This window comes from Columba livia, chromosome 1 (genome assembly GCF_036013475.1).
Source record: "Columba livia isolate bColLiv1 breed racing homer chromosome 1, bColLiv1.pat.W.v2, whole genome shotgun sequence".
In the NCBI taxonomy this organism is placed as follows: Eukaryota; Metazoa; Chordata; class Aves; order Columbiformes; family Columbidae; genus Columba; species Columba livia.
Window position 1 is genome coordinate 178,751,355 of NC_088602.1, and position 144,179 is coordinate 178,895,533.

The 144,179-nt window shown below is 41.4% G+C and overlaps 1 protein-coding gene and 2 long non-coding RNA genes across 6 annotated transcripts; 1 reads left to right on the forward strand and 2 right to left on the reverse strand.

Annotated features, from left to right (window-relative positions):
• Positions 1–14,722: 14,722 nt before the first annotated feature.
• On the reverse strand, positions 14,723–91,372 carry LOC110357002 (uncharacterized). 2 transcript variants are annotated; one of them, XR_002410413.2, is made up of 3 exons: positions 59,467–59,600; positions 55,170–55,283; positions 14,723–15,204 (listed from the first exon to the last, which is right to left on the reverse strand). It is a non-coding gene; the product is annotated as an uncharacterized LOC110357002 (long non-coding RNA). The 2 variants fall into 2 exon arrangements; XR_010469538.1 differs by lacking the exons at positions 55,170–55,283; positions 59,467–59,600 and adding an exon at positions 90,968–91,372.
• SLC38A4 (solute carrier family 38 member 4) lies at positions 59,377–92,631 on the forward strand. Of its 3 annotated transcripts, none has more exons than XM_065048598.1 (16): positions 59,377–59,669; positions 74,904–75,136; positions 76,021–76,111; positions 77,371–77,486; positions 80,553–80,626; positions 80,764–80,856; positions 82,524–82,605; positions 82,698–82,780; positions 82,882–82,940; positions 83,308–83,586; positions 83,705–83,784; positions 84,904–85,004; positions 85,977–86,101; positions 88,733–88,877; positions 89,839–89,936; positions 91,343–92,631. In XM_065048598.1, exons 2-16 carry the CDS (start codon positions 75,018–75,020, stop codon positions 91,442–91,444), a joined length of 1,647 nt encoding a protein of 548 aa, XP_064904670.1. In that variant the 5' UTR covers positions 59,377–59,669; positions 74,904–75,017; the 3' UTR covers positions 91,445–92,631. The 3 variants fall into 3 exon arrangements, with proteins under 3 accessions (XP_064904670.1, XP_064904669.1, XP_064904671.1); XM_065048597.1 differs by lacking the exon at positions 59,377–59,669 and adding an exon at positions 70,678–70,817; XM_065048599.1 differs by lacking the exon at positions 59,377–59,669 and adding an exon at positions 73,262–73,408.
• A 34,327-nt stretch (positions 92,632–126,958) lies between these two features.
• LOC110357001 (uncharacterized) lies at positions 126,959–139,639 on the reverse strand. Its single transcript, XR_002410412.2, has 2 exons — positions 139,101–139,639; positions 126,959–127,254 (listed from the first exon to the last, which is right to left on the reverse strand). It is a non-coding gene; the product is annotated as an uncharacterized LOC110357001 (long non-coding RNA).
• Between the last annotated feature and the right edge of the window lie 4,540 nt (positions 139,640–144,179).

Here is a 144,179-nt window from a genome sequence, read left to right on the forward strand (position 1 = left end):
GTCTGCACGGGTACCAAGCTCATGAGGTCCTGAGATTTACACTCCTCCAACCTGGAAACCAGACAGAGAACAAGGCAGGCCCAAGATGGACTCTTTTCATTGATTCAGGAGTGCCTGAAAGAACATAGCAGAGCAGTGTCTCTCACTGAGCATCTGTAGCCATTTCCTCCTCAAAATGTTACTTGATGACTCTTCCAGCAAAATTAAGGATACAGCAAGTCAACACATTCAGGATACCAGATATACCTGTATGATCTCATACTTCATGTCTTTATTACAGCCAGTGCAGAAACACCTTTCTTGCCTCACTGTATGAACTGAGTTCTACCCCTCTGTATTTAAATAGTATGAATTCTCTGAGACCTGTGTGAATCATCTTGCACTCCAATTGGGTTCAAACAAGTGAGTAGACAAGTAGAGATAGACTGACTCATTGCTCAGATTTGAGAAATGTCTGCATTTGAGTGACAAATAAAATGCTTAACTCTAATTACTGTTATTTACTCTCTTCACTCTCACTACATAAGCAGGAATAAAATTTAAATGCTAATTCTCAGCTCATGTGAGTCATGCATTCTTACAATATTCAGACTTCTTTTTTTTTCTACTTGCCCCTTTGGCGCACCGGTGCAAAAATAATTGCTTGGGAAAGAAGGGTAAGAAAAGCAGTTGAAAATAATTGAAGGAAAGCACTTGTTCTTCAAATTTGAATGGAAAAGCTAAGTTTCATGGCCAAATTACATCAATCTAGTAACACGTAAGTCTTACTGTCAAAAATAACGAAGAAGGAAGGGGACTCCAACTATCTCTTCTTTAGCAACCCTGATCTTGAAAACCCTGACTTTAGTTAAGAGAAAAAAACCTTCTTACTTTAACCACCGTTACTGAGCCAAATACAGTTCTCTCCAACAGATTTATTTTATCCTTCCACACCTTCATTTTCCCAACTCAGAGCTTAAACTCTGATACTTTATTGACACTGAATGACCATAAGTACTCTTTCCTATTTCAGTGAGCCTTTGAGAACACACCTCTGTGTCAGCTAAGATTTCTAAATCTGGCCTTGCATAAAAAATTCTTGTGTGAAACTAAATCATTAGACTGGATCTCATAATGTATCCACAAGCCTGTCAATTCATTTCTGTTTTTACAGATGTTTTCCAGTTTTGTCATACCTACCCTTTCAACATTGCTTCAGAGTTCCAGCTCAAAATGAAGTCCACAGATATAAAGCAAGATCTTCATCTAAGTGTTACTTATTTTCAGCATGAATGCTGAAGATGCCAAAGGGTTTCTCTAAAAAGCACAGAATTATGGAAACCACATCATTTTAAATTGTGTGGTCTAAATAACAACAAAAAATAGATTTCAGGATCTGAAAAAGAAGAAAGGGTAACATCTAAGGGTCTTCTTAGACTGAAAGAAGTGTTGGTACCATACTTTTACATACATTTCAGTAACAAGTTCAGTTTGGTCATCTACACTATATCTATACTTGTAAATAAGGTTGACCTTATAGTTGCTCTAATACTATGACAACAAGCCTTCTATGTTTTAATCCCAGGACTTGTGCCCAAACACACATGCATCTTAACACTAAAATTTCCACTTGAGGTCCACCAAGTGTAATTTTGCTATTTTCCTCTTACTCAGCATTTTTGAAGTATATCTTCAATTTATGGATTAAGTGCCCAACTTTAGCAGAGAAAATTTTCCAAAGGCAAACCTCTCATCCTCTGGTTCTGTCTTTCAGGTGGTCCACTTTCATCTTTCCACCCAATTATTACAGAGAAAATTCATTCCACTGTCATTTTTACTTGTGAAATAAATTTAAATATAAGGCTGTATTTGTGTCAAAATTCACTCATTTTCCTAAACTGTTTTTGGAACAGTTTTCCATTTTCAGTTAGAAAGCATCTTTACTCCTGATAAACCTAATCAATTTCTCAAGATGTTTGAATATTTGTTCATATAGGGAAATTCTGAAAGTGTTCCGTGTGCATCTACGGTTGCAAAAGTGCCCTACAATTTTACTTCTGCATTACCCTTTTCTCTGAAGCGATCCAGAGATAATCAAAGTCAAGACAGTTTTCATAGCTGCTACCAAATGGATTGTTTGAAGTAATAGCTGTTAGACCTCCGAATTTTGCACTTTTACCCTAAAAAACTCTGTCAGTCTCAGGCTGGCAAGAAATTCTGCCATCTTATTTCATAAAAGAATTAAAGAGTCATGGTATCACAGCACTATGACATTCAAAAGTCTTTACAGCTACTCTGCAGCAAAATTTGCAGTGTTATGACTCAAAGTAAATAATTCTTTGGCTAAATATTTTGGCTAAATTTCTTTGGTGCACATTCATGTCAGCCAAAGGAAAAACAAAACAAAATAAAACAAAACAAAACAAAACTTCAATCAGTTGCTCAAATGTTAGCTTAGAACAAATACAGACATGCTCTGAAAAACTGCACATAAAACCTCTTACACAACAGTTGAATTCTTAAGGATCTACTGGGTGTGTAGGGCCATGGGAATGTCAGCTGCTTGCCTACATATAAGAAACTAAAAGTACTGACTTTTCAGAACTAAAACTACAAAACATGAAGCACTTCTTAGGAAGATTTACAAACATTATAGATGGTCTAGTTCTGAAGAGGACAAAGTCTAATGTCACCTCCAAAGAAAAAGGAGCCTCCTTGTCTTGTTATTGTTGGGAAGTTTAAAGCTGGAAAGCAACACTGCTGGCAGAAGCCATGTCCACTAAAGAGGATGACGAAAATCTGGAATACCATCACAATGGAAAAGAAAAAAGATCAGAGATCATGTCAGAAAATCACAGTGCAAATTGTCTTCACTTCTACTCCACTCATCACTTCCTATCAATAAGACAGTGTTCTGTTTTATGTTCTTCATATATAATCTTTATTAATAAATTCTTTTTAAAGTAATAGTGATTAACCAAGTTTGCATAAAATCTCTTGAATGAGTCTCTTGCTAATTTCTCCTTCTTTGCAATTGTAATGACTTATAAAAAGTTTCATTATTTGCTGCTTATATATTTTCTGTTCACAATTAGAAGTTTGTCTCAATGCAAAAATTTAAGTCTGAAATGTAATACGACAATACATCCAACCCTATCTTAAGTAACCATGAGAGACATCTGATTTGGTCTCTTTGTTTAAAATGATTTATGAATATGAGTATCCTTTGTCTGGAAGATGTCATAACTTTGCAGATTAGGTTGGCAATGCTGCGTTATCAGGGGCAACAACCTTTCAAGTAAGCTAAAACCAAGCCAGCTAAAAATTGGCTTGTATTTTTGAAATTTTTTAAATGTGGCAAATTAAAAACTCAGCATTTATTACAGTATTTCTGTTCCATTTGAGACTTATTTATGAAAAACAAAAATCAAAATGCTTTATTAAAAATGTATTGAAAGTTTTATTTCTGAAGTTCCACTTATTCCTTTCAGATACCTATTTTCAGATTTCAGGGACCTTCTGAACAAAAAACAAAAACAGAAAAAAAGAAAAAAAGAAAAAAAGCTTAATTTTTAAAGTACACAGGTTAAAAGGACAAAGGGAACAAAAATCAGATTAATTTGCTGCTATCAGAACATTTCATTATATTGAGATACTTCCTGACTCCAGGAGATAAATTATGTCTCATAAAAATTTATATATTTTAAATGGATAGGGAGAACAGAATAGAAACACAAATGCAAAAATCATTCTGCAATCCTAAATGATTCTCACAGAAAACAAAGTAACTAACTCCTTGCTCATATTGGCTTATTGTAGTGCAGTCAGTAGGTCTTCTTCCAAGAGTAAATTGTCATTTACAAAGGAAAACTTGATGGTTAAACTGCATGTTAGGCAACCATTTCATTACAATTCCTCAAAGAAAACAATCAAGCTTGTCAGCATTCTAGTCTAATACCTCTCAATGCTAGATCCTTAAGCTAGAATGCAAAAATGTCACTCAGACAGTGGGACAAGTTCTCTCCTAAGACAAATGGTGCACACTAACCTCAATGAGGTTTTGCTCAGCTAGGCCAACAGGGATGGTGGTGCAGGTTGCCTTACCAAATTTTTAATAACTCCATGGTATGCACATACTCTTTAGAGGCCTGTCACCCCCAAGGTTTTTTTTAATTCATCCTCCAAGGTTCACATTGCACCCAACCCCAGACCTGGTAAACACTTGTGAAAGTAAGTGTGGAAGGCATGACTATAGCCTCCAGGATTTTCACATCTCCTTGATTCCAGCAGCATGTTTACCTTGCTTAAGGACCTTCTGGCTTTTTGACTTTAATGTTTCATTTCATACAGGAGACGAAGAAAAGCTTTCCTTCATTCTGTATTGTTTTATCATGTCTTTGATTGCTGTATGTTTTGTAATTCAACAAACTAACTGCAACAGCCATAACATTTGATAAATTTTCTCAGGACTTTGAAATTTCTGCAATGTATTGTTTTTTATCACTGAATGTCCTCAAACCATCTCCCTCCACATTCTTAACTACTCAGCAAATAAGAAAGACTGGACAAGGCGATTTCTTGGAAACATTTAAAATCCACTGCACTTTATAACCACCTTGCAGAAGCAATCCAGTAACACTGCTCTGTAGATATTTTTTGTGATTAAGTTTTTTTTTTTCTCTGCCCACTATGTTTTGTGTTTATTATAATTATTATTGAAGATCTTTGCCAAAAATATAAATATTCTTGCTTACAAATTTTACACAAAGTATTTCCACTTTGAGTCTTGCTGGAAGTATTCTCAATGCCTTTCTGAACAACTATGAGGAGAGATGTATAATGATGGTTTATGAGGTGACCAGTGGGGTACAGCTGTTTCAGATGATGCAGCAGAACAAAAAACTTTGACAAAAAGAAGAAAAAAAAAGCCCCAATCCCCTTGCAAGGGGAAGCACTGTTTTAATGTTCTAGGAGGTAAATGAAACTCCTCAAATAACAAGTCTCTAAAAGCTTCTTAACATATCCTACATTTTTTCTCAGTGATTAATTTCTTAAAGCAAGAGAACAGCATAGCGAAACCGTTGGCACTGTCGAAAGTCATTAGTGTGGTAATTTGTTCTGGCCCAATTACTAATAATATCTATAGGCAAAAGAAACGTGAAAACACAGAAAAGCAGGGGAGGCTGCACTGTGGCAGCACCAGCAGCACCACCAGCAGCCTCAGCACTCTGGGAGGAGGGACTGGGTGTGGGAGGTGAGGAAAAGCCCCCACATCGGAGTCATGCAGCACCAGAAGGCTGCCAGCAGTGGTGAAGAGGTGGCCCTGCTGCACTGTGTGGGAATGCGGTGGCAGAAGGCAGTGGGAGAAGATGTGTATCCCACAAGAGAACAAAGCATTTATGTATGTAAAGCTCGAACACAAAGAGAAATTGAAATGATGGTTTGGGACTCCTCCAAGAAGAAAGAGCCAACTTTACCATTTGGAACGGGACTAAGTTTCAGTGATAAAATCCCCAGGCTCTAAAAACCTAACATCTGGACTTGTCAAAAATGTCTTTTTTTGCCTTCCAAACAAACATAAAAATAGGCCCAAGGCTAAAAAGGAGAAAAAAAAAAAATCAATCTCAAAATCGTGGTCCACAAGAGCAGATGTTCCACAATAAACTCTGCAAGTCAAGACAAAGAGATGTTGGAAGATGATGCAAGAACTGGGATGAACTTGTGGCTTTGCAAGAGATTGCAGATACCATTTCAAGATGCAGAGCATGGAAAAGAAGATGGGAACAATAAGACTGCTGAAGTCTCCCTAAGATTAGAGCCTGACAAACAAGAGCTGAAAGCAGAAATAGCAGGGGAATGTATCAGTGCACTGAAAGCAAATGAACCATGTATTCATCTCACATGTCCAAGGCAACGCAGCACAAGGACAAGTCGTTTTAACACTGAAACATCAGTGAAAAGCTCAGATCTTAAGAAGTGTGATTCATCAGAATGCCACAGGAAATTAAAGCTCTCCATAATTGGCTTAGAAGGGATCAGAAGGTCCCATTTCCAACAAAGGCAAGAGCTGGAGAAGATGAGGAGACTAACCAGGCTAGGAAAGAGTTTTTAACATCTTGCAGAGGCCAGGGAGCCTCTCACAAGAATAGATCTGGAAAAGACTGCCTATGTGTCCAAGAAAGTGCCCCTCACCCTGAAGCTACAAGGCCACCTGCAGAGATTCTTGCTTTGAGATCTCACAGCATGAAGGAAAAGAAAGAGTTTTACACCAAGGCAACCCCTTCACTGACCAAATAAAGAACATGAGGCCCCTGAGAACTCTGCTTTATAGCTCAGGTAGCTACCTTGGGTAGCTCAGAAAGTGGAATGACCACAGTATCTCCCCCTATCTTCCATGGACATCCAGGCTAATTAGACAGTATGGCAAAGGCAGCTCCATCATCATTTTAAAAGAAAGCATGTACAACTTCGTGGAGCACTGAGCGAATTTTTGGCAATTTTTTTTTACCCATTTTGAGAACCAAAGCAGGACTGAGCATGTCAGAGGCAGAGGAGTGCCTACTTTCTGTTTCCTGACTGATCTTGGATTTGACTTATATGTCAAATTGTTCAGGCAATTCAGGAAGATGACTCAGAAATGTGCAAAGGTGTTATTCTACATCATCCAGACAAAATGTGAGGTGCTCCCGGAATTTGCTCTCACCAAGAATCAGACAGCAGCTGAGCAATGTCATCATGCACTTTAGACAAAAGCACCTGAATTCTGCCTAGTCAATTACTGGAACTAGGCCTGATCAAATACACAAAAAGGGAACATTTTCAGCTTTCAACAAAAACAGAAATACCAGGACAGATGATCAGCATCCAGGTTTTTTCCATGCCTGATGCATCAGCATGGGTCTGATGGGTAGGTTAAGAGAATAATAGATCATACTTGTCTTCAGTCAGCACCTCCTTTGGGAGACACTGTCTGCATCTGAAATATCAAATGCAGTCTGCAGAAATTTCAGAGCTCTGTATCTATTTCCCTGTTGTTAAGACTGGAGACCTGTGTGAAACCAGGCTATGGAAGGCGAAGATGAAAATGTTGACTTTCCTGTCTTCAGTTAGGTGAAAGGTCAGAACAAAGCTGGAAAGTGCAGCCAGACCGAAGGTCTTCGAAGATCTCCCACATCCAACTGTTTTGACATAGTCACTGTCTGTGTCTCAAACCATGGTCTGAACTGGTTCAGCTCCAGGTGTTTCACCAAAAACCACAAGTTTTGTCTGTATTTATATTTTAAAGAATTCAATGTGCTAAAGTTTACACAGATGACATTTTGATCTGACTATGTAATTATATAGCAAAAAGTATTATATTACAGATGGCTCAGAACAACTTGGGGAATAGCCCAGTCTGATGGGTTAATGATAAATAAACAAGACAAGAAGTTTAGAGAGATGAAAGACAGTAGGAAAAGGTAACACAGGAAGATATGCAAAGAGGGGTTGCCTGTCCCAGAAGCACTGGAAATTTCCTTGGAATGGTAAAGAACCCCAGGAAAATGCATCTAATTGGCCGGCCTTAGTCAACAACCTGTAAGCGCTAGAGGACAAAAATATCTGAAGAGCAGAGGATGGAAGCGATGGCCAAATACCTGAGACACATTACAGACACTAACAAGAGCAGAGCATCAGTGTATTCACACAGAAAGGAGGACCTCCTTGAGTCAGATGTATAGAGAACCTGTATATTTGTTACTAGAAGCATAATCACAAGACAGATTCAGGAGGACAGTAATGAATCATACAGCTTTTAGGCTGCAGCTGGCTCATGTCCTGCTGGTCCAGAACTTGAGTATTCTGCATTGGCAACATCCTGCAATACCGCACTTAGATATCGCAGGCAATGCCAGCATTTCTTTTTAAGCAAATGGACCCAAAGCACTTAACAGTATGTCAGTAGTGAAATATCCCTATTTTAAACATGGACTGTAGATGTCACTGTGCTATAGGAAGACATGTATTATCAGTAATCATTCAATGCAGTAATATTAGGACAGCAATTTATACAACCTATCCATCTGAATTTCCAGACTAGATTTTCCAGGCTAGACTGCAGAAGGGCTCTTTCTGTTCCTACCATGGAAACCAGGCCAGTACCCAGCTGAGACTGTGAAAACAACGGGGCCAGCAGGAGGGTGAACCAGACAGAAGCTGTCTTCAGACACATTGCAGGGGCTGGGAGATCAACCTCTCCTTTGGCAGCTTTTTAGGAATGCTGCTGTTTAATATCTAAAGCTCTCAGCTAAAACAGGTTGCTGCTGGGTACTTAATGAGCAGAAGTACTATAAACACTCTACTCTTCTGGGTGCGTCAAATAATTTACTGTCCAAACAGAGTGATTTCTGCTGACTCTGACACCAAAAAGACTGGTAAAGAAAATATGCATGTGCGTTCTGGAGCACAGGCAGATTTAGGATAAGTGCCCTCTGCAGTCAGACTGACATGTGACTGCAGCACAAACAGATCTTCCTCACCAATTCTGGTGCCAGTCACAATGCCACTACTAGCCAGGATTGGGGTCCTGTCTATGCATACACCATCGCACAAGATTTCTGGTCTGGCCTGGAGCTTATGGTGCTTTCAGTACCAAACTGCAGGCTGCCCCAGGTCTGCCCACAGGCCTTGCAATCACAGTCTCTCAGTGGAGACAGCCGTGCTGACTCATTTCAAGTTGCATACTGAGCCTCATTTGGGATATTCAACACAGGCAAGCCTAAGCAAGGGAAAGACAGAATGTTCAGTGGCACATTTGCTACCAGCACAGATTGTCTATCTGTACTAACAACTATTAATTTTACCACTGCCCTCTCTTCCCAAAGTCCTCTAAAACAGTTAGTTGTCTTGGCTGAAATCGACTTCCCTAGCAATATTAGCATGTGGACACAGCACTGCTGTTGCACAGCATATACAGCTAACTGATGAAAATTGTCCTGGTAGAAACAACATGGAACAAGGTAGCCAACAAATGATGGAAGTAAAAATACGGTGCACTGTGGCCTGGAGTAGCAAGCATCCAGATTTGTGTTTTTGGGGAGAGGGAATGCAGGAACTCTTCAAACCAGCACCACTGTGGTCCCCAAGTGGTATAGCTCTGATATTGCTAGCAGCTGTAGGATAGTTTGCAGTGTCTTGAAACCTGCATTCATGACTGACACATTCTGTTGCTGTACTATTGTCCTGGAAGGAATACTTGGGCAACACAGGGTGATCAGTCCATGCCCAAGTAATTTGGCAAGTACTTTTTGTCCCATACTGGCACATAGACCTCACCCTCATTTTCCTCTGGGGTTGTGTTGTGTTGAGAAAACACAATGTGGCGGAACTTCTCTCATCATAGATCTTTTTAACATTCTTTGCTTCTCCCTCGTCTGTGTGGACTACAGATGCTTTATTCCCTGATGTCCTTAATGCTGTGCAGTACCTCCAGGGCAGCATCTATAACAGCTGGACCACTTCTGTTGCTTTCCAGTTCCCAGTAGCAGCTGAGATTGCCTGCGTCTGGCTGTATTAACCTCACAACAGGAAAGCACACACATCAGAATGGAGAGTAGACCTTAACTGGATACGATGGGTGGTGGAGCTGTGTCAGATGTACACTACTGCAGTCCTTGGAAAGAGGGTCCCAGGGCTGAGCTATGAAAAGGGAAAAAGACAGGGTGGGGCAATGGTAACTGGTGTTGAACTTGACTTCCACTGGGAAATGGTTCAGCTGTGTGCTGACCTCTTGCTCAAGAGCACAGCGTGACAAGATTGAGACACCATGAGTCCGGCTCTTCTCTTGTGGATAGTAATTTGGAAAAACATATCTTAATTTCCATTTGTACCAGCGTGACAAGACAATGAGAATTGGGGGTCAGAATCTCACTTGCCCTAAATCAGCGCTGCTGATATGTCAGTCTTGACCTACATTGGCTTTTATCTGCCTAGCTCCTGGTCATGGTGTCAGCCCACTGCAACAGTCCAAGACACCCCAACATAAGCTGACTAAACAAGCCCTGCAAGCCTGTTACTATTACTGAGCCTGGTTCAAACTAGTATTATATAACCTAAATGTAATACCCACGTTAGGATACCACAATCATTCCTGCAGGTGCTGTTTAGATGTAGTGGTAGTGCAATCTAAGTACATTATTATGCTAGGCTTAGTATCAACCTCTTTCTATGGTCATTGTGTTTGATGTTGGAGTTAAATGTGGAGTCATGTAGACATTTGTAGTACAGATTTTGCCTAGGACCTGGGGGGAAGGAGGTGAAAAGGTATTTTTCTATGGAAATAGAGACTTCTAGATATTATTTTTCAGACAATTCTGCATGTAGTTCTGCATCCCTTTGTTAATGCACTGCATTGACTGATGGTAATCTTGGATCGTTCATTAACCACAGTTTTCTGTCCTGCTATTGACCTGCTGTAGTGTAATTGCAGTGGTGCATATGTGATCATACAGAATCACACAAAGATCCCCAAAGAGTCCCTCTGTGGGGAAAAAAAATATCACAGAAGTGTCTCCCATTTATCTTGATTGTAATTGTGAGCAGAAGGCTGCACAAAGTCATACAGACTGGGTTTATTTCTACTGACTCATGGCCACCTCTGGGAACTCTGAGTAAATGCAGCTGCTGAGCAGTCTTTTAAGCTGCTTGGTTGCAGGTTGATCATAATTGCTGTTAGAGTGCCAAGGGATACAGAGCTTTTATGCAGAGTTCATATACAATATGTTTATTAGCCCCAGGGGGAGATTTCTGCCCAGTGATTTTCTCTGCACATCTGCTCAGTTACCTCCTTTTTTGCATACCTATTGCTATTACCAAGTCCTATTTCTCCTGGAAAAAAAGAAATGAGGGAATCTCAGCAATGCCACAGAATCAGATGACTCTTTGACACAATGTCATTCAAGGAAGCAGGAAAAAGAAGAATCAAAGCTGGAATTCCCCTCTTTGTTTGTTTGTTTGCTTAGTTGTACCTGTAAGAATCAAAGGCAGAGCAATTGCTGATTCCAGATTCAGCAGTGCCATGAAACCAGATAGCTCCAGGCTGTTGACACTGTTAGGTGGTTTAGCACTATTTACCTTTCTTCTGAAGCCTCATGTGGTGTCAGACACTCCTCCATCCTTCTCCAACAGAACACAGCACTCAGGGGTCATTCCTCTAACACAATATCTGCGTTTTTGCCACTGGTAAAATGTTTGTTATGAAACACCAATGTAAACCAAAACACAAAGGAGTGTCCAGAGGGAGAACTCCTGGCAGTGTAATATCTTTTCTTGTATTACTACAAAATGTATTTAAGTTTTACTAATTTTGTATTAAATATTATGGATACAAAATATGAACATGTTACCCATGTTATTCTAGTCTTGGCTTCGTTTTTAAAAGAAAACTTGTCTCTGTGACTCCAGAATCACTGTAAAATTTAATCGACATATAACTGAAGTACTGTTTCCTGGTTATAAATTGTCATTATACAAGAACCCTTAACTCAGCTATGGAGATGCTTTAACTGCATTGACTAATCCAGTTGAGATTACAAGCTAAAATTCAAACAGCAAAATTTGAAGGCAATTAATGGAAGAAGCATGAAGTAGAAAGAGCATAAAGAAGGATGTTCTTAGCCCCATAAATATTGCAATTCCTTTCACATTTTCAGTAAAACAGTAAAATTCTGTCCCAGAAAATCCCACCACAGAAGAGCAGTTCTTCATGCTCAGAAATATAGCATATAAAAGTCTTAGCTGCACATGCAAATGTGTACCAGAGCACAGCACACAGCAAAGACAGTGTTCTCACCCAGAATACATTAACTGGCATATGAGCATTAACCTGTTTGTATCAAGTCACTATGAAGCACCCCAGCTCACAACTGGAGATGGGATTTTCAGTTGGTTTTCTAGTTTCAGCCATTGATGGGAAGGGGATCCAAAGAGTTTTGAGTTTCCCTCTGCATCATTGGCGAAATAAGTTTAAGACATGAGGAGGGCTTGGATCATCCACAAAAACATCACCCTGGGCTTGCACAGAGAGCAGAACAGGGACTGGCAGAACCTTTGAGGAAAGGAGTGGACCACTTGCTTGCCAAGTCAGACCCAAGCCTCCTCCAGCTCTGTGATGTTGCAGCCTGTCAGGCAAAATGAGACAGAACACTATGACCGATATCCAAAGTATAATGAAAAACTGGAAGAAATTAACTTAGATAAAAATAATGCACCATTCAGGTGTTAGTCCTTTTGGATACAGCGTGAATTACTGTGTTAGTTATTAATTCCTCTAAGCTGATGGACACCAGGCTGTGAGCCAGCCACAAGTGCTTCAGTGTAGAGATCCGCTCCTTTAAACCAGCACCTCAATGACCTTTGCTAAACTGCAGTACCACAGAAGATTGCATATATCCATCTGCCTAGCACTCTAAATGGCTGAACAATTTTAATGTTACCTTTCCCTCTAGTGAAACAGTCCATTTTAGAGCCACAAGAACAAACTTGACCTCTTATTTCACACACTGGTAACTAAAGATAGGATCTCCAGAGGTCTCTTTCCTAGCACTTGCCTTTTAAACCCTGTCATGTGTAAGAGTTTGTTGTAGGCTTAAAGAAACCAAAGTGTAATGTATGCTGTCTTCCACCAACCCCTGGTAGTATTGCCGAGAAATTTAGCAATTATTTTCTCACCCTGGAGACTGAAAAATAAAAGACTTTGAATTTCAGTACTGGCCTGCACTGTAAATGCTTAATATTAGAAAAAGAGCTCGTATAAAATGGCATCCAGCTGTCAGTCCCATACATTTTCCTTGAGAAACCCTAATTTTCCAAAGTCATATTTGGTGGCAATTTTGTTCCTTAAATATTGTTTTGGAATGGAATCAGCTGCATCATCTCACAGTCTGGTCAAGGCTGCTTAGAATATCAGGCACGTGAGATTTAAGCAATGTAGGTAATGCATAAAACTTCACCAAAGGGTGCAACAGTACCAGCTCATTACAACAGCTGTGATACAGATTTCATAAAATTACATGAAACTGATGGTTATTATTGCTGACTTCACTGTAGAAAATATTAATAGGAAAACTGCAGCCTCTGAATACCTGTAGAGCATGGAGTCCTGATAACCCAAAAGTGCCGAGTTATTTAAAAATTCAGTAAGGTTCATTAATGATTAGACATAGATAGACATAGAGTTTAGTTTAGTAATGTTTAGTAATCTTTCTAGTTGGTTGTTCAGTTACAAACTTCAAGGTTTGTACCCATAAAATGTTGAAAACCTGCATCTCCCACAACTACAATGGCTTTCATCTGTAATCAGAAGAGAACACAAGTCCTGACAGGTTACACATCATGGTGCTTTCCTGGAGACACTTGGGTCTCACAGAGAAGTCTTGGATGCAGCCTGCAGAAGAAGCTGGCTATTTCTACATGCAGTAGTTTGAAAGAGCTGTCTTCTGGGCCAGCAAGAGAGGTCAAGTCAGAAAACCTGCTTTGCAGTCCCCTCACAAGCAGACTAAGTCAAGGGAGGTCTCAGATGCAGCCTATTCAGTCTGCTGGATGTGGACTGTCTTGTCCTTTGTATATCTTCTCTTTATAGGGGAAAAATGGTAGCAGAGAGCCACCAGGGCTGGGGTCCTTTCTGTGGAGGTCGGAGCTCCCAGCACAGCACTGCTCAGGTGCTGGGCACACAGCAGAAGGACAACACCACCCCACAGGGCACGATGGAAATAGGTTATATCAGGCAGTGGTCAAGGAGAGGTTGTGATTTCAACAGGTCTGAAGTAGGTCAATCTGCTTTTGACTGAAAGCAGGAACTATGATACTTCTTTCCAAAACTGAGCAGATGTCACTCATCAAAATGTGTAGCACACTGCTGCTTCTCCTATTTACACAATAATTTGGTAATTAAGCCACATGGCTAAAATATATGAGACGTCATTCAGTTGTCTTCTCCCCTTTGGAGGATTTTAGCCTCCTCTGTGCCATTTTCATGTAGGCTGCAAAATTTGAAAGCTTAGCTGTATAGGTTGTCATGCTTTTTAAAATAAGAATGCAACATGGACAGGTTAAGGGCTGATTTTGCCTGAAGCCAACAGGAGTCAGCAGTCCCAATCACAGGACCTGTCAGTCGGTCAGTCACCCTCAACCTCTGGAAGCAAAACAGCTCAGAGGGAAGTAATGTGCTTCAGAAAATCAGTTTTCTGTTAAAAGTCTAGTTTTCTTTTGATCAAAAATAAACTCTTCATGGTCTTCACAACTCATTATCAATTGGATAACCAATGGGTAACCTGCAACTCAGTTAAGCAGAAATAACTCATCATTAGATCAAACAGGCATGAAGAGAGTGGGTAGAGGGACCTCCTGCATTGGCTAAGCCAATAAAACCACATAATGTGAACATGGGCTGAGGTGAGAACATCTCATCTGTGGAGATTTCTCCACTCATGCCTGGTCATCCTTCCCTCATGATGCAAGTGCTCCAGCCCCTAATCAACCCCCTAACTCACTCCAGCTTAATGATGTCCTTCTTGTGCCAGGTAAGAGTAAGGGACAACTGGATCCAGTATACTGGATGTGGTCTCCTTTGGTACAGTGTCCATTGTAACTGTCCACCAGATAAATGATTGAAACATTAAACCATAAATGACAGGAATGGATTGAAAATTTTGTCTGAATTTATAGTGACACCCTTTCTCCCCTACATTATTTATGAATACCAATATAAGCCTGCTGAACAATTCCAGGTTTATTAGAAATATCTAGCAGAAATCTATTTATATGTTTATAAACACTGATTAATTTCTCTGCACTATACTTTCATAACATTCTTCAATTTTGCTGAAGTATCACATAAGCAATACAGTTGTCATGCCAGAGTGCGTCACTTTCCCCTTTGTCATGCCTAACAAATGTATCAGTGGTGGGAGAGCCCCTCATCATCCCAAAGGTTGTGCAGGAAGAGCCCTTCTTCAAGACATTGTCATTACAGTCTTATTTTCCGTATAAGAGCATAACACCAGTATAGAGAAATTGAAGTCCATTTTCCACTGTCTTCTACTAACCCCTGCAAGATCTTCTTGAATCCCCGCAGTGCCTTTCCGGAGCTAGGTGGTGTAGACTCTTTATCTCTTCATAGCATAGCAAGGTCTCACATACCAGTTCCTGAAGAGTACAGATCTCATCTGGTTGAGTTCAGCCTTTTTCCTGGACAAATGACAAAAAAAGCCAGTGACCAAACTTCTGAATGGTGCTAACCCAACTTTGTCCCCACAGGCATTTCACTAAAATTGCTTTGAAAACATGACATGGGCAAAGATACATGTTCAGCAAATCCTGCTTGGCATCACCTGGAAGCACATACTGGACATTACTAGCAAGTATGTCTTAAATATTTGGAAAGATATAAGTTATTACATGAGAGGAAGGTCAAATATTTAAAATTCTACTCAGTCAGAGTGAGTCTCCCTCTAGTCTGGTGTCTGGTATCAGGGATGTCAGCTTAAGAAAAGCTAATTAAAAGCAAAGCAATTACATAATGTTTCTTACACAGGAACACTTCCCTTTCTAGTAGTTTCAAGTTTAGGAACATGTTTAGCTGGAGTTTACATTTGGATCCAGATACATAACAGGCACTGATGAGTGTTTTAGCAATGAATTTGTCATTATTAAGTCCTTTACATTTGTGGTTTCTGTAACTTCCTATTGGAATGAGTTCCACAAATTACCTGTGCTTTAGATATGTGAAAAAATGTTCACCCATAACATTAATACAGAAACCCATTGTTCACAGTAATAAAACTCCTCCTTAATAGAGAAGCATAAACTTATGTTGCAGTAATATTAGTAATATTTCCCTCCTTTTTATTATGTGGACAATTGTCTGTGTTTTATAATGCTAAGAATGGAAAACATGACAATAAGTGTATAATTTCTATTGGGCATCTCTCTTTTATGCTCTAATACAGTACACTAGCATGTTCGTATATTCTTAGTTGAAAGACACCTATTATGAGAGGCATCCAGATGACAGAGGACTTGTAGTCAACTCACTAGTGGCTGTGAGCAGCTGACAGCCAAGCAGGGGAGTAACCTGCTGCAAAAGCAAAGGCTCTGGCAGGTCATCACCTACTGAAGACACAAACCAAAGTTGAATCTGCTGAATTGCACCTATAAATGCAGTGCCACACAAAAAACACCTGACTTGTTTCCATATCTGGCTTAGATCTGCTTTTATATGCCACAGACTCTGATAAACATCCTGTAGAAGCTCAGCCAAATCCCACTTCCACATCCCATGAGTTTATCATTGAACTCTCACCAGTTCCTTACCTACTGCACTCCAAGCAGCTGATGTGCCTCACAGGGATGCTCAGAGCTGGGACAACCCAGCACCGGATGATTCAGCACAAGGTGGGCATATCCATGTGATCCATCTAGGTGACTCCTAGCACCCAGGGCTGCCCATGGTGGTGACCCCTCACAGCCCGTGGCGTGGGACACTACCATGCAGGGACACCCCACAGCTCCGGCCAAGCTGGTGATGCCTGCTGTGGGGCAGTGCTCACCGTGCCACATCTGGGCTGGCTCCCTGGAAAACACTCAAGCATCTCCCCACAAACACACAGGCTGGATTTAAGAATTTCCATTAAGCAGGAGATCCCCATTCCTCACGCAGTGACTAGCTGGCTGTATATGTTCCCATCAGAATGGCCATGCTCAAACCATTCAAAAAGAGCTGGAGACAGGAATTTTAATCTTAGCGCTTGGGCCATCTGCCACTGTCTTCTGACATGGGCTTTGGATTGTTCTGTAGAACTCAAATGGACCTGAAGAATGAAAGTAAATCTGAAGAAAATACTTTTCAGAAAGAGTAAGACTGTTTAATGGTCATTTCTGACATTTTTTATACTGTATGCACAAGATTGTACCACTTAACACATTTCCAAGTTGTGACAGTGAAAGTCTTGTCTTTGGAAGTCCTATAATTTGCTTGGAATAAGCAAAATACCAACTTGTAAGATAAACTGATGGAACATAACAGCCAATTTTTAGTTCAGGCCCTGACTCAAGCACAGTCTGTGCAGATTTCTCAATCTCACTCAATCCAGACTGCAGACAGAATTCCTAGTTTGCTGAGCCCTGCTCTTTTCTGGTTTTGCCACATGTGTGGTTTATTGTTATTTCAAATGCTTGAGAATACTGAGATAGAATTTTCTTCCCACTGCCGCATGACACATAGTGGTTAAATCTGCTAAAAAGAATGCGTACATATTGTGAAAAATCCAAATGAGCTCAGTAACAGAAATAGGGGTGAATGTGCAAAATAGATCCACAAAAAAAATCATGAACTGTTATGCTAATTAAATTATTGCACTAATTAGAATGAAAAGCAAGCCAAGAAGAACTGATCAGAAATACAGTGGTTGGTTACCATTGCTATTTTCTAGAGTCCTTCTGTTAAACGTTCACATAAACAGAAAGCAACCACAGCTTCAGTTCAATATCCATTCTTGTACGAAACCACAAACTCCTGCTTCAATTAAAGAAAGCAAGTTGATTTTTTGTAGCAATGGACCAAAAGAGCCAAGTGTACTAAGGGTCTGGGTATGTGCCTCTGTTCAGCAATCTATATGCACCTCTCACTGTCCTGGTATTGGCTATCTCCATAAGTAGTACAACGTTGTGTCATGTACACAAAAGTGTTTAATTACCATGCACTGATGTGGGAGATGGCTCAGCACTTCATCTGAGGACTCAGTGGAACTAGGTACTCAGACCAACTCACTGTCAGCATCATACAGCCTGGCTACATTCTGATGTCTTGTGGTCTTTAACTGGTAAAAGCTTCAGAGCTTGTCCTTGACATACATGACTATCACCACCACTTCAGGAATAAGGCATAGAGAGAGGAAAGGGATGGGCTTTGGTTGAGAGGAAGCTGGTGGCTGAGATAAGATTGGAGCAGGGATTTTCTGTGGAAGTGGTGAACCTTCTCACCATCTCATAAACACTTTGAGTTGTGAGGGTAGCCCTGGGCTTGACCTGCCAAGCTGTCCTTTCCTCATTACTTGAATCTTCCATCATGACTTGAGCCTAATATTAAAATTTCAATGCCAGAAGGAAATTTTTAAAAATTATTTCTGGATTTTCATATTCTTTTTGTGTTTGGATGGGAGGAAACATAATGAAAGTACCAGACACAGATACATTATTCAGCAAAGCAACAGCTACTTCATAATGGTCTGTGCCAGGGCTTGTGAACCACAATGGAAAGGAGTGAATGTAGATCAACTTACGCTGTGTTTCCTCAGCATTTTATGTCATCATCTCAGACTATTACCATTCCACAGGACAAAGCAATAATAGTTGTCCTACAAGTCTACCTATCTATATGTAATGCAAGCTTTTATTTTAAGGATGGCAGGACTGATCCAATGGAAACCACAAACCTTTTTCCTTTCTCTCATAAGTAGTGCCAGAGAGCAGGAAGGAACCTCAGTAGAAAACAGTAAGTCAAATTTATCTTTGCTGATCAAGCATAGCTTGTCTCTAGATGAGACAAAGTTTCCTCATGAGATCACTGGGAGCCTGTGAAAAGTCTAGTAATAAATGTGGGTAGTTTTGAATAACATTTTTACTTAAGAACAAGCATGGTGGAAACACCACCATCTAACTGTTGAAATAATAACATTAAATTTTTTGTGGTATATGGCATCAAATCTCAAGGCCAATTTTATAAAAAAAATTTTCTTCTTCATTCAGTGCAGTGATTTATTGCACCCTTTTACAACATGAGTCCTTTAGCCTTAGCTCATATGCAGTATGTTTTAGCTATAATGAGTGTTTAGGTACATAGATCTGGAATTCTCCATTTGTATGGTATTCAAAGCACCTCTTCACCTTTTCCAAACAAGGATTTTGAGAATATTGTCTGTGCACAGGTAGCAGCTCAGCTTGCAATGGCCATGTCCCAGTCTGAAGAAGTAAGAGTACTGATAGTTTTTAAACAGCTGATCATAATGGTAACATCTTAGATTTTAAAATCTCCACCAAAATCCTGTTTCCTTCACACAAGTAATCATGTTCTTCACACCCATAGGTGTGGTAACAATATTTCACATGTAAACAGGTTCCTGGACAATACAGAAGTACAGATTGTCTTTGCTCTGAACTCAGGTCATTAGGACATTATTAGCAGAACACTTTACAACTGTTATCCCCCCCAGTGTGGCCTGAGAGATTCTACTAAAAGCCATGCTGAGAATAGCAGTATTTAGCAGTAGATAGCCAAGTTATTTTTAGTTCGGTGCTAAATATAGAAGTTATAACCAATTTGGTGTTCCAGACTGAGCAGGCAAAGTTGGTAAATGTGTTATTATCCAAGACAGAACTAAAAGATTTCCATTTAGCACCATTTACTTTTGATATTTCAATGTGAAAATGAAAAAATCTTCATATCCAATAGACTTGGATGAGTTTGATTGTTTAATTTTCTATGTGCTATGTAGATTTGAATCTATCACAGCATAAATATATGTGTCTAACATTCTTTTCTAAAACTTATAAGACTACTTACCTCTTTAGCTTGTAATGTAGTCAACTGTATCTTCTTCAGTCTTTTTGCTTATATTAACTCATTATATAAGATTAAGCTTTAACAAGAAAAAAAATGTAATTGAATTGGCAGAACAGAAACTGAGTGTAAAGAAAACTTGGCAAAGTGCCCATTTAAGTCTATTAATTCTGCCAAGTGAGTAGATAATAAGATTAAACTGGATTTGAAAGATTAGAGAGACTTGGCTTAGAAGGACATGAAGGTTAGTTCTGTACCGTTTGTTTAAAAGGAGCCAGAATTTGAATTTTTGTCTGTACTTTCATTACGAACTCTTTCTATCTTCTTCTTCTGTGTGGAAAAGGGTGCCAAAATTGAAAATTAAATAAAAACAGCTGATGACTTGTTTTCATTAGTTTTGAATGCTGAAACTGAACCACACAGTCACGAGGTTTATTAGCTCAGAAGCTTATGTGCCAGGCCTGTCAGATAACTGATTGGGTGACCTACATGCTGCTACACCGTACTCAGATTGATCAGCTTTAAATATTTTTTTAGTTTATGCTGCAGACCATAGACAGAGGAATGTGGCAAAACTGAATCAAATGGGTCAGTTAGAGCTGCCTTGTTTCTTTTTTTATGGATTTTGCAGAAACTTTTTCTGCCTGTTTTAACTGCAAGGCAGACTTGCACTAATGGTTGAAAATTGAATTGACTACCCACAGAAAGAAGTAACTAAGAAAAGCAGACAGACACAACCTTGATGCAACCAGTAGCCTTCTCAGGCATCAGTTTTGCCTGTTTGATGGATGATCAAGCTCTGTTTGTAGCTTCTAATCACTGTTTCATGTTTATCATTCATAAATCAAAAAGTCTTGGCAAATTCAAATGTATCTGCAATTTCGTTAAGAAAGGTGAAGAAAACCACTCCTTGAGGTTGTTGGAGCTGCACTATTTTAAGGCATTGCATGCCACTGTTAAAAATGTCTTGCTGTTATCCCACGATTGCAGTTTTTCTCTGCACCTGTGGCACCCAGGTTAAACATTTCTGTAATAAGCTCAAAGCAATGCATGCAAGCAAAGAACCAGGGTTGTCATCCCAATACATCAAAACATATAGCTGGGATGGATCAGATCTTTTTAGTCAAAAGTTTTGGGATAGAAATTGTGGAAATCCATTTTGTTAAGACATTTGATGTCCAGAAATTAATGATGCTTTGGTGTCCTTTTGACAGCAGATGGCTGGAAGGTGACTCCCAACAGAGGTTGGGTGTTATTCCATGAAAGCTTCACACTCTGCATGGTGTGCAAGAAAAGTGGTACTTCCCTTCAACAATCAAAATCTTGTTAGAATGGCAAGAATCAGCTCTGTGTCTTGAAACAGGAAGTAAGTTACTGTAATTGCTTTGTAAGGCATTGTTCTCTTGCAGAAAGAGGACTAGGTTCTCTGCTTTCCACTTTCTCCTGCCCTTCCTTGGCTCTAATTAGAGCAATGCTTTAAGTAGGTATCACCCAGCAGAATTGTCTCCTTCTAATGTGGCTGGCAATTTAGTATATCTGGATGTTGAGGGCAGAAAAAAGTCAGGACTTCTGAGACCTGCAGGATAATCAGTCTCTGCCTCCTTTCAGATGCTACATGATGCTCCTGCCCTGTTCCCCTGCCAGACAGATGAGCCAGATGTGCACAGGAAGGACAACAAACCTGATCTACAGCAGTCAATGGCCCGAGGTGCAGAGGTGTAGAAAGAAGCCCACACAGCAGCTGTGTTTTCCCTCCAGGAGTCTCGGAGAGCCCTGGCCCTTTCTGCCAGCCCCATGTCCTGCCATGACCCAGCCCAGGACTTGCAGCCAGTGCACAGCCTGGTTCCCACTGAGCAAAGCAGGGCAAGCACAGTAGGTTGGCTCCCATTGCTCTGCCCAGCTGACTGACCCAAAGGCAACCAGGCTGGAGGGACCACGTTCCTGTCCAGTGCACAATCACAAGGATAAGGCTTTGCTGCTCTTTTGCTGGAAATTCAGGCCTGTTCACCCTGCTGTAAGCTGGACTTGGGGAGGTGAATCAGGCGTTACCTTCTCCCAGCTGCAGCAAGGGGGTTGTAAGCTGCCGTGAGAGAGAAAAAGAATGGCTAAGGGGACAGTAATATTTTAAAGCTCCTCTGCCGGCTCTACCAGAGACATCAATATTGGTTTGTATCTAGCTTTCTTGCCTCCAGAAAATATATCCAGTAACCGAGGGTTGTGGGTATGTTCCACATCTTGATGCCAGCTGTCACTTCCGCACAGACCTCCTTGAGGTTTCCTTAGGTGAGGTATGACTAAAGTTCTGGATGGGACAAATTAACCAAATACTGTGGGAAAAGGACAGGACTAGGGCAAAGGACAGAGCAAAAGATCACTCAGTTTCATTTGGACTTTTAGCACAAAGAAGGTGCAAGGTCAATGTATTTCACCACGTTCCTTTAATATGTACTGAATTTACAAAATAAAAGTCATAAAAAGATGACTTACAAATAGAGTTTAATGATCCACATTTTGGTCATGGACAAATTTTATGATTGTAATAAATCTTTTAACAGATTATTATATCTACTGTTCATGATAGATCACAGTTGTAGAAAAAGGTAAAAAATATTTTATTCATAAGTCTAGCAAGACTGGAAACTCAATCCAATCAACTGCGCTGACCTACTTTTCAGGAATACTGGATTTCACATAGCACTGCTGGTTGTCTCAAAACTGATAGTACAACAGGTGAATATGCCCTTCCTGGCCACTTCAGAATAGTGAGCTAAAACCTGTTTTTTAGCTCCAGTGTTTTCTTTTTTCTGTTTTATTCATTGCAGTGATAGAATGATTTTTCCTTTATTTTTAGTATCGGGTTTCGGTCAGGCTCGACAGCTTAGGACTTGCTGAATGTGAAAACCTTTAGCATGAAGAAGTATAAAAATAATGCTGTCTTTCTTGCAGCCTTGAATTGTAGCTAGATTAACATCGCTACAAACAAATTACAAAATAGACAGGCTTGTTCACTCTATTAAAAAAACATGTCCTATCCATGATATACCATTTCTGTTGCAGATTCCATATATTGCAATTCAGTATCCTGAAGTGGAAATTTCCAATCAATTAAGTCTTTTTAATATTAATTTATGGGTACTCAAATTACTGCCACTTATTAGAAACCTCTTACAAAATGGACTTTGATATGCTATGGATCTTTGTATAAAAGATGAAACTGAATTTGACATTTGTCTCCATTTTTCTTTTTCTCTTCTAAGTAACATGTTTTTTCTGTATGTTTATTCCTCACTGAAACATAGCACTCCCTTTTTTTTTTTCTTTTTTTTTTTTTTTAGGAGCAGCATGCTACGTGCTACATGTGCTAATGAATTGGCATTTATAAAGCAGAATGTATACCGTATCTAAGACGACTGCTGTGAAAATGCCTGAGTTGCTGCACTCTCTAAACAGAGCACAATTATGGCATACGGTTGGAGTGCTTTTATCTGCACTGCCACTGCTGGAAATTTAACTGTGTATGTGACCTGAATATTTAGAACTCAATGGAAAATTCCATAAATGTAGTGTAGCTTCAGAGCACCTAACAGCTGCTACAAATATTATACCCATTATACATCATTGCAAATGACACAGATGAAGCCTCACTCCTATCCTGGATGTATTCTGTCACTTGTATTGATGCAGTATTTTAAAAGTCCTTTTTAAAACTGCAATGACTCTAGGTGCTAAGTAGCTTGTAGAAGAGTTCAGTAGCAGTTTTTTCTGTCTCTATATTCATACTCCTTCGCAGCTGGGTGCAAATAATGTTCTAACCTGAAAAGGCAAGAAGAAACTATATCATATGTAGACCACATTTACTGTGTGCTTTCATTTGCTTAGTTAGATATATATGCTAAAAGCTACTACCTAGTTGAGCAAACACAAAAAAAGAGGGTGTAGAGAGCCTGGGACAGGTCCCAGCATGGGCCTAGGAAGGAGACATTGAGCAGCTCTCAACACCCTTAGAATATTCCTTATTATAGTGGCATGAAGCAGAGGTGTAATATATCCATGGATGCTCCCTTTCGCTATAACTTAATACAGGAGTACACTACCACCTCAGAGCATCATCATAGTAGGAACTGCAGAAACAACAAATAAGAGAATTTATAAAAGCAAAAGAGAGTTTACAAAGCATCGTGTTTGAAAAAGCACAGTAGTTTAACCAAGATTACACAAGCTGCAGACTGGCTTCCTAACTAATGATTCTTCCTGCCTCCTACTTATAGTTCAATTCCTTCTGCTTTCATGCTGTTGGAACACATTATAAGACATTTCACTGTAGAGAGGAGAAAAGTGCCAAATGTGTTGCACCCAGCTGCCATTGACAACCTGCTTCTGTAGCACTGCACCTGCTGTGTAAAGAGGGGAAGGGAAGGGAAGGGAAGGGAAGGGAAGGGAAGGGAAGGGAAGGGAAGGGAAGGGAAGGGAAGGGAAGGGAAGGGAAGGGAAGGGAAGGGAAGGGAAGGGAAGGGAAGGGAAGGGAAGGGAAGGGAAGGGAAGGGAAGGGAAGGGAAGGGAAGGGAAGGGAAGGGAAGGGAAGGGAAGGGAAGGGAAGGGAAGGGAAGGGAAGGGAAGGGAAGGGAAGGGAAGGGAAGGGAAGGGAAGGGAAGGGAAGGGAAGGGAAGGGAAGGGAAGGGAAGGGAAGGGAAGGGAAGGGAAGGGAAGGGTGTTGTGAGCTGACATCCACCTCGGTGTTCATGTGTACCAGGTCCAGCCTCAGGAACACAGAGGTATCCAAGTTCACGTAGAAGTAATGGCAGTTTAACTGCCTAAAACAAGGCTCTGTGTGGCAAAGTAGTTTCTCTCTGGGGAGGACCTGGAAAGGGTACAAATTCCAAACCTTTGCACACATCTAAGCAGGACTAACACTGTCCACATCAGTCCTGACAGTGCTTGTCCAGCTTGATTTCACAGTCTTCCATAGGCACCACCATCTCTCAAGGCCACCTGTTACAGCACTCCCCTATCCATGTCCTTATAAATTGGGGTTTTTTACTCCTATATCTAACTTAAATATTTCTTGCTGCAGTACATTCCCCTCACTACTTGTCCTAAAGCAGCAGAAATGGAGAACAGATTGTCCCCTTCCTCACTGCAATGTAGCCCCTGTATATTGCTCCCCACAGTAACCACTCATTAGTATTAATAAGAATCATCTCCTCGATCTATGCAATGGCAAAAAGAGGAGATTGCTTGTGAAGGTCTGTCAGTAAAAATGGGAGAAAAGGAAAGAGAGAGTCACTAACTACCTGCCCAAATCAGGGTAATAGCAATCTGACCTTGACAAATTGCACAGCAGTCAGAATACTAGCACAGGGAGAGTAGAGCTAAGATTAAGCCTTGCTCCCATGGGAATGGTGTAACTCATGAGGATTCCCACAAGGAAACAGTCCTTGAGCACTCCTTAGCATTGGAAGCATGATTATAGGAGACCCTTCTGAGGCTCAGCCTTAGAAAAGGCATTTATGCAGTCCAGAGTTTTTACAAGCCCTTGCAAGCGAACACTTTTAGGAAGATATTTCTCAGCCAAATCTTGTTCAACTAGTAGGAGTTTAAGGCAAACTCATGTTTAAAATAGGCGATGAAAATTATTTTGTTTATCGGTATGTAGTTTAATACTGTGGCCACCTCAGATTACAATAAGATTGCATCCAATAATCACACCGTTGAAACCTCTGCTTTATTTCCACAATCCCTGGCTTCTTTTGAATAATGCAGAGGCATCAGAACAGGTTAATATCATTGACTATCTCTGCTGTTATAATACAGGGTCAATTATAATCCTCACAGCTAAGTTGAGGAGGTGTGGTCTAGACAATAGAGTAGTGAGGTGGGTTGCAAACTGGCTTAAGGAGAGAAGCCAGAGAGTGGTAGTCAATGGTGCGGAGTCTAGTTGGAGGCCTGTATCTAGTGGAGTGCCTCAGGGGTCAGTACTGGGGCCAATATTATTCAATATATTCATTAACGATTTAGACGAGGGAATAGAGTGTACTATCAGCAAGTTTGCTGATGACACTAAACTGGGAGGAGTGGCTGACACGCCAGAAGGCTGTGCTGCCATCCAGCGGGACCTGGACAGGCTGGAGAGTTGGGCGGGGAATAACCTAATGAAATTTAACAAGGGAAAGTGTAGAGTCCTGCATCTGGGCAGGAACAACCCCAGGTTCCAGTATAGGTTGGGAAATTACATATTAGAGAGCAGTGTAGGGGAAAGGGACCTGGGGGTCCTGGTGGACAACAGGATGACCATGAGCCAGCACTGTGCCCTCGTGGCCAGGAAGGCCAATGGCATCCTGGGGTGTATTAGAAGGGGGGTGGCTAGTAGATCGAGAGAGGTCCTCCTTCCCCTCTACTCCACCCTGGTGAGACCACATCTGGAATATTGTGTCCAGTTCTGGGCCCCTCAGTTCAAGAAGGACAGGGAACTGCTGGAGAGGGTCCAGCATAGGGCAACGAAGATGATTAAGGGAGTGGAGCACCTCCCTTATGAGGAAAGGCTGAGGGAGCTGGGTCTCTTTAGTTTGGAGAAGAGGAGACTAAGGGGGGACCTCATTAATGTTTATAAATATATAAAGGGTGAGTGCCATGAGGATGGAGCCAGGCTCTTCTCGGTGGCAAACAATGATAGGACAAGGGGTAATGGGATCAAGCTGGAACACAAGAGGTTCCGCTTAAATTTGAGAAAAAATTTCTTCTCAGTAAGGGTGACAGAGCACTGGAACAGGCTGCCCAGGGGGGTTGTGGAGTCTCCTTCCCTGGAGACATTCAAAACCCGCCTGGACATGTTCCTGTGCGACCTCACCTAGGTGTTCCTGCTCCAGCAGGGGGATTGGACTAGATGATCTTTTGAGGTCCCTTCCAATCCCAAACATACTGTGATACTGTGATACTTCTCCAGGTCTCCACCAGATTCCTTAATTGACCACAAATGTCAAGTCCCACTTCAAGGATCAGAGACACAACAAAGGCAGCATATAGGGGGCACCATCCCTCACAGCCATCTCAAAATAATGTAGCCACAACCAAGCACTTCGTGGAGAACTGGTAATTCAACCAAAGGTAAATTTTACTTCAAAAATTTTAATCAGCTGAAGACATAAGTTTTCTGATTGTTAAATGAGAAACATGTTTTGGGGACATGGCAGAGATGTTTAACCAAAAGGATTTGGGGAAAAAAAAAAAAAATCATTGAATCTCTAGCACTGAAGACCCAAAATATTCCTGATCCCCTTGGTGTGATTTGTAATTGCCCTCATGCTCTCAGTAGCTTTCTCAGTTCTGTGAAGAGAATTACATGATGTCATTAAAACTAAAGCAACTCACACAACTTGGGGAAGCTGCATGTAATTATAATGCAATGGAAATGCCCTCATGCAGGAACTTACTTATTGTCATTCCCCCTTCAGGAGAGAACAGTGTGTTTGTGTACTGACAGAGAGAAGCAATCACCTCCTGCACACAGGGAATGCTGCTGGTGGAGAGGGGACTGGGACCAGGACAAGATCTGTTTCTTCCCATCACTCCCACCACCCCTGGGGTGCCACAGGAAAAGACCCCCAGTGCACCATGGTTGTGTGTGCCTAGAGAAACCTTCAGTCGCGTAAGCAGAGCTGGTAACTTCATGCCCCGCAGCACACCGGCTACATGCAAACCTCTCAAGAGGGTTCATGGGCAGCTGGAATTCTGTCCAACCCTCCCATGTTCTCAGGGGTGTGGAGAGCCTGGGGCAGGTCTCAGCATGTGCCTGGGAAGGAGGCTTTGTGCCAGCCCCAGCTCTGGGTTAATGAAAACCTCAGTGACTTCTGAGAGATTATATGTACTCACTGGGATTGTCATATAAAGGCACAGATCTCTTCCAGTCCAAAACAATTAGCATCATCTGTCACCTACTTATTTCTAATTTACAGTAGTAAAGTCACCTCTCATAGGACTTGAGTTTTCTAAACTTCACTATTATAATTTTTACATTATAATAACATTTTTGAAACTAACTGTACTTTTAAACTTCTTTCATATACAAAAACATTAAATATTTTCAATATCAGGAGTGTTAATGTATTTTTATGCCACTAAGCTAATGTACACACTCTCTTGAGAAACTGAATACAAATCCTACTCCTACAGTGTAAAGCTTGTTAGATTTCACAGGTTTTCCTGGGATTAACATTTTGGCTTTACCTTGCATTTGTGACCTAAACTTTTTTCAGTGTTGTGTTCTGTTGATATCCTTTCACGTGAGGCTATCCTACTGACTTCAACCAGAGCCACTGAAGGTCTTTGTAGAATTACAGAACCATGGAGTGGTTTGGGTTGGAGGGGACCTTTGAATATCATCTAGTTCCAACCCCCCAGGGACACCTTGCACTATACCAGGTGCACTACAAAGCCCCATCTGGCCTGGCCCTGAGCACTTCCACGGATGGGACATTCACAGCTTCTCTGGGTAAGTTGTTCCAGTGTCTCATCACCCTTATATAAAGTATTCCTTCCTTATAACTAATACAAATCTACTCTCTTTTGCTTTAAAACAGTTAACAGAACCAAATCCAGACACTCCAGAAACTTGACCCTCAGCAATGACACTGTTAGATAGCATTATCCTTCAGGAAGTCTAGAGCAGTTTTGCCAGTTCTCCCAGTTTGTCTGCAAATCTCTGAAAAGTCAAAAAAAATACCGTATTAATAGTCATGGAGAAAATTTTGGAAAAGGGAAACTATAATGGACTGAAATAACACAGCACAGATAAAAATTATTCAAATATTGTTTTAAAGCCTTTCCGATTTTAAAACAAACCTGAAAATTTTGCATCTCTCTGGCTCTAGATACTTCACAGAGAGAATGAATCCTAAAACTGGGAATATTTGTGTGCTTAATTTCAATTCCTTGTAAAGGGAATGCAATTGGCAGCTGCCACAGTTGTATTTGGATCAGTAGATGCAGTTGCTTCATTTAAGTGAAGTGTTTGTTTTCATTTGAGACCGAAAGTATAAAGTGTTGTCATGTGCTGCACTAATGCAATAAATCTGGGATTTCCACAGAACATCCCATGCTTATCTTCTCCCTGGTGTCTCTTATAATGATGACCTCATCACAAAGAAAATCTTGTTATCTAAAACTCTTTTATCCCACACCATTTTTTGGGATGAGGTTAGAAGGGAGGATGAATGGCAAGAGCAGAAAGAGTCAAGGCACCCCAGCAATACAAAGCACATCACATACCGTTGATCCAGCCCATCCCAGCAATGACCACATTCCCATGGCAGCTGTTTAATAACCTGTATGAAAGGAGCTGATGTCTCCCAGCAGTGCTTTCTCGTGGGTCCTGCTGGTGCTGAGTGGTGACACCTGCCAAGGTGACTCAGAGCGGCACACACGCTTGCGGCCAGGCTGCCAGTTGACACTCCTGGATGAGCGCACGGTGCTCTTGCACCGCAGCCATAACCCCTTCACCCTGCAGTAGCAGCCAGCTATGCCAGCTGTGGATTAGGACCCTGCCATTTTAGAGGCTCCTGTAGAAATGGTAACAGAAAAGGGATCCCTGCACTAAGGAGATTCCAGGCTAAATATCCACCCTCTATGTAGACAGCTTTGTTCCTTAAGCCACATATCTCAAGCCCTTTCCCCACTTAAAAGCATTGACAGTCATTTAAAAGGACAATAATTCAGTTTCATCATTGTTATCAGCTCCTTATTTCATGTCTCCAAATCCCACAGAAACAGTTAGTGACCTGTGGAGGTTTTATTGTATCTTGTGATTTCTGTCAATGTTACCTTGTGTGAAATTAAGCATGGAACTGAGACAGCAGAAAGCACACAGGCAGCAATTCCCTTTTCCATGTTTCTTGTATATGGTAGAAATAAACAGCAGATGTCAGCACTAATCCAGAACTTGAAATGTTCACATGGAATTTAGTCAGACTCCACTTTACTGTCCTCAAAATGCAAAATCCTCAGACTGTGAAGAAACTCATTGAAATGTCTGCTTGGAAACATAAACATATTTCTATTTAAAGAACATTGGAAAATTTTAAGTACCACCTCTACATGAGTGCTCCTACCTAGCAAGCCTGTATGGATAGGTTTTTGCCTTATCCTTACACTAAAGGATCACCAGATTTGTGCACTTCCCTAAAAATGAAAAATATTTTTTAAAAGTGACTTCAGAAGAGATAGCAGTTTGGAAAAGGGCAACTGCAAAGGTTCAAGAGAGACTTGATGAGAAAGAAGTAGAAATGAAGCTGAACAATAGAAGAGAATCAGAAGGTTCTTGGTGCAGTTGCCAGGTGTGTGCTGCAGCTCAACCTTGCTTTGGGGTAGAGCAGGAAGGGGCAAGTGCATGAAATGGGTGTAAGGACATGGCTTCAGTGGCCAGAGGTAAAAGTAGACTATGTCTGATGAACAAGATCTACAAACCACTGAAGATTTTCCTGGAAATAAAGAATAAATTAGCAGTACAAGTACACACAAACCATGTGCACTACCATGCTGTACTACTTGAAGATGTGGGATAGGAGAACAGCATCCTCCCTGTCTGGTAACCACCACTTTGAAGTCAATGGTTGCCAGATTTCTTCTGGAGGATATGCAGTATAAATTAACATGCTGCCTCCCAAGCCCTGGAAACTTTTTCAGTTGTTGAAAAGGAAGACCAGAAAAAAAAATCTTAAAATGTGCCCCAAATTCCATGGACATTTCCTGCCAGCACAAAGCACAGTGAAATTCCTCATAGTTTTGACCACTGTCATGGCTACTACAAGGTCTTACTATCTAGAATAGAGCCCAAGACTGTTCTTTCCAGTATATGTGGTGGAATCTCTCAAATCCTGGAGCAATCTGATGTCTGCAGCAAGTCATTCTTGACAAGACTTGTCCAAACACAAATCTTTGAGCAAGAATTTGTCCTAAAATAGGAGCAATTTTATACCAATACATAGGAATATGTGGTTTTATTCTATTGGGATTTTTTTCTAGGTTTTTGAAGCATTTTCTACCAAAACCAAAAAATAGGCAGCTTGATGGCTTTGTTATCTACAGCTGTAGCTTGTTCTCCAAGGATCACATGTACTTAACTGCCATTGAATGGAAGAGGACAAGAAGTATGCCCAGGGTCAATTATAAAATCAAAAACAGCATGGCTATTTTAAATCATATTAGTTCTGGCTACAAAACAAAACCAACATCGGTTTACGTTATGAGCTTAACAGACTCAGATAGTTCCTCCTGAGCTGAGAGCTAAGTCTCAACCTAAATGAACTGGCAAGACACTCAGAGCCACCTTCAGCTTTTAGCAAACACCACCACCAGATTACATCCCACTGCCTCCGCTGTCATTGCATGATCTTAACTCCATGAATTCCTTTGTGAAAAACAAGTAGGCTGGTTTTATTAACTAACAAAACAATTTATTTTGATTCCTCTTCTCTGACCAGAAGAACATAAGAGGTCATCAATCTTAACTTCTCTATCAGCACAGAGATGTCAAACCAGAATTAAGTGGTGAAAAAATTGTTGAGGGAGAAAGTGGAAAAAACAAGACAAACAGAATGAAAGATAGTGAATCCTTTTTCTCAAAAGAGGGGGAAAGAAATACTGCTGAGCCGCCTTCCTACTACTAGTTGATGTTCTGTCAGGTTAGAAACTTCATTTCTCACACAAAAACATTATGATGCCTGAGAAGAGCTGTAGGCTTTTCAGGAATTTAGAGAAAAAATAGAAAAGTAAACAAATTCTCCTGTGAATTAACAGTACTTTGCTCTCCACCTTTTAAAATAACAAAGAAAATTGTGTCTTACGTCATACACCTGAAATTAGCTGCAGGGTACCCCAGTGCAGGATTACAGTCCTCTCCTGCTTTCACCTGTGAACTGCTCTCCCCAAGGTGTTTTCTGTCATCCTAAGTGGTGACTGGCTTTTTTTATTGCCAACAGAAGCACAGAAGACTGAATTTTCTACCCATTTCAACACTTTCTTAATGCACAGCAGATGCTCTCATGCATAACCCCCAGGTATAGGATGATCTCTGTATTACACTCTGAAGATGAGGGAATTCTGATGGCTCCACCAATAAAGTGAAATCACATTGTCTGTCTACCAGAAGTATCTCAGGTTTAGATTTTCCCTGATCTAGATTTTCCCAGATCTAGATTTTAGATACAAAAATTATTAACAAAAACACTTCAGTTGTCCTGTATTATGACTCCAGTAATGACAGAATGAGAGCTAGATTGGAGTATATTTGCTCCATAAGCAGTGCAATTCTCTACTCTTTGAAATCCCCACCAGTCAGAAGAAACTTTCAGTAGCTGGTGGGTGACATTTCAGCTAGCTCAGTGGACAGCAATATTAGCTCCAAACCGAATGCGGTATAACAACCTGACAACACATACACAAAGGTAAGCATTATGTCAGATTGAAACTTTTAGAAATACCAACAGATGAGTTGAAAAAAAGGATTTAAGCCATTGAAGATGTCTAGGAATCTGGGAGCAATTGAGAACTATGAAACAAATTTATAGTATGTAGCAGGCACTTTATGGCAGCATATCTTGATATTCAAAGCCATTTCTTTTCCCTGTCTGTCAGTATCTTTTCTACCCTTTCTCAACAGGGCTTCATCCAGCCCTCTCTCATCAGAGATTTACCTCATTCAGACACTGGGGGAACAAATAAACTGCATCACCGGTCAGTTGGGCTGTACATTGAATAAGGGGCAGAGCTTCCTATTATCAAAGTAGTGATAGCTTTGTGTCCCAGGTCAGTTTGACCCCTGCAGTCATTTCATATGAGGGCAAGCAGCAGCCAGAACCTAAACCCTGCAGACCAGTTACTCCTGATGCTCCTTCCTCTGAGACCTCCCAGGAAGGGGAGGACAGAGAGTGTACTGGACAACCAGTGCCCATAGGGACCTTCAGCTGATGAAGAGACTCCAAGATCTATCTGACAGCAGACAACTGCTGACAATTCTCAAAGAATTAATATAAATGAATATAAATACACCGATGAAAACATTATCCTGACAAAATATAACAAAGGAATCACCTAATTCATTGAATGTGAAATTCTATTAGATCCCAGTTTACAGTTTGTTTATTGAAATTGTTTTGGGCTACTAAGAAGTACTTTTTGGTATGCGGTAAATACAGATGTACACAAGTGTTGTGGCTAAAGTCTAAAGAAAACTTTCAAAAACTGAGTTTATGGATGTAGAGCTCTCATTTGTGTGCAACAAGTTAGACTGGTCAAAAATTTTGAAACACTTCTATAAAGAAGGCCATTCATGAAATGCTGAGTGAACTGGAAGTGGGTGGTTCTCAGCAATGCGATTATGCCCTTTCTTAAAAGGAGCTTCTGAGCATTGAGGAGCTCCTTTTTTGTGCCTTTTATTCTTATCTGTGATCCCATCTGTCACAAGACCCTCCACATCCTTAGATATTACCTCTTATCTGGCACTCTATTCTAAAAGAAGATAAAATATTTATGTGTTGCATAAATATGTGCCACATAGCAAAGTGAGGGTGAATATGAGAATGCAGGCATGTACAGTCACATAAAGACATTACTTCATGCTGAAAAAGATGCAACCTCTACCCGTTTGCAGGGATACTATAATTTCTTGCTTGTCAGTTTACATGAATAGTTTATCAGAAAAACACATTGACAGGATTGTGCCAACAAGCCTTTTTGGATATGAATACAGATATATTTTGGGATTTTCAGAACATTTGTCTGGTTTTAAATATCAATAGTGGAACATATTATAACAGAAGAGAGCTTAAACAGCCCCCTCAGAAAAGCAGAATTTAGCTCATTCATCTGTTCAGAGATTAACATTTTCTATCTAGTAAAGACTTATTGTATCACTCTCTGTCACAGTACTATCAATTATACTCCTTTTAGTAACACATTTCCGCAAAGCCACGAGCAGTTCTTTAACACTTTGTTTTACCATTACTAGCTGCCCACCTATTCAACGCCTTATCTAAAGACAGATTAATTCATTTCCTCCCAACTTCTGCTGTATAAAAATTCAGAATAGTACCTGAGAGCTTCATACACATTCAATAATTTATTTTCGCATCCTGTCCCTGAGAAGGCAGCTATTATTGTCCCTATCTTTGTACTTGGAGAATTAATGCATTGAAGGACTGAAATCAGATTTACTCTAAATGCCTATTTAGATGTCTATTTAAAGAAAATTAGGATGTGAACATTACAGCTCCTGCTCTAAGCACTACCCTTGCAATAATTCCAAGTCATGCACTTTGGATACAGATTCCAGGTCCCTCTTGTGTCCTCTCTGTTTATTCTTCTCCTTCTGGGCCAGTAAAAAGCCACCTTTTGCTGTGATATGTCACTGCTTCAACAAATCTTATAGAATCATAGAATCATTTACTTTGGAAAAGACTGTTAAGATTACCAGTCTTAAAGATCTTGTTCAGATCCTCTCTTCCCTTCCACTTCTTTTGCAATGACTTATACCCAGTCATCAGAATAGCCTTTGGGCAGCAGGGGATTGAGCTTGAACTCATCGCAGCTCAGTAGACAGACAAGATAAATAGGGATCTGAACTCAAATTTCTTACTCCTTGTAAAGTCATTATACCAGAAAAAGCAGTCATAATGTCTGTCAATACTTGCACTTACCTAATTTTGAAAGAAGCTCAGTTTTGTCAGGCAGGGTAAGTTTTACAAGTTACTTAACAGAGGCTCACTTCATTTCTGGACCCCAAATGCTCTCAGAAAAGGAACAGATGCTGAACTACTCTGTGTAGAAAATTATAGGCGCACCCAGGAAGAGGACTATAGACATCTAGAGATTCAAACCACACAGGAGGCTCATGCTGAAGGTGGGTGTCCCTAGGGCTGGGTAAAGAATCTGAACCATGTTCTGCATGTAAACAGAGTCCCACTTTCCTCTCTTACATCCTTGATTGGACTTAATCATACAGCATGAAGCATATGCACAGTGCTTTTAATTACAGGCTTGTCTATAATTCTGTCCCCCCCAAATTTGGAGATGTTTATTTGTTTATTTAAGATAAAAGAAAACATTTAAAGATAACTTCCTTGTCATTCGTTTATTAAGCAATACTTTGAACTCTAATAGCATCTTCAATGAAAATGTCATGTGAATGGAAACCACAGAATTTGTCTCATGGGGAATTCCAGAACTATTTTTGTTCCAAGCAAAATGAGATGTTAAAGTATCAAAAATGAGAATTTATTCAGTTCAGAAACAAAAGAAATTTTGTTGTATTGGCTCAGAAATTAATCATAAAACACAGAAAACAACAACTTCGGAAATTACAGTTCGAAAACCTGATGCTCCCTTTTCCTGGCCAGTCCATATGTTTTGCAGTTCTTCTACAGCCACGTAATGCATGTGACCAGGCCTTGCCTTGACCCAGGTGCAGGACCTTGCACTTGGTCCTGTTGAACATCATGAGGTTCACATGGGCCCACTTCTCAAGATTGTTCAGGTCCCTCTGGATGGCGTCCTGGCCCTCAGGCATGTCAACCACATCATTCAGCTTGGTGTCATCTGCAAACTTGCTGAGAGTGCACTCTATGTCTATGTCTATGTCTATGTCTATGTCTATGAAGATATTAAACAGTACTGGTCCCAGTATGGACCCCTGAGGGACACCACTTGTTGCCGGTGCCCATCCAGACATTGTGCAATTGATCACTGCTCTCTGGGTTTTATCATCCAGCCAGTTCCTTATCCACCAAACAGTCTGCTCATCAATGGAATCCATATCTCTCCAATTTAAAGAGAAGGATGTTATGGGGATCATGTCAAAGGCTTTCCAGAAGTACAAATAGACAACATTAGTAGCCCTTTCTTTTTCCACTGACGTAATGACTCCATTGTAGAAGGCCACTGCTCACTTTGCTCACCCAGAAATAGCAGGGGCTGTTTTATTTCCAGGAGCTGTCAGAGGATCCTTCTTCCACACAGGAGTGATGTCCCCTGTAAAATTCAATCTGAAGCCGCAGGTGGTGCTCTGACAGCAGATCTCAGAGGCCATCAGCAGCGATAGCTGTAGCCTTGGATGCTTGACCACTCCTGAAACATGCCAAATTGCTTCTCCTTTTTCACTGAGTTCTCTGCAGATAACCTGATTATGGCATCGCCCTCTCATAGCTCTAATGGGACCACTGTCCCTGGACTGTTATGCATCAATGGCAAAACCAGATCATCATGATACACTACTTAGCTTATCAGGTGGACTCACCTCAGCCCTGTTGTCAATATGTCCAAGTATTCCTTCCTGCTACTTACAATGCATGCTTCTGGTTCTTTTGAAAATATGCTTTCCTTTGCAGAAGATCACTAATCCATACCATGCATAGGTCTGATCCAGTACACATAAATTGTGCTGAAGATACAGGGACAACACTGCTGAGGGATTTGGATTAAAATCCAGCATGGGTTGGCCAGAAAACCTGCTCAGCTCTTCCATCTCCTATTTCTGTACCAACACAGGCAGCGAGAGACCAGCATCCTGCAAGCCCTTCCCCATGAGCCCAATGTCCCCATCACAACACACCACCCCTGTGTTTTTCATGACAAGTAGCCAGTGCCACCATTTGTCCAAAAAGTATGAAACAAACCATAAAGACCACCAAGAGGGGCATTACCTCCTGATTTCCTCTATTTACTGACCAACAGTCTGTATCTGAAAGTGCTCGCCTGCTCCTGCCCTGCAGCCAGCTGAGGTCATAGGGCTGATGCATGTGTTCGGTGTCCCCGTGTTCCGAATGTGTGCAGATGCTGTCCTTCACGAGGGTGGAGATGGGCTCACAGCTCTCAGCTCACTGCTGCTTCCCTGCCCTGGGATATGGGGGCCAGCCACAACACCATAACTACTCTTTTATAATTAATAACACATTAACTTCCTGTTTTCCTATTCTTTTCCACATAATGATCACAGAACTGGTCCACAGCCTCAGAAATGTTGTAAAATCTGTTGTTTGTAACAGATCTGGATCTGTTGTTTGTATATAGAGAAAGACTCATAGATAACATGTCAGTTGGAGGTTACCTTGGGCATAGTGATCACGAAATCATTGAATTTTATATTCTTGGAGAAGTTAGAAGGGTAGTCAGCAGAACTGCTACTTTTGACTTCCGAAGGGCAGACTTTGATCTGTTTAGGAGACTGGTTGGCAGAGTCCCTTGGGAGGCAGTCCGGAAAGACAAAGGAGTCCAGGAAGGCTGGTCTCTCTTCAAGAAGGTAATCTTAGAGGCACAGGAGCAGGCTGTCCACCTGTGCTGGAAGGTGAGCTAGCAGGGAATGCCAGCCTGGCTGAATAGAGAGTGGCGGCTGAAACTTAGGAATAAAAAGAGAATTTATAACCTTTGGAACAAAGGGCAGGCTACTCAAGAGAAATATAAGAAGTCTGTGAAGCTATGCAGGGAGAAATTTGGAAGGGCCAAAGCCCTTAGTAAGTTTGCAGATGACACCAAATTGGGTGGGAGTGCTGATCTGCTGGAGAGTAGGAAGGACCAGCTGGATAGTTGAGCTGAGGTCAATTTTATGAGATTTAACAAGGCCAAGAGCCAGGTCCTGCACTTGGGTCATAACAACCCCAGGCTCAGGGAAGAGTGGCTGGGAAGCTGCATGACAGAAAAGGACCTGGGGGTGTTGATTGACAGCCAGCTGAACATGAGCTAGCAGTGTGCCCAGGTGGCCCAAAAGGCCAACAGCATCCTGGTTTGTATCAGGAATAGTGTCGCCAGCAGGACTAGGGAAGTGATTGTGCCACTGTACTCAGCACTAGTGAGGCCCCACCTTGAATACTGTGTTTAGTTTTGGGCCCCTCATCATAAGAAAAGCATTGAGGTGCTGGAGAGAGTTCAGCAGAGGGCAATGGGGCTGGTGAGGGGCCTGGAGCACAAGTCTTATGAGGAGTGGCTGAGGGAGCTGGCATTGTTTAGCCTGGAGAAAAGGAGGCTGAGGGGAGACCTTATGACTGTCTACAACTACCTGAAAAGAGGTTGCAGCATGGAGGGTGTTGGTCTCTTCTCCCAAGTAACAAGTGGTAGGACAAAAGGAAATGGCCTCAGGTTGTGTCAGAGAAGGTTTGTATTGGATATTAGGAAAAAAATCTTCAAGGAAAGGGTTGTCAGGGGTTGGAACAGGCTGTCCAGGGAAGTGTTTGAGTCACCACCCCTGGAGGTCTTTAAAAGGCATTTAGACGAGGCTCTTAAGGACATGGTTTAATGCTAGAGTTAGGTTAGGTTATAGCTGGACTCAATGATTCTGAGAGTCTTTTCCAAACAAAATTATTCTATGATTCTATTCTATGATTCTAAGGTGTTATAACTTGGCTCTCATGTTACTTCTGATATTACTTCTGAGTCTTCTATCACATTCTGCTGAAATAGGCAAAACTGCTCCTCAGTTACTGATACAGCTGAAATCTATCCCATGCCAATAATGTAGGTAGTACTTTAATCCTTAGTTATAGAGCAAATTAAACATTATGAAAAATAAAAAACTGTAAGTAAGTACTGCAAACAGAGAAAACAAGAATTTTTAACATATCTGCTTTCCTAGAAATAACAGCAACATGTATAGTTTAAATAAGCTTAGGATATAAGCAAGATCTCAAGGGAACACTTTCCAGCTGGGCTCATGCTTTCCATGTCTGCTGATTTTAATATTTTGACACTTCTAAATTTTACATACCTTTCTGTTTGTTTTGAGACATTCAGGAGTGGGGATTTATACCCATTTAAAAACAATTTAAAAGCAAGAATACTGGCTTAGAAATTCTTGGAAAGAACTCAGCTGTGTCATGTAGTAAGGAACAGCTTTGATGTATTCGAGGAAGTGCTCCTGCTGAGCTGGCATTTTACAATTCTGTTTCTGTCCAAACCGAACTGCTCGTACTGATTCATTAGCAAAAGAAACATCTGTTCTTTGCCAGATCACACTTGCCTATGCCAAGCTAGTTTAGCCAGGCACCACCAGTTCCTGTATATGGCATATGCATAATCTCTCCAACACAGTTAAGTATTAAAGCAAAGAAATACTCGCAATGGTCTTGCCTTTAAAAAAAGATTATTTGAATGTATGGAAACATTTACTAGTTTTTGAAAATGGGATATAATCATGTCTATAATAGGAAGCCAGTCTATTATCTCTGAGAATATCACCAGTGTTACAGAAGAATTACAAAATACCTTGGTCTTTAAAAAGTGTACCTTGCAGGAATTTAAAGTGAGAGTAAGATCACCACTTGGAGTGATGGCGAACTTAGAGAGGGGCACAGCATCCCGTCCCAGAGAGACAGAGCCCCAGACCTGTGCTGCATTTCCAAGGGGCTGCTCTCTCTAGCAAGGGGTGGCCTTCCCACTGCAGTAACTGTCCCTGAATCTGTCCGCTTTCTTGCTGCCTTTGAGCTTTTTGAACTAACACCATTCACCTCACCACTGGAGTAGGATAACAACATTTTGGAGGAAAATTATTGAGTTCTGAATATTACCTGATACTTTAAACTAGGAAGTGTTAGAACCTCTTTGGTATAAAAACATGGTAGGCACACTGATCATCCATGTTAACCTACACCATTTACACCAAAATGATTTTCAGTTTTTTATGTAGTTTATCCAGGAGGTTCTCATTAAATCATCTAAGTTCATTACACGTCTTTTTTGCCACTCTGGAATTATAACTGTTCTTGTGTAAGCAAGCTGGATGAGACTGCATATGCGAAGGCACAGAAGTCCATGTTCAGTTTCTTGCTAGATCAAGGAAACAAGCCACTGGAATAAACCAGACTCATTGGAAATTAATTTTCTGTCAGATCTCTCAACACTAAAGAGTTTTTCTTTGTCTAGTGTTTGTTTGCAATATTTTGTCAAATTGTCATCTTAAATGTGTGCATAGGATAGATGCATGTTTCAGCACCTTGGTGATACAGGACTGCTTGACATAGGGGCAAGGTGATATTTGGTCAGGCATCAGAAGCATGTCAGAAGCTGATGCCTGCCTCTAAACCTGTGATTTACAAAGGCAGAGAGAGGGCAGAAAAGACACATGAATGTGTAGTTCAGCACTTAGTATGGCAGGAGAAGGCTTTGAATTCCTGCCTTGACTTCCAGCACCATTTCCGCATTCTGTGTTAAACCACAGAATCGTAGAATAGTTTAAGTTGGAAGGGACCTTCAGAGGTCATCTAGTCCAATGATCAGGGACATTTTCAACAAGATCAGGTTGCTCAGAGCCCCATTCAACCTGACATTGAATGTTACCAGGGATGGGGCATCTACCACCTCTCTGGGCAACTTATTCCAGTGTTTCACCACCTCCATAATAAAAACTTTTTTCCTTATACCTAGCCTGAATCTACTCTCCTTCAGTATAAAACCATCGCTGCTTGTCCTATCACTACAGGCTCTACTAAAATGTCTGTCTCCATCTTTCTTACAAGCCTCCTTTAGGTGCTAAAACAAGTCATGCAATGGGAATTTTGAGTCAAGGAAGATCCTCTGTCTCCCAGGGCAGGGAAGATCGCCTGTGCATGCTTGATCTCCCTTCTGGGGACTCTCCCACTGCTGGTGTGGACCTGGTGTTCCAAGACCTCCCCCTCTCATCTAGGACCTACAATGCTTCCCTGGAAGACATGCATTTCTTCGTCTGAGATCCCTCAGGTGAAAGACAGAAATATAGGTACATTCATTCTGGGCCAGTGACCCACACCTGGGCTAATTCTTTTATAAAAACAGGAGGAGGGGGAATTACACAAGAAGATCTGTTTTTCAAAGGCATGACTTGGGCAGCTAACTTCAGGAAGAGTCTGGGCTGGGAAAAGTCCAGTCTATTGGAGAAGCAGACCTTCCTGCAATACATGTGCCTGCCACCCTGAAGATGACAATGTTCAAGACATTAATTTATTTAGGGGTTGGGTACTTAGTTTTTGCTTTTGTGAACCTTATTCTAAATAGACCATCTTATCCCATTTACTTTCTGGGAAGCCTAAGAGCCTAACTGGGAGTGTGGCTCCACTCAAGAAGACAAGTGAGAGACCAAGAAAAAGAGTAGATGTCAACACTCAGACCATGGTACTGAAAAGCCAAACATGATGACACAGAGAGCCTCCACACTTGATTTCTTTTGCAAAGTTATGAATAGCTGAGGTTTTCCAAATATGGTCATTTGCTTTAAACGTTTCTAAGTAGACTTCAAAACAAAAGCAGACATCCTTCAGGACAATCCAGGCTTTACTCTCTCTCTCCCAGCATTTACATATAGAGAGTACAATATTTCAGGACTGCCTATATGTGGCAATACAGTATTGTACTATTTGTTCAATTAATTATTTAACAGAGAGAAAGACCCAAGATAAACATCCTCAGCAATATTTACAAGGTCTTGTGGAAGCAGAGCTCAGTTTCCTCTTTCCATGTTTTGAGTGAAACAAAAGATGTGTGGGTGCATTTAATGGACATTGCTCAAGCTTGATAGTCTGTTAGCTGGGGCCACACAGCTCCTGCTGGACTTGTGGCATGAACAGAGCAAGGGAACATCTGCCTGTAGAAGACCATTTGGACATACACTCACATTTGTTGCTCTGACTGTGGTGAAGTCATTGGCTTCATAATTTTCATTAACAGAATTTTTTTTAAATGTATTATTTATATGAACAAAGGAAGCTCCATAAGCTCATCTGGCCAGAGGGCTACACATACTTACTGAATTATTATCATCTCCATCAGGTTATATGGATTTTCTAAAAATAGGTCCATTGCGAATTCTGGAAGTTTAGGAATTTATTTGCACCACAAAAGGCAGTGGATTTAACCAGCTAAAGAAATAAGGATAATGAAAGACAGCTTTGCCAAAGAGCAAGAAACTTTTTGAGGAGTACAAACACAAAATCTGAAATTAGGTATTTTTGTTTTTTCTCACTCTTGATATCATTATTTCAACATTGACAAATAAAATAGGTCATCTTGTATTTCACAATAAAGCATGAAAAACCATATTCAAGGTAACTGTTGTTGATTAATTTAACAGATTTGTCTCTGGATTTTAAAATTCAATATCAGTCATTAATTTCTGCAAATCTTTTATGATCCCTTTGGTCAACAACTATGAGTTAATGACAGCCACATGGTAGGGCAGATTCTCAAGCACATGAGGTCATGTCCTTTACTTCTGAACCTGTTTTGATTTTGTTCTTTAGCAAGCCAAGGCAGATTGATTACAACAAAGTGTTGTACCAGGCTGAACTCAGAGAAAGCACAATTAGAAACAGCATTAAATTATCATTAAATAGGTTCTTTTTTTCCTCTCCCTTGTAGATGTGAGACTAGCTTGTTAGTGCTTTCCGCATATTGGCCCAGTGTAGTCTGCGACAATTCACCCACACTAGATGTTTGAATTGTGTGATAACATTTGATTCTGAGGTTATTTAACCCTTCCTTGACACTTCTGCCAATTTTGGAACAAAGCAATTCTTTCAATATAAAAAGTTTCAATATTTCGCTTATGAAATTTTCTAAACATATACTGCCATATTTTACAAGTTCTGGGGGTATTTTCAGACTCAAAATGTTTGCCAAACTGGATCTCAACTTATGATTAGTTTCAGTCCACCTCATACTTTTTTCCCCTAATCTTGTTGAGTCAAATACTGGTTTATCTGTGGGCTCCACAAAGGACTATATGATCCTTAAGAGCTATAGGCTGCTTCCCAGAAATTAGAGCAGACAAAAGTACCACTTCAGTGGTTAAATTTAACCTTTCCTCTCCTGTGCTTTATCGTTTGGGTCATATTTTCAGGGCTGTCCATGACAGGAAAGAACAAGAACATGCCATGCTGTTGAAAATTGAGTTTTGAAAAGAAAAAACTGAAAAGCTTACCAAACCAATAATGAATTTGGGCTCTCCATTTTCTTATATTCCGTATGGATTGCATTTCAGGCAGAACTGGTCAGTCCCAGCCCCCACTAATATCAGGCTGCCCAATACTTCCCACTATTGACCTGGGATGTAAGTGCCTTATGACCTCGTCCAGTTGTAATTGGGCTGAATTTTTCCATGATGGATAACATGATAAGGCAAACATGTTTTATGCCTATATATAATTTTCATGCTTCAGCTGCTAATGAGTGATCAATATGAAGCAAATATATTATTTCTGATAAATCTCTCCAGGTTTTAAAATAAAATATCAAGCTTTGGCAGTGGCCTTCTTGAGGTTGAGGAACTGCCTTCCAGAGCTGGCCAAACAAAAATCTCTGAAAAAATCCTGCTGGGCACAGCAGCAGAGAACAGGATAAGATCATTAAAGATTATGCATATTTGTAAAAGTGACATGACCTGAGAATTCACTGGCAGTCTTGGTTCTTGCACTTCTATATTCTTTGAGTGCTTGAACTTGTAGCTTTAAACTTTTGTTAAGGGAGGCCTGTGTGTGTAAGTTGGCTTGTATATTTCAGTACTAACTAGAAAATCATCTTTAAAGAGAGATCAGGAATATAAGGCTGCATGCAACATGAACTCAGGACATATTAGCAGTAAGTGGATTATATAAAAGTGATATGAGCAAAATAAGCAAAATGGTTCTGTTCATTTAATCACCTTACTTTCAGAGTGGCTTAATTATGAAAAAAGTTGTGCAAAATAAGATTTTCTCTTCATTTTGCAAATTTTTTCAATAGAAAGTAGCATTAAACATATGCAAAATAGTATAGCTTAGGCAAAATATACTACATCAAGTGCTTTCCAGGAAAACAAACATTAAAATGTTGAGTCCAACCATTAATTAGCCCAGTAATATGCAAAGTACAACAACTAATTTTTAAACATGAAGTCCTGCAGAGACTCCATTTTGCTTCATGAAGAAATGCTTTTAATTTGAAGTATTTAGTACTGCATTTACCCTAAGTATGATTCAACTCAAATTTAGTTCTTGCTTAGACTTTGCAATACTCTATTTGAAATAGAGCTAGCTTATTACGAGTTAATAGATGAACTAGAGCAATAGTACTATTGGCATTTGAAATTTTAGAATAACATTTATATGTATTTGTATACAAATTTATATATGAAGAAGGATAATCGGATAATGTTCTGATAATGCTCTGAACATCCTGCAGCTCATTCTGATTCTTTCTCTGACCACCTCCAGTTCCTGTCAATGGCAGTATGCTGCTGATAGAGTGAATCTTTGCTTGAACTGTGGCTGAGGCAGGTAAGTAGACATATCCTGTTTATATCTTTGATGCTCAATTCTTGCCACAGCATTTGCAATTTATTTTCAAAGTCTGCATAAATTTTAGGGGGCTGGGGTTGGGGCTAGGTGGTTGAGTTGGGGGTTTTGACCATTATAAAATACTGACCACCAGGATCTGAGGTTTTAGTTTTAAGTAAGATCACTTAATTTTCCTCTAATTCATTTTCCATATTCATACAGAAAGTTAGATCTACTTCATTCTTTTTAGATTAATATTTTCTGGAAGGTCCTTATAATTGTCCTCCTTTGATCTGTAATAGCAACAACCTTGTCATTTGTCTTATGGTTTTCCACATTTTGTTTCAAGCATTTTAACAGAGAGAGAGAGATTTTAACAGAGGTGGAATAAACCTGCCCGCACACTCCGGGGTCCCCTCCGACAGCAGCTCACCCACTGCCAACACATCTCCCGTGATTATCCTAGTGCATTGCAAAGGACACAAAACTTGCCTTTAAATGGTAAAAAATACTCCCCAGACCTGCAGCTCAGACCACTTTAGGTGCATTGCCCCATCTTCTGGTAATATGTGAAGAGGAGTTTGCTGGCTACAGACCTCTGGCGAGGGTTGCCTGAGACATTCAGGAGTCTGAGTGTTGACATAGGGTTGTTTTTTTGCTATCCTATTAACATGTCTATCCTTTAATAACTTTTTATATTACTGCTCAAATGAGTCTTAAGTTCAGGACAGGTCACTTCTTGTTTAATACACACTGAAACAAGAATAAATTAACACAGATATATCTCTACTCCATTCTAGACTAACATCTCCTGCTTTTAAAATACAGTCACCAGTGTCTTGATATGACATTTTTTGAGACCATATAATCTGTATAATTCCTTCAGAAAACAATATTTCTGAATGCTTAACAAAACATTCCTCGGATAAGAAGTCATTCCAGCCTCAGAAATTAACTGTTCTTGTTGCATGTGTGTTTTATTTTGTTTGGCTCATTGTTTCCCTTAGTTTAGAGATCAAAAAGTTAATCTGTACTGTAAAAATAAGCCTTGTGTGTGTCGAAAGGAAGAAAAGGGGGGAGGATGAGGAACATTTCATTGAATATGGTTTGTATCTAACAGCTTTATTAGCAGTGTGCTTCAGATGGTTTGCATTAAAACTTAATATAAAGAATGCTGAATGAGTGCCAAAATCAACTGCATTGTTGGATACATGGTATCACTGCACCCAACCTGTGATTTATTCTGACATAAAATTGCTTGCCTGCAATTAGAGGTTCATTATTCTACTCTAAGACATAAGTAAACAGTGATCAGAAGGATTTAAATTATCATAATGGTTTGTATAAATTCCATGATCAATTTTTATTCTCCTAATTTTATGCTCCTAATAGCCATTACATAGTCATATTAATATTGAAAATTGCCACACGCATACGTTAAATACTCTATTTTGTCTCATCCCAGTATCATCCTGAACTTACATACAGCCTGTCTTCCACAATCTGCTCAACCATGTTCATGTTGCATGTTTTTCTTGTTGAGTCTACCCATCTATCATCCTTTGTCCACTCAACCATGCTACCCTCTCCACTTGTCCTGTAGCTAACATATATTTTACAGAGAAAAACATAAGCAGGCTGAAAGTAAGGACTGAGGAATGAAAGAAGTGAGGGCTGAGAGATTCCTGAAGAAAAAGACATGCTGATTTTCCAAGCGCAGGGATGATGATGTAGGTGCTAGAACACACTAGCTCAGAACACTGCAACAATTTCTTATCTACTTCTGCTGTATTACCACACATCAGTAACATCTAAACTTTTTCTTCTTTCTAAAAATTTCCATCTGAGCTCTGACTGAAGGTGAAATATCCTGAGAGGTTTGGGCAAAAGAAAGTGTTATCTTTCATGTGGACTGAGTGTAAAGAAGCAATTCTTTCCCAAAAATAAATTAATTTTAAAGTGCAAAAAGACTTAAACTCTTCCCAGTTAATTATTTTTCTGTGATTTTGTAATTTAAAGATAGAAATGAACACAAAAGCAGACTTGGAAATACTACTTAATCAACCGAGCAAAGTATAATAGTTATTTACCCGATTAAGAAATCAAGAGGCAGAAAATGCCAAAGGTTGCAAGCATAACCGTAATTCAATGAATCTTTATTCCAGCTATAGCTATTGGTTATTTGGTTCCCTATGCTGTTCCCTACCCCATGTTTACTGAGCTAACTGTGCAACTGAAGCTGAAACCACATGGAATGACTGTTCACTGGTGGTCTCCTCCCATGGCACTGCCTGAAGCAATAGCCCAGCTTTGTCTATGGGACAGGTTAACATTGTATATACTAACATCCAGTCTCTTACTGAAGCAACAAAACAGAGGACTTTATGGAATTTATATATATATATATATATATATACACACACACACATATATATACATATAAAATTTAGAATTGAATATAGAATATAGGACTTCACTGATTCTTTGTTAACTGTTAACCATCACAATGTGTTTATGAGTAGGGATTGGCACAACATTCACGCTTGCAGGTGCAGTCCTTACTGAAAATGTTCTTCAGCGTGGAGAGATCACTCCACAGGTCTCAACATTTGTCTGATGCCATTTTCTGTATGCAATACGTATTCATGCTGATTAAAACCACTTATCAGCTCTAGATTATATATCCATGAAATAAAGAGGAGTAATTAAGTTTATATTGCCTGTCTTCTCAAAGTGCATTTCACCTGTGTGACAGACATAGTATTTTAATTGCCAGCTCAAGAGCTCAGAAGTCAAGAAGTGCCATAATTGGTTTGTCCATGTGTCCTTTAATCTGTTCTGCATATTCTCATGTATGTAATAGTATGCCTTATTTAAGTAAACGAACATGCACTCATTTGTTCTCAGGAAAAGTGTACATTTGCAAGTAATGCATGCAAAATGTTTAATTCTTATGCAGAATCCAATTAATTTCTGAATGTGATTTGGCTGCATAGTTGTGGGTTTTTTTTAAAGTTGACCTAGTTAATTATGGTAATCCAGTAGTATTACTCTGTCTGCACTCTGATATTAAAAGCAACAAGCTCTTTATGTTAAAATAAATTTATTTTTATTTTTCTCCTTAAGAATATATGTGGTTTGTACTAGATCATAACTGGATATTTGTGAGTCTCAGTTAATTCATTTTGTAAGTGGCCTTGACGAGGAAAAAAAAAGTATTTAAACAAATGGTTTAACATTATCTAAGTAACCATGTTCATATTATTCATTTGAGCAAGTCAGTTAACCCCAGTGTGACTACTCATCTGAATCAGATGAGCAGGATTAAGCTTTCTGATCACTAACTAGTTTGTGTGATGTCAAAATTGATATCCATGTAGTCTGAATATTAAAAATCGAGCTAAGGATGGAATTTCGATTCTGAGGATCATTCTTCTAATTTAGATGACCGACAACTCATAAAATGCAAAGGTTACTTCCGATAATGAAATCTAGCGGTTCGTCCAATTCAAAAAGATATTTATCTCTTAACTATTATGTGAATTTTAGCACTTTGACCCAAGGGATGCCCTTTGATTACACTTGTACTGCACTCAACACACAGGGCTACAACCTCAAGGTACTAAGTGGCAGTAGTTTTGCCATTAATCATAGAAAGAGGTCAGTTGCAAATGTACCAACTGGAGCAGTAAGACCTGGGACAGGGTTATAGCAGAATTCACTAAGCCCTGAAAATTCAAAACTAAACCGAGACTTTGGCCTTTATTCATCAGATATCACAAGTTCTTGCAACAGATCTTGCATAACCTGAAGCAGATGAGCAGATGCTGTAATACATAAACAAATTTTACTGAGCTAAGAGGAAAAAAGAGTTGATGTCTTAATTGTGAATGTCTTTACTTCTATGCATTCGGTTTTACTCCTAAAAAATAATTACCTTTTTGGTGGTGGCAGGTGGTAAAGCAGAGCTTTATGGGAGTTCAGTGTCACAGATACATTTTCTGACACATTCACCCATCCAGTAAAAACAAGTGCATATTCAAATTGCTGTGGCTGTTTAAAGTCTCAACCACGTGTTTGCAGAAGGAGTCTACACAAGTGCATTAAGAAAAGAAAAAAAAAAAGTGCGTCAGACCAACCAAAGCAAGCACAAAAGTTACTTTTTCTAGAATAAATTCTGCATAAATCTCTGGTTAGTTTGGAAACTATTTTAATTTGCTTTTGTAATTATCTTCTTTTTGTCTTAGTCTACATGTCAGTGTATATCTAGTTGGCTAAATTACATGTAAGATAAAAAATCAGGTTCCATTAAATTTCTGTTTCCTTAAACCTAATGAGACAGTGCAAAGAATCACATTTCACAGAGGATGTGTCAGCAGAAGGAACTGTAAATGCCACTGAAAATTGCCCATGGCTCAGGGTTTCTTCTCCTGTTAAATCTGTCCTGTCAGAAAGTGCAAATAATTGTTCAGCTTTGCTTCTCAATGATTGTCAGGCTCTCCAGAAGGATTGCAGCAACACTAGATGATGAGCTCTGTGCTCTCAGAGGTGCTGGTGGCATGTGAGTTTGCAGGGAACAGCCTCCAGGAGAGGAGGGCAGTGCTGGGCCGCTGTCAATCCAGACATCACCAGTTCACCATTAACTTTACATGGTCATTTTCCTGCCTTCCGTGCATTTTCCTAAGAACTAACAGAACCTTAGCCAAATATTTCCCAGAGTTTGAATTTGGGATTTTGTGGTCCACAGCCTGAAAAAGCTCCAAGGGCAGTAGTCTTTGTTAGGCTTCATTTCTTTTTCTCTAAGCTTCTTAATAAATGAGAAATAAACCACAGGCAATTACAGGATTAAGCGGCTGAAACTGAGTTCTGCTAAAAGTCCTGATACCCACTGCAGCCAGCAAAGGAGGTTTCATGTGTGGCTTTGGATACAACCCTGTCTTTGCCTGGCCTTGACTGTTAGTATTTTCCTAAGAGAGCAGCTCTCACCTATCAAGCGCTCCAGTCCTCCTGGCTGGCAGCAGGAATAATTTCAGCTTCTGAAAAATGCTAGAGCAGTCCCCATGTGCAACCTTTTTGACTGTTGTCCGGCACTGCACCCATTCTGCTCTGCCAACATCTCTCTGCCGTGTGTAAACTCCTGTCCCAGCAAGGAGGGAGCCCTTCTCCCATGATGGGCTCCATGGCAGGAGAGCACTAGATTCCTGTATTTCAGTAAATGCAGGTGCCCAAGCCCCACAGAGATGCCCAGTTCCCTAAGAAAGCTGGGCACCCCAGAGTTAAGTCTTTATGCTTTGTCCTTGAGGATTGTACATCTATCAGACTCTCGCTGCAAAGATATATTTGCCAACTATAATATGGAAGACTGACTTTCGAAACCACACATTTTGGAAGGTTTTATAATTAAGTCCAAAGAACTCGCTGAACATTCATCTTTGTCCAGGACTGGGGAAAATTATCTGGGAAACTGCCTTCCCTAGATTTCATCTGGTGTCCCACAAATACAGAAGCAGAAGGGGAAGTATATATCTCTAACAGTGCAACTAGTTGCAGAGCTGTGTTGGGACCTGGCTACAAAGAGATTAGCCTGGGGGCCTCCACAAAAATCCACTCCATCCAATGTGCAGATCAGCCTCATGCACAGTCATACTGACAGAAGCATAGGAGTGCAAACAATTAAAAGAGGGCAGAAACACAGGAGTCCAACACTACCACCATGGAAAAAGGCTGCGCAACCACTGCAATCCCCAGCATAGGGGAAAGGGATCTGGGGGTCTTGGTGGACAGCAGGATGACCATCAGTCAACAATGTGCCCTCGTGGCCAAGAAGGCAAATGGCATCCTGGGGTGTATTAGAATGGTTAGTAGGTGGTTAGTAGGTTGAGAGAAGTTCTCCTCCCCTTCTCCTCTGCCCTGGTGAGACCACATGTGGAATATTGTGTCCAGTTCTGGGCCCCTCAGTTCAAGGACAGGGAACTGCTGAAGAGAGTCCAGCGCAGGGCAACGAAGATGATCAAGGGAGTGGAGCATCTCCCTTATGAGGAAAGGCTGAGGGAGCTGGGTCTCTTTAATTTGGAGAAGAGAAGACTGAGGGGTGACCTTATTAATGTTTACAAATATATAAAGGGTGAGTGTCACAAGGATGGAGCCAGGCTCTTCTCGGTGACAACCAATGGTAAGACAAGGGGTAATGGGTTCAAATTGGAACACAAGAGGTTCCACTGAAATTTGAGAAGAAACTTCTTCTCCATTATGGTAACAGAGCACTGGAACAGGCTGCCCAGGGGGGTTGTGGACTCTCCTTCCCTGGAGACATTCAAAACCCGCCTGGACACATTCCTGTGTAACCTCATCTAGATGTTCCCGCTCTGGCACAGGCATTGGACTAGATGATCTGAGGTCCCTTCCAATACCTAACATTCTGTGATTCTGTGATCCACAAGCCGAGCTGAAAAGACCAAAGGGGAGAAGTGAAGGAAGATTGCAGAAGAACACCAAGAAATGAGACTTGCTCTGCTAAAAGCATTTGTTTCAAACAGTTGTTTTCTATAAAGCTGACTTGAAAATTGGTATCTTCCTACTTCTGAGAGAATTCAGTCTCTTAATCTTTTTACTGGCAAAAGTACTGTTATTTTTTTTGATCCCTGCCAGGCCTGCAGAGACACCTCTAGAGCTGAGGAGGTGAACTGGAGTCTATTTTGGCATAAGGCAGAAAGAACACAGCTTGATCTCAGATTGCAGGGTGAATTTCCAGTGCTGGCATTCAAGAAAGTCATGGGTTTATTTGTAAATTAAAAGAGAGGTTAACAGGAAAGTCATTGGGGGGGGAAAAAAAAAAAAAAAGGGAAGAAAGAAAAAAAGAAAAAAGAAAATATGGAACCCTACCGCACCATTTATAGTCTCTTTACAGATGAGAACATGGTTTATAAAATGTAATTTGAGTTATAAATAATATTATTGTTTATTTCAGCCAAAAACCTGTAGCTCATTTTATTAAGTGAATGGATGTGTTTGTGTTGTGTTACTCATTACTTCACTGCAAAATATGTCTGTAATGATAATCTATGGAAAAGTTAATGCAGTGGCAGGGAAAAGAATAGTAAAAGAACTTACACAAAGTATTTCCAGTAAGAAAAAAGCTGAAGATTATTGGATCTCTTTGTTCCTCTAAATCAAATTGCTGGGGGAAAAAAAAAAAAAAAAAAGAACAAAAGAGAACTGAAAAATTTGGCTTCAGAGTGCAACATTAAAAGCAACCATTTGTACCAATAAGTCTGGGAGAGAGGCTTAGTCATTTTCTAAATCTGTTCAACACTCAGGGTGTCCCATTCCCTTGGCTGGTGTGCAGTGCATACTCAGCAGTAAGGCATACAGTATTATATCAATCATTAATGTTCAGTTATTTCAAGCACCATTGATAAGGAATTACTATGTGATGTCAGACAAAAATATTCACTACAAAATAGAAAGAGAAGTTCTTCTTCAAATACTGTGACTGAAAACACCAGTCAAAAACACAGATATAGGAAAAAATATGTCATGTTGTCCAGAAATCGGAGATGGCAACAGTGGAAGATTTGTGGTACTTCTCTGAGCCATGCAAGTGCTGACATTTAACTTTTACAAAAACTGATGTGCACTTTTTTTTCTTTTCCCCCAGAAAGAAAATGAAAAATGAGAGTTTAAGAAAAATAAAACTTTAAGCACCAGAAAACAATAATTGATAATGTCAAGTTGCAATACATGGAACAGATTGTTTCCATCACCAGTAAGGCAGGTGAGGGAACAGTAAAAAATAAATGCATTCTTGTAAAGTAAGATTAATGAGGCAAGAGGATGTGGTCTGATTTTTAATGAATGGATCCACCCAGTGAATATCCACACTGGCACGTATAGCAGGATGTCATGAGCTATTTCCACGGCTCCCTAATGTGATTGCCATTTTGTGCAGAGAAGAGGCTGGAGGTAGGAGAATGACAGGGCTCACCCACTCAGATCCAGAGACCAAAGTCCAAGCTCTGGTCTTTACTGGTGACAAAGGCCATTTTCAATAAATCCAGTTATAAATAGAAACTCATCTGTTGAAGTCAAGAACATCAAAGGCAGCTGAATGTGATGCTGGCCACATCAAACCCTTGGGTGTCATGAGTTACAGAAAATGGTATAATTTGGTCATACTTGTTTGGAGACCCACATAAGGCAGAACTTTGACTCATTTTGGTACATCTTGTGGAGGGTTTAGTGACCTGGATTTACAATAACAGGGACAAACAATATTACACTTATATCCCTGTGACAGTTAATCACAATGGTCTCAAGCCAATATAAGAAAATCAAAGTGAAGGTGGCTAGTCTACTTCCACCACTTAAACTAGAGTAAATTTATAAACATAGGTCTTGAAAAGTAATCTAAATTGTTACTATTTTTCAATAAGTTTTGGGCATATTATTATTTCAGTCATTTGAGGACCACAACCAACAATTCCTAATTCTCTTCACACACATATACACACACAAAAAAAAAAATCCTTGGGAAGGAGGGATGAGATGTCAGGAAGCCACGACACAGCTCACGTACTCTACAACAAACCATGCTGCCACAGGGTCACAATTTGCATTATCCCTATGTTGAGCAAAGAGGCAGTCAAAACTGAATACAGGGAGTAGCTTAAAGAAACTTTTGAATAATAACAAAGGTGTAAATTGTCACAAGACTTCTGAGGCAGACACTTTGGTGTGATTTCACCAGTGGTGACTGAACCACCCCTTCTCACTGGAGTGGCACCGTGATTTTACTGAGCAATACTAATGGCAAGGGAGTAAAAATCAGAGATTTGATACTGCTCCTAGTGTATGTCTGGGATGGAGGCCAACTGTCCTGATGGGGCTCTGGGTTGGAGCCCATTGGCAGCTGTAGCACTTTGGCCTCAGCCCCCCTCCAGGAGATAGCACTGATCCTGGGGGGCACAGAGTCAGGGTGGGGACTTCACCCAGCAGCACCCAGACCCCAAGGCAGGGGAAAGGTATGCCCATGAGTCCCACAACAGCCAGGGTTACCCCAGACCAAGGCATGCCACCAATGCAGAGCAATGCTGAGAACCATCCCTTCTGTTGCTGTGCATCATCCCTTACCCCAAATATAAATAACTTTCCATGAACACAAGGAAATAGAAAACCAGTGGGGAAATGGTGTTGTAATAAAAATAAATTACATCTGAGGTGGATGTGCTTCATCAGTAGATTTCTACATCAGATTTTTAAACATCTTCAGTGAAGAAACACACTAGTTCGTTAGAAAAAAAAACACACTTCCTTCTGATAAAACCAAAACATTCTGATTGACGATGAGGCCTTCGGGCTTATTAAAACAGTTAGAGGCTTTAACTGAATCTCTGCCTCTGCTACCAAAAATATTCACAATATACTTGAGGTTTTTGCATTTCTATACTGCAGAGAGAAGACCTTCCTGAACTGTCTAATTTTAGAAGAACATGAATTCTCAGGGCAGATGAAGGGAGCATGCCAAGGTAATAAATCATTCACTGCTTAGCAAAGAGGAAGAATTTTGGAACTCTAGCATGGCAGCAGAGGCTTTATAGAACACAGGAAGAGTTTTAACCTTTTAAATTGACTGGACTGGCAGTTTCTGAGATTTTGTGAGAAGTACCTAGAAAATCAAGGTTTCTGTCAGTGGGATCAAATTCACTGCAGAGAATCCCTACTCATTCAAAATTCATAAGAACTCTTTAAATTTAAAACAGTTGAAAGCTGCTGGCATAATCCAGTCATAAATGCAGCCGAATCATGTGAATCAGAAGAAAAAAACCTTATTAATGCAACTTCCAGAAGAAATACTGCAGTTTAGGACAAGTAAAATCTAAGCATAAGATCAGGATGATGACAGTAGTAGGGATGGTTAACAAGTATTTATTTTTACTCTAAAAGTTACTGATCATTTCTGCCATGAAATACACAAAACCAGACTTGTCCAGAACGGTGAATGCAAAAATCGTGCAAATTATACTGCTATGGTCTGCACTAATTCTCTGTTGTAGTCAGCATCCCACTAACTTAGATTTCCACAGTCATTCTAAACATAAACTTCTGTATTTTTTTGACAAGCCTTCAGGGTCTATATATTTTTTAATTACTTGGTTCAGCAAAACTGCTATGAAAATTAATTAGAACAATACAACACACCCCCAGATTGACTAGTTTAAGACTAGTAAGGTTTATCATTAACAGAAACGTTTAGATTTTTAGTGAATGAACATGCTGAACAACACTGAATACAAGTGATCATATGTTTGGTGAGGTATGCTTTTTTTATAGTCTAAGAATACCCTTTGAAGGATTTATACCCAAATCCTGTTGGTTGACTGGAGCTCCTCCAACATTTAAAGGCAGGAAAGGAAATAGATGGCTGACCTGTGGCCTGAAACGGTGCAGCAGAGTGGACATAACGTTTTACAGCTAAAAAACAACAAATAACTTATTATTGTAGGGGAGTTTTTATACTTAAACAAGAGCATTTAATTAATCTGCACCTACTTTATGCTGCCTTGGCATATTTCCCTTGGTCTTTTTGTATTAACCGCAAATTACATAACACATATTTATCAAAATACAAGCAAGAACAGTTTGGGTCCTGTAAAAGCCACAAATAGAATGGGATTGTTACCACAACAGCAGGTGGAATAAGCTTGACAAGACAGGGATAAGGAAAGGAAGCACTGGAACCTGCTCAGGGCTGTCATACATTGGAATGCCCTATCAGCAAGGTGAAAATGTTTTAGTTGTGCAGAAGTTGTCAAAGTTATATTCCTTGACTTTATGTTGTTTCATTCTCCGAATTCTGCCATGTAGGTCTGAAAACTCATGAGTCTGGGAGTTTTCAGGTTTGAAAGAATATAATTCTGCATATCAAAGGAGAAATTGCATTATTTGAGCATGAAAGACAATTTACATTCAAAGATAGAAATTTCAGCAGTTTGATGACAGAACCATTTTAATCTTGATCTGTGTTTGTTGGCCTGTGTTTCTCAGTAGTAGTGAGGACACTATAACATGGACATTCTGCTGGCAGGTGAGTACCCTGGATTAGTAGGGAGTGTAAGGATTCACAGTGACATTTTGGAGGAACTCAATAATGTGTTTGCCACTGCTTTTGTCATAGTGAGTTGAAGAGTTGTTTAAACTTACATTTTGAGGCAATAATCATGAGACAATGAAAAGGTCCAGTAATACATTAATAATTTAAACATCATCAGGTTACGCTCCTATTTCTTATATTGTAGTACAAAAAAGTATTTTTGAAACACAATTTGGAATTGATAGATGTTTACCTAATATCCATGTGTATTTCTTCAGAAACGTTTGCCGTATCTTAGAAGCAGCATATCTGCAATGTGATGCAGGGGTTGCTATGGTGAGTTCACATCTCTTATTTAATGCTGTACCTGAGTAAATACACATTGTAACAATATCTATTAGAGGTGCTATTAGTAAAGTTATGTCAGCATTTCTATCAAAAATACTTGTCTTCCTGTTGCGACTTGAACAAATCCACAGGAGTCTTTACACTCTTCTAGTGTATTTTTTTCACAGCTTCAATCACTTCCTTAAGTTCTCTATTGTAAAAATCAGATTAAAAAAATGAGTGGATTTTTTTTCTATTCTTTATTAGCTAGTGATTTTGATGACAGTTATGGGATTTTTGATTTAGAAAAATCTTTAGAAAAATTTGGGGATTAGTTTTCATTTCCCTGTTACAGTCGGTGCCAGTGGGCATTGAGTCAGGCACTAATTGCACTACTTGTTTTATAACCCTTCTATACTGCCAGAATGGCATAAAGACACTTTTGTGTAAAGGAGAACCAGATTTCAGTTCCTGTATTTAATGTCTCAATTTAAGTAAACAGCATCAGAAATTTAACTTGCAGACTTCAGTGCATTCTTTTTGAGCAATTATTTAAGTCACTTTCCAGGATAACACATAAGAAAGGGAGTGCATAGTTGGAAGTAATTGAATGCATGTATCTTTTTGGCACCTATTTATTTTTTTATTCATTTACTTTGAAAAAGAGTAAGTAACTTTCTGAGAATATTTCTCTCTATAAGCTCCCCTGAATATGTCAGGGTAACTTTTGCATTATGCATATATACAAATTTGTAGGCTGACCTGATTAAATATTTTCATTTTGTGAGTTTTGTGTTTTGTTGTGTTTTGTTTTGTTTTTTACTAAAATAAATGTTGTAGAAAATGTCTATATTAGACAAAATCCCTTATACCAAATAATAATCTTTTTTTAAAAAACTGCTACGAAATTATTTTTAAATACACATATTTTTTCTCAGAATTGTGGGGTTTAAGGGCCTGGGTGGAAAAGTAAAATTTTACAGTAAACAAGCAAACTTACTTTTCCAACTTGCCCATGGGGTCTGATTGTTATACTGGGGTTTGCACGTGTGCTTGTACATTTACTTTATGAAGACTATACATTTAAGTGGAACAGTTTCTTCTGTGCTTCACGTCAGCCAGTAAGGATGGATACTCATTACTGAATTAGCTGAACAGTGCCGCTGAACAAACACATCTTTCCCGTAAGTCAGGAAGAACACGGTTGGATGGAGAAACTCAAACAGATCATAAATGTACATCATTAGCTGGTAATGAGAAGGTAAGGCTATTTTTTGAGAATTTACTCCCAGAGTCAGAAAGAGAGAGGTATGATGTGTTCCAAATATTGCCCTGACATAAACTATAGAAGCTGGGTTATTACATAGCATAAATCAAAGCCCTGCATCTTCAATTCAGTCATAGTAAAGCCTTTTTCCCAAACACAAGCCAGTAGCTAACATTGCTGTATTCAGAGTAAAAAGCTACAACAGTAAAAAAACTATTGTTCAGTAATATGAATAAAGGATTAATAGAGCGTAATGAATGCTACAGGTCTTATGCACCTACCTATGACCAGAATGTGATTAAAACATAGCCTATTCACTTTTCAAAAGAATTATCACAATGAAGCACTAGTAATACATCTCTTTTTTTTCCCATTAAGAGCCTGTATTCATTTTGCATATCAGTTATCTTCAGTGTTACTCATCAATGTGCAAAAAATCCTCCTAAGAGAGCAAGTCAGTATATTCTTTCTCTCTATATCTATCTCTATCTTACCAAAAGTCCTCAGAACCACCAGTGATCTTGAAAGTCATCTGACAGACATTCTTGGTACATAATATGACATTATTTTAGCCTGCTGCTGTTGTACCAGAAAGCAAAAATTCAGAACCACTGTATGATAATTTTCATCACTAAAAAAATCAACAGAATTATCTGAGTGTGTCAACATTTTCAACATTACTTTCAAATTATGTAAGACACAGCTTTGTGTAAGATCAGCTGCTAGACCATATCATAGCCAAAGACTTCAGAGTTTGAAGGAAGCAACAGAAAAATGTAAGAATTTTATTATCAAGAAATAGATGAAAATGTTTAAGAATGTTACATTAAGGTCAGATGTCCAATTAAAAGATGAATTTTGTGCAGCATTTTAGCCGATGAAAACATTCTACAAGTACTAACAGGTTTTCAAAAAGTCATTGTGAAATAGGAAGGAAATTATTATCACACTTTTACTCTCTCCAGAACTGAATATTAGGAGCTGAAAAATGTATCATATGTCCCTACCACTGATGAGTTTTGTAAGTAGTAGTAGTCAAGATTACCATCTAATCTTCATGATCTGGATTTCATAACCACCATGGACAGTTTCTCTATACACTATTAAAAATAGAAGCATTAGCTCATTTTGCTTCAAGGTAAAGTCTACTTCAAAGTATAAAGAAAATTACATAATATTACAACAAAAAATTATAACATCTTCCTGTCTTTCTAGCAATTTAATATCTTAATTTACAGAACACTTTTGATTCCTAATATAGCTCATTTTATCTTTTTTTCTTTATATTTCCAGAAATTAGCTCTGAAGATTTCAAAGTCGTATTTCAGAAGTTAACATTAAGGACAGAGGAGGAGAAAAGGCAGGTAAGTGAAAAAGAATCAGAAAATTCCACTGTGAAACCAAAGGTTGAAATCTAAGGAACCAACCTTTGCTTTTCAAGTCTACCACAAGTCCTGTTAGGAGGCATGGTTTTACCTTTCTTGTTTTTAAAACAGATTAGTTGGTAATGTTCTGATTACTGAAACTGAGAGGAGGAAAATTGCTGGATTGTGCAGGAATGTGATTTTTTATTATTTTTTCCTTTTTACAGTGAAAAAATTAGGGGACGATAAGGTTACTCAAGTCTTCCTTTGCCAGTAATAAGACTTTAGCCTGAATGAGTATCTCAGGATTCAGTTGATGTTTCTACTTTATGGTTTATTGCCTACAGACACCAATGCAGGTGAAGACACAAAACAAATGAAAGAGCAAGTGGCTGATGGACCCTTCTAGCTTTGTTTGAAATAGGTGTCACAGAACTCTCAGACATCTGAAAAGCATGACTCATCTTGTACATTTTTGTTTCTATTTTACTATGGAAAACATCACTCCTGCTCAGAGAAAGCTTGCTTTTGTTGAACTTAGCATACTGTTAAATTAGAATAACAAAATCATATAATAGTTTAGCTTGGAAAGGACCTTTAAAGGTCACCTAGTCCAACCTCCCCCATAATGAGCAGGGACTTTTTCAGGTTGCTCAGAACCCCATCCAGCCTGGTCTTGAATGCTTCCAGGGACGGGGCATCTACCACCTCTCCGAGCAACATGTGCCAGTGTTTCACCACCTCCAAATCTTCCTCCATGCGTGAGTGTCACATGCATAAATGTTGCCCACAGGAGTAGAAGGGGCATTGGATCAACCTCTTTCTGACAATTTACATTATTGGCCAACAGTGGAGGAGAAGAAGAGTGACACCAACTCAGCCACGGTGCACAGATGACTTGCCTTTTGTCTCTCCTGATCCCTTTTTTTTTTTTTAATTTTGAGCTAAAATGGTTGCAGAAAGCAGCTCCAGGAGAGAAGGAACACTTTGAGAAATTTCTTCAGCTAATTAAAGTTAGGTGTTGACAGGCTGAAGGGATTCCCATCCAGACATTGGCAGAAGAAAGGCTAAAACAGATCCCAGAAAGGAAGTGTAAAGTGCAACTGGCTCAGGAGACACAAACATTCCCCTCTACGTCAAAGGATCAAACTTAGCCCGGACTGGGGGACATTGAAAAATCTCTGTTATGGCTGTTGCTGTTCAGGATGCTGTGTGAAATTTAGTGATAGCTGGGCCAGCCGCACACGTCATAAAACCCTTGTTATCGTTCCCAGTTTTTTACAGTTTAATGTAAATCAGAATTAGATCTGAAAGAAGTCATATATCTTGAATTGGACTGATATTCTCTATCCAGTAATTCTTAATTCCCTCTTGACAAAGTGGTGAAGCTAGAGCAGCCAGATCTTTAATATCAAGCCAAATATGGAGAAGAAGGAGCTCTATACACAAACACTTCTAGAAATAGAAGCATATTCATTTTCAAATAGAAATGTCACTGAGTAGTACACACAGACATTGCATCTGTACAGGAACATGGAAGTTTCCCACCTTTATATTTAAATAGGACTATAGAAAGTAAATTTCTCACTTACCGCATAGCACTACTTGCAATAACAAACCAAATTTTATCTTCTGAGTCTCCTTGTTTTGCTGGAATGAAGGTGGGGAGAAATCCAGCTCAGTTCATCAACATGTTTAAATAGTGCCTTTGAGAAAGGCTTCAGAAGCAAATATGTACCATTGCACCGGGCAGCTGCTCTTGTGGATTTCCACTTAAACAAACACCTATTGCAAGGTATGTCTCGTAATGAGGTTGTTTTCTCTAGACTTTTTCTAGGGTCATGGTCGTCACCTGGGTATTGTGGTTTTCAGACTTACGAAATTACTAATCGATATTTGTGCAAAATTAGGCAATAGTATAATACACAATAGTGGTGTATGAATGTGCAGCACGTAAAAGTAAAAATTTAATTTCCTGTGAGAATTGCTGATTTCCAGATTTTAATCCAAACTGTACATAATGGAGTCAAATAGAGTAAGTGATAAAACTTATAACATGTTAAATAATTTGTAACATTTGAGAAAAAAAGACATGGAAAACAATGTTGTAAAACATAAATATAAATGGAGCTCTTTTAGCAGTATTTTTATATGTAATTGCTGATTGCTTTCAACTTACAAGAGCGAAGCAAAAAAGTATATGAGTCCTTGCAGAAATGGTGACTGCTTATTGCTCACAGTCTACTCTGGCATGTTCATTCAGTATGCTGAGTCAGAAAAAAGCTTTTACTAATAGGATTTGATTAAAATAAATACTAATTGCCTATTGACAGTATCCTTGAACCACTTTTTCTTCAGAATTTAAAACAACAAAAAAAACCACCCACCTGATACACTAACAGATTTTCTCTTTAAGTATAATTTTGACCAGCATGGTAAATACATTTGTTCTTAGTTTCAGAAAGACAAAATTCTCCAATTTGGACTTATTTTCTGAGTGCTTTTACTACTGCATGGAGTTACAACAGGGTCCCAGCTACTTTCAAGACACTTCACTTGTTTCTGAATTGGGTGCTCAAACTGCAGTGAAGTGCTGGGCTTCATTTGTCTCTGATTTTTAGCAGCTGTGTTTGAATTCCGAGTTTGATTGACAATTATCTCACCTTGACAGAAGCTTAATTACTTGGGCTATGAAAAGACTCTTCACACTATGTTGTGATAAACAGTTACTTTTTTATCCCGCTTTTTGACATTAACTCTTACTTGTACCTGAAGAGCCATAGCTTCAATTTCTAAAATTAAGCCAAAAACATTAGATGGTTGTGGCTGGCATGACGCTTCACTGTCTAATAATGTTGCTCCTTGGATTGCCTATGCCAATGAAGCTTCAGCACAGATAAAATTCAAAATCAATTTTTTCCAAGAATTCTACTGAACAAGGATTGTTATAAACTCTGTTAATTTAGGATTAAAGGGAGAATGAAAAGCCAGCAATAACAGTCCTTTGACAGCAGTGGGGGATGAGTAATTGAAAATGTTCTCACTGCGGACTAATCAGAGTGTAATTGCCAAAGGGACCAATATTTCATTAACTGGAAAGGCAGTAAACTCAACCAGTCACAGTGCCAAAATATTGCAGTGCAGTTGAAGAATTTTATTGAACTAATCGATTTAATTGTTTTAAGTAATTCTGTTAGAAGAGTCATTATTAAGAAACATTATTCTCACTATAATTTTCTGAAACAAAAACTTTTTATGAGGCAAGTGATTTTCATTTCAAAAAAAAAAAAGATGAGACAGCGGTTCTCATCTAAAAGAGCAACAAAACTATCAGTACTTGATTTTGGATATCATCATGGATGATATGAAGCACCTTTATGAGTGGAGGGTACTTCAGCTATGTTTAGACTATCGTTAAAATTTTTGATGGCATTTTCTCTGAGTCAAAAAATTAGCTTTGTCCCATCTGCCCAATCTGGATACGATCAGCTAGGGAAGTCTGCCTCCTGCTTTTGCTCATCCGCCCTCTGCTCCTCTTTAGCTGTGAGGGAATGTTGTACAAGTGCTGTAGGTTATTTGCTAGCTCCAAAATCAGTTTAAATTGGAATACGCAGTCCTGGTTTACCTTCCAGTCCTCTACCTGCTTATTGCCACTTGCATCTCTCCCTTTGCCAATTGTTTGTGCAACCACATGGAGAGTGGGAACAGGGCAATGCTCTTGGTTAAAACCAGACCCTTTTTTTTTCTTTTTCTTTTTTTTCTCTCCCATATGTATTTATGACTATTTACAGTCAGTGGAGAAGCAAGAAGAGTAAAAACAGTGATTTGGTCATGGCTGGAAGATGTCACTGCCTCTTTTAGCATCAGCATTTACTTATGTTGACTTATGGGAGTTGTGGCACTACAGTGTTAACATCACTCCACCAGGATTCGAACCCAGCCAGCATCTCTGGAGAAAGAAACAGCAGCCGAGCTATGTTGGTCACTGGTTCCTTTCCTTTCCCAACAGTGTTTGAACTGATTGAAAAACCCATTTCATTGGCACTAGTTCTGATGCAATATCTCTTAAATTCAAAAGTGGAGGGACAATGTCGTATGTAACCCTAAATGGACTGGAAACATAGCATCCTGGCCATGACTGTGTAATCTTCCTGGGTCTGTGACAATGACAATAAATATTGACATCGCTATATAACCAAGCAAACTCTTTGGAAGGTTTTCATGCCACAACAAATGTTTAGTGTATTTCTAGCAACATCTCATTGTTTACTGACTCACAGACAATACTGACTGCGTAAGATTTGTAGACCAAGGTAATGTAATTCATTAGATCTAATGGCAGAATTTAGGAATGCATATTTCCAGACACCAGGTCCAAAAGGGAGAGCTTGTTAGTCTTTCAGATACAGTCCACAATCAAGGAGATAACAATGGTGACTGAGTTCCCATAAGGTGACTTTCACTGATTGCTATTTGTGTACAGAAAGATGCTTAGCAGGCATCTTGCCACCAAGCTGTGGAGCCAGTGTGGCTCAGGGGTCCAAAAAGCTCTGTTAAGTGCCTGGAAAGCCTCTCGGCCAAGATTCTGCACAAATTCTTTGCAGCTGCAACATACAAAAAAAAAGAGAGTTTCGTTACTGTTTCTTTATCACTGTTATTTTTAGCTATTACATATGTCTCCTGTGGCCTCTCGATCAAATGCCGTTATGCTAACACCCATACAGACAGGCAGTACAAAACTGTTACTAACTCACAATTTTAGGAAAAAATAGAGTTTAAAACTCATGAAATCTCATAAATTAGGACTGGGATTAATGAACGCATCTTCCCCGTGGAGTGCCTCTCAGGTTTAGGTGTGGTACTGAGAGGTGGAGGGCAATCTGCTGGGTCAGATACCGGCTACCATCATGTGAGGCTGTTGAACTCAGTGGATCAACGGCTTGATCAGAAAGTGCAAAACCTTGCAAAATTTTCACAGTTTGGTCAGAACAAAAGTATGTTTTACACAAGGTAGCAGGAGGGGTATAAAAACATGACAGTGTAATAAACATGTTTCAGCTAGTATAATAAACAGAATTTGGAGCTTTCAGTGCTGAGCCAAATTTCTCTTTTAAAAGAGGAAAAATACACAGCCAGGCATTGTCTCATATGACAAATGATAATAATGAGCAATAACAATAACATGAATCATTGCTATAAGTCATCTGGCGATTTTCAAATTTTTTTTAGAAACTCACAAAGCATTACAAGAAGTCACTACCATGGGGTAAGGAACACTATCAAGACATGTATGTGAAACTGACGAAGATTTTCTAGATATGAAATTTCAACAGAAAAAAAAAATAAGAACAAGAATGTTTCACATATAGTATGTTTTTGATCATTTTAACCCATTTTGTACACTTTTGTTATGTGGCTTTACTGTATCATTAATTCATTAAATAGATGATAAATGGCAGTGGGTTCTCCTTTATGGCCTACATGCTCCTTTGCTGCTTAGTCCTGAATGTACTTATGCCTGTGATGTCCAAGTGAAATGGAGATGTACTGCACCCCCAGTGTTGCAAATGGAGGACTGGGAATCAGACCCATTAAGGAGATTGAGACATTTTATTCTGAGCTGCTGTGGGTTTGTCTACAAGGTATATTTTGGGCAGACACGCATTGGAACTTTCAGTGCTCAAAGTCCAAACCATGGAACCCTTAGGAGCACAGCAGAGGAGAACTAAGGCTTTGTTAGGCTACAACTCCACCACATACTCATGTCTACATGCTGTGTTTCGAACAGATTCAGCAGATTGAACAGTGAAGAAACTTTGACTTTGTAGAGCCTGAGTTGTCCAAGTCCAGAGCTGCTCAGCCTTGCCCAGGTGATAGGTGCACCAGACAGGGCATTCAGTTTTATGTCCTGGACTAACTGTAGGGCACCTGGGGAGATCAGGACCAGGTGTACAGTCTTCCTCTGACTGCCAGAAAAGGTAAGAGTCTCACCCTCTACCAGACCAGGAATGTATTGGTTTCACATCTTTTTCATTCATTTTAATAAATAGGAAATCCTTGTAATCTGTCAACACCCATAGGTCTCTGAAGGCATGCTTTTCCTCTCTTATAAATATAAAACTTTTTAAGAGTGGTGCCTCATCCTGATTCCTTCTAAAGAGCTGACTCTGCTCTCAGGGTGTAAGTAATGTCGTTAAGTGCTGCAAAGCATTATACACTGCTCAGGCAGCACAAATAATAGTATTGCTCTCCCACAGAGTCTTCTAATGAAAGGGAAATATGATTGTTTTCATGGGCTGATTTTAATCGCATATAGGTTATATGAACACATTGTTATTTTTATTAAAAGAAAATGTGGTCACAAGACCCTAAAGATTACTGGTGAAACTAAGTTATCAGTGGCTTTTTTGCATGTTTCATAAAAAACATTGACTCCTAATGTAACAACAGACAGAATACAAATGGAAAAATCATGGTTAATAAAAACACAGTCAAGGACAGACTGGACAAATGCCTGTTAGGAAGAGCTGGAACACTTTTCCAGCTAGGTCAGTGGCCCAACAAAAGTGGTGCCCTGTCCCTCTGCCTGTCTCTTTTCCTTAGCTCACCATGCTACAACTGTGCTTGTGGCCTCAGTCAGGAAGGACCCAGGTCTTGCTAACCCTACTGTGTTCAGTGTCTTTCTGCTTCCAAGGAGAGCCTGTCTCTGCCCTCCATATCCCCATTAGATTGTTGCAGATAGCAATAATATCTCTCCTTAGCCTTCCTTTCTGCAGGCTGACCAAGCCAAGCTCCTCCAAGCCCCATTTTATGCCTTGCAGTCCACCACCATCTTGCTGCACTCCATTTTTGTAGCAGGGGAGGGCAAAACTCAACTGTGTCAGGTGGAGGGGAATAATCTTTTCCCTGCCCTTGTCCTGCTGGCTGCACTCTAGCTAATTCAATCCAGATGGTTTCATGAGAGTTCTTCCAAGCCTTCCCTCTGTGACCCTGAGGTGAGAAGTAGCGGTGGCCAGCTCTGCCATTCCAGCACATCATGCCAGCACATATGGAGGCATTTGAGAGCTGTACACTACTAAACAAATATGAGCTTCTCTGGCTGACTGGACATGAACAAAAACGTATGTATGTGTTGCCTATTAAATGATAAATGGTGAGCTCTCCCCAGCCTGTGTGACTGGAAGTGTGTTTATCTCATGGTAGATAACTGTGAACACATGCCATGGTGGACACGTCTGGTCATGCAATGGGACAAGCATTGGGCTACAGGGAAGAGGGAGCCACAAACAGGCTAGCATAGCAAGTTATCCTGCCGGAAGCCTTTCCTCACTAACATCTGAAGGACTTTCATGAGAGGTGGCAGCAGAGTTGGGAACCACCCGGACGAAATGTTCTGGCAAGTTGGATCTAAGCTGGGCTGCTTCTGATTAATTGCTCAGGATGCAGGGGTCATTGCAGCTGCTGCAAAAAACAGCCTGCTCAAATGAGGATGGGGACCAAAATATCAAACTAGGTTTAACTCCTTTACACCCAGCAGATCTGGACCTATGGGTTTTTCAGATCTTGAAAGAAGCCGAGGTCCCAAGGACACACCTCGTGCCCAGCTCTGGATGCTCCCAGGGCCCATGAATCTCAGCACCACTCACTGCCCAAGTCACAGGTGCCAAACCAGTGGTACCCTCAAGAGCCTGAAATCACTCACTCACATTTGTGCAGAACATGGCAGCAGCTGTGAGAAAGCACAGGCACTCTGTTAGTTACATGAAAGAGCAGTTCTCTACACTTAGCAAATAACACAGTGTAAAGAGACTGGATAAATTGCAATATATAACTCCAAATAATCAGGGATGTTAAGAAGACTTCTTATACATATCAGAAGCTAGCTAAAGTGATTTAACAACTCAGTATTCCTCAGTGAGGAATATTTTTATATTTAAAAACATATAAAACCATAGTATTTTATTGCATGTTATCAAGCAGAGGCTATTCACTAGCTAGTGAATTCATCATTCCTCTGCCCTGCAGCTTTGTTTGCTCAGCCTCGTTCCATGTAGAGAATGGACAATATGTTCTCTCTAGCACACATGGGCACTTTCAGAGCAAACAATAGACACAAGCTTGCAGTGAAAAATCTCCAGGTAGCCCCTGTCTTCACTCAGGGAAGGCTCAAAGCCAGGAATAATTGTCCTGACAGTGTGAGATGTTCCTGAATGTGTTCTGAAAATAATGGAGGGGGATCAGCACCACTGAAGTAATAATTTTTATGTGGGGTGTGGAACAGCAGAAGGCCTGGGGAAAATATCTAGAGAGGATGTTTTTGTCCCTTCATTACATCATTCAATTAGAAAGAAGGCAAAATGAATTTTGCATGGTAATTCCTTCTTCTAAATAGTATAAACAACACATAAACCCTTCCCAAAGCCAAGACTCATAGCATCAGCCTTCAAGTACCTGAACGGAGTGTATGAAAGAAGCTGGCTGGTGACCATAAGCCCCTTCTAGGTGTGCTGAATTGTTTCCTGCCTTGTTCCTGTCTCCGTCCATCGAGATCATTCAGACCCTAAGGCAAATTGTCTTCTTTCTTAGTCATTGCAGTGAAGTGCCTTTTGTCAGGTGTTATGAACCTGAACTTCTCTGTCTTTCCCTACTGCTTATAAATGATAGGCAACAATAAATACACTCTGCACTGGCAGGAATTGTTCCAACAGGGATACACAAATATCTTGTCCCATCTGTAGTCATGCTTAGTGTTTTAAGCACATTAAGTCAAAAAGCTTAATAATAAAGCAATTAAGATATTGTAAATTATAGCCATGATTCTGAAACTTGTATTTATTATAAGGAATTCTATTTCTTAAAATTAATTATTTGAGTTTTATTTAATATTTTATTTTAGCTCTTCCTCAGTTCACTGTAACCAGTTGCAAATGCAGCTTTTCATGCCTGCCCTGTGAAGGTCATTGCTGACAGGGAGACTGGAATAAAGTTGAGAATAAGAAGAAATTAGGGTTTTGCAAAGGAAAAACAGGATATTGCAACTTTTTTTTTCCAAACATACCAGCTGTTATGCTACAGAGAATTTAATACATTTACCAACTATCCTCAATTTTGTTTTGCGAAATTCATATGTATTATTATTTTTCAAGGGCACTTTGAGCTCTCTGTGGTAGTTATGTACTCAGAGTGTATTTGTGAAGATGAAAAGATTTCTCAAGCCAAAACATGCTGGTCTTTCACCAGAAAATCTCTTCCAGAAATCACTGGACTGTTGAAATGGTCCCTGTAAAAGGTGTTCTAACCCTTTGAAATGTAGATTTAGACCTATGTGTAGATGTGTGTGTAGGTTCTGGTGCTTTGAATGCAGGTGGTTTGTCAGCACCAGCTAACTTGTCTTCTAGTGTACTGCTGAAGAGCAGACAGCCACAACAAAATAGCAAAATACACTTCACTTTCCTCTACAGACTGGCTGCCTCAGTGACAAAGATGATGAGTGAAGAGTAACTAGACTAAACTCAGAGCTCCAACAAAATCTCCTGCAACCTAAGAAGACAGTCTTTGTGCAAGAAGAAAACATGGACAGACATAAGGATCTGGTGCCAAGAAGAAGGCAGTATGAGTCAGAGAGCAGCAGTTACTTCAAAACAGGCATCTTACCAATATTTTTGGGGGTTTCTGGGTGAGAGCAGGATTTCCTGTTTGTAGAAAACAGGAAAATGTTAATAAAACATTTAATACAACCTCACATTCTAAAAAACAAGACAGAAATGCAGTAAAAATGTGCTCAGTATTTTGGTAAAAGCACCTCCTGCACCTTCAGTAATCAATCTTATTTCACCCTGTAAAGCCTTTTTGCTGACCCAGGCTCCAGGCACAGGCAAAACAGCAGCTACAGTGGCAGCAGCACAGCCTGACCTACTCTGACAGAGCCCAGACACCAGAGCCAGACCACTGCATCCCAAGTGTGGGGTACAACAGCTGGGACAGGGGCAGGCAGCAGAGTGCACTGGACTCCCTGTCAGTACCCCTGTGGTCCCCATGTTTGAGGGCCCTAAGGTACCAAGCTCTGGGCCAGAACTTTGAGTTCACACAGTCAGACCAGCTCTTGATTGCCCTTTGACTCAGATGAGGACTTTGAACAATGGCTGGTAGGTTTTGCTCTGTAAAGAGCATTATAGTGTTCAGAATATGTGACCTGTTGAGGAAACAAATGTGAGAGGTTGTCTCTGGAGCACAAGGACCACTGAGCCCTATCTGATGGCACTGCCACCACTGCTACCTCAATTCCCTGCTGAAAACCTCTCTTTGATAAATACGGTTCTAGCTATTGAAGGGCACTATGCTAAGGTCAGGGCACTATGGGGAAACACTCCATGCTGAGCTGCAGGGTGCTCCATTGGCTCTGAGGTGACTATCAGAGCTTGTAGAATGGTCTCACAAATTAACAGAGAAAAATAAGACTTACTTAGCAAGTTTGGGGGGTTTTTATCCAAAAGTAGTACACTTGGCCTTTCTTTGAATGTACAATAGAAAATACTCTGGTTGCACAATATCTGTGGCAAGGACGTGTCTCACAGAAAGCTAATGCCAGGCATGGGTGTTGGGTATATCCCCAGGTTGTGCTTTCTTCTGCCCACTATTTCCAACATTTTAATGAAGAATTTAATCCTATTATTTGCCTGAGAACAAGAAAATATGTTTTCTTCCTTAAACTCGTGCACAACCTCAAGTAATCATAGCAAATGTTTTCTTTAGAAAGAATGAAATACAATACAGCCATGTTGAAGACAAGATAGAAAGGGCTCTGCAGTCCTAGGGTTATGATGTGTCTCCTTTCAGTCTGAAGACTGGACACTGACACTTGCTCTGCTGGGAGAGGTCTTTCCTGGTGAAATTTAAGCAGTACTTTCTAGTTAGGGATAAGCAGAAAGAAGTGACAATGTCGAGAAACCCCATCCCTGTTAATACAGCTGGCTTCTCATTTGCAGACAAAATCGACTACAAGCACGTGGATGATTTCTGCCAGGCCTGCCTGCCTGGATACCTTATGCTCCTTGGTATCTTTGGGGCATCAGGTGCTGGGACAGGGGCACTGCTGAGCACCATTGATCCTGATGACTCCATCCTTCTGTACACTGAAGAAAGACCCACCTAAGTATTTTGTTGTGGCTACAGAAATTATTGTGCCAAACTGCTTAGGCTTGATGGGTGTCAGACATCATAGACATTGATATCTGTGGCATTTGAAAAGGAAATGAACTCTAATCTTGATTATTATTTTTTTAATCAGCTTCAAAATATGCATCAGAAGTAATTTTCACAGCTGTTGCTGATTTGTTAGTACATCTGTCCTCAAATCTCCCTGCTGTTTGCTTTATAGTTTGCAATCTTATTTTCATTTGTTTAAAGAAATGTTTTTCTCTCCCCTGTTGTTACATGAGACATTCACATGTACAACAGCACAACAAAGAAACTGCCTATACCCACAGCCCTGTCAAGTGTTGTAGCAAACAGGTGCAAATGGAGCAGCACTGCCTTTCCCAGCCCCTCTTGCAGCTCTGCTCCTCTCACCCTAGAAATGGCACAAAATGTTGCCAAACTATGATTCTTTCAGGCAATTGAGAACTGCTTTAATTCATTAGGGAGACCTATTCTGCGTCATGTGCTCTAGAGGAGGAACCTGTTTCCCTCATTAGACCAGCTAACAAAATGGAAAATACAGGCAGTTTTCAAACTCAAAGTCCCTTTAACCAGTCTAAGCCCAAAAGTTTGCTCATTTTTCCAACTATGTGATAAGTTTAAAGCAAGACTGGACCTCAAGCTCTGAATTTTGCACTTCTTGTTCTTTGGACTATACTACTTTTGGAACTGTATGGCATGACAGACCTTACAATCAGTCTCATTTTCACAGGAATGCAGAACTGAGGGAGACAGAACTTATTTTTGTTAAACTATTTGTCTGAGTCTATATTGGAAGGAGGGTTTTTTTGGAGGGGAGGAACCATGAAACAGCACACCACAGCCAGTGCCATCAGCAAGCAGGCAGTCCTTCTAATGGAGGAGCAGGGTTGGGTTCCCACAGGTTGTCACCCAGCCTGAGCTAAAGTGGTCTGAAATGCTCCACGAAAAGAATTACATCCCCTAACTCACCTTCCTGCCTTCACAGTTGGGCCAGTCTGAGGGTTTTAACCACAAAGCCTTCACAGCAGGGCTGGAGGGTTGGTTGGGTTTTTTTAATTATGGTAATTTTGTAATTGGATAAAAAGCTGTGAATTCTACAGTATTACAGGCACATCACAAGTAATGAAATACTTCTCCACAGGTCTGTATTGCTGTTAACTAAATAACATTTGTGACTTGACACACACTTCTGCAGTTGCGATTATGGTAAATATTACAACTGGGAAATTAAGGTGCAGGTCGACCAGGCAGTTTGAAAAGCGCACACACCAAGTCCTGCCATGCACACCTCAGTGCAACTGCCAGATGTAGCTCTGTGGTTGCAGAGATAAGAACAATGTTTCTCTCAGGTCTTATTTTCAAGGCTTATTATTATCGTGCTATGCAAGTTTACTGCACATGGATCATTCAAATATCAAGACTGGGTAAAGCATTCTGTGTATCTACATTTTGTAATAGTGCTAAGCTCAGAGAGCAAATAGCTATGGTAACTGAGATGTTTGCCCTCACTGTGCTCCAATAAACTGATTTACCTTGCTGCTTTTTTTTTTTTTCCCCTTTTTTCTAAAAAAGAGCTGACGCAAGTTTGTCAAAGGGAGTTGTTGGATTGTAGCAGCTGTTGATTGGTTCATCTGATACACTCCCATTTGTCTTTAAATCACTGTCCAACTGCTCTAGGTTGCACATGAGCAAACTTTTCATCACAGGTGCAATTTCTAAAAGATATAACCTGCTTAGCAAGCAAGAGAAACTGCTTGACTCAGAGGTAAACCTAATACTTTTTTTCTTTGCAATATTTGATTGGTATATTTTAGACACTGGTCACATATTTAAAAACTGAGAATTAGAAATGTAATTAATCTGTAAATAGAAGTGCAATGTGAAGGATGGGCTCCTTAAGATTTACTGACATGATAATTTATGTTGGCAAGTACCTTTGATATTTCCTCAGGAATGAAATTTAGTCATTTGTTTTTTGTACAGCAAATCAAAACCTAAGCAACCAGAGAAGCAGCAAAAGATGTTCAAAACCGACCAGGCAATTAAGAAATTAACGCTTGCTTCCCTTTGCAGCCGTTAGCTAACTTCTGATATTTTTTTTTCAAGGTTCCTGATTTACTTAGCTAATGTTTCTCTAAATAAATGAATTTGCGAAAGCAGACTTTGCATTTTAATTGTTTATTTCAGAGTAACAATACTTATTTCATTTTGAAATAGCTGCACAGACAATAATATTATAAACTCACTGACATAAAGATAAAGAATCTGGCAAAATCTGCTAAGTAAGATACCATGGCAGAGCTTACAAATCTTGATACTGCAAAAGCTATGGACATGTTAATCATATTTGTTACCTGGCATTATTTGCCTAATGGTTCCCCATTCTCCCGATGTCCTAACTGCAGACTGGACAGAAGCCAATATCGCTGTGAAATCAGGTGCCAAAAATTTTGGCATTTCCTGAGTCATTTCTGAAAACAGTTATTTAATAGAAGATCCAGAACAGTACCCTATATTAAAAACTAGTTCTACAGAGATAAATAACTTTCCTTTAGTAGTAATAGGCTAATCTCTTCTGCAACCAGTGTTTCCATTTTAATGCTGTACTTTAAGAAAAATCTTTTCTGATTAGCTAAATACCTCAGGAGGCAGCAAAACCATGGGTTGTATTGAAGCCAAGTTTAGGGCAAACTATAGAGCTAAGCGATTTCTCTGGTATGTAAACACAAGGGGGAAATGTACTGACTTCAACTAAAATGAAGGGAAAAGTAGTGGAGAGCTCTTTGGTTGCTTCCAAACTTACAAAATTCCTCTCTACGGAAAGGAATCTGGGCAGATCACAATGGGTTTGGATGCCTGAAACAGACTTCAGGCACCACATTCAGAACTTTGAAGCACGAGGTGCCAAATCTGAGGGAAGCTAAAGCAGATGAACTTTGGGTTTCTCCTCCGATATCATGTGCAAACTTCTGGCATGGCCCAGGCCTGCCTGACCTTGGTGGCTGTGCCCTGTCACACCATCACTGCCCTGGTCCCTGGCCATCACCCAGCAGCAGCGGTTTGGCTGCCATGAACCCCTGTAAGGGTACAACTGAGCACCAGTCTGCCAGGCCTGGTGGTGGGCTTGAACATGGCACAGCGGGCAGCTGTAGCATTTTATTTTAAACACAGTCAGTCAGTGCATTCCCATTTTTCTGAATAATATCTCGCATGTCAAGCAGCGAGCCAAAAGTTGCTGGGCTACCTCATTTCCTCCTCAGGAGAAGGGGTGAAAGCTCTGCCCCTTGTATGTATTCATGGGGAGTTGACACCACCTCAACATCCCTTCAAGCCCTTTGGTATGTGCAGTGTTAGGAACCTGCAGATATTGATTTCTTCCAACTAACTACCAGCTCTGCCAAGTTCTGCTGAAGTTTAAAGGTTGTAATTACAGTTATTAATGTTTCTAGGATTCAAATTTAATACCAAGACTGTTTCACAGGTCTCATACTGGGCACATTTATGCCATTGGTTTTCAGCTCATGGTTGCAGACCCCTTGAGGTCTACCAACCACACCCTAAAAAGTGACAACCGTAAGAAACGAGGTTGTCAACAGGCTTAATTTTGCCATCTGAGGCTTTGCACCTTCAGAAGAAGACTTTTAGGAATTAAAAAATTGAAAAAAAAAAAAAATCAATGCTTTATGCAGCAATTCCATAGCCTCTTGAGATAATGCCCATAAATCAGATCACTTGTGTAAATGTTTGACAGGACAATGTCCAGGTTATTCTTATGCTGTAACACATATTTTCAGTCAATTTTTGCTCCTATTTCCAAATCATGTTTGCTGTATTACGCAGACTTTCCTCCCCAGTCTAATCTCCATGTAACTTAACTGCTGGCAACTTTTTTGCTTACTTTACCACTGTTTCCTGACTCTTTGAAGATCTGTATTTTTGGATCACCACTTCTGGAAAAGATGTTTCTCTGACAAGTGTTAGGCAGTGCACACAGTGAAGATTTCACCCTTTACTAGAACAGGGCTAAGTGCTGTCAGATTTGTATGCCTAACTTTTACATCACAGATTAAAAATAAACATCAGGAATTGGAAGGACGCTGTTCTTCAGACAGAGCAGCGTCTCTGTTTGGAGACAGTTCTGTGAATGAAACCACAGTTAGGAGGGCTCTGTTGTTTTGGGGTTTTTTTATTATTATTATTATTTGTCTCCTGGAGTTATTCATATCCCAAGAGGGCAGAACTCCAGCCGCTGGAATGTGAGTGCCGGTGGCTCTGCCGCTGTGCCCAAATCCCTCGTCCCCTCACGCGCACTCCCCGTGTGGCAACAGAAAGGAGTTAACACAGTCGGTCTCTCTGGTAGGAAATCTCCTAATGCACTGTGATATTATTGCTTTGCTTTTTCAGTTGTCTGATCTGGGTGAATGTTTTTAGTAAGAAGCAAGGGAGCTGACTTTCATGTCTGGCCTGGGGTCAGTTTTAGCCTCCAGATTGGTATTTAAAGTCTATATTTGCATTTCAAGAACCTGCATTCTAACATTTTGCCATTACAATTATGTTTGTAGACATTCTTAAGATCAGCATGTGATCAGTTAACAGGGCACAGTGAAGGTCTGGTCACCGAGCGAGTACCTATACATCTATAAATGCAAAATCAAGAAAAAAGCTATTAAATAATTGCAGGTTTAGTGCTATAAAGAGCCAGGCATAGTAATTTTTTGCTGTGGTGTTTTCTGATACTGTTATTATGCAGTGCTGGGCTGCATTTAGCATGTGATATTTATGAAAAATATAATGGTTCCATCCAGTGTGCCTGATTGCAAGGTAGCAGGTGAAGTGCCAGGAATCTGCAACCCCAGCCCCAGGTGTGCCAGCAGTGTGCCACATGGTCTGTGCTCGCTCCCTTCACCGGTGTGCCCCTTTGTCTCCTCAGCTGCGAAAAGGAGATGTAAAATGCATCAAGTAATAGTTTTGGAAGTGAAAGGTCTCGTAAAACTGTAACATTCCTTATACAATGTTTTCCTCTTGAAGGTGGGAATGAGCAAATGAATGTGAATGTGTAACTGCAGATAAGACTGTAACATAAAGCTGCCGAAATCCTGGAGGTGAAGTCCTCTTTGCAGCTTCAGTTTGGACAGTTCCCTTTGGTCCATATAGAGTTGAGCATTTATTCATATGATTTTCAAAAGGCAGGAATATTACTAGTAAGGGTAAAGATAGCCATATCCATGCACTCATCCTGTGTGAGACAGAGCTTCTTGTCACGGGAAAACTAAGAATTAAACATAGATATACTGAAAAAAAAGAGACTGCTATACCAGAATTGCACCTTCTAATTATTAAAGAGGTGACCACACAGAGTTGCTCACCTCTGTCAGATCCCAAAGAAAGGGACAAATCTTCAAAACATGTAAATCTGTGATAACATTAATCTTACAACAAATGATTCAAAGCCCTGAGCATGTCCCTTAAGGGTATGTATGTTTTGAAGCAGTGGTAAGAAAACCCCCATATACTTCCTTCATTTCTAACACCAAATACTTCTGCATCACCATCCCCTAGAAATTCAAAAACAAAACTTCAAGAAATTATTTTCTGTTGGCTTTGTGGTTTTGCTGGATGCTAGACACTTACTGCACATCCCATGGCCCCCGCATTCTTCACCATTTGAAGGGAGACAGAAGGACCAAGTGCTGGCATATAAAGCGACATTGTGCTCACCCAGAATTTTCCCAGTCTGCAACTGTTTCCCTTCTTAATGCTATTACAAAGAACAAACACAAACCAAATAATTCACACTGGTTTATCTAATTTGTAGAAAACTCTAATGAGTTCTGTTGTTTTTCGTTTGCAGAACAGAGTGTTCTGGCAGTCCCTGCATGGTAGAAAGGACCTGCAAGCAGGCAGCACAGTGCTGTTTACCCTGAGGAAGTGAGTCTGTGTGTGCTGGAAAGCACTGACCACTCTAATGGATCGCATGGAGCTGCAAAAAGTCAACATCGAACTCGATGATCAGAGCAACAGTGGAGAAAGCCTTGAAGACAACTACACAGAGCTGGTTGATTTGGAAAAGGCTGCAATTAGGAGGTAAGCATTTAAGTGGGAAGGCTGTTCTGTTAAGGCTAGAAAGCAGTAATCATGAAACAAGCTTCACTATTGGCATCAAAACATTTCCTAGGTAATATATTGAAATTAGTATGATTGTTTACTTATTGTTTTCCCACAGCACCGACCCTCCCTGCTCGGTTCTGTGGAGGATGGTGTGCCCAGCACGGCTTGGGCCGCCCAGGCTCCCCTTGCTGGCCACTGCCTGAGGTGACCTCTGCAGGGCTGAGCACCCACTTGGCAACTTCCAACCACTCTAATCGGATAGTACACATGAAATTAATACACTCTCTGGGCAGTGCAACCTGAGCACCCTGCCTCTATGCTTCACCCGGAGGGGGAGGAGGAATGTTTTCCAAGAAGGGTGTGGAGGGCAGGAGCTCCATGCTCCTGTGGGGACAGCCTGCACTCAGGCATCTCCAGCAGGACTCGACATAGAACCAGCACTTGGGTGGCCTGAAGTGAACATCTCAAAAACAGCCATCACCCTCCAGCTCTCAGCTTGCTGACCCTCCCCAGCACGTATCTCCAACAGGGCAGTTGCAAGTTCCTTGGATGTGAAGTATGTGCTCAACTTTAGCACATTGCTGGCAATAAGGAATTGTTACTTTCCAACATCTGCAGTCAGATATAATTTGAAGATTACTGGTTTTAGAACAAAATTCCAAGGCAAAACAGAGATTTATTAAACATGTCATTGGATATGAGCCTCTTACAGGAGAAAAGAGGGGTTTTTTAATGAAGAACAATTAAATATTTATTTCAATGTCAAATGAAATTTTCCATTAATGACACAAGGCACTGTTTGAAGATAACGTGTGTCATAAACCCTATATATATTTTTTCTTATTTTTCTTTGTGTTCAGTCCATTTACCAGTGACGATGCAGAAAGTCAGAAGTTCCTTACAAATGGATATCTGGGTAAAAAGAAATTGGAAGAATATAATGAAGAATATGTAAGTTTTATCCTTTTTTAAGTGTAGTAACAAAATAAATATTACTGACCTGAATTTTTTTCCAAAAGTTTCAGTAAATAAGCTACTCTGGAGCTTGATCAGCATAATATTGGCTTAGGAAGAGTAAACACATTTTTAACAGTCAGTGCAGCAAACTCTTTCTGCTGTTTAGCAAGTAAACTGGGTCTTTACTTCACAAGTAATCAGAAGAATTCCCCAGATTATACTTGGACTTCAGTAACACCTGATCATCTCACCAGAGATGCTCAGCCATGGTGGGTCTGCATCCATTTTTCTGACAGGAGATTTGGTTCAGGGGAACTTTGTTGCTCCTGTATCAAGGTAGAGCTGGGCCTTAGTGTGTGCGTGCTTGTATTGTTTGTTTACAGCATCTGTGCAAATGAATCCACATCCAGATGCATTTCTTTAAAGAAAAGACTTTCATGTTTGGCTTTATAATGCTGAACATTACACACTCAGCATGCCTCCAACTTTTTAAACAACTCCATGTGCAAAGGGAAACACAGCACCAGTTCCTGGAGTGTGCATGTGGGTACTTCTCTGCTCAGGATTTAACTTTATTCAAAGTTTTCATGAACTGGGTGCAAAGAAAAGCATTGTTTTACTGGTCACATTATAGGCTTTATTAGGATTGAACAAACAAAAACTATATTATTTGTGATTGGAAGCTAAAATTAAGAGCCATATTGTCCCCATTTCCTTTCCACTTGGTGGCAGATGTGACTCCCTCACACCCCATCCCTCTCCTCCAAGTTTTTTGCCCATTCCCACTCTTCTGCCTCCATCCTGAGCCACATAGCACTTCTTCTCCTGCCCAGACACACTTTTAGCTCCCCAAGAAGCACATCCTACTTGGAGAAAAACTAAAAAAATAGATGGATTCATTTTTAAAAGCATCTGAATTGCTAAATCTATAATTAGGAAAACCACTAGATAAGAGCATGTATTTCTATAGAGGCTGGCCAACACAGCTGGTTGTAGCTGTGTCACATCAGTCACCTGTCAGGGATGTAAACCTCCCACCCGGTGAGACAAGGGGAGAGCGGGAAGAGGGAAACATCTACCAGCACAACTGGCCTTGGCGGTGAAAGAGACTCCTATGGTAGCAAGTGTCTGTGGGCTCAGGAACCTTGATAAGGCTCCACCTCTAAGGATCAAGGGAGCAATATGGGGAAAATCAACAATGAGGATCATAATTATGCAAATTGATTGCCATTTTATGTTCTTGATCCCAACAGCATCTGGGCAGAGCTTCCTTTGGAATGTCCTCATTCAATCTCAGCAATGCCATTATGGGCAGCGGCATATTAGGGCTTTCCTATGCCATGGCCAACACAGGAATTATCCTTTTCATGTAAGTACATAGAAAGAAAAGCAAATATAATATAAGGAGTGAGCTGGAGCTAGAGTTTTTGTGGTTATACAGGTATGTTAAGCTTGTTTTTTTAGCTGAAAAGTTTTGTAAGATCATCTGCAATAAAAACTTTTTAGCTGCACCACAAGGAAATGTCCAATGTCCACTGCTGACAAACCTCTTATTTTTTTTTTTTAATTTTAGCCCTATTTTGTATCAGGAACACAACTGTGAATTGACACTGTGCAGTAAAAGAATAGAGGGGAAGAACAGTATACTGGTCCTAAAATAAGAAAAGCAGTCTTCCTGGTTCAGTACAGGAATTCAACAAGGAAAATAAATCACTCATAAAGTATATAATTACATCATCCCAACAATCTAATCACTATGTAGAAATGGAAGAAGAATATTTAATATAAGTCTGAAATAGCAGCATGCTTTGAATGTAAGGACATTCACAGACTTATTCAGATTTCATATTGCTCCCTCAAGTCTATTTGTACTCAATATGCACCCGTGACAGCAGCAGTATGTGGCTGACATTCAGTATCTATACAAAATGGGGTTTGATTGACAGCAACAGAGAGCCATGTTAAGTTTTTTGATCTATGGATAACTTTGCAAAAATGAGAGAGACTATACAAGAAAAAAAAAAGAGACGGTTATCTTTTTTTAATAATTAGTTTCAGTTTTAACTGAAGCCTTAATTTTAATACCCCATGAGGCTGGAATAAAGCCTGACAGCACTGTATGACAACAGGCCATTGTTTCATATTACTGAAATCTAACAAACATTTAAATCAGGTTACCTGGCCATCTTTGTGTGGCTTCTTTTTTCTGGAGATCATGTAACTACAACAGCAACAGCATTTGAAATGCTACTTGTAGCTTCCAGTTACCAAGAGACACCTCATGTTTCACCACCAGAAATTTTAACTGAAAATTAATTGTAGATGCAAATGCTGTTCTGGATAATTGTGTCCCAGCACCTGCATTCAAATGGTTTAGATACAGTATTTGTGGATACAGAAACAAAAGAAAATTCTAAAATCGACTGCATTAGAGTCTGAAAAACGTAGGAATTTTTTCCTCCAACTTTCTCTGAGCATTTTTTCTAATCAGTATGGCCAGAAATAACTGGAAAGAAAATTGTAATACATCAATGCTTACTAGGGGAAAAAAAATACCTGCGTAAAATATTTAAGTGTCTGTTCATACACACAAGTGGCTAAAAAAATCTGAAATAAGCCTAATGACATTAGCACTGTTGGCAGTGCTAAAGCAAGGAGTAATGATAAAGCAACCCTATGGAGTCTTAAACAGGATAAACAAAGGATGTCTCTACCCCGTGGCCCATTTTATTTTCTGTCCTGCCTCCATACTTTCTGCATGAGAACATTTTCCCTCCTGGTAGAGGAAGGAGTTTTATTTAAAAGTGCAAAACTGTGTGGGGATACTGTAACCTCCATGGCATGCATCCACTTGCCAAAGGTTCCTCTGTTTTCACAGATCATGATGTTAGCATTAGCAGGACAGAAAAATCCCATCTACTAAATGGAAACTGCTGGACATGAATTCTAATTTAGACGATGCTGGCAGCATTGTCTAAATTTTTGTAATTTCCTCTTCTCATGTTGCCCAAGTGCTGTTGCTCTCGTGCTCAAAGATCTTTTACAAGGTGAAGGTGGAAGGAGGTGTCCTAAAACTCAGAAGCTCTCCAGAAGTTCCCATTACATCATCTTCTCCCATGGGTGAGGTTTGCAGTGGCACTTAGAACACATTAGAGCATCTTTTCTGCTGCCTGGTGTGTTCTAACAAGTGCAATCAGGATGGCTTCAGTTTACGACACCCTGTGTGTCAGGACATGGAAACCATGTCTCTGAATAGCAGCCACACAGGTGCCTCTCATCAAGAAAGGTGCTATCTTAACAGGATACACTGCAGCCTCAGAAATTATCCTCCCTTGCCATATTGCATGAGTCCACAGCATAAAAGACAATCCCACTTAAATAAATCCTGTGTAGTTGTCTGTATCTCTTGGAGAAATAAATTTGAGAGAGACATGGTGGTCTGGTGACCATCATATGGCCCAAGGCCCTATGCCTTCTGTTAGGCTGTAGCTCATTTATGAACTTGTCTGCCAGTGTCTCCCATATCTATACCAAACTGCGTGTTCAGTGGACTGGAAGGTGTGGGCACAACCTCCTGTTCAGCCATGGAGTAGGGCACATCAGTATTTCCTAGCTCTGTCATGTTATCATTGCGCACCCTTCCACACCAACACTTGTTCAGGCTGATGACAAGACAGTTATGGTAGTAACTGCCCATGGTGTTGTGCCCTGAAAATGTCATACAAAGCTACATTTTTCACCAGCAGTTAACAAGATCAGACAGCTGAAATCATATAGGATGCAAATGTGTGGAAGGAATATGGCAGTAATCAGAATTAATGAATTCAGGCACCAGTACCTTCAAGCAGACTAGACTAAAAGAGTAACCTGCAAGAGCTCCAAGAGCAGGTTTTCCAATGTCATATCATGCTTTAACATTATGCAATATTTCTAATTTACTTTGCAAAGTGGGCATCGCAAGCTAAGCTCCACAACTTCACGGTGACATGGCAGTATCCAAAAGTAGTGACTAGCCAGGAGCTGGCAGTGAAGTTTTCACAGTCATGGTTTGCTTTTTTTTTTTTTAATAGCTCTGAGTAAGGATATAGATTAAAATGAGAGGTCAGTGACCAGTTAAAAGACCAAAGACCTGACTCTTGCATAGAAATACATTTGCTTTAGTAGCATCTTGTTAAGACATCCTTGTGGAATAACAAAAATTGGCACCTACCTGGGCTTAAATAAGCCTTGAGGGTCTTGTGGAGTGTATAAGGTGCAACCACACTTAAAATTAAGCTACAGTTGACACTTAGTTCTGCATTCAGCACTAGGACTCCAAAGTACAGACTTGGTGAAAACTATTTACACATTGAACTTCATGAGAATGAGTACATTCAAACTAACTGAGTGTCTCTGATGTCCTGCTTGGGATTCTGATTTCTGCTTTGCCTTGCAGAGTTCTGCTGCTCAGCGTAGCAATAATGTCACTCTACTCAGTCCACCTCTTACTGAAGATATCAAAAGAAGGAGGTATGAGGATCAGGCTGTGACTAAGGTTCTCTACTGCATGCATGTATTTTACCTTGGAATGCAATTAATCAAGTATGTCCAATGCAGTGGCTCATGTTTCTTTTTGTGTTGCTTCTTTTTTTTTTTTTTTCCACCAGGATCACTAATATATGAAAAACTGGGAGAAAAGGCATTTGGCTGGCCTGGGAAGTGTGGTGTTTTCATTTCTGTTACAATGCAAAACATTGGAGGTAAGGGGAAAAAGTTTCATAGAAAAAAGTTTTCCAGCTTAAGAAGCTTCCTACGGAATATAAGTGCTTTCTCTCCTCTGTTGGGCTAAAGGGCATCAGAGATGGGGCAGGTACAGTATACACTAAATAGTAATAAGGAAGGACAGGAGAAGTTCACCTTGCCTTGATTCAGCTATGTGACATTTCAGTGCCTGGTGAAAGCTCGTTGCCTGGAATCTCCCCATGACTGTGAAGTGATGGCTTAAACGGCTTGGCTGACTCTGCCCAAGGAGTTGGCCATTTCTCTTCATTGACTACAACTCAGACTAAATATCATCTGCTTTAACTTAGAAAAGATGAATACTGCATAAAAGGAAAAGCACATCATTCTGATTTCTCCATAAAATAAAGGAGCTCATTTTCCAGCTGAATTCTAGAGAATTCCAGCAATTTTTTGTTTGAATTCATTTTCTGCTTGAAACGACAGTTGGGTTGTGATCTCTCTAAGATGCAAAGTGTTTAAGAGTGACTGTTTAAAGTATTAATCCACAAAAAACACTTTCTGTATCTATCAAATAATCTCCATCCTCTCAGAATAGGAGACTGCTCCCAACATAAACAGTAGGGGTAGGAATGCACCTTCATGCAACAAAGACTATTTCCTTTTTATAACTTGGGAGAAGCCTTTTAGGAAACTGGAGAACATCATATCTGAAAACTCAGGGGAGCTTTTACTTTTTCCAGATTTCTTAAGGAGAGGTAGTTGAAATACAAATTAAATGTGTCAGGGGTCCATTAAATGTATGTAGATTATTTTGTGATTTCTCTCTTGGAACTTGGTATGTGTTGCAAATCTCCGATGACAACTTTGCTACCCAGACAGAGGGGGTTCATCTCTCTACTGCAAGAGACTTTTTGATCTTGTTCATGAGGGATCCTATTCCATGGCCTTCCTTTCCTTCCTCAAGCCTGGATATCAAATATGGCTGAATTCAGGAAGGAAGTATACTTCCCTGTTGGAGAGGAATAACTGTTCATCTAGTCCAGTGGTTTTCAGCCTCCTATCTAGATTGATCCATAGTCTCCAGAGACCTCTCTGTGGTCAAAGTAAAATAGCTGAAAAAAGTATGCCTTCTGGCAGTACATTTAAATGAGATGTATAGAAATCCACCCTTCCATCAGGAATCTTGACAACCAGGATTTGGGGTATTTTTATACAAGGAGTAGAGTATTGGAAGAAAGAAGCTGAAAACAGAAAGGGTAAAGTAGATGAAGATATTTAGAGACAGTAACAATTACAAAACTACAAGAACAGAACATGGATGGACAGTGTCCATTGCAAAACCAACATCTACAACAGAAGAGCAAAAGGAAAAGTTAAGAGTGTAAATTTCATCAGAACAGTGATTTGAGCAGGCAGTTAATTCGGTAATACCTGTATTGTATTCTAATACTGAATGCTAGATGTCCTTCAGGACAGTCTTATAACAATATCAAGGAAACACCATCTATTAAGTCATACTGTTATTTGAACAAAACTTCTTTATTTTAGCAAAAACTGGTTTCCCAAAACAATATATTTTTCATGCAGCATAAAAGTTTTTTAAAACATATTATTTTTGTTGGACACTGTTTTCTCTGAAAGTGTTTATTTGTTGTTGTTTTTTGGTTTTTTTGTTTCTTTTCAGCAATGTCAAGCTACCTCTTTATTATTAAATATGAACTTCCTGAAGTGATCAGAGCATTCATGAAACTTGAGGAGAGTTCTGGGTAGGTACTTTTGCCTAACCTGAACCTCAGAGGAAAATTTTTCTCTTTCATGTCAACGATAATGTTTGTTGTTTTTTATTCCTCCTCTTTAGAGAATGGTACCTAAATGGGAACTATCTCGTCATACTCGTAACAGTTGGGGTTATTCTTCCTCTTTCCCTTCTAAAGAGTTTAGGTACGATTAATGCTCCAAATAACCTAATTTCTTATTTCTATTAGGACTGTGAATTTATATGTAGCTGAACTGTATTTTTTTTTTTTTTTATTGCTGCACAGGTTATCTTGGTTATACGAGTGGGTTTTCGCTGACCTGTATGGTTTTCTTTGTCAGTGTGGTAGGTGACTGGGTATTGTCTCTAAGCAAACACGGAGCCTGTGAACTGTTCAATGCTGTTATATTTCTTACCATGACAATTTAATGTGGATGTTAGACTAGCACCTACAAGTGAATCTAATCAACAAGCTTATTGCTGAATGAACCCAGAAAAAAAAAAAAAAAAAAGATCAGCCTAAAAAACTTTTGAGAGGCAGAGTAACAACAAATACTTGCAGGAGAAGCAGAAGTAGTAGCACTTGGTTTCTTCCTCCCTCTCTTTCCCCTCTCTCTTCTGTGTGCCTGTTTATATTTGTTGTCATATCATGGATGTAAGTGTAATCTCCTACAGTGCTACTCTTCTGATGACATTGTCTACTCTTTTGTAGGTAATCCTCAAGAAATCTCAAATACCTTGTCCTCTCCCCATCATGAACCACGGGGTTGAAAACTGGACTGCCACCAACAACACAGTGCCAATGCACCTGATCATGTTACCGAATGAGTCTCTCAGTTCTGGTGTGAATTTCATGATGGACAACACCGCTGGGCACTTGCCAGGCCTTGAGGAACCAAAAGATACCTCTGCCAGAAGTGGTGTAGAATACGAAGCACACAGTGACAGTAGTGACATGTGTCAGCCAAAATACTTTGTGTTCAACTCACGGGTAAGGGAGATTCTGCAGAATTTGTCTTTAGCCATTCATACCAGAGCTAACCTGCTGCCTGCCAAAAGTCAGAGGTACAGCAGTGACCATTCTTACTAATGGGAGCTTTATTTTACAGACTGCCTATGCAATACCCATCCTGGCATTTGCATTCGTATGCCACCCTGAGGTGCTACCAATATACAGTGAACTGAAAGAGTAAGGTTCTTAAATTTTGTCCCATAATTCCAGTTAACCATACCTAGAGATCACTTTCTACATGTTGTACCTTGATTGCTCATGTGTAGACACCCACCTGCTGATGATTTATTGCTTTTCATAGTGAGGAGATAGTGGCTTTGCTTTGACCTAATAGTCCGATATCAGTGACAGAGAACCACTGTTCAGATAGAAGCATTGAACAATATTTACTGAGGAAAGGAGGAATCTGGACAATCCTTCAAATTATGTAAAATCTATTGCAGAATATGGTTGCACTGAAACAGATAGTTTTGGTTTCTAATAATATCTTAATGAGTGCTGTATCTGGATCAGCTGCTGCTTACTTCTAAGGTTTCCTGGGATACCATTGGTTTGAGTGTCTTACATATAATCTTTACCCAGCCAATTTTGCTTATCAAATATCAAAAATCAAATACACTTGCTTGAATCAGCAGAGTTGATGGTTGGGAAGAGCTAAGAAAATGCATTTGTTCAACAGGAAGGATTGCATTACAGGAGGTTGGGCTGCAAAACTCAAGGAGGCCAAGACCCATTGCTTCCTATTTCAGCACACTTAACCTCAGAAGAAATAAAAATTCTCAGGTGACTTGGGAACGTGCCACCAGGTCCTATAAGCTGAAGATTTTCTTATACAAAATCTTTAACCAAAGGATTTCTAAAGAATCAGTTTTACCTATAGGACGTCCTTGAACGTGCAGAGCAGCCCTGTGTAGGTATAAGGGTATGTTCATATAGAACAGATTGAAAGCTCTTGTCTGTTACTATTATCTGCCCCAATTTTAGCCACCCCATTTTTCATTTAAAATACATTTGAGATTGATAGTATATAAATAATGATATACAAAATAATGTGGCACATTTATTTGTTGTCACTAAGTAAGCAGTAGAAATTGAGTTTCAACACATCTTTATAAGTCTGTGCTGTTCTGCATAATCTGTGAATCTTCAAGTAAAGAGCTCTGTATAACCGATATAGTTGCTACGAACTAACTAGCCAGTGAGGGGATGTCAGTAGAGCTATGACTCTTCAGAATACTTCTTGTACAAATAGAGACTTTATAATAGTGTTGTTGCTCTCTTTCTCTCCTACTTCAGTCGCTCCCGAAAGCGGATGCAGAATGTCTCAAATATCTCCATCACTGGCATGCTTATCATGTACCTTCTGGCTGCCCTTTTTGGATACCTTACCTTCTATGGTAGGTCAAAGCCGTGATCTCCACAGAACTTTCCCTCTCATTTTAAAGCAGGTGAGATGGTTCTATCACACTGAGACTCAAGTGTTCATGTATTTTCAGTGGGCCTGAATCCAGGTGTAATCATTATTCAGACATAATACGCAATTGTGTAACCTCCTGAACAAGCGGTGGGACTTATCCAGCTGCCAGGCCACAGGTTCCTCACCCATGAGATACTCAGAGGCACCTGCTAGGGGGACCAGTTGTACATCTCTTAATTTTGTGAACTCAGACAACAAGCTACTGTAAACTTGGCTCTTGGCAAAGGCCAAGAGGGACTGTATTAAAAATATGCTAGTGCTCAACAGTTTAATGTAACTCTATTAAGTGCTACCCACCCTGGCTCTGACGCCACTAATTCAGCTTCACCTATGCTGAAAAACAAGTTCAAACCATTCTAGTGTAAAAAAAATATGGATGAGCTAGACTAACTGATAGGTAAACATTGTAGGCCCTGTAATAGCACACTGTTTCATGCAAACGCCACCTCTTTTTACCACGTTAGCTCCTCCGTTAGAGCAGAGAAGTAAATGACAGCACAATCTGCTCTGTCGCTGGGGCAAGAGGGCTCTGTCTAAGAGCGGGGACACCTGGGTGGAGGTCGAGCGATCTGTTCCCAGTTCAGTGAGTTGTTTCTTATTTTTGTATCAGAGAAATTATTTTTACATCAGGTTCCACATCCACTTTGAGCAAATCGTTTGAGATACTGCAATACAAAGAATCACCTCAGAGCTATATTACCCTCATCGTCTCTGAATTATGGACTTGTATTGGTCATGCTGGGAAAATTCCTCTTTCATGCCTAGCCCATAGCATGTATCTAATGACAGCAGCTGGGCCACAGCTAATCTTATCTGGCTGCGATATAAAGATCCTTTTGCACAGAGATTTATTGCTTGAGAGATTTAACTCCTTTCTGTTTCTTTTTCATAGGAGAAGTTGAAGATGAGCTACTCCATACGTACACCAAAGTGTACACCTTCGACACCCTCTTGCTATCAGTTCGCCTGGCAGTGCTGGTGGCTGTAACCCTGACTGTGCCTCTTGTCCTTTTCCCTGTAAGTAACAGAGTTGCTGGAGCTGAAATCAGGGCTAGCCCATATACACTGATTGTATAGACTTAGCACAGATAGACTTAAACATAGAAGAAAAGTCAGACAGAGTTTTTATTTGGGAGGGTCTGTTTTCTCATATGCAATTTCCACAGAGCAAGGACCTTGGGTAGTTAGGGCTGTAAATTTTGAAAGACTTAAATAAATTCATCTTTATAAATAAATCACAAATAAATCAGGAACAACTGCCCTGTCCATCCTCTCTCTTGCTCTCTGTATTGTATTTAACAGAGAAGCAGTGTAAGTACTGAAGACTTGGGGATGTGCTGAAATCATGAGATTTCCTAATACAGACATAGGCACCTAGCATCCAAACTCAAGAAAGACCCATGCAACTCAGTCCACACGCTGTGCATGACTGCCAGACCTGGCTGTCAAGGTAGAGACGCAGAAGTGCTGTGCACATCTTTCGTACTTAGGTCTAATGGACAGAGAAGGAAGCTAAGTGCCAGAAACACAGAGGCAGTCAAAAACCAGCCACATAGTCAGATGTCTGAATAAAGTCTGGAGCTTCTAGGTGCTGTTCACAAGTTAAAGCACACTATCTACAATAGCAGGAACGGAAGGATAGAGCTAAACAAACTGCTCTGCAGAGGGACTGATCCTCCTCAGGGATCAGTCCCCATCTGAAAAGCAGACCTCTGAGATCCTGAATATACAGTACTGTCCCTCATGCTTTCACTGAGCTGCTGTGCAGCAGGGGAGAAAATAGTTAAACGCTGTCAGTAAGTTTTGAGTGGTTAGTGTGCCATTTGTACGGCATGTACAGGCCCAGCATCATGCTGTCAGGGGGCTCCCAGCAATCTGCGTCACACCATAATGTTTCTGTCTGATTAGAGCAGTAATCCTGGTGTCCTGTTGCTCTGTTGTCCTAGATGCAAACATGAGCTCTGCATAGGCACTGTTTCCAGGCTTGCTGACAAATACCTAAGAGCAGGGATCACCACTCCAGGCTGTCTACTTAAAAAAAAAAAAAAATAAACAAAAAACCAAAAACTAATATAAAGCACCCAGAGTGATCAGTCCATCTAGCTTAGAGCACTCTGGAGCTCTGCCTTAAATGTCATCTTTAAACCAGTGACTAAATACTTAAATTAGTCTTAACTGACTGATCACTGCAAAAGCCCTTCCTGTCTGATGTAGCATTATGCTTTTTTAACTTTCTGTGTAGTCATTTTTAGATCTGAATAGTGTGCAAGGGCTTAGCGGTTATGTACCACAGCACTAACTGCTCTATTAAAAGAACTCCAGAGAAAATATCATTTGCTTGTAAGCCAGCATATCAAACAATTTTATATAGCCTATCAGGACAGACAGCTCAGCAGACCTAATTACTGCAAATAAGCAGTATATATATACATATATCTCTCAACCACTTTTCATGAACATTTGTGTTTTCTTAGAGTAGCCAGAGATTATTCTTATAAAAAAAACAAATGCATTGCTTAAAAAAATAATTAAATATAGGTCTATGTATGATTAGTCAGTGTAAAACTTAAGTTCAATAGCTTCATTTTAAGGACTATGCCACAGCAGGAATAATGCACCAGATACTGACAATAAGTGAACATGAAGGCAGGCAGCAGTTCTTCAGTGGAATAAAGCTGCTTTGCACCAACTCAGAGACTGGACAAAATTTTTGCAACCTGTCTCCTTCTACATAATATTGGCTTCCATGAACTTGAAAAACTCAAAATGCAAAATTCATGCTGTGGTTTCAAATGATGGGCTCCAAATCTGACAGAACCCCATACATTTATTGAATTGACAAACTCATCCAGAAACAGTTGTTTGTATTTTAAAGCAACCAAACAGAAGTGGGTTTTGAGCTTTTTTTCAGTGTAAAACCATTTTTGTTCATCTTCTACATTTCAAATCTTTTAAGTTAGTCACAGTACTTCAGAGTAACACTATCTCCTGCCACCAAAAGGATTTGTTGTGACCTTTCTCCTACTTACCATCTTCACTGATGAAAAAGCAAAAAAACTCTGTCATGTGAGAAAGTCAGCAGAGCAGAAAGGATACTCTGCAACAGCTTTTAGGATTATAATTTCCAAGTGGTCCTGAAAAATGTGCTTTTATTTTGAGAGATATATGTATGTATATGTATGTATTTAATGGAAGTAAATCAACAGCTTGCTCTTTCTCTCACAAAAGTAAATGACAGAACTCCTGTGGGATTTTCAGAGGGATCAGGTTCAGGCATACAGCAACTCATATTTCATCCGTGTATTTTTTGCCTGCTGATTAGTATTCATAGCAGGGGTTTCTTTGTGGATTTTTTTGCTGATATTAGCATCTTTCAGTTGAACAGATTTCATGTCCCTGATTTTACATGCTATTTACTTGACTTTCTTCTACACTGCAAATATTTGAGTTTCTGCATTAAACTGTGAACTCAGTTCTCAAAAACCTACATCAGAGTGAGATTACATTAAGGGAATCAAAAACTGAAAACACATTTCTTCAGTCATAATTTCTCACAGCAAAAGTAACTAGCACAGATCATTTTAAAAAGTGAAAAGCAAAGATAAATTAATTGCTGTTTTACTTTCCCTGCTGGTTTTCATCTTACAGATCCGTTCATCTATCAGTGCATTGCTGTTTCCCAAAAGGCCATTCAGCTGGATAAGACATTTCCTGATTGCAGCAGTGATTCTTACTTTTAATAACCTTCTTGTAATTTTTGTCCCAACCATTAAAGACATCTTTGGATTTATTGGTAGGTTTCATAAATACTTTTGGTTTACTCTGTTAATCCTCTTCACAACATATTTACTTCTATGGGCTGAAAAACAGATTCAGTTCGTGTCTTACAATAGAACAATTTAGTTAAAAGGGAAATAAAAAATCCCAAAGAGGTTACATACAAAGCTAAATGCTACACAACTTAGTTGCTACCTTGAATGAGGCACAAGGAATCCAAAAACCCCAGTATAAAAACTGCTAAGAAATGCCCATTTTGACAAAATGAGCACTTGGTGCATATGGAAGTGACGGAAGTCACCTTTGCTTTGCAAGCATCTATAGCCTGGACAAAATGTATTGGCTTCCAAACTGTGATGTTAGAAAAAAGGAGAAAAGTGACACTTTTGACATTCACGGTTCTCTCCCTGCCTCTTTCTTTTAGTCAGTTTTGGCCTCTCACCAAAGAGCCTCCGTGCTCTAAGCTGCTTAAGGATTTGGGGATGGGGATGCAGATGCCCCTAAGAAAGATGCCTCCATGGAGTTTCTGCCTTTTTCATATTTTATACTCCACATAGGCAGCTGGTTTGCTCCTCCCTGCCTTTTACACCTGGGCCATCATGCTGGGCTGAGGAGAGGAGTGGAACAGGCACTTCCAGGGCACTGTTCATCTGCCCTCTTTTCACCACCTGCCTTCCAGGGTCATCATGCCTTGGGAGTGCCTGTTTGACCTCACTTGACCAGCTCACATGCAGACATCCAAATCACAGGCAGTCACACTGGTTTGAAACAATCTTTCAGTAATAAGTGCCTCTTTGGACCTCAAGCACTCAAGTGTTTGGACATCTACAGCTCAGCATGAATGTTGTCTACAGAGAGAGCCCTTTGTGTGACTGAGCTTGGAAAAGCAGCTGCTTCCCCAAAAGCTCTTTTTTGGAGGTGCACCATACTGCTGCCATGTCAAATGGCACAATACTCAGCTCTGCTTTCTCTTACAGGTGCCTCTTCTGCTACAATGCTGATTTTCATCCTCCCTGCTGCCTTTTACCTGCGGCTCGTTGAGAAGGAGCCCCTGAGGTCTCCCCAGAAGATCGGGGTAAGGGAGCTGGCAGCAATTACAAAACAAAGGATGGGAGGGTGTGTGCTTTCCACTGGTCACAAGTACTCGGCCCTTTGACTTGCAGCACCTGCTAGTTGATCGCAAATCGTGGTGTCTCACCCAAAACACAGGTCTGACAGTGAGCTTCAGCTTAGTGGAGAGCCAGGCCTCACAAGCCAAAGACTTTAAGGCCCAACTGCTACGGATATACAGTACTGTCTAGGTTAAAGTATGTCTTAAGACACTAGAAAAAGGCATTTATGTAATCCAATCTAGTCTCTAGTTAACACCTGTACTTGCACAAATATTGCCTAGACAGTGTATAAAGAGCTGTTGGTTCATGCTAGAAGGCACGCTGTGGATTAAGAGGAAGAGTTGAGGTCAAGGTTGAAAAGAAATTTGTACTGTGGAGATAATTAAGTGATAGAGAGCTCCCCACTGAGATAGATCCACACACCTACAGGACACATAAATGAAGGTCTATCATTTGTGTCATGCTGGATTGCCACAGCAGCACCTGTCATCTTGAACATCAATAGCTGCCTGCACGTTTAACAGCATCACCAAGGAGATGCCCTTTGAAAATTTAATCAGAAAAGTTATTGTTGAAATATATGTGCAGGCACATAATATTAACAGATGTACATTTATAGATCAATGTACCTGTTCGCAAAAAAACGTGGAAGTGAAAGTTCAACCAATACAAACTGCAAGTATAAGAGAAAAGATTTATTATAAGATTATTTCTGAGGGTGATTTTAGGAGCTGTTATTATTATAGAGAGACTATGAATATTTGTTCATGCCTCTTTGTTCATTCTTCATGTTGCAGTGTGCTAGGCACATCTAGAATTTCACCTCCTGAGATGAGATCACATACAATATTCATCTTTGTGTATCAAGGCTGAATATTGTTAAGTGTGGACAGATTATGGCAAACTAAACTCCACTAAAGAAAAGGGGGAATGTTAGCATCTGAATCACTTGAATATATACAGAAATTGCTTCAGAGAAGAGAGATGAGTTTACCTGGTTGACTAATAAGAATGAAAAGGATTAATTCTGAAGCTGTGCTTGATATCAGAGACAACAATCATTCATTGAAAACTGGTCAGATCTAAAGAAAAAAAAATATTCCTCTGTTTTACTTTGTACTATTATCCATAATAACAAAGTGGGAGGTTTTCAGGTCTAGTCTTATAAAGCCTGTCTCTCTTGGGCTGAAATTCACACATGACTAACTTTGATTCATGTAGCCCTGTGTTACATCATTACTTGGGCCACAGAAAGGACCCAAACTCGGACACTGGGTGTTACATATCTGCGGTTCCAGTGGGACAGCCTGTGAACTACAGTCTGCTCAGTCACTTGCTCTATTAATACAATTTCATTTTCCAATTGCAGGCTTTGATTTTTCTCATACTTGGCATAATCTTCATGTTTGTGAGTATGACTCTTATTGTAATGGATTGGATTTACAATCCCACAAGTTCCAGACATCACTAACCTGTGAGGAAAACTGAATGCTTTTTATACCATAAATATTTGTATTGTGTGCTCCAATGGACATCTAAATGGAACTGTTATTCCTAGCTAGCAACTGCAGTATTCTGAAGACAGTTTCTGGTAAGGTCACTAGATCCCAATGGAGTTTACATCATCCTTTTCACTAAGGATCATTATTTATGCATTAGGAACCTGAGCTCAGCATTTCTGGCCAGGTGAAATGCAATGTGTGGTGTGGATGCTTTCTGTTTTCCAAACCAACATAACTGTGTACATAGTTCTCAAAAATATCTTGGTATCACCCTTTTTAACCTCTCCCATCATGCTAATAACCACAGTTCCTAGAGCCTTGGACAGGTAATGGCTGGAAAACCAGCTGGTGCTTTGTTTTTGATCTAGAGCTTGTGGGAGCTGCTGCCTAGCTCCAAGCGAAAGGGTATAGTTTCTGTAGGGGGTCTGGAAAGTGACTGCTCCCTACCAACCTATCGGAAAGATGATGGCCTTGACAAGCCAGCGGTCAAAGCTAAGCATCCTATTTGTTGCCCAAATTTGTCACCCTTGGCTGGTGATGGCTGTAGTACAGAACAGAGCTCTCTGGCTGGGGCATGTGCTTGAAGAACAGTTGAGCATCCGTGTTTTGTTGTTAAAGATGCCTGTGTTGGAAACATCAGGCTTATCTGCTGTGGGTTTTTATGGTTCTATTTACTTTTTTTAATTCTTGTGTGAGCTTACATCACTGAACAAGTTGTGTCCTCCGTAGAAACTTGTCTTCCATTTTCACAGGAATTTAGAGACCATAAGGTGTGGCAAAACACCCTATCCAGTATTGTTCGGTACTTGTGTATTTGATAAATGTTCAGTGCAGGAAACTGTAATTTGCTATATATAAAAATATATGTATTTATGTACATAATTTTTTGTTTTCCTCTAGTTATAAAAATGTTACCCTTTGGCAAATGATTTTTGAAATTTTTTTAATATGTCACTGTGTTTTCATAGCCACAAACTTCATATTGTTTTGGATAAAACATTGGATTGGTGCGTTCGTAAAAGGTTCATTTTTTTTCAACAACGTTTGAAATATATCTGTAGCAAGCCCTAACTCTTACCTGTGTAAAAACACATTCAGATGTTTACCTCTTATGTTACAATAAATTGCAAGATGTTTTCCTCTTGAGAATTTTTAATACATGACTCAAAGTTCTATATTACCATTGTACACTACAAATTTGGGTAACTTGCCAAGTGTATCGTGCTATGTAGTTGTGTAAGACAAGAAAAGGAAAAAAAAAAAAAAAAAGAAGTTCCATGTTATACAGGTGCTTAGTTAATGCTCAGTACCCTCCAGATTGTGATTTTGGCTGTGCTGTGGAGTACCCACTACATATGTTCTCTGTACACACCAGGGAAAAATAGTCAGAGAAGTCACGTTAACTCCATAGCAGAGGGAATGAGTGGGAAGGCGCTACTGTTAGTTTTAACACAGTTTCACAAATCCAGGCTCATGTCATTGGAGTTTTCATTTTCCAACTTAGAATTTTGTTGAAAACACACCTGTGAACTCTGAAAGCCATAAAGCACACAAAAATTGTCTCTGGTCACTCGTCAGCTTCACATGAAATTCTGTGTGTGTGTATTTAATGTGTAGATATGCACAGGTTAACTGGAAAAGCATATCAAATATATGGTCCATACCAAATGCTCTCTTTCTGACAATTATTTTATGCTCACTTGAGTACTGTATCCTTCATATACTGGGGCACACTTCTTTGTGAATGCTAAATCTGGCTTTGCATTTGTTAAAGAAAAAGATGCCAATAATCTTTTGTTCTATTTTAAGAGTACTAACACAAATAATCCTGCATTATTATTGAAGAGACCTTTAATGTGTACTAGAGTTAATGGTAACACACCCAGACACCTCTCTTTGCATTACAGCAAAAGCACATGTAGTGACTGCAGCTGAATGTAGAGACTTAGGAATTCATGTAGCCCACCTAGAATATAGATAATGTCAAGAATAATAACATAAAAACTATAGAACAATGGCATAACTCACTGCTTTTTCATGGCACAAAACTCTCAGTGTCTAAAATAGGGGTAGAGAGTCTGCAAAATGTCAATTTTTCAAGTTAACATATACTGATCACAGCAATAGGCAGCTGCCACACACACTTGGAGTAGAGGTGGTATTGTACACTAACTTATTAGCACTCCTGGGAATGGTGGATGCTGGAGTTTCTTGTTCATTTTGTAATGCTGACAATAGGCCTTTAGAGGATTTTTATTACAAAACCATCCATGGATGTATAATAAATGAATTTTTCAAAGGCTGCAGATCTTTTTTCTTCTGTTTTAGGCTAGCAGGACACTTTTTTTTTTTTTCTGTAAACTCAAAGAGAGTCCAACTGGTATCCTTAACACAAGCATCACTAAAACTGCATTCCCTTTTAAGAGAGAAATTTGTGTGTCCGTGTTTCTGCAGATGAGTAAGACAGCAGATATGGCTGCCCCTTTGTATAATATCCCTTTTGCATACCCTGTTTTGTATCTATTCATAGACCTGCGTAGACATCACCGAGTAGAGAATGGCTGGTATTAAAAGTGAGATACTGAATGCCTCGCTCTTCACAGCATGGGATTAGCTGGGATACACAGTGCAGCAGCTAAGTATAGTCACTATTAGAAGCGCAGACCAGATGGTACCACTCTGTATAAATACTTCCTACCGTTACAGCTGTAGGTTTTCCTGCTGTTACATATTTCTCTGGTGTATAATCGTAGCCCAAAATATACTGGTCTATGCAGGGCTCCAGCATGGATGAGCTCATGTGAGAACCATGCAGCAGCACCACCAGCCAGTGTTTCCAACCTGCTCACTAACGAAAGAGGCACTGCAGCCCCAGGTGCTTGTTCAACACCTGCAACACAAACACCCCCCACCCCGATTTTCTCCTTCCCTTATGGTTAGGTATCCTTCATTCCCTGCAGCATCTCCTTTGCTCTGTCTTGATGGTTCTTGAGCTGTTAATTCCTCGCAGCAGGAGGTTGTTTTAATTAAACAATTAAAATTGGGGCAAATGAATGAGGGATGTTAAAAAAAAAAAAAAAGGAAGAAACGTGTCTTAGAGGACAAAAAAGAAAGCAATGAAAATTATTAAACATTTTAGAGCTCACAGAGATATGTCATTAAATGGACATGACAAGAATGCTAGAAGTAATATAGAGAAAACAGAAGTAATCAATAAATATTTCAGCCCTGAATTTGGAAAGAGGCAGAAAAAGGGATACCCATCAGAGGGCAAAGTCCTCTCTAGTCCATAAATACTCAAAGATGATGTTAAACAACATCTATCTGAAAGAAGGGCAGCAGGCCTAGATAAGCCACAAAGCAGCTGGCTCTGGTGTTAATTTTCAGTAAACCTTGGCATGCTTGGCTAGTTCTCAACGGCTGACATAATAGTAATTAGAGCTAGTCAGCAATTAATCACCAAGAGGTCTAGTTGGTGGTATAGGTGGAAAAATTCCATTCATCTGACTTAAAATTTCAATGGAAGTTTTACTGAAAATGTGCTATTGCACAAAACTCCGGCAGAGCCCAGGTGGACCAAAGTGGAAATCTGCCTGGTTTTGCATTAATCTGCCTGGCAAGGTGCTGGGGGTTCCCGGGATCCATATCTCCCAGCCTCCACCTCCCCTGGAAGCTGGGTCCCTCAGGTAGGGGACCTGCTATAGGCTCTCTGACAGCACAGGCAGCCAAGGTTCTTTGCCTGGGGGTCCAGGGTGAGCTCAGGGTTTCCTCCCATGGAGCTTGGCCTCAGCACTGCGGTGAACAATCTCACCAACATTTACATGGTATATTGTGCATCCTGTATATACAGTTGCATCCTGTGCTGAATCTGGGTGATAAAAACTGTTTTCGTGAGAGCTTGAGAGATATGAAGCTGTAGGGGATCTAAAGTAACCTCCTATTCCACACTTGGGCTAGACCATCTTAGGCTAGTGTTTGCAGGCAGCAACATTGTCTCCACCTGCTCATTTCAGACATTTAGTGAATTACACGGAAAAAAAACCAATAATTGCTGTGCTCACTGGACTCAGAACCACTAACTAATGCCTGTAAAGAGCTGCTGTTTCCAGCTACACAGACGACTCCGCTGACACCCCAGTACCCCCTGGATGCTGAGGTGCTGGGGGGGCCTTAAGCTCCCCTGCAGCCTGGGCAGCCCCGTGGCCTTTGCAGTGCTGCAGATCTACCACTTTTGTCAGCAAAGCAAAACACTTAAAGGAGTCTTTTCATGTGCAGCCTGAGATCCCCTGCCCACCCACTGAGCCAAGTTCAAAACCCAGTGCATCATATAATGATAAATAGCTTTAGAAATCAATACAATTTCCTAATTTTGCTGCACGAAATGATGGAGACCTTGATCTGTTATTAGCGATGAAACAGAAGATGTTTATCTCCCAGAAGAAACAAAACTAAATATAAAAGGATGCTAGCTTAGCCACAGCTCTCTTGGACACTTTGAAGTAGATATTTCAAGTTCCACATGCTCAAATGGAAAGTGTTCATAGCATTCATTCAGCTTTCCATGCAGCACGTGCCTCTCTTGGCATGTTTGTCTTAAGGCCTGGGAAAGCTGTCTGTCCTCGGTAACAGACTGTCTACATGTAAATTATTACCTAACTGTGTATTCTCAAAAGGAGGGTCTGTACCTCCTCTCAGGGGGAAGCAATGGCTGCATACCGTCAATGTCACCTTCCTGTTCCCTCTCTGACCAAGGTGACATTTTACATCTTCCATCACAGAGCATCCAACTCATATCACCCTTTCTTTCTGAGATGGCTTGGTTTAGCTTAAGCAATTTACCCAGTTTCCAGATTGCCATGGTCAAATCAACCCAATAAACAACTTCATGTGTATGAGTTAAAACGAGTGCTCACACTAAGAGTGATATTTCTCCTTTAAATCCCCACCTTTAACTTGGTCCATCATGAGCAAAATTAGAGGGCTTAGCACAAAACAAAACACCAGCCCCTAAGATTTCTGAACTTCCCCAGGAAGAAGCAGCTGTGGAGGCAGACACCTTTTCACACACCTCATGTTACTTAGTGTTTCCTACAGGTTGCTTGATATTCTCCCTTTGACATGCAACAACACCTCCTCACCATTCAGAAGTACTTCAGTCTAGTATTATGTATCAGTAGTGGACAGAAACAGGTGCCCTACTTATGTCCTCAGAACCCTATTGCAGGGGTTAGGAGCCACCTGTTTCACTCCTTCAGCTACAGAGTGATATAATTTACCTCTGGAACCTGCAATGAAATCTTCAAATGGAGCCTGGGATGTCTTAATACACCCCTTTGCTCTTAATAATGTTTTGTACTCGACAATTCATTTTATAAACATTCTGCAAGATGCAATTCAGGCCTTTTTTTAATCCAGCCTTAAAGAAAACAAACTTTTGAATTACCTCTGCTTTTACATTTGTGAGTAACTGGGCAGATACAGGCTCAACAGAAAATTATATTCCCCATTATCTTCTCCAGGAAATCTTATGTCAGACCTTAGGCTGTCGCAGGGAATGTGGCTCCTTACGTTGCTCATTAAGAGTCTGTGAGACACTGCATACTGCTTCTAACTTCACCCATAGTGAGCTAAGCAAACATCCACACAACAAGCAGCTGAAGCAACAGCAGGTAATTAAAGCAACTGTGTTCCTATAAGCTATTGGGAAATCAAAGACAAGATTACTCAGAAAGCAAGTTTCCCTGACATTGTCTCCAGTTCCTGAGATCTCATAGTACTATGTGAAATACATCAAGTTGCATTCAGTCTAACAGCGTTTGTGGTGGGGTGAGTCAAGCAACCCAGTCAGGGATAACATTTTCTTATATATACTCATACACACTGCAAGAACCACAAACAGACATTTTTGTTAAATGGGAATACCTGGCTTCAGGTACTAAAGAAAGACAAGGACAAGCTCAATATTTCTGGAAAAAAAAATAATAAATGAAAGGTCATCACCTGTATCACCTGCATCATCCGGATGGGACCAAAACCATCTCCCTGCCATAGACACTGTTCCACCAGAAGAAGAAGGATCACATCCTTAACTTCAGAAGTTGGGAGCGTGAGTAAATTCCAGCTCAGCCTGTAATCCAGCCACTTTGAAGCACAATAGCTACCATGAGGGCCAGGTTACTTCTTCAGTATGAGGAAGTTTTGCTGAAACACTGGAGTCAACTAAGTGCTGAACTCTTAATCCAGCATCTTAGAGATTTAATGCCACATCACAGAAAGGCCTCATAGCTGTATGTGTGTGAAAAAGCATTTTATAATAGTACAGCCTGATAATATATTTTGATTATCATGACACTCTGAATTAAACTACTAAAATGAGAGTAAAAAAACTCTCTTACATTCAAAATTGATTGTTTCCATTCTAAAAGAGCAACCAGTGAGACAAGCAACTTTTTTGCCCTGTTGGACACAGCAAACAGTGAGTTGCACGAGCCATCATTGGAAACAAGTAGCAGGTCACCCCAAATGTCCAAGCCCACCCTGCCTGTCACAGAAGGCTCTGCCACACTTCCCACCTCAGCTGTAGATTCCAGGAACAGCTTTGTCTCACTGGTAGCTCCAACTAGAAATTGCTTGTTGTAGTCTAGATTCCCCTCCCAAAAGCTAAAAACAGCTTTCCTGCAAACCTGCATGGAGAGGGGGAAAAAAAAAAAAAAGAAACACCACAAAAAAACAGTGAAACTAAGAGAAGTTCCGAATTCTTAAACATTATTACTGAGTGACTGGGGAGGGGAGAGGGGACATGCACTCTTAGCCTCCAGTATACAACATTCAGCACATGTGAAGAAGATCTGTGGTATTTGTGCTCCTGCGTTTCATATGCTGAGATTTCATCTGAGCACTGGAAACTACTCCATCAACTTCTTTGATTAATATATTCTGGATATCTTAATCCTTTGATATTTGCTAGTTTCCCTATTGAAGGTCTATGCTGGTAACTACAGCTATCTAAACATCGTATTTTAACATCTACTGTAAAAATCACCAAGGATTAAAAAAAAACTCACTAGTTACCTCTGTCCCCTTAAGGACCAATGAAGAAAAGCTTTTTTATTTGCTCTGGTAAATTTACCAGTGCATTCACATTGGTACATAGCAATGCTGAAGGTGATGAACAAGACAAGGCAAGGGACAAAGATTCACCAGAATGACAGGTTCCACCATCTGAACCTCACTCCAGAGGGGAGACGTGAAAAACTCTCTCCCAGCTGGCATGCAGAAGGTGGAGAACTAGGAAAACACTAACTTTTCTCCAACATTTGCTCAAATACCACCCGTGTGCTCCACTCCCCTCATTCCTGTCCACAGAAATACTTCATTCATTACAATTCTCGTGCAGAGACGGCCTGGAGAGCGCCAATGTGCAAATGAATTCAGCAGAATGACTGCTGTCGCTTTGGGGAGACATGCAATCTGTGATGGATAATACGCAAATACACGTTGCTATAGAAACATTCATATTAATACATGTTTGTGCTGAGGTCCAAGCCTCAAGGGACTCATTCAAGCCTTCATGGAAAGTTTCAGCTCACCAGAGAGACAGCAGGCACAATCCCATGAGATGCAGATGGCCAATGCATCATATATTGTGTGAGTTACTGGTCACTTGGGGCTGAAACAAGTGATGGGAAATAGTTTGTGAGAAATCCAGCATCTGACTAAAACCATCCAGAACTAACCAAATAACAAATGTATTCATAAAAATCCAAGTCTTCCTATGACAATGCTCAGAAGTCAGTAAATATCAGTCAACTGTTTGCCACAAAGAGTTAGATCATCTCTGCTATGGTACACAGACTTGATTCACCATATATCTAGTATAATCTGGCATGAAGTTACTCCAACAAAAGCAAGTAGAAAAATTCACATGCACCCAAAGAAAAGTAGCAACAAAATCACAAGAAGAAACACATGAAATGTGTTCCTGAAAAAAATTCCCCTTTGAGGATCCCCATGTATTATCTTTCAATTGAAGGAAATCATGCAAACACTAATACAGATTAACTCTAAGCATGTACTTTATTCCATCAGGTCTGTCACTCCTGCATAAAATATCAGTTATAGCATAATCCTTTGTGCTTTTTTTCTGCGGTGTCATTGTTCTCTGATATTCATTGAAACCAGGAACACAAAATATGATGTGTCAAGCACCTGACATACTGATCAAAATGTGCAATATTTCTAACTTCTGAGTAAAAATCACCTTATATTTCTATTTATTCTGCATACATAGAATTCAGCTGAATGTCAAACAATACATTTGCATTTAGTTTCTGCTGATCTACTGATAATATTAATGTGCCCTTTGAAAGCATTCAGCTCAGTTACACACAAAGTTCAAAAAGATTATAACCTCAGTGAGGTAATCAAATCCCAATCAGAAACCGAAAGTAAATGTATAAGGTAGTAATAGTAGAAGTAGTAGTAGTAGTAGTGGAAATTTTGTCCCATCTTCAGAAAGCATGTTTGACAGCTGTCCTCTGTCACATCTGTCCATAGTTATGTCCTTATCAAAGGATAGGCAGAAGGAAGGCAGGGTTTCAATCTGACAGCAGAAAATACATGAATTGAGCCCTGAAGTTTATGCAATATAAAGAACTGTATTTTTCATTTCCTTTTTTAGTGTCTCTCATCACACTGATGAGCCTCAGCATAGAACAATGTCATTTTTAAGACAGCCAGCCTATGTGAGTGGCTATTTTAAACATTGTTGGACAAATCAGAGAGGTCACAGGGTTGGAGGAAGTTGTGGCCACGTGCACAGTGTATTGTTGACACAAGACAAGATGTCTTTGTTTATTAAGCACTGATTAGATCTTTTTTTGTGTGTTAAATGCCATTTCCTCACTGGCACTGCTCACTGGCATGCCTCCACATGAGCTGTTAGTCCCAGCAGCAGCCTTTAGCCAAAGGAATCAGAAACAGCCAGACATTTGCTCCGACCAGTGCCTGTGGACAAACCCATTAGCACTTCTGCCTGGAGAAAGCATCCAGCCACATACACCTGACAAGAGTTTTCAGCATTAGCAAAAAAGAAAAAATATAAACTGCTAACAGTCAGACACTAAATCTTTCCACAAGAGGGGAGAGAAGTGACCCTAGCCACAGCAGGCACGGCTGCTTGTCTGCCATTGGGGTCACCCACCCTGGCATTGCCCTCAGCAGTGTCCAGACATCCTTCCCAGAGCTCGCTGGAGCAGCTGGAACCCAGCAGGCTGAGCGTGCTCTGAAACTATGGCTGAGCCTTCACATGTCCCTTCCAGCGGCTCTGCTGTGGGGACTGCATTTCCAACAAAGAGCAGTAACAAGCTGAAGAGGACAAGTGATGTTTCAAATGCTGAAGCCTTTTCTCTGGTGAATCTTCAGCCTGTCCTTCATCATGTGCAGGGTCACTGAAGGCAGCTGCCTGATGCACTTTAACCTTCAGGTTACGAGTAAAGTCAATGCTAAAACAAACTGACTGTTAACTTGTTCTCTGAGTTAACCAGGCTATTGTAATCAACAGAACTGCTTCCACTTGCATTTGATTCTCTGTATGAAAAAAGAAAACTTCTCTTTGACATTTCTGGCAAGGTCAAACAGCTCTGGACTCAGCAACACAGAATGTGCATATGAGAAATGAGCATTTTGGGATAATCTCCACATCGCTGTTTCCTGATTGGTCATGCCTGTGTGAAGAGTGTAGCAAGTTCTTGAGTTCCCGCAGAGCATGACATGTTAACGCTCAAAACTACCACAAACAAGCTGAGGAGGAATTTCTGCCATACTCACTCCTGTCCTTTAAAGCATCACCTTCAGACTGATTGAGTAAGAGTCTGGTATGGTGACAGATCATACACCGTCACTGCTGCTCTATGCCACCTTGCAGAGAGCAGTGGGCACTGTCTGTCCAACCCTTTGACTCATGTTTTGAGGAAGACGCCATGAGCTGCTGCGTCCATTTCACATAGTTCCTGTGGCGTCAGGCAGTCAGCACAGGTGGGGTGGCAGAAACAAAGTTGACTTTAAAATGACAAATTTCCCATAATAGATGTCAGAAGGAAAAAAAGGAGGTTTTCTCAACTATAACAGAGGAAATGCCAGGCCAGTCCCGAGGCTAACATACCATAGAACTGAGGGGGAACAGGTGCATCTATCTTGACTCTATCCAGAGAAGACAGCTTTTGTCTGTTTTCAGGAAAGACATGGACGTGCTGTAGAAGGGCCAGAGGAGGCCAGTAAAATGACCAGAGGGGTAAAACACCTCTGCTATGAGGACAGACTGAGAGAGTTGGGGTTGTTCAGCCTGGAGAAGAGAAGGCTCTGGAGAGACCTTAAAGCAGCCTTACAGTACATATCGGGAGCCTACAAGCTGGAGAGGGACTTTTTGCAAGGCGATGCAGTGATAGGACAAGGGGTAATGGCTTTAAACTGGAAGAGGGTAGATTTAGATTAGATATTAGGAAGAAATTGAGACAGTGGAACAGGTTCCTCAGAGAAGTTGTGGATGTCCCAACCCTGGAAGTGTTCAAGACCAGGTTGGATGAGGCTTTGAGCAACTTGGTCTAGTGGAAGGTGTCCCTGCCCATGGCAGGGGGGTTGGAACTAATTGATCTTTAAGGTCTTCTCCAACCCAAACCAAACTATCCTATGATTCTGTGGTTGTACTCTATAATTCTATTATTTTATCCGAAGTCCAAAATGTCTGTCATTACAGTTTTAATTACTGCTGCCATGAGTAGAAAGAAAGATAACAGAGCATGAAATAATCACATTGAAGTGCACTAAAATCCTGTCTTTGCCTTCACTGGGAAAATGGCAGCACTGACTGGAAAAAAGAGTATTGCAAATGACACCGGATTGCTAAGGAACCAAGGCTAAGCTCATCACAGTAATCGTAATACTAGGAGAAATTGTTCAAAACCAAGGCAGGATTATCTCATTTGTCCTGCAGGAGGGAGGATTCACTCAAGCACCACTGAGACCTTCCATGAGCTGTATCCTAGGGTAAGTTTGAAGGGGAAACTAGTAGCCATTTGGATGAGGCAACAGAAGAAGCAATCTTTGAGCAGGTCACCCTGTGACTGTTTACCCAGGGCACCACGCCACTGCTGCAGCCCGTGCTGCTGGGGCTGACGCTGATACGAGCACCTGAAAAGGTGAAGGCACATAAAGGTGCAGTCATGCTGAGGGGCAGAGTGGCTCTGTGATCAGGTTTACCCTCAGCACCATCCATTCAGTCTGCTCTCCATTACTAGCCAGCCGTTTACCTCCCTTGCAGATAACACTTTCCAGGACAGAAATACCAAACCTGGCTCTACTCAGGGCATCCTGGCTATGGCTACGCTGGCACAGAAAATGCATCTGAACAGCATTGTGTCCACATGGACAAATTTGCTTCTATCCCCAAGCGAGATGGCTGTGTCTAGGCTGTCTTCAGCCCATTCTCTCCAAACTGTCCCTATCCATCTTGGTGTGCAGGAGAGTTAATTGGCACGAGGGAAAATCATATCAAGGACTGCATGAACAATTAAGGGCCACTGTCTGAGTCAATACTCTGAATCTAATATTTTTACTGTAGCCAAGGTACCTGAGTCAGGTTAATTTGGGTCAGGCACAGCTCTGCTCCGACAGAGCCAGCTGAAAGCAACATGTCCACAGTCCTGGAGAGCGGCACCAGGAGTTGATAAACCTGAGCTGGCTCCAAACCTCTACACCCAGCTCCCTCCTGCCCCAGGAGCTCAGGACCGATGCCTCTGGGGGGTGGGAACCTGAGCTTGGCTTCCAGCACACACACAACAGCACAGGTGAACTGGGAAGTCCTCCCTGAATGAATGCACCTGGCAGCATGATGCAGAAATTCAAGCTGGTTTTACATAGAGCCACCTTGGGAAGTCAGAGTACCTGTGTTACACAGATCTTCCAGCCCCTAAAAAGGTATCTGCCTGTTATCTGCCTTGGATAACAGAAAGCTGTCAGGATATAACAGCAGTAAGGAAACAAGGAGAAGCTTAAGCTACAGACTCATCCAGGAAAGCACAATAGCAAAAATAAAACTTGAATTTGCACTTTCAGCTTCCACAGCAGGACTTTAGTTTGGTACAGTACCTTTGTCCTTCACATGCATATTACATGATGTAGGGCCTGATCCTGAAGCTTTTATGCATTCACTTATTTTCAGTGTCTGCTCCTGAGAGAAGGTGTGGCATACATCTGCCTGCAGGACTAAGGTCTAAGTGGCTATTTCCATCTCCTTGATTGTATAATATTGATCACCTCTTTGTATTTTTGCCTTATTTCCCTGGAAAAATATTTCAAAGCCAAAGGAAATGAAACAATACTTCCCTCTACTGGAAGACCCAGGAATTCTGGAAATTAATGTGAAATGTTAAATTTTTCTGAGCTGCTTTTGATAGATTGAGAAGAGAGACCACAGCAGCAGGGGACCAGGGAGAATACAGAGGGCAGTTAGAATTTTTGTTGTTGTTGTTCTTAGCCATGGACTAAAGCATTGGAGACCTCCTATATAACTCACTCTTTTGCCTCCAAGTTTTAGAGAATGTGTCATATTTATTATTTTAATTATCAACATACCTCTGAAAACCCTTGTGCTACTCAGGCTATATGCTGTGATTTTTTAAGTCTCACTGTGCATGCAATTTTCTAAATTTGTTGCATGGTTATTAGGTAGATTTTTCTCAAGCCGCAATTACGTGGCTTATTCCAAGACTCCAGTGAGAGGTTTGGGAGAAAAAAAAAAAAAAAAAAAAAAACACACCAGCTACCACCAATGTAGATCTTTGAAACTCCCATTGGGGGTGTGAATTAATGGCTAGGAGAAGGCTCCAGGGAATATGGAAAATTTCACTTGTGGGTTATAGATCTTGTTGAGAAGGCTGTTCCACAGGGTTGGAAAGGGTGATTCCCACTGGAGTCATGGGAGCCATGAGATTTCCAGCTTTCTTTATAAATCAGGATCACGTAAAGCAAGGTCAAGCACCAGCTGTCCCATTCCTGATTTCCAGGCATCATCTACTGGCAGCTGTCCATAAACTTTTCTATAGATAGATTTCTACTGGTTATGTAGGCCACGGGGAAATTTGATAACAGGGGAAATTTATACCAAGTAATTCCCAGATAACTCTGTTCCCAGTTTTTGTCTCTGTCAGGTTATTTCCTGGTCTCTCACGAGGTTCTACACAATAATTACACTACCTTCCATACTTTCTGATCATGCGTAACTAAGTTTTATAGTCAAATTAGGCCCACAAAAGTAAGTCTGATCAACAGGATTAACATCTACAAATATATCTTCATACGAAATCCAAAGTGACCTGAATTGCTCTTTAACTCACAAAGTATCATTATCTAACACCTCTAACCCATGAGGTAACAGACGAAGTATTCGGCTACTAGTAAATGTTACCATTTCTGGTCTGAAACACAGAACTACACAATAGCAAAACTACGGTTAGGAAAACAGACACAAAATAGATTTTTCAACTGAAAAAAAAACCACAAAAATATACATATATATATATAGAGAGAGAGAAAGAGATAGGATCTCCTTGAACAGATCCTGAGGCCATCTTTGTTATGCATCCAGCTCGTACTGAAGGAAAGCTTTTACCAATTCAGTAGTGGCTGCTCAAGGACGGCGACTCTAATCCAGAGCTCACATTTTGCCAGAGTTCTGGAATTAACACCTGCTGCTTTGGAAATAGCACCATGGCATCCCTCGGGGGCTAAAAGAGGTCAGACTGCCCTCCCCTGCCCACTTGAATCACAAGGTTAGCAAGCTGGCTAAAAAATAAATCAAAAGTAATAACACAACTTGATTCATGAGTTTGACATGCTCAGCTGAGGACTCATCCCCCCGTTTTTCTTTAGTTAGTCAGTTCCTCTCTTTTACAAGGGACCTAGGATACTGTGTTTCTTTCCTGCATCCAGGAACATACTTACCTCAAGTCTGAAATGTAAGGAAAATGTACTGTTGCTAAAAATTACTGCATCATCACTTCAGGCAGGTCATGAGCTCTTTACGCCAGCAGCTAAGCAGTCATGCTCACCTAGCTCCATTCAACGAAACGAGGTTGCATGGATGAGTAACTAGTTATTCAGCCTCATTTAGAATTCAAAATCCGGTCATTTGAAGTCAGAATAAGAAATAAGAAGACCTTAACAGATCACAAGAATTGTAGGATCACATTGTAGGAAAGGACTTTGTGTTCTTAATTATTTAGATCAGTGGGATCACAAGACTTGGCATCTTCCATCAAGTAGAAAAAAATGGGCCTTTTTTTGTAGGAAAACAGCACACCAACTTCCCAGAACCAACATAGCTGGGAAGAATTGAGCTGGTGAGATTTCCTTTTAGGGCAAATCTCTCAGCCATTCACTGATTTATTATTAACATTCATACTGCTGCTGTGCTAAAAGGCTCTGGCTAGCTTGGGCTCCACTGGGCTAAGTGCCACACCAATGACTTTATCTGCACCTCAGGGCTCAGGTTCAGCTGGCAGCCTAAAGCCCTGGATCACTGATACTTTGCCCAGCTGAGAGGTGACCTGCCGGTCCTTTAAGCCAGGAAACTGGGGCAGAGAAGAAGAGGTTCCCAAGTGAGGGCTATACCTACAGATAGTGTGGTCACTACTAGCTCAACCCTTTTCATCTGAAATTGGAACCAAATTTCAGAAAAACAAGTGAAAGCCTCAGTCTCTGCAGACTTACACATCTGATTCTTCACAACTCCATGCCTTGCTGCTGAATACAGGGGTCCATCATTCTCCATGTATAATTGAGCACTTGCAGAATGGGGGAAATTTCAGCCAGCTTTATGCAAGTACAGCAACAATTACTTTTTAAAAGCCTGATCTGTGATATTGCTCTCACACTGGCTTTGCTCTCTGTAGGTAGTAAAGTTGTAAACTCAACCACTGCAACACATGGGGCATTTTTTAAATTTGGTGACAATTGCCCCCATATTGAACCTGTTGAATCCTGTTCCTCAGGTCCTTGGACTGACACATCCCCAGAGTGACCTGAACAAACTTGTGCATCCCTACCACAGCACCACGTATGACTAGCTTGCCTGGGTTTGGCCATGTTTTACCCCCACAAAACGCACAATTTGAGGCAATAAAGTCCTAGAGCTGACTTTGTTTAGTCACTTGGTCCTTCTAACCGCAAATACCTGGCAGAGTCCTGATGGAAAGCGTGTTCCTGCTCCTCCATGACTCCTGTTGCCTCTGCTGCATCCCACAGTTGTACTATACCTTGGCAGCACTCGACCTTGTAGAATGACACCTGAGCATGCTCTGTTCTCCTCTGCATTTGTATTTAGCTGGGGGTTATTCTGTCAGGCTAGAGAGCAGTGGAAACCATGGCTTACAGCAGCTGGGAAATGCTGAAATAAGCCTTTTCCTGTTTGTGTACTTGAAAGCTAAGATGCAGGGTCTCAGGACTTCAAGAAGAGGCTGTAGCACCTGGGGTTTAGTTGAGCTTCAGCCTTACAGGTGCTGCATGGTAGCACGAAACAATTGTGGAGAGACTAATCCTAGATGGCTTCATTTTGCAGTTCTGCCTCCAGATAGCTACAACTGATGAGTTTGCTGTGAGAACAGGATTTTGTGGACATATACAAACAATAAGTATGTTTAAGAAAAGAGCCAAAGAAAGCAAAGATCAAGTGAATGCCCTGTGGTATAACATCCACAAAATCATAAACAGAGTGCTTTAAAACCCTTTGCCTTTTAGTGCCACGCATTTTTTGTTTCCTGTCTATCAGGCCATGAACGGTTGGCCACTCCAGAGCAGGATATTGCTAAACAGTTTTCAAACAGCATGTAATTGCCAAGACAACCCCTTTAGACTTCGCATGTCCTTGTGAATTATTAGACTTCACTGAACAAAGAAGCATAAGAAGAGCCTTTGAAGATAATACCCCATAGGTTAGCCATGGTCTCTGTTCTCTAACAACGTTGCCTCGGGAGGAACCCTGTGACAAAGTCTCTATTTCCTGATGCAGTAATATGGCACAACACTATAAAATCCACTTTATTATGTCTTTGTCATGGGCACTAGATGCCACATGCTGTCAGTGGCCACAGGACCTGCCCTGCCCGTCCCCATCCAAGGCCTGAAACCCAGAACCCCAGAGCAATTCTCTGGGAGCAACACAGGGGTCATGTCATCAACAGCAGCAGGGCTGTCTTGCTTCCAAGATTTTATTTCAGGGTGGTGTGCCTTTCTGAAACACATGCCTTAGCCACATGACATCAAACACAAAACAGGTTTTGCAACAAGAAATTGTGAGGTATGTGCTACCCAAGCTAAATATTCAGTGTATCTCATTAAAATGGCCACTCTCCATGTTATTTTTTTCTTTTCAGCTGACTTAAACAGACCATTCAAGCCAAAGAATCACTTATTTCCTCAGCTTTTTTCACAGGGGCTGTTTTCTAAGCTTTCAGGAGTTTCTCTTTTGCCCACCTCTGGTCTTCATCTAATTTGCCTGCATTTTTTATTCCAGATCTTGCTCATATGCTCCAGGATCACATGTACAGCCTTTAAAACAGCAGAATAAGCTTTATACAGCAAGTCCATAGAATGGAAGAATAGATAAGCAGCCGATTTCAATGCTCACGTTAATTTACAGCATGCAGAGAGGAAGGATAACTCCCTGTTCTTCCTACTCTCTCTGTACACAGCTGATTGCCATTTGGTTTGTGCTCCATTATAACCCCCAGATCTATTTTTTTTTTGCTTTGGTGCTACATAAATGCTTGCACCTTATTGGTAATTCTGCATTTGATTTTGCCTTGCTAGACACAGAACTTTTTACTTGTCATGAAATCAATCAGATCAAGTTTAATAACAAAATTTATCCAACTGATTTAACTTGGAGTTCTCCTGTTCTCCACAGTAATCCCCATTCCTCTTAGACTGCTTAGTCCAGGGGTGTCAAACTCATTTTCATCAGGGACTACATCAGCCTTGTGGTTGCCTTCAACAGTCCGAAAAGTACATTTGACACCCCAGGTTCAGGCCTTGTGTTTTTCCACTACCTCATGATGAAGTTCATCAGCCCTTGTTAAGACAACAAGGTTACCAAAATATTTGCTGTTCTAGACGATGGTCTGAGCCCCACAGGTAAAATTGTGTTAGAACTATATGTCTGGAAATAAAAACAACTTAGCGAATATTTCAGCCTCTTATTGCTCATTACAGACTGGTCAAAGGAAAAAAAAATCAGGTGTTGCTTTGGCACACAGGATTATAAACCTTGTTAATCCAGCCATTTAAGTGTGGATGAACTAGCAAACAGATATTCTGCTGGGTCCATTACAGCTCACTTCTCTTCCCATATTTCAAATGTGTTTATAGAATTTTTATATCGTCTGTAAACTGTTACTTATTTTCTCCTGAAGTTTTGTTTCCTTTTTTATTCCATCCTAACGGATATATTTTAAGGCATGGGATGACTATCTACCATCATCTCATGAGAGCAAAGACCAGAAGACTCCCTGAATTCTTGTGAGGAAAACAAATCAAGCACTGAGGTAAAGATTTCTAGTGCTGGAGTATCTACCACTGCCATAAGCAATTCCAATGCCTGTCTTATGTCAGATAAGTAAATGGTGCCTTGACATAAATGTCCCACAATGCAACAGTGGTATCAGGAGGAGAGTCCATCCACCTCATGGCCCCAGTATCCAGGTCTCTCTTCAACAACACTACCCCTGAAAATTTAGTCCTTTCTGCCATGCTTCTTTGGTTGTACCTCCACGCTTGAAACTGAACACAACCTACCAAACACTATTGATTGAAACATTATGTTATCATATTACTTTCAGTAGCACTCTACTCCAACCCAAAATAACATTTATCTTTGATTCTCTGTACCAGATGTTTTCACTGAGCTATCCACAATGACATCTGATTTCCTGAGTGACTACAAATCATTTCCAACTCAAATTACTCTTCCCATATGCATATGAAGTATTTAATATGCTATTGTATCATTGTGTTGAGAGTCCTAGTTTGGTCCCTCTGACTACTGAGACCTACAGTATTTTTATTAAGCTAAATAAAGTGTTATCTGCAAGATTTATGTCTGAACTCCTTCGATCCCTCTTCCATCACCTTAAGAAAAAGACATATTTTTTTATAAACATCAGTCAAGACAGATCCATGTGCTATCAATTCAGTTCCTCCTGTTTTCTAACTAGTTACAAAATCAGCTCTGACCTTTATCCACTTGCTTGCTGAATAGTTAATTGGGGGGACTTTTGTCAAAGCCCTTATTCAGGGGATGGCATATGCACTATCACTACATCACCTTGTCTCTCTAGGAAGAAAGGTGACACCACACTAGTAGAATAAAGTCGAAGCTTCCCATTTCTTCCTAGGTGTCAAATTGTTGTTCGTTTCCTCTACAGTACAGAAACAAAGAGGTTATTGGAAGGATAAAACAAGAAAAGATTATTTAGTTTGTCTTACATAACTATTTAGAACACAAACATGTAAACTTTTTAGATAGTCTGAAGCAAAACATCATGTCAAATGATGACCATGGTCCATCAGTACTGTTCATGGGAGGGTGCCTCAACTCAGTGAGAATTGACCACATACCCCCAGGACAAAGCATAATGGTTTTAAACTGAAATAGGGTATGTTTAGATTATATATTAGGAAGAAATTATTTACTCTGAGAGCGGTGAGACAATGGATGGGGCTCCGAGCAACCTGGTCTAGTGGTAGGTATCACTGCCTATGGCAGAGGGGTTGGAACTAGATGATCTTTAAGGTCCCTTCCAGCCCAAACTATTCTATTATTCTATTAATTTCTCACAAAGAATCCACTGGAAATCTTCTCAGCAGCTTTAATCTCATTTCAACGTGTTTTGGTTCAACAACAAAAGGATTTAGGCACATAAAGGTAGGATCTAGACACTTCAGTCCAATAACACATTTCTTCACATCTCTTTTGAGTTTCCACCTATCCTGCCATACACAAAGTGAGCGGAAGCAAGAGCTGGTCAGAAAAGTGCTGCTCAGCAAGCTGGTCACCTCTGAGACAAAGGGGACAGCTTTGCTGGCATGGGGCTGAGGGTCAGGTGGGGTGGTAATGAGCAGCAGATGGTGAAGAAGTGTGAGGACGTAAAGACATGCTGGAAGTCACAGTCTGCAGTTCCACAAATCATATTATCTTTTATCTGTTCTCACTGCTCAGAATGGACTAAAAGGATAAAGATCTTCATGTTAGTCTGGGTTCCCATAGACATGATTATGCAATTTCTCTTTCTTTCTGCCAGCTCTTCCTGCTGCTTTCTGGACTGATTTTTGGCCTGTGCAGTCTGACAGAACCTTGCAGCCTTCAATAAATTAATGTTTCTAAGAGTTGCATGAAAATCAGCATCTAGAGAGAGAAGAGATCCAAAGCAGGGCCTTCACCAGGGGAAAGACTGCAAATTGAGCCTTCTTCCTCTGGCCTGTTTGGCCATATCTCCAGCCAGACACAAAATGTTTTACCTCTTACCCAGCCAGAAGTCAGGAGAAAGGGCAGGGTGCTACAGGTAGGTTTAAGGAACATGGTGGGAAAAAGGAAAGATTGCCAAGAGCTACAAGGATCATTATTTCTGCAGACACAGAGGAGCAGCCCAGCTCAATTAGCACAGAGGCAGCTGCTCCCAACTCCCCCGAGCTTCCACATCCAGCAAGAATTAGGAGCATCTGAGGCAAAATACTTCTGATCAGACAAGACCTGCAGCTGAGCCCTAAACCAACCTCACTGTCTTTCCCCAATGTGAGTTCTACCTTTTCCACCCATTCTTTGAGCGTGAGTAATGTGGTGGACACCATTCAAACCAGTTCTAGGCTTTTACTCATAGAACTCATAGAATGTCCTGAGTTGGAAAGGACTCACATGGATCATCGAGTCCAACTCCTGTCCCTGCATGTGACAACCCCACAGTTCACACCCTGTATCTGAGGGTGTTGTTCAGTCTCTTCTTGAACACTGTCAGGCTTGGTGCCGTGACACTTCCCTTGGGAGCCAGTTCCAGTGCTCCACCACTCTCTGGGTGAAGAACCTTTTCCCAGTGTCCAACCTAAACCTTCCCTGGCACATCTTCCTGCCATGCTCTCGGGTTCTGTCATTGGTCACTAAAGAGAAGAGTTCGGCATCCACCCTTCCTCCTCCCCTTGTGAGGAAGCTGTAGACTGCAATGAGGTCTCCTCTCAGTCTCCCTTTCTCCAGGCTGAACAAACCAAGTGCCACAAGGGCAACGTTGTTTTTTGCCATGCTGTGTTTGAGGGGTTGGGAAGTGGCTGCTCCTGCAATGGAAGGAATAGGAAGGGATGGCACGGGGCAGAAGAGCCAGGCTGTCCACTACAGCCCACCGTGATGCGGCAGTGATGGGGAATGACTGCTGCCACTCACAATGGCCAGACACAAGCTCAGCATCTGCCCCAGTACATCCCTAAGTGGCAGAAAGCAGCAAATCTGTCTTTCCAGGGCTGAAGCTTGGTCCAAGCATGTGGGAAGACCTGAGGTGTTTTACCATCCTATGGATCTGCCTTCCTCAGCCCATGCCTGCTCAGCTGAATGTAGAACCCAGTCTGGGTTCCTCCCAGAAGACAGCAGTTGGTGCTTCCCACCTTGCTGGATCCTGAGAGCAGCCTCTAACTTTGAAATCTTTAAGACTTTTTATCTGTAGTGTTTCCATTTTGCAAGAAAACGTCACTGAGACCAGAGAGGGAGGATGTCCTCAGTGAACTTTGTAGCTTATCAACACTTAACAAGGCAGGGGGAAGATCTGGTCTCATGTACAACCTCCAAGAATCAGCTCTGCATTTCATCCAAACAGTGTGGATTGTTAAAGAAAAAAAGCTGTTGGAGATGTTTAAAAGCAGTTTGTCTGATGTAAAATGTTATGCAAATGGAAGTAGAAATAAAGCAATTTTTCAGTCCAAATTTTCCCCAACACAGTGAATACGGTTAGCCAACCAGTGTCATCTGAAAAGTCTCAGATATTTTAGAGTTTTTCTTGCCCTTTTCAGGGACAGCAAAAGTAAGACAAAAAAGGGGCGGGGAGGGGAAGCGCCTTTCTACATCTGTTTAAGGAAAACACTGGATAGCGCTTGACTTCGTATTTGTGGGAGAATTATTACAGGCAAATGTTTGATATGTGTTTTTGCAACACAGAAGGATATTCGGGGGGGTTGAAACCACTAAAATGATGTGTTTCTGGTGTGGATAAACACTGCGCTATCTGAGAGGCTGAATCATTATTCCTCAATGGTAGTGTTCTGACATATTTTTAATTGGGAGCTTGTGTTGATAGCAACTAAAAGTACATCATCTTTTCCAGGAAGAGAGTCTAGTGCAGAGATCCATTTGATGGTCTGATTTCTCTATAGACTTTGTGCTGCATGCCAAAATAAGAAGTCATGCCTTCATGTCACCACTAGAAATGAGCTTAGCCAGAGTTCATCTCCAGACAGAAAACATACCCAGAGTCTGAAGGGATTTGAAATCACTAAATCATAGGTCGGGAAACAGCATCCAACAGCAGAGTCTGGAAGAATTTGGGAGGATGGGAATAGACAAGGGAGGAAGGAACCAAGAAATTGAAACAGAACTTGAAAAAGGAGATTAATGAAAACACTTTAAATGGAGTTTGGTTATGATACTTCAAGTAATTAAAGTCTACTGAATGTGATGAGAAGAATTTGTGTCAATATGCTGAAAACATCAAGAATGAGTGTGTTATTCCCAGCTCTGGTGGGGGAGGGATTTCACAGCTGGACCGTTCACCCCTCTGAGCATGGCTGTTGCTGCGCAACACATCTGGCTCCCGCCCAGCTGCAGGGATGGAGAGGGCTCTGTCCCACTGTTGCAGCTTGGCTTTTTTATCTTTCACCCAAGTGAAGCTGAAAATTTTACTCTTAAGAAAGAATCTCAGTCATTCACAGTGAACAACCGTGCAAATTTTTGACAGTTTGGTCAGCTGTAAGAATATCTTGAAGTGCTGTAACAACAGCACTCTCCAGGAGCCTCTTTGGCATGTATATCACCAAAGGTCGAAGGAGACTGCAGAGATACTGTGACTTGGTTAACATATATGGGTGCTATACATGATACCCATGGGTTGGATGACAGGTGCAATAGCCCTCCTTCCCCCAAGATATTTCTTTCAAGGCCACATTCTGCTGGTTCTCCCAAAGCCAGGCAGAAGCTGGTCCCCACTTCCCACTGCTGTGGTGCCTGTGCTGCAGGTTTGCCACTAGAGGACACTGAATCAACATGAGACCTTGCTGGAGGGCTGGAGCAGGGGTGCTGCTGGGGGGCTGTGTGCGCCCACAGCCCTGCCTTCTCCCACTTATGAAAACCCTGGGAAAGCTGGAAACTGGATGAAGGGTTCTCAGTTGCACCAGCAATGGCTTGCTGCTCGAGGCTATGATTTTCTTAGATGTTTTCCAACCCTTTGGCTTTCTTTCATTTTATATTTGGGGTGCATTTTTTTATGCTGTGAGGGTTGAAAACTGGGAAATCAATGTTATTTTGCATTGTGCAAAGCTCAATGTGTTTGTTTATGATGGGCTTTTTACTAGGGAGCCCATTCAAAAGGAATTGTGAAAGAAACCAAACAGGAAAGGGTGGAACAATGATCTCGATAAGAAGCATCACAGGCAATGCTCAAACACAATAGTTAGATTTACAGTCTGGAAGATGTGACAGCTTTGCCCCAACCCCAATGAAACTGTTGTTTTTTTAAGGGTCTACATCCGAAGATCAAAGGGTAAAGATCAAGGCTACAGAAGGAGCAGGGGAAAGAGGGCTGCCAAAGCTCTATTAGGCCAGAGGCTGACAGAAGCACAAAGTCTGCCCTAGGCAAGTTGTGACTTGGTCTCCAAGAGAATAAAGCCTCATTGACTTGTACAAAGTCTCATCTACTCACAAGCATGAGGGGAGTGCTGAGTACAGGATGGCCACGTGTAAATATGTTTCTGCTTTTTTAAACCAATGGCTCAGAAGTCCAAGTACTTCAGACACATAAGTCATTCTTTGTTATTAATAGGCCTTTTAATGGTAGGCAGCAACTCATAAGTGTCCATGTATGGTCCCAGGAGGGACTAGCTGCCCCTCCATAGCTGTTGGACTGTGACAAGTATCACGCTTCATGAGCGAGGAGCTGGATCTAGGGAACTTCTTAAGGGTGGCTAGCTGGAAGGGGCTGCCCCAAATACCAGCACCAGGGTGTATCAGAAGGAAGGCTGGCTCCTAGTATAAGCGGAACAGGCAACAAACTGTTTGAGGAGAGCAAAATGGACTGTGGTCCCTCATTACTTGGCCTCCTTCAGGATAGCTAGTGTAGCTGCTGATGCCAAGTGAAGCTAAGTCAGGCAGGTGAGTTAGCAGCCATTGCAACGAGCCATGACCTTCCTGCAGGACAGACGCCTGCTTTCCTTCACTGCACTTCTCACAGATCCCTTTGCAAGAGGGATCTGTAGCTTTCAAAGAGCCTCTTCAAGGAGTTGCCACCCTGCTGCGTGTTTCTCAATAGCCCTCTTTTCCCAATGCAGTCACAACCTGGGTCTGGTCTGCAAGGGATGAGTGCTCCCTCAAGGGTGGCCTGAAGCCATCTCCAAGCAAAGCCTTGGCAAATCACCTGAGGAGGAGCCTGCTGAGACCCATCACCAAAATTAAATCACCATGTGAAGGACACCAAGGCACCACCACCACTTCTGGAAGAGGAGAATAAAAAGGTTCTCTATCAAAAGCATAACATAAGCCGTGTGACAGTGGAGAGAGAAATGTATGTGTGCATGTAGGAGGGAACAGGCAGCACCATGGTGCAGCTGTGCTGGCAGTGCTACTGTTGGGAGGAAGGATTGTCCCCTTGGCCCCAGCATTTGGAAAGACATGCTGAGTTTGTGGGAGGATTCATAGCACTGTGGTGGGCACAGACTGCCTCAGAGCTCATTTTGGAAATAGAAGGTCCTTTATGACACTACTGTGCCTTTTCCTTCTTTGAACAAATACATCAGGACAGAGCCGATTCCTGTTCTTCACCATGAAGCACAGTAGAGCAGTCTTTGTGCCAAATATTGCTGCCGGTAAACATCTCCAGCTACTTAAACCTGCAGCAGGGAAGGGCAGTACAAGTGTGGGGACAGGACAGCTCTCACCAGCAGCTGCCCACAGCCTCTGTCATGATGGATGGCAGCTGAGGTGCACTGAAACAGGAAAATGAAAGAACAAATTGATTTAAAATATTTTAAAATGTGCTCACAAACATTAATCTTTATCCATTTACTCTATTTCCATGCCATCAGACAATACACTGTCACTGCAGAAGCTGAAGAAGACTTTGCTCCAAATTCCCTATTTCCTGACAGGGAGGACAAGCTCACAGAGAAGGAACAGGTCCAATTCAGAGGTCTGGAAACCCCCATCTCAGGACACATCCCAGCCAGAAGACTGTAAGATGTCTGATGGAAGAGGGAAGTAAAAAGATTTATGCCAGTAGTTACCCCCTAAATCCTTGCCTTCTTTTTTGAATCCTTTGATGTAGCAGATTTGATTCATTTCTGAAACATCAAACCAAACTATTCAGACAATTCCAAGTTCTTCCATGTTCTGTTCCTCCATACTGTTGCCAAGTTTGTCCCAAATCCATAGGCACCCACTGCCAAGCCAAAATTGCATTTACAGAGCACAAACTATTTGGTGAGATTAAAAAAAAATAAAAAAAAAATAATTAAAAAAAAAAATATCCAGCCTGTTTTAACATCCAAACAGATTTTAAGACAAGCAACAGTGATTTATCTTTTCAAACACAAACAAAAAGGGAAACTTTAATAAATAATTTTCTGGAAAACTTGCCCATGTCAAAATCCTTACAAGCACCAAGAGGCAGGAACACAGCTCTAAATCACAGTATGAGACAGGAGGGGCTGCACATCCTTGTCATGTCCAGCCAAAATCAAGAGCCTGGAAGGAATCTAGATAAATCCCATATTGATGTAACTCACACTTTCTTTCACCTCCCCAGCTCCATCCCTCAGAATTGTTATCATGCCAGACTCCCACTGCGTTATCCAAACCCTGCATCACTCAGTTCTGTGTGGGTGCACCCCTCAACTCACCCACCCCTCACCTCTGCTCTCTGGCCCCTGACGTCCAGGGAAGCTCAAGGTGGAGCCTCTCGCATACCTCGAATCTCACTCCAGTGACTGTAATGACAACATCTAATGCTTATTTAACTTCTGAGATTGCCCAAAAGAGCTATATTTAGGAGAAAAATCTAAAAAGTTGCCCCTTTGACTTGTGCTCTCAGGAAGTTCCTGGCTCCTGCAAGTCTCCCTGTACCAAGGCTAACTATTGAGCTCTTGTTATCGCAGCCTGTTTCAGTTGCCCAGTAAGCATTACATTCAAACTACACAAACCTTCTGGAATTCACATTAACATATAAAGGACATTTTGCTCTATCAAAACACTTTCACTTCTTAATTTTCTGCTGTTATTCCCATACCTGAAATAGGGATAACTGGCAGCCAAAAATAAGTTTCACAACTTCTGAAAGGTAATGTTTGTATCAAACATAGCATATATCTTCCTAGAAGCACATGTACACATTTTTTAGTATTTGTTTCTGGCTTAATTAAAAACAAAAATGAATTTAAATTAGAACACCAGCTGGTATTCACCCTCCACCTAATTTCAATTATTACAAGCACATAATAAAAAAGCAAATACAGGCAGTTTCAAATAGCACTAGCATTTGCTATCATATTCCAAATCTTGTTTAAAAGTATGCTAGCTGGAATAGGCTATTTTGATGGAAAAAAAAAAAGTTAATTTTATGTTCTGATTTCATTTTTGTTGCAGAAGATAGAGATGTACAGTTTTACCAAGCTGCAGCACAATTACGATCTCAGTTACATGCATATTCAGAAGCAAGGAGCAGCAGATTTTAAGAGATATTCAGAAGCGTATACTCCAGTTATGCGATGAGCTTTTGTCATCAAAAAAAAAAAAACCAGCTTGAAATTATGAGGATTATTTGCTCACTGCTTGTCCCAGAATTGTTGTTAATGAAAAGAGCTGTGAAAATCCCTGTCCTAGCTGATTTATAGCTGAGCTTTGCGACAGGAACATCAGACGTATGATTTGGATATATGTTAAAGATAATGTAAAAGTCTCAAACCACTTATTTTTTTTAAATAACTCCAAAGTTACAGCCCTTCTGATGCCCAAGGTAGCCTCACTCATCTGGAGACAGGCTCAGTCCCAGCAGTATCTACAAACGGGGTCCACAGATGTGTATCAGCTTGCAGTTGAACACAGTGTAGCTTCAAGAGTAGAAGACTGGAGCCCAGCTTACTGTGGAATAGTAGGTGGTGCCTGGTCTGATATATTAAAAGATCCAAGCAGATTAGATACCTTCTAACCCTGTGCTGACCCATTTGCTCTAGAAATATTGTACAGGCATTTTGCATCCAAAACCCTGTCTTTGTGGTCTCTGCCACAAGCCTTTTTCCTTTGGGAAGTAAGCTCAGGAGCAGCTACGGAAAGCAGGGCCTCCTGGTGCTGATCTTCTGCAGAAGGTCTCCAGCAGGACACAAGCCCACCCTCCAGCACTGGGCTGTGACACAGTCAGCAAGTTGCTCCCTGTCTCCAGGGGCAACTTGGACCAAAAGGAGGTGGGTCTGACTGCAGGAGAGCAGCAGCAGAGGAAGGAGAGGGCAGTTGCTCATTAGCTAATGAGCTAATGACAAATGAGCACAGAAGACAGGCTGGCAGCCCATGTCAGGGCTGCTCAGCATGTGGTTTGGACCAAAGGGCTCTGCAAAAAAAACCAACCAGAAGCGGGTGGCTGGGAAATGATCCTGGCCATGTCCAAACCCAACAGTGTGGCTCACCAGCCTAATTTTTTTATGAAATCTCTTCATATTGAATGTGAAACTTGATTGGAGGTGTTTCAAATCCATAGACATACTTCCTCATTTAGCAGCTATTTTTGTTCAAGTCTGTGGCATGGCTGTTTAAGAGGGCATGTTAAATAAGTGCAGCTTTAAGTGACTGTACCTTTACCTTTCTAAAAGCACAGTTGTCTCCTCTTCTCAGACTGCTGTGAAACACTCTCTTTCACCAAGCGCTTAGTAAAAATGTGCTTTATCTTCATGTTAATGTTTGTGGTGTGAGCAAGTCCTCCATCCTGACATTAGGAGGTGACAGTGCAGCTGCCAGACGTGTCTACACTGAAGGATCTCTTCAAGATTTATTGGAGCTCCAGTGAGGTTTTGGGCTTGAAAGAGTTTAAACCTTCTGCAGCAGCCAGAAATCATAATTCAGAGCCAGATAAAAACACAGCTTTCTAACTGTAGGCTGTTTATATTTTCCCTAAGCCAGAAAAACTAGGTTTTATAAGCAGCAGTGAGAGGGGTCAGCTGCAGATGCAGATGGGGAGATTGCAGGGTGAAGGTATGCAGCACCTCTCCAAATAAAACTGTGGCTCAAAGTACATCTGCAATGAGACAGGCAGTCTATCAGAAAATGCCCGGGCTTTAAGCCTAAAAATACAAGATGGACAGTGAAATCCCTAAGGTCTTTTTAGCTATTTTGAAAAATTGCAGATTAAACAGAGGAAAACATTTTAAGCAGGCTTTTAAGCTATTTGTTAAAACAGTATAAACCTTCTGGATATAACCATCAGAGGCAGAGGCCTGCATGCAACCTAAAAGACGATGGGGGAGAGAATTACTGTGGGGTTTTTATCAGAAAGAGTAGGAAAAAAAATAGATAAATAAATAAAACCCCATACTAGTGTCAAAAAGGTAATGGCAAATATGAAAATACTTTTACTGTCTTGATAAAGCTCCCATTGAGAATGGAAGGAGATGGACCTGGGGTGTCTCAACTCCTGGCTCACATGTTCGCTGCTGACTGAATGATGACCTAGAGAAACGTCACCTTCTAGGGCTCAGCAACTAGACAGCAGCAAGACAAAACTGCCCTCTGTGTCCCACTTCTGCAGCGTTTTGCTGCTCTTTTCTGGACGTTCCCATCTTACAGTTCACAGGCTGGTCATAACGTGTTGCATAACTCCAGAGGGAAGGACTATAGGAGAGCATGGGCATCCACAGGCACTGATTTAATGAGAAGCACAGCCACGTTTGGAAGCGGACATCTGCAAACAGCCAGCTCCCCACACAAATGCCTGTTTAGAAAGAGGAGTAGGTGGAATAAACCTGTGTTGGGCACATGGTAGCCACCAAAGCAAATATCCAAAGAATGACATGGGGGAAAATGCACTCAGTGTCTCCAAAGACAATGGTGTTAGCAATTATTTCAACTTTAGGCTTTAATTCTCTGCATCTGAGAAGCTGATAAATGGGTTCTTGCAGAGCCTCTACAAGCAGTCCATGGGCCTTGGCATCATTTTAGTGGATCTTGATGAGGAATACAGCAACCATCAGATCACTAGTTGGGTCCAGGAACATAAGTGTGGCAGTATGTTCTCTGAGGGCTTTATAAGTCACAGTCAGTAGTATGGGAGAAAAGCTGACAGCATTTGAGAGAGAAGTCAGAAAAGAGACATCCTGCTTCGTCATGCACTAAATATAGCACCCTCTAGCTAATGTCTCATCGGTAGACTCTTCTCCTGTGACACCTAATCCCATGAGAATTACCAAAACCAGATAGCCTCTCCAAAGGCTTAACCATTTTAAAGCCAGTAGGACAGTGTTTTAAAATCTTCTGCAGTGCCTATAAACATTGTCACAAGATGTCTGTCCCAAGCTAATTCTTTGGGAGTCTGTCCAAAATGAGTTTTGGTTCTCAAAGGCATCCCTCCACAATTCCTCAATTCCCACTCCAGCCAGCTTGCACCCTTCAGTTTTCTTCCTCCAGCCCTGGAAAGGACTCAGGGTCTCATCCCTCAGTCTCAGTTAACAACCAACAACATGCTGCGTTTAGTCTCCACATTTCAAATCACCACAACAGAAGTCCTGATAACACTTACTGCTACCAAATGGGTAATTCAAGGAAGGCAGCTTGTCTGGCCTTCTGAGAAAAATGCCACATGAATGCCACAGTTTGGGCAAAAACAGGCTCCTTCATCGAAGGCTCAAAGAAGTTCTCCACGAGTCAATGCCAGCATTGCACCTGTTCTTGCCACGCACAACAAGGTGGTTGTGTTTTTGAATATGCAGGGTACTGAGGAGCTGGCAGACGTCCTTCTCTGAAAGAAGCTCTGCCCTTTAGCATGTTTACATGCCCAAAGCACTTCCAGAACCACTGTGATGGATTTGGGGAAGCCAGGAACACATTCATTGGTCCATTTTCAGGATGGGGAAACACTGTTCCTCTGCCTTCAGTTGCCCAGGCAGAGTCCCGCCAGAGTATATGACACCCTTGCCAAGTCAGCTCTGTTTTGATGAAAGTCTAGGGATCTTCATCTGCTTTGTCATATTCATGACCCAGCATTAGTCTAATTATAGATTTCCCTTTTCTGAGAAAAATCTGGTAACAGCAACAAAGGCTTTTCAATGGGGCTGTGCACCTTTCACCCCGCCAAGCTCATGGGAATGGCATCCCTCACATACAAAATCTCTGGTTCTATTATCAACAGCTGTACAATTGTTTACACAATAGTATCACTCTTGAAACTCCTACGTTGGAGTCTGCCGAGTACTGCTGGCCTCCCTTGTGTCCTCACACCTGCAGAGGCAGTGCTGAGCGAGGTGACAAGTTCTGCTTAAAGCTTCACATTCTCCTCTGAATTTCACCACCTCATCTGTCAATTCTACATCTCCTCCTTCCTTTCCAACACCCTTTAGTGGATAATAGCATTTGCATCACTGCTGTGTGTGCTATGGACTAAATGTAGCTACACTGGTCTCATAGTCTGAAGCACTTTTTCAGCCTTAAATTGTCTACCAGACATGCCACATTTCTTCATCTATTCAGAAGACATCCTTTATGTTCAAGGCTTTTTTTTGCAAAGAGAATCAACATCCAATGTACAATAGACAAGTCAATCACTTCTATCCTGGGTCAAGAGGGCTCAGTTACCTGAAAACAGCACGTCATAACAGCAATCATACACTCACACAGCCTTGGTTCAAATAGGACTGACACTGAAAAAGGCATTTTTTTCAATGCTTCAGTAGTTATACATAGCAGAATAGAAAAGCACATACTTCAGGGCCCTGTGGATATTCTCTCTCAGTCAAATCAATTATTCCGAGGTACCCATCCTAAAATATTTTATTTGCTAGACCTGCATATTCTTCACTGTGGCTATGGTAATGTAACTTACTTTTGCCTGGTCAAGAAACATCTTAATTTCTTCAAGGCATCTCCCATCCTAGCTATGGAATCTTCAGGTACTTTTCATTGGGCTTCTACAAAAGCCACCTGATTGATCAGTTCTCACCTATACTGTTTGATCACAACAGGCAAAAACTGTCTGTTTTTTATGAGTGTAAATAAACAAATCATTCTCCCCGCACAGTTTGAATGGCTTCAGAGATCACCATTCTAAGACAACGTCTATTTTGCTCACAGTTACTTGAGCTTCTCATTTTTAACATTACCCAAAGCTCTAACTTTTTAATCACTACACCTCTGTTCCACATTTTTTTTAAATCTGACATCTTGCCACAGAGTTGCTCTCCTGCCCTTATATCTTTTAAAGTATGGAAATTCACTTCCCTTTGTGATATTTCCTCTGCATAGCTTTGGCTCCCCAATGTGAGCAATGTCTCCACAGAGTAATTAGCTTCTTAAAGACAGTTTTCCCAATAACCATTTATGCAATCTGTATATGATGCAAATGCTCCTGAATGCCTAACCATTTTTAACACAGTACTAAGACAACACCTTACACCGTAAGTCATACTTGGCATCTACTTTTTGCCACAAGACAGAACTGTCTTGCAATGGTAGACTTTAGCTCCAGTATTTTTCCTTATCCTAATGCTTTGGAAATGCAAATCACTTCCTTTCAGGCTCCATCTTCTGAGGCCATCCTGCTGTGTTGAACTCTGAAGAACTGAGTCATGTTGTCTTTTAGGAAAGCAAATGTGTTCAGCGCTTCCAGGCTTGGTGGGTCTGAGGAGAAGACATGATCCTTCACCCCTGGAAGTGCTGCCTATGGGCTCAGCGGCAGGAGCCCAGGTTTTGGCAGTCCCGGTGACAGCCCTGCGAAGCTGCGTCAAAGCCTGTAGAAGGACTTCTCTCTCTTAATTAAGAAAACAGAGTTATTCTGGCTCAATATCAAACATCACCTTCTAGATTTCATGAAGAGCTGAACTCACACCAAAACATGATGAGATTTGCTTGGGTTGTTTTTTACCAGAAAGAATCTGCGAGTAATGAACTCTGGCAAGCCACTGATGAACAGTCAGAATGTATGCTAGTTATTACTTACTATAATTGCGGCAATTATTAATTACCTGCCATTCTGCTGTGCCAGAGAATTTCCTTTTTCTGACAGTCTCTTCCCCTTTGAGCTTATTAATGACTCCTGCCAACAAACTTCTCCTGCTTTGTCCCTACTATATATGAGATTCCCTTCCTATCACATAATCTTGTAAATTTTTTTAATAAATTCTGTAATTACTATCGAGAAAGGCTTCAGACCATATAAAAAGCATTCCAAAAACAAGCTTCAATTTAAAACCACGGCTAGGCTCACAGTTACAAAATCTCCTCTGATCCTAGCCCTGGAGCTTCTGCCTTTCCCTGTCCCTAGCATAGATGGGAAACCTCTGTCTTGTTTTTCACGCATACATTTCCACACACTGTGGGCACCAAGCTCCAAACTCAGTGGGAAAACAAGGCAAGCAGAGCAAGGGGGTCTTTCAGTGCTGGTGTGATGGTCCCCGCAGGGTCCGTGCTCCTCATGCAGGCAAAATCAGGCCCTTTGTCACATTGACAGGCAGGTCTGTAGGATGCTGCCCCACTGCACCTCCCATACAAGGTCCTCTGCTGTAGAGCAGACAGATTTTGGTAGTTAGAAAGATGGAGAAAAGTCTAGAGACTCTTGCAAAACCACCTTTTCCCCAACAAGCTGTATCTAGAGCACGCACACACATATTTTACTCACGCTCACGGCATTCACTTCTGAGATAAAGCCAATAATGAAGACAGTAAAGCCAGCTTTTTAAAATACACCCATGCAACACACACAAACAAACACCACTTTCCAAGCACGATTTCAAAAAAAAAAAGATCTCTGTCATGGGATGAATACATGCTAGGACGTGACTATTTTTTCTATTTTCACCCACTTATACTCAAAAGCTTTGGCTTCACTAACAATAATAAGAGCAGTAATGAGCATTACTTCCTAACCACTAAGTTTGCTATGCTTACCTAAACAAAATCAGACATGTTTTAAAATAAGACTCTGCAACTGTATTAAACAAATGCATGCTTAAAGTGAAATTTTACATTAATTTGACAAATGCCAGTGGGAAATTGTTTCATCCTTAGTAGATGTATCACTCTGCAATAGAAACAGGAGCTATTGCTTAGAAAACAACCTGAGGGAAAAAAAAAAAAAAAAAGGCAAGTTATGTATGTAAAAGTGGGGTCATGAAAGAAGCACATATGTATTTTGCAGCCCATTAACAGTCCTGCCCTGGATACTATCTGATGTAAATGCAAAGGACAGCCTTAATGCCAGCAGCTGTCTTGGGAGAAGCCATTCTCCATCCATCCAATGCATCAGTCAAGCTTCACCATCTGTAGTGGGCATGTTTGGAACATCTCAGCTTTACCAAACACACAACTGATTAGAGGAAATGATATGCTCAGTCCTTCCCATAGACAACTTCTCATCTATTAACTGAAGACCCTATTTTAAGGCAGTGGGCTTTTCATTTTTAATATTTTGATGGAAAAGAGCATCAAGGGCCTTCTTAACAGAGCCACATGATTGGTCCATCATCCCCAGACTGGTTCCCCTTCCAGAGAACTGATTCCCTGTTGTCCTGGCCAGACAGACTCATCTCAATATCCAAATTCCAGATGCAAAAGTATTTCTTCCGTTATTAAAATATGCTAAAGTGGAGAAATACAGCCCATATCACCTTTTCTTACACTGCTAGTGTAGTAATCATCACTTTAAAAGCACCCAATGCTGTTTGCTGTACAGACTGGACCAGGTTTTCTTCCATGTCACATTTGTGCTGATTTTTAGGATCTGTTTGTCACCAATGCTCTCCAAAATTTGTCAAAACAGACACAGTCATTCTTGGGTGAGTTGATCATGGTAAGGCAGGCTGTTTCCCCACAGATCGTGGAGGGAGGTTAACGGTGGAGCAGATATTCACCTGCAACCTATGGAGAACCCCATGCCAGAGCAGTTGGATGCCTGAAAGAGGCTGTGACCCCATAGGAAGTCCACACTGAAGCAGCCTTCTTACAGGACCTGTGGGCCCATAGAGAGAGAGGAACCCATGCTGAAGCAGGTTTGCTGGCAGGACTTGTGATCCCATGGGGGACCCAAGCTGGAGCAGTCTGTTCCTGAAAGACTGCAGCCCATGGAAGGAACTCACACTGAAGAAATTCCTGAAGAACTGAAGCCCATGGGAAGGAGTCACATTGGAGAAGTTAGTGGAAGACTGTCTCCCATGGAAAGGACTCCATGCTGTAGCAGGGGAAAAGTGTGAGGAGTCCTCTCCCTGAGAAGGAAGGAGCAGCAGAAACAATATCTGATGAACTGACCACAAGCCCCATTCCCCATCCCCCTTTGTTATTGGTGTGGAAGAGTTAGAGAAAATCAGAAGCGAAGTAGAGCCTGGGAAGAAGAGAGGAGTGGGGTGAAAGTGATTTAAGATTTAGGTTTTTATTTCTCATTACCCTACTCTGATTTGATGGGTAATAAATTAAATTAATTTCCCCAAGAGGAGTCTGTTCTGCACATGATGGTAATTAGTGAATATCTCTCCCTGTCCTTATCTCGACCAACAAGACTTCCGTTATATTTTCTCTTTCTTGTCCACCTGAGGAGGGGAGCGATGGAGCAGCTTGAGTGGGCACCTGGTGCCCGGGCAGGGTCAATACATCACAAAGCAAGTTGTTGTTTTCTACTGTAGTGTGAGCAAGAGCTGCTTTTTTCACAATGTGCATATTTACAGCCTTCCCCAAGTCAGGAAGGGCTGTTCAATCCAGCCCAGTCGAGGCAGATAAATTAGTGCATCTCAGGTCAGGTTCAAGGACTCCAGAGGCAGCACCATTATTCCTGGACACGTGGCAGGGAGAAGCTTTTGTCTAGTTTTTGCTTAAAGTGTAAGAGGCTGCTCAGCTTTGACCAGCCTACTTAGTTGAGCTGTATGATTCCTTTGTGTAAAGTCTAAAGACTTTGCATTGTATTAGACACTTTGGCAGACACTTCAGCTCCTTTGCTCCGTAAAAGACCTCTTTTCTTCAGGACACAATAGCAGAGCTCCCTCAAATGTAATTTATTTAATACAAACATAAAGGGCACCTCTCTCCCTTCAACTCACCCATTTTCTTTAGGCTCATGAAACCTTGAAACAACTGCACGGCTTGTCACAAGGAGCCATCCCTGGCTGAAGTTTTATTTGCCTGTCAGAGGGATGGGCTGTCCCCATGTTCCCCATGGGCACTGACCTTGTTTCAGTACAACCGGGGGTCCCATGGGAAGACCACAATATTTCCAGTCCCTCAGCTAAATCCTGTGGGGACCACGATGCAGATTCCCATGGCCTCACCAGGATCTCATGCCAACACAACATTCACAGAAAAAGTCCAGAGAAGTAAATGTAATGAATGTGTTTATCATGTTACTGACTCCCTTTTTAACTCCTGTAACGAAGCAGCAGCCAGCTTTCTGCTGTGGGTGGAAGCAGGGGATTTGGACACCTTTTGCCAGCTGCACAGCAAAGTGCTCTGTGCCACAAGGATGAAGCAGGCCACATGGAGCAAAATGAAAAATAACTCGTTCCCTCTCTGGTGGAGTGTCATCATTCATGAGGAATACTAATTTTAGATGGTTCCCAAACACTACAGTTTGTTTCAGTTCTGTTTTCTCCGAACACTAATCGGGGGGGTGGAAAAAAACTTGGAGGCTGTTCTTGGTTTCCCTTTTGGGATCTCGATCTCCATGGAAGGAAAGTGACTAAAACAAAAAAAGTACAAAAGAATAGTACCAAGGCCCTGGGGAGAGGCAAAGGGCAGGATGATGTGCTCATCATCCTGCGTGGGGGGTCATCCCCCCACCATGTACCCCACATACTGGCAGCCCTCATGACGCCAGGGCTGCTGTGGCCAGCGTGGGGAGGCGGCTCGCAGGAACACAGCATCTGTTTTCAGTTATGTCCCTGAAACACATACACTGCGATCCGGCATCTCACCGCAGGCTTTAAACATATCTTGGGGTGGAAGGAAGAGAGCAAGGGGATGTGATGAAAAAGCAGCATCGTGTTTATTCAAATATATTTCCAGTGCCTGGAGGTGCTTTCAGTCACATGGTTTCTTGTTGCTTTTCCTCATCTCCATGTTGGGTTTTCATGTCGGTTCCAGAGCTGAAGGCACAGGCTGGGTCCTGGGAAGCGAGGGACTGCCTCCCAGAAGCCACATCGGGGTCTGGGAGGCTCCTCGCTGCCCAGCCCTGCTGCTGGACGATGGAGGTGGCTGCAGCCTGCTCCCTCCTGGCTCTGGCACAGGATGCCTCTCCCACGAGGCAAAGGCCATCATCTGCAACCCACCAAGGAAAAGCATGATAAGGAAAACTTCACAGTGAATATTATTATCCCAGTAAAATACAGCTCAAGATATGACACTGCAAGTTACCAGTTTGCCAGCACACTGGGATGTGCCAGGGAAGGCTGGCCCCAGGAGCCAAGTGGGTAAGCACCGTGTTGCCTCAGCACATGGCCTGCGGCCCCAGGCAGCCCCATTGGCAGCATGGCCAGGTTCAACCAGCCACAGATATTTCACATGGAGACAAGAAACTGGGCAAGTCCAGCCACTGTCAATCACTTTTTCCAGTGCTAGTAGCAGCCAGGGAGATGTCTTCAGAGGAGCAAGCGGCTCACAAGGTGCTCTGGGCAGCAGCTCAGGGAGATCCCACATGGAGCCAGGGAGCCTTGGGGCTCAGGAGGTTTCACTGCATGGCAGGGTGCCCAGCCCCATGGGAGAGGTGCCACTGGGCACAGTGTAGGCATTCAGGGTACAGGAGTCACAGAAGCACTGGCCTAGGGAAAATGCCTTAACCTGGAGCCTTTTTAAAAAGCCAATATCCATCAAAAACCAAGAAGGTATTGCCATGAAACTTCTCCTGCAGCCAATCCTCCTTCCCCCAAAAGGAAGGGGAGCAGGGCCCTGCACCTATCAGTCATTGGCAGATTAGAGGATTCCCTTGGGACAGGGCAGAACACTCCTCCTGTTGCAAAGAAGGCAGAGAGGTGCTCCAGCCCCTGCAGCAGTCCTTCATGCTGTGATGCCAAAAGTCATCCAGGCCCCACAGATGCTGCCAGCACTTCTGGGGACACATTCAGCTGCCCAACACAAGCTGTCAGCCAAGGTACTGCCTTCATGGCAGGGGATGTGTCAACCACACCCTGCGCTTGCATCCAAAATCTCGTTTTGCACATTCTCCCCAGCCTGCCCTGGCCCCAGATGCTCGGCTGTGCTGTGCTGTGCCGTGTAATGCTGTGCCCATCACATTTGTCTCTTCCAGGTGCCTCTCCTCACACACAACTGTGCCGAGCAGCTCGGGTTTGACTCAGCCACTCAGGCACTTGCCTCTCAATCAAAACACAGGTAGAGGATGGGGCCACACTCCAACCTTCCACATAATAGACTGGCAGTTAGAGCACTGCTCTCCTCAGATGGTGGGAAACTTCTGCCCTAGGCCACATCTTTCAGCTACAACCATTTTTCTTCAGAGATAAGCTCTGGCTGAGGAGGGCACACCACTCCTCCCATTGCTGCTCTGCAGTTTTGCACAAGTTTTTTACAGGCAGTGGTCTTCTCACCCACCCTGGCTCTCAGATGCAGTGAAGGATGATGCTTTCCCCCCTTACTCCTGCCCCCACAGGGTGACTTGTAGCCCAGTGATTTGGGATTCACAGGAAGGAGTTGGTTTGAGGATCCTCTCAGGCAAGAAGAGACCCAAATCCCTGCCTTATACCCCCTGAGCGGATCTCCAGGTATGGAGCTACTGGATAAGAACTACGGCAACCAGCCATTTTAATATAAGACAAACCTTTTTCCACAAACACTCAGTTCCCTTCCTGGCCTAGGAAGGGAATCTGGGATGACTTGTAGAGATGTTGGCCACCACAACTGGGGAGACAAGTCCCAGCATCTGATGCTGGACCACGCACAGTCTCAGCTGGGAGAAGCACCTTGCAGCAAGCCACTCAAGCAACACAGCACCACCAGGATATGCTGTGCTACTACCAAACTTAAAACATCTCTGGTAAATTGCTGTTATAAACTACGGCACCCCTAGACCCGCAGGTATGGTGGAAGTTTCCAATGAAACACACTGTTCAGGTAGGATTTAGGTATCTTTGTAGCTCTTGGTGTGATTATCTGTAAGTTATAGACTCAAAATGCAGAAAGGTGAGAGCTGAGTTATCATAATGCTGTGTTTGAGCTCAGCCTTTCTAAGTAGTCAGGTATGTCTGCCCCAGCATGGTACGACACTAAGGCAGCCCCACCATGAAGCCAGATCGCAGCCAGCCAGCCCAGGGAGCAGCACCCATCCCAGCTCCCTGGCTGTTCATCCTTCCACCAGTCGCCAGTGGCCACGCTTCATGTTTTCTGCTGTGGCTCTGTAGCTCTATGCAACTCTCAGGAGCTCTTCCCATCCTCCAGTCCTCTTCACACCCGATGGAAATGTAATTCACAGCCTGCCGCAGGGAACAGACCAGAGCATATGGGCAGACACAGTAATCAGTGTTTTCTCTTTTCCATTTCAGATCATTTCCCAACATGTGGCTAAGTCCAGTGTTTGTATCATGGCTATGCCACAATCAACACAGACCAGGCATAAGCTGAGATGAAACAGTGCTGTCATCTGGGAAAGCAGAGCCTCACTGCAACCCCAGATGCTCCATGAAGTGACCAGCTCACAGCAGTCGCTCCGTTCCCTGTCCAAACAGGCACAATTTCATTGCATGACAGCACAAGCCACAAACACAAAACTGGAGCTACAATAGGTCATTCTTTCTCACGTACTGTGTCTGCACATCCCTATCTACCCTGCCATTGCCAGAGGCAACTAGAGTAGGAGAGGGGGCTCTAGGCAGTGAAAACAAGCCAAAACATCAAGGAGTGGATGAACGGCTACCACCTACCACTGCTAAGATTCCTGTTTTCATTGGCTTGGCATGCTCTTTAATGTCATGTAAAGCTGAGTTAACTGAGGCATGAGGCTGCTGATACTATTCTGGCTGCTGTTGCAAGGGTATGAGCCAAGAAATCAACTTTCCTGGGGAAGAGCAGCAAGGTTGCCATGCTAGGAAACAAACTGATGCTTCTGAACCACAAAACTGCTTTGTTCCTATTTCTTTTCTCCAGAAGGTCAATGAGCCAAAATAGTTGGCAGTGAAATCAACCACTTGACTGTCAAGACCAGTGTGATCCAGCCACTGGACAGCAGCACTTAAGCCTGCCATTTTAGATACCCGGGTATCTGTGGTTTGTAAGTATGAAACATTTTTCCTTTAGCTGTGAGTGTTTGCTGAACAGCACACCCAGCTGATGCACAGCTGGACCACCCCTCCAACTGCCAGTTCAAATGCAGGTCTCAGCCTCAGTCCCTCAGCGCCACTCACCATCGTTGCCCTGCATCTGATGGACCCAAATTGGGTTAACCACACCTGGGAGCCAGCATGGGCTCCCAGCCTGCTACATCCAAGGGTGAGGGCAGCAAAGCTTCAACAGGTGGCTGTTCAAAAAAGAAACAAAAGCCTGCTGCATGTGCCTGTGTAAAAGCTCCATCACAAACAGAGCTATACCAACATGAGCAAGCCAGAGCAGCTACTACAGCATCTAGCTGCACTGAGAGATTTACGCTGCTCTGATGATGCTGACACAGTCAGAGAAACTAACTCCTCCACGTACCAAAGGCTTATCTAGAAAAGGTGCTTACAGGGATTAGGACTTCACTCTCATTGTTAAAGTCAGGCAACCTCTGCCCTTAACTTCAGGGGCTTGGGACTTCAGGGCCAAGGACAGGCTGGGGGGGCTTTGGACTGTGACCCTTAACACAAAACCAATGGTGCTCACGTGGTTAGTGCCACTGTGTGAATTGGTTGCTAGTGAAACACAGGGACAGGTCTTCTAAAATTAGAAGGCAGTATAACAAGAGATATAAACTCTGTCCTCCAGCTTGTCTTAAATAATTCTGAAAAGTTAACGTGTTTTAAAACAGGCACAGAATTTGTAGGTTTGTAAGTACCTGTTAAAAGTGCACTAAGAATCATATATAAATACATTAAATACATTGATAGAAATGTGTCAAATGTTACCAAGGGGATGCAAAGATTTCCACTCCTGTTGCTGCTGCTGCATTTGTAGTTGAGGACCATTTTGGTCTTAGCAGCTGACAACCTTCCAAGGGAGCTGATTCAGGAATTCACTATACATATTTTGGGGAGAACTTGTGCACAGAGCTGACTAAAGGCCAACCAGAAAACATAGTCACTGACAGACACAGATGAATTTCCTGGCAGTCTTATTTGCTCTTATGAGTGGAATTCAGATCTGTCAGTGGCTATTTTTAATAGGTACAGGGCCATGAAGGGCTCACTACCAAGTTTTTGTATGCTTTCACTTACCAGTACTTAATATTCCCTGTATCAAATTCTGGGGTGAAACAAACTTCTGCAATTTGTGGAGACAAATATGTAGACAACTCCTACAAGTAGGAGTTGGCTGTTTCACCAAAGCCAGAGGTCCCAATTAACATGCCTTGTGTAAAACTAGGAAGCAGCTGGTTTGGGTTTCATAAAGGCTACCACAACAAAGCTGCAATGGAAGGGGCAAGCAGAGACACACATCCAGTCTGAGCACCCTTTATCCAGATCACAGCACACGCTGTTCCCAAGAGAGGCCTGTCCAGAAACCAACCTTGGCAGCTGCTGTGCCAAGTGTCAAGAAGTGGATCGTGCACACAGTGTAACCTAATCAGTGGCTAAAATAAGCTACATAATATAGAAAAACTTACATATGTTACTGTTAATATACCTGAAGTACAAAAAATAGCTTGCAAAATTGCCAACAATACTTATGTTAGCCTTTCCTGTCACTTCTCTTTAATAAGGAGTTCGCATGCCCCTGCAGACATGCAGCTGTGACTCCAATGGGAAGATGACCCTCAGCTGGCTGGAAGGCCCTCGGCCTTCAGGAGATCTCCTTAGTGCAACAGCCAACAAAATGTGAAGAATTGAGATGCTCAGGCCAAATTCTCCCTTTTCAACTAGCTAACAGTGCCAGTGGAGTGGAATTCCCTTTCCATATTAAGTGGGAATTTCATTATTGCAGCACGAGTCACCAGTGCTGAAGGGATGGAAGAAGGTGTGGTCACACCACAGCAGTTTTTAATTGGTGTCCACATTGCCCAGACACTGCAAGTAAGGACGGTATGCATGATGCTGTGTTACACAGAGCTATAACCATCTCTGCAAATATCTGTCACCAAGCAGACCTTGCCTACAGAAAAGAACTTGACCCACTGTGTGTATAAAAATGTTGTGCATGGACATGCAGAAGATGCGATTAGATTACAACTTTAACACAAATATTAGTCAAGGAGTCTTTAAGAGATAAAAAAGCCCACAAAGTTGCTACATCTAATTATGCATATTGTCAGGAATGGGGTACATCCAGAACAGACTTGGGTACAAGTTCCGCTAAAGAACAAGCAGTGCAAACACTACTGGTTGGTCATCTCTGCAACATGAGTAACTGCTATTTTTTTCTGCTTAACTTTAAAAAGTCTCGCTCTCATTGCCTAGAATTTCAGGTGGTTTTCTTGGATTACAGATGGAGGAGCTGCCCTCATGGTATTATCCCATAGTCAGTCTTTTGTCTAGAGAGCTCACCAAAAGGGATTATTTACACTAATCCCAGAGTGAAACCTTTGAATTGTTCTGTGTGGAAAAGGAGTATCTGTACTCTGTGGAGTGGAGAACAGACATGCAACCTTAAATGCTAGAAGTCTTGGTAACTCTTAGCACACTGCAAGGTATGATTGAATTCCCAGTTACCTGGAGAGACGGCTGAGCCCCCTCAGTCTCTTTTAGGGGAGACCCAAAAAGCACTCTGTTGGCTCTCCCACCCATTCATCTTAAAATAGATCAAAATGTATTTCACCAGGCTGGGTCATGGTTCTCTGCTCTCAGGAGGGTTCAATGCTCATTCCCAGCCACGCACAGGGGCATCACCGTGGCAGGGCCCTTACTGGAGGAGCACAGCTGAGGTTCAAAGTGTCACCAAAAAAAAAAATGCTGAATGCACTGATTGTTAGCACTTGAGAACTGATTCAAGTCATCCCAGATTTAAAAATATTTAAAAAAAAAAAAAAAAAAGCACAATTCTGTCTAAATAGAAGAAGCAGTGTCTGAGGAGCTGACCAGGTAGAGGTCCATGAGCAGGCGAAGCAGGCAGTGGAAAATGATGGCCTGGAGAAGGCTGTGAGGAGAATCCAAGTTTTGGAGATCCCTTGGGCCTGCGCCTCCCTGGGCTGCCAGCGGACAGGCTCAGCCTCTGGGGTGACAATATCAAGGATACAGACAGCCCATACTAAAGTGTTAGTGTGGTCATGGCTTCTGAAAATAGTGATTAGGCAAAAGTTTGGGTTTTTTTCCTGCCTTTTTGGCAGAAAATAAGATACTGGTGTTACAGCTTTCATAGCTGCTTTGCTTCCCCACAGCAGCAGTTCATCCTTAGAAAAATCCAAGAAATAAACAGTCAGTAGTTTTGACCACAGAAAAAATTGTCAATTGCCAGAAAGAGGACAAAAAAATCCAAGTTTCTCCTTAACACTGCCTTCTTCCCCCTCTTCTTCACCACTTCTCCCACCAACAATGGAAATTACTGGCTCCGATTTGAATAGCCTATGAAAATCACACAGGCTGTGGTAACAAACACATCCTGAGGTTGGCATCCCTGCCTGCATGAGGCCGGCATGGCTGAAACAGCTTCCCAGGGGACAGCCCCTGTGAGCACCCGTGGGACAAGCGCAGCCCCAGCCTGGCTCCCCTGGACGCTTCCCCAGGGCAGGCTGGTGACAGCCCACATGATGAGCTTCCAACCTACTTCAGTGAATCCAGGAGCTCCTCGAAGGGTCCTGTCAGACACAGGAGTCAGAATACAATTTAATTCAGTTATATGCTGGGAAAGTTAATTCCAGAGCTGGTCTCTGAGTTGCTGTGATGCTACAGGTGCTTTTTTTCTGACTGAGGAGCCGGATTCTCCACACAGCTCCACCTCGGTCCTCTACTCTAACCTGCAGAATGAGGGGAAAACAGGAGGTTTTTTCAGAACGGGGGAACGGAACTTGACAAAAAAAAAAAAAACACCAAGCCCTAAAATCCAAGAAAATGCAGGCACACCAGACTCCAAAGTGAAATGACATTAATGACTTCCTTAAATGTTCTTCATGTCTTCATAGTCTGCTTTGGTCCTCTAACACAGAACTAGCAAAATGAGACAGGTAGTTATTTAATATAAGGCTTTGTCCTGCAAATCTACCATTGTCCCATGTGACAACTCTCTCCAGTCTGTGGGATGTCACAGAATCACAATATGTTTGGGATTGGAAGGGACCATGAAAGGTCATCTAGTCAAATCCCCCTGCTGGAGCAGTAGCACCTAGGTGAGGTTACACAGGAATGTGTCCAGGCGGGATTTGAATGTCTTCAGAGAAGGAGACTCCACAACCTCCCTGGGCGCCTGTTCCAGTGTTCTGTCACCCTCACTGAGAAGAAGTTTCTTCTCATATTTAAGTGGAACCTCCTACATTTGAGTATGCACTCATTGCCCCTTGTCCTGTCATTGGTTGTCACTGAGAAGAGCCTGGCTCCATCCTTATGACACTCACCCTTTACATATTTGTAAACATTAATAAGGTCACCCCTCAGTCTCCTTCAAGCTAAAGAGACCCAGCTCCCTCAGCCTTTCATCATAAGGGAGATGCTCCACTTCCTTAATCATCTTCGTTGCTCTGTCCTGGAATCTCTCCAGCAGTTCCCTGTCCTTCTTGAACTGAGGGGCCCAGGACTGGACACAATATTCCAGATGTGGTCTCACCAGGGCAGAGTAGAGGGGAAGGAGAACCTCTCTTGACCTACTAACCACCCCCCTTCTAATACACCCCAGGATGCCATTGGCCTTCCTGGCCACAAGGGCACAGTGCTGACTCATGATCATCCTGTTGCCCACCAGGACCCCCAGGTCCCTTTCTAACATGTCATTCCCCAACTTATAAATGAAAATAGGATATAGGATATAGGATATAGGATATAGGATATAGGATATAGGATATAGGATATAGGATATAGGATATGGATATAGGAAAGCAGTTTCAACTTTTAAAGACACAGCACTGACACACACTAATTGAGGTGTTTTCCCCTCACTCAATGCAAATCCATCAGTGAAATAATATCAGAGACATTGGTCCCACTTCAAAAATGTAATTTCACGCCTCTATTTTTACCCTTGTGTGTGAATACAGTGGTGTTAGCAACCTTTCTTTGGGAAGTAAGTCCCCATGCCTGCACCACCAGCACTGATTATTACCCTGGCATCTCCAAAGGCCTTTCAAAGTGCACATGGCCAGCAGAGCACCCAAGCACTGACAATACAATGGAAGAGCAAAGGACAAAGTTAAAGGAGAAGCTAGGCATTACCTTGTCCTGCTAGAGAGGGCCTTCCAGTCCAGCTGCTTCACAGCTGGGCTTTTAAATCTGTGGTTTCAACAAACCAAGCCTGAGCAAATGATCCCTTGCTCTCAAAGCACATTACTAAGCTTTGTATCAGCTGCTAAGGGAGGGTTTGGACCAGGGAGACCCAGCCTTGTCTAAGCTGGAGAAGAGGGAGGGCTGTGACTGGCCGCAAACACACTGCCTGGCACAGCAGGATATATTGCACCATTTGGCCCTCCTGGGAGAGTAAATTCCCCACTAAATCTACACCTGTTCATAATATCCTTCCACACAAGCCATGCCATGGTGGGGAGGGGGGAAATGCAGGAGTCACAGCCTCCAAAAGCTCCTGCCCCAGGCTAGAACACAAACTGCGTGAGTGGCAAGAGACAACACAGCTCAGGGTTTCTCATAGACGCTCCCTGCAAAGCATTTTCTCGGGATCTCTCATTGCGAAACAAGTCGGCAATAATCGTGTCTGACTTCCCTGAATACGCCCAGTCAGCTGGCCCCGCTCCCCCTTGCGCAAGACACTGGGTGTCAGAGGCAGCCATGGCCTCACGGACTGGTTGGGAGCATGAATTACATTTGCAGGGCAATGGCAAAGAGGAGTTATGGGAAAAGCAAATTGACACAAGTATAAACACACCACAGAAAGAGCTTCCTCAGGGTCACAGACACATATTGCAATGGTTTGGGACATGTAATTTCCTTGCAATGTAATATTTAATTGTATCACATTAACATTCCTGTGCTGTAGTAAAATGTGCTGTTGTAGCATGTTTTGACATGAGCTCTAGGTTTTGGCCAAGAGCCAGTTTTCAGTGTTAGTGCCATAGTGTGGCTGCTTGCAGTAACTACATTTCATATATTCCTTGCTCTGAAAGAGGAATTCAAAACCTTTTGTTTCAAAACAAATAGCTTCTGAAACACAGGCTGCAGCCTGGGACCCAGGACATCCACCTTCCCAATGGTACGAGGGAGATGAACAAAAGTTCCCTCACTACCCTTACAACATACGATACCAAAGTGTCAACATCTGAGGCAGCAGAGGCAGCAGTGGGAGGAGGAAGGGGAGGCCCAGGGCAGTGCCAGACCTGGGAAATCATTCTGATGAACTACACAGCTGTTGTATTGATGTTTTTTATTTTGCTGTTTTTCCTGCTAGTTAAAATGTTTCTTAAGAAAGTCGTTGATGTAAAAACAGAAGAAATGAGAGTGCTAAGAGAAATCACTGAGGCAGTCCTGCAGATTACTCTGCTTATACAGTCATCTAGCTTCACATGGCAGACCCGAGGGTTTTGGGGTGTTTTGGATGCTCTTGAAGAACAGCAGCAGCAGCAAGAGTGGCTCATCTCTTGAGCACATGGTGGAAGAGGGATCAGCTGGACAGGGAGTACAGGTACATCCTCCCCTTCACCCTCCTTGACTTCAGAGCCATTTCTCTGTTCCTTGTCAGCCATCATTACAATCTCATTCCTTTAGCTCAAACCACAATGCAAAGACCTGCCAGCCCCAGCTCTGCCAACTGCTCTAACAAAGGCATGGATGAAAGTGCTTTCCTTCAGGTTTGCAAGGCTTTGCTCTCCTTCAAGTATTCCTCACAAGGTGCCACTCTGAAATTCAGTAGGAACAGTGAAAGCACAACAAAGTTCTTCTCTACCAGCACATTCCTGCCACATTTCCCCTTACACCCAGCCCCCAAAGCCTGGCAAACCCTGGGGAGCTCAGCCTGCAGCAGTTGCTGGGGGAAGGAAGCCCTGGCCCACCACAAGGAAGGGGACACTGAGATATAGGAGCAAGATCCCATCTGCCTGCCGTCCACGCAGAACATGGGGTGGAAGTCAAAGAGCTCGCTCCCAAAATCTGGGCAGCGTCCAAGTTGAGGCAAGGACAAAAAATCACTGACCTTTATAGTATTCCAAGAACTAAAATCCCTCAGTTCCCTTCCGCTCACTGGAGGAATGGCTAAAAACCTGTTGTCTTGCTACTCTTCCCGTAGGGGGAAAAAAAGCATCAATCTCTATGCAATGTATTTGTTCTGTGCGTTCTTTATGTCTTATGAACCGATGCCAACTTTCAGTCATTAAATCCAGACACTCATGTTAACAATGGGTGATTACATTTTCCATGCAAATGTTTTCTCACAAGCACAAGTATTAGCTGAAATACTCTTTTTACAAGGAATAGTGTTGTAACATATAGTAAGATGAAATATTTAACTGGTAAAGATGAAACTGGTTAGCTGGAACCAGCAGAGCCACACCACTTTACACCACCGGAGGCCTTGGTCCACAGCTGTTTCCCACTCCTGGACATCAAGGATGCTTTGTTTGGGCCAATAGGTTTTATAGCCATCTTAAATAGAAGCAACTTTATCATGCGCATCGGTAAACTGCTGTGCTATTGGACTGCAGGCAGCTGAGTACTTTTCCACTCTTTTTAGCTATTGCTATCAGAAATCGCAGTTTAGTCGATAACCACATTCCTCTGAGATGAGTTTGCCAGTGCACTGAAGGAGATCTGTTCACACTGGGAGGCATTGTTTCCCAGGCTATTCCAAACAATACAGAATACACTGTGTTCTCATTTGAGTACTATGAAGAAAGTGGTCGATGGATTGGCTTTTAAAGAACTAGCATATGCAATTCTATAAACTGTGTTATTTAAATAAATAAAAACTCTATATGTCATGCAGAACTAAATAATGATTCACTCATGGACTGCATCCAGCATCAGAAATATGGATGAGCTTTGGCTGGGCTTTCTAAGCAGCAGAAAAAAATATTTCATTCTCAGTAGAACGAAAAAAAGAAAAAAAACAGAGATGGCACTAGCATGTGAGGACACTTCATTATTGTTAGCAAAACATAATGACAAATTTATTGAAATTAAGCAGTATCAAGATATTTGGGACAAGATTTTGCCCTGAGTCAACTCTTGCCTTGGAGACCTTGTCCCCAAGTCAGTGCAAAGCAAGAAGATGTTAATCCATCTATGTTGCACGGGTTCAGTTTTGCCACCCAGGTCAGAGGTAGCATTTCAGGCACTAACTCAGTACTGCTTTAAATAGCAGCAGAATGCACATGCCCCTACATAGCGTTTGCTGTGAGCAGCAACACAAATACACACTGGTTTTGAGGTGGCTCTGCAAACCAGCAATGTCCTGGTGGCTCACCTGTTTGTCATTCCAAGCCAGACAGTAAGAAGTGGGTAGACTCCTCATTGCCCAAATTAGAAATGAAAGGGCTATATTTACATGCTTTTTTTCCCCTCTTTTATACCATTGCTCCTACAAGGGACCTCAGTCTTCGCATCTCTTTCCTACCCTTCAGGGTCACTCAAGAGCACATGCTTTGTTTTGCATCTCTTGTTCTCACCTCCCCACTTACCTACTGAATATAACAGATTTCTTTTAGCTTTAAAGGCAGCTGGATCAGGCCAGAAAACAAAGAGTAGTAATTTTCCCAGTAAGAGTTCAGTACAGAACAACAATGAAATAAGATTTTAATGAACCACAGCACAACATGTGAAACAAATATAATAATTTTCTATAGTGGAACCTTGAACTATTTCACCTACATGACTTAAATCCTTCAGAAGCAGGAGGACTTAAAACCACAGCCCCATTTCTGCCCTCTCATCACCTTCCCTTACCTTCCCCTAACAAGCAAGCAGCCCCAGAGAAGTCCATAGGAGGTGAACGGACAGAATGTCTTTGCTGGACTGCAGAGAGCTTCACTGCCTGGCATAACTTGGCTTATCATGTTCTTGTTATTCTTGCAGGAATCTGTGTCTGAAAGAGTAATTCCAAACTGAGTTTTCTGCATCACAGTCGCTGCCAGGGAAAGTCTCCAGGCTGGATCACGGCCAAACTTAATGCTTCAGTTTTAAAGGGGCAATTTCTGTTCACGGTTTTTTGGTTCATTTTGAAATTTATTATGTTTTGCATTGCACGACTATATGAACCCACAGTCATGCACACTAAGAGGATGAAGCAGAGGAAAGCAGCCGAGAAGAAAAAGAAATCTAACAGTAAAATAACAGGTCTGTTTTAACAGAGCTAAAAGTCTCTTGAACATTCCTCCTTATATTTTTTTCGCAGCAAAACCAGATCTGAGAACAGACTGTAGCATTAATATCAGCCAGCATGATAGCTGATGGGGCCCAAACCACAAGCAAACACAGGCAAATACTGACTGGCAGTTACCTCACTGTCACTTTTCTCTCCAGACTCACAGTGCTGCTCCAGAGGTCAGGTAGGCAAAATGGTCCCGTGCTGTGTCATCCACAAGTGACAAGAGAGGCAGTGGGGGAGAGAGCATGTCTTAAAATAGAAAACCTGAGATATACCAGTTATCTAGAGTAAGGAGCATCATAAGTATTCAAACAGGGGTTATTGCTCTAAACCCACCAAAGACTTCAATAGGCCTTTGGTTGGACTCTGTGCCAGGAATAAGCAGAAATATTCAATAAATTCCTACAATGTGTCAGTCTAGGTTTTATGTAAAGTGTTGTGAGTATCCTTTTGTTTTGTTTTGTTTTTGTTTCTTAAGGAAAAAAAAAAAAAAAAAGAGCAGAATGAGAAATATTCTACCTAAAAAAAAAGCATTTACATTTTTCTGTGAGGCTTATTCAAAGTGGAATTACTGGAGAAGAAATGGCTGGTTGGGAGGAGATAGAAACAGCAACACAGAAAAAAATAATATAAATTCTTGCATTGTGAGCCTGAAATGGACCTGATGCATCGCTTACAGTCCATTCACATTACACTGCTGAGTAAAAATACTACGCCAGATGAAACAGAGCAGTTAACCAGCTCCTGTCCAAGCCAGTGCAGGGTCCTCCCAGCACGGCAGGAGCTGCCAGCAGAAAGACTGGTGCTCACAGCCTGGGCCCCTTACCCCAGTGCACCCACGGAGTCCCTGACCCCTGTTATGCAGGATGGGTTTGGGGAGATGAGCTCTCATGAATGCTGCCACAACACTAGGACGTGTTTTCCTCCAGCCTTCTGCTCCAGCACACTGCCACAAGCTGTTGCCCAGGAGCAGAGCAGATCACGAGCTGCAGCCGTGCCAGCCCGAAACATGGAGTCCTGACCCCAGCTGCAAAGGAGCTGATGTGTGCCAGAGGTAGAAGCATACTTTATCCTGTTTTAGCTGCTTGTCAAGCAAACATGAGTCACATCTCTAACATACCAACAGATATTAGATGGCAGCCAGATCCTGCTAGAGACCGGGACTTCTGCTTCTCGTCAGAGTTAAATAGAGCTGAGCAGTTGCCAAAAGTGAAAGTTCCTGTCCTACCTCTTGCACTAAACCCTAAGAAAATTGGAACCACTTAGGTTTTGTTGTTGTGGTTCTGCTAGTTTTCTGAGAATTCAGCTCCCTGAAGATGTTCAAATGAGCGAGAGAAGCAGTGGCAGCATGCAGCCAGGAGAAAAGCCACCCTCTCAATGAAGCCTCGTGATCAACTTTCTGTTGGTTGGTTACCTGATCCAGCAAAAAGAAGGGTTACCAATATAGCTGGCCAATTAAGCACTAATATCAGTACAGGGGAGACTGGAAAAACTGTAAGTGGGAGCAGGGAACAGAACCATAGCCTTGAGGAAAAATAGCATTTACACAATATCATGAGGCTGCGGCCACATAGCGATCCCTAAGGTGACCTTGGTCAGTAGCTTAGGAGGTGGAGAAACCCAGGCGTCTCCAAAAAGGGAGGAAACAAAACAAAAAACATGTTTACTCCTGCTTACACTGTGGAACAGTTCCCTATAATACTTCCCTTAGGAGTACAGGAGCAGCCAGTGCTGCCAACAGTGCAGCTCTTCACGTGTCAGTGCCCACTGAAATGGCAAGGGTGAACCAAGGCGATGACACGCAGGTTGAGTTGGCAGCTCCATGACAAAGGTCGAGTTGACAGCTGTGCCCATGGTCAATGCAGGGGCCAGGGGAGTGTATACCCACCAGGCACTTACACGGTGTTGCAGATGGCACATGAGCTTTGCAGCTTGCAAGAGCAGGATAAAATCACTGCAGCTCATTTACACGCAGTCTCACAATAGCCTTGGTAGAGCAACACTGCAGTAGATAAAAAGCTTAGAAATTTTTCATACTGAAGTTCATAGCAAAAGCTAATCTGAATCAACATCTTTAGGTGATAAGGGACTCTGTTCAGAGGATCAAAGTCTCTTCATTTCCTCTTTGCACGACTGACAGATTCAGATGGTACTTTGCAGTTGCACAGGTGGCTTGACAATGATGAAGTGTTCATCCCAAACTGACACACAGTTGGAATAAGAAAAATATACTGGCAATCACTGCACAATCCAGACTTATTTATAATGCAAACAAAGATCCTGTTTTCCTTCCTAATCTATACTAAAACTGTAGCCGAGACTACGGAAGTCTAGCAACTAATGAATCTAAACCACAGGGGAGGGAAAAAGACTTTAAACAGAATTCATATTTTGAAGTCCGAATGATATGATATCTCTAAAAGACAAACAACTTTTTTTTTTTAAATTCTGCTTTGATTTATGTCCAGCTAAACATACTAGGCCCAAGTTCAGGGTCTGGAGATCTTACAGGAGTCTGAACAAAGAAGCTGGAGCACCTCACTAATAGAGGAGCAGCTGAATCGCCCAGACAGGTCTTGACAGCACCAGCCAAAGAGAGAGAAGGGGCAGGACATCCTTTATTAGCAACCTTGGAGGTTGCTAACCTCGTTAACCATCAGCATTGCACTGATTGAACCGCAAATGTGCATTCCCTGCACACCCACACGGGCTCTCAGAACTCACACACGGCTGGGAGCTGGATTGCCACGAAACACGGACTGGCCAGGTACAGCGGCAGGAGAGAACACTTCCACCTAAGCCCTGCTGCCCTCCAACAGATGTGGCTCCAAATTTAAAATCAGTCTTTAAGTTCTCATAACTCATCAGGAAAAAGACCACTTAAGGGCAAGGTAGGTGTTAATTCTAGCTAGAAAGCTTCCCCTTCATCTTGGCTGGTGCACACAGGGTCACAGTGGTGACTGGCACCTGTAGGGAATTTCTGCCTGGGAGGAAGCGAAAAGGTTGTATTCATGGAGTTAATCCCACATCCCAGACTGATCTTGTCAGTAACTCACTGAATAGCTCTGAGGAGGCAGCTAGATTTTAGAACCAATTTTTTTTAGGTATAAATGTATTTCTGTTATTAATAAAGAAGACTTAAATATTTTCAGCCACCTGTAATGGCTTGGTAACTCTCCAGAAACTTCCCCTCAGTCCTAGATTGAAAATAAAAAACAGACCCAAAAGATAGCTGTTGTTGCAGTAGTGTATGTTGAGCACTTACTTTCCTAGTCCACATTAATGCCAGCCCAGGAGGGTGTTTTCTGATGCTCCCCTATATAAGGAATCAAGAAAGTCTTACGCATAGGCAAAGACACTCTGGGCTCCCCAAACTATTGCAGTATTTGCTGATAGAAAGTATATCTAGAGAGACTGGTACAAGGAAAAAATATGTTTCTTACTAAGTAGAATGCAATCTTTTTGTATTAAATTAGACTGCACTCACTCACCAACTTGCAATTTGAGTCAAAACACACTTCGTTTTTCAGTTTCTCCATGTATCTTACATCACCATACCTCTGATTCCTCATACTGAATCTGCTCTTGCATGCTAGTAGTTTTGGGATTATTATTATTTTTTTTCATGATAGTTTCATATGCTGCATCATATGGAGCTAGAACTGCCGAGCCAGCCCTGGTACCTCCAGAAAAAACAGAGATGGAAAGGACTTACCAAGCCCCAGATTTCTGTCTTTTCTGCTTTGCAACTGAACACAGCACATGAATACAGACTGGGCCTTGGCAACTATCCGTTCATTATTAACAAATTAACAGCTTCGTAATTTCCCATTTTCTTTTGTTCTGTGTGCTCAGACACGCACACACGCATGCGCACTTTGCGACTTGGTCTTTTTTCATCTTGACAAATCCTTCCTCCTGCTCGCCCCGGTTTTCAACAGCACAACAGGGAGCCAACCAGAAAAGCTTTGCGAGGCCCATCAAACAGATTTGTTTAACTTCTTTCCAGTTCAGTCCAGATCTTGGTGAGGAAATACAAAACAGTCATGGAAAACAACATCTTTCTTCCACAAGACCTCTAGGCCACTATCATCAAGTGAAAATGTGCCCAAAATGTGGGTATTCACAAGCATGTGTGCACCAGCCTGGGTGCTCCAGAGGGCAGGGAAAAATATGAGATAGCAGGAAAAAATAAAGCTCCACTGTTGGTTTTCATTCGAGATGAAGAGGAGGAAGAGAGTTCTCTTATTTTTGGTAGCTAAAGTGTGTTGAGAGCGCATTGCTTTCAAAGGGAGGAAAGGAAGCAGCGAGGCTGAGCACCAGTTGCATCCAAGCATTTTGGGCAGGGCCGTTTCCCAGAGGTGGGCAAACCCCATCCAAAACAGCCCAGCAACACATGGCAGCCGGAGCGGGGGTTCCCCGGTCCCACGGTATCCCATAACCCTGCGGCCATTGGGAGAAGGCGGCACAGTGCTGGGGGAGGCCCTGCATCCTCCATCTTGTGAATCCGCCCTTCCTTTCTGTGGCATCTCATGCAATTCAATGAGGCACTTTGTTTCAAGAAAAAAAAAAAAGAAAAATTAAATGTTTGCTTGACCCAAAATGAACCTCAAGGTTTTCAATTCACCAATAAGCCATGCCAAAAAATGTTTTCTTGA

What these genes read in the sequence shown, in the direction of transcription:
- SLC38A4 (XM_065048598.1), top strand. Translation starts at nt 75,018, where the DNA reads ATGGATCGCATGGAGCTGCAAAAAGTCAACATCGAACTCGATGATCAG. An exon ending in ACAGGAATTATCCTTTTCAT is followed by an intron (nt 77,487 to 80,552) that starts GTAAGTACATAG and finishes TTTGCCTTGCAG; the next exon opens with AGTTCTGCTGCTCAGCGTAG. An exon ending in TACAATGCAAAACATTGGAG is followed by an intron (nt 80,857 to 82,523) that starts GTAAGGGGAAAA and finishes GTTTCTTTTCAG; the next exon opens with CAATGTCAAGCTACCTCTTT.